Source organism: Colletotrichum godetiae, assembly GCF_030913485.1.
Source record: "Colletotrichum godetiae strain CBS 193.32 chromosome Unknown BDP55scaffold_14, whole genome shotgun sequence".
Taxonomy (NCBI): Eukaryota; Fungi; Ascomycota; class Sordariomycetes; order Glomerellales; family Glomerellaceae; genus Colletotrichum; species Colletotrichum godetiae.
In genome coordinates, this window is record NW_026851262.1 from 575827 (window position 1) to 704504 (window position 128678).

General features: G+C 52.8%; 40 protein-coding genes and 1 non-coding gene across 41 annotated transcripts; 21 read left to right on the top strand and 20 right to left on the bottom strand.

Moving 5' to 3' along the window:
- The first annotated feature begins 366 nt into the window (after nt 1-366).
- BDP55DRAFT_85796 (uncharacterized protein) lies at nt 367-1554 on the top strand. The gene has a single exon (XM_060581273.1). It carries the CDS (start codon nt 635-637, stop codon nt 1517-1519), a length of 885 nt encoding a protein of 294 aa, XP_060431451.1. The 5' UTR covers nt 367-634; the 3' UTR covers nt 1520-1554.
- Nucleotides 1555-2112: 558 nt separating this feature from the next.
- BDP55DRAFT_85817 (chitin synthase 4) lies at nt 2113-6222 on the bottom strand. The gene is made up of 4 exons (XM_060581275.1): nt 6080-6222; nt 5840-5985; nt 2729-5782; nt 2113-2676 (listed from the first exon to the last, which is right to left on the bottom strand). Exons 2-4 carry the CDS (start codon nt 5979-5981, stop codon nt 2243-2245), a joined length of 3630 nt encoding a protein of 1209 aa, XP_060431452.1. The 5' UTR covers nt 5982-5985; nt 6080-6222; the 3' UTR covers nt 2113-2242.
- Nucleotides 6223-8258: 2036 nt separating this feature from the next.
- BDP55DRAFT_630398 (uncharacterized protein) lies at nt 8259-9648 on the bottom strand (the record flags this gene model as incomplete). The annotated part of the gene is made up of 5 exons (XM_060572145.1): nt 8259-8581; nt 8814-8866; nt 9010-9095; nt 9130-9216; nt 9556-9648. The coding sequence occupies 5 exons, from the start codon at nt 9646-9648 to the stop codon at nt 8259-8261; spliced, it is 642 nt and encodes a 213-aa protein (XP_060431453.1).
- A 34-nt stretch (nt 9649-9682) lies between these two features.
- On the bottom strand, nt 9683-10693 carry BDP55DRAFT_85901 (uncharacterized protein). The gene is made up of 2 exons (XM_060581276.1): nt 10072-10693; nt 9683-9994 (listed from the first exon to the last, which is right to left on the bottom strand). The coding sequence occupies exons 1-2, from the start codon at nt 10560-10562 to the stop codon at nt 9775-9777; spliced, it is 711 nt and encodes a 236-aa protein (XP_060431454.1). The 5' UTR covers nt 10563-10693; the 3' UTR covers nt 9683-9774.
- A 5831-nt stretch (nt 10694-16524) lies between these two features.
- Nucleotides 16525-18828, top strand: BDP55DRAFT_549304 (uncharacterized protein; the record flags this gene model as incomplete). The annotated part of the gene is made up of 2 exons (XM_060568919.1): nt 16525-18508; nt 18575-18828. 2 exons carry the CDS (start codon nt 16525-16527, stop codon nt 18826-18828), a joined length of 2238 nt encoding a protein of 745 aa, XP_060431455.1.
- Nucleotides 18829-20762: 1934 nt separating this feature from the next.
- Nucleotides 20763-22287, bottom strand: BDP55DRAFT_727164 (uncharacterized protein; the record flags this gene model as incomplete). Its single annotated transcript, XM_060579257.1, has 6 exons — nt 20763-20935; nt 21108-21308; nt 21417-21622; nt 21687-21774; nt 21835-21949; nt 22018-22287. 6 exons carry the CDS (start codon nt 22285-22287, stop codon nt 20763-20765), a joined length of 1053 nt encoding a protein of 350 aa, XP_060431456.1.
- Nucleotides 22288-22963: 676 nt separating this feature from the next.
- On the top strand, nt 22964-24272 carry BDP55DRAFT_659400 (uncharacterized protein). Its single transcript, XM_060574542.1, has 4 exons — nt 22964-23309; nt 23375-23494; nt 23555-23673; nt 23761-24272. Exons 1-4 carry the CDS (start codon nt 23063-23065, stop codon nt 24073-24075), a joined length of 801 nt encoding a protein of 266 aa, XP_060431457.1. The 5' UTR covers nt 22964-23062; the 3' UTR covers nt 24076-24272.
- BDP55DRAFT_692762 (major facilitator superfamily domain-containing protein) lies at nt 24265-25940 on the bottom strand (the record flags this gene model as incomplete). Its single annotated transcript, XM_060577155.1, has 4 exons — nt 24265-24796; nt 24948-25687; nt 25749-25819; nt 25892-25940. The coding sequence occupies 4 exons, from the start codon at nt 25938-25940 to the stop codon at nt 24265-24267; spliced, it is 1392 nt and encodes a 463-aa protein (XP_060431458.1).
- A 696-nt stretch (nt 25941-26636) lies between these two features.
- BDP55DRAFT_714071 (major facilitator superfamily transporter) lies at nt 26637-28870 on the top strand (the record flags this gene model as incomplete). Its single annotated transcript, XM_060578260.1, has 5 exons — nt 26637-26937; nt 27018-27150; nt 27246-27453; nt 27530-27986; nt 28069-28870. 5 exons carry the CDS (start codon nt 26637-26639, stop codon nt 28566-28568), a joined length of 1599 nt encoding a protein of 532 aa, XP_060431459.1. The 3' UTR covers nt 28569-28870.
- A 14-nt stretch (nt 28871-28884) lies between these two features.
- BDP55DRAFT_548934 (uncharacterized protein) lies at nt 28885-30695 on the bottom strand (the record flags this gene model as incomplete). Its single annotated transcript, XM_060568883.1, has 3 exons — nt 28885-30056; nt 30115-30376; nt 30429-30695. The coding sequence occupies 3 exons, from the start codon at nt 30693-30695 to the stop codon at nt 28885-28887; spliced, it is 1701 nt and encodes a 566-aa protein (XP_060431460.1).
- A 1121-nt stretch (nt 30696-31816) lies between these two features.
- Nucleotides 31817-33178, top strand: BDP55DRAFT_767143 (kinase-like domain-containing protein; the record flags this gene model as incomplete). The annotated part of the gene is made up of 2 exons (XM_060580978.1): nt 31817-31827; nt 31897-33178. Exon 2 carries the CDS (start codon nt 32099-32101, stop codon nt 33176-33178), a length of 1080 nt encoding a protein of 359 aa, XP_060431461.1. The 5' UTR covers nt 31817-31827; nt 31897-32098.
- A 296-nt stretch (nt 33179-33474) lies between these two features.
- Nucleotides 33475-35062, bottom strand: BDP55DRAFT_549217 (phytanoyl-CoA dioxygenase; the record flags this gene model as incomplete). Its single annotated transcript, XM_060568912.1, has 5 exons — nt 33475-33658; nt 33716-33825; nt 33895-34201; nt 34300-34823; nt 34913-35062. 5 exons carry the CDS (start codon nt 35060-35062, stop codon nt 33475-33477), a joined length of 1275 nt encoding a protein of 424 aa, XP_060431462.1.
- A 1487-nt stretch (nt 35063-36549) lies between these two features.
- On the bottom strand, nt 36550-37975 carry BDP55DRAFT_727170 (uncharacterized protein; the record flags this gene model as incomplete). The annotated part of the gene is made up of 7 exons (XM_060579258.1): nt 36550-36785; nt 36901-37142; nt 37230-37329; nt 37394-37451; nt 37530-37575; nt 37634-37785; nt 37853-37975. 7 exons carry the CDS (start codon nt 37973-37975, stop codon nt 36550-36552), a joined length of 957 nt encoding a protein of 318 aa, XP_060431463.1.
- Nucleotides 37976-38414: 439 nt separating this feature from the next.
- On the top strand, nt 38415-40284 carry BDP55DRAFT_740294 (cytochrome P450; the record flags this gene model as incomplete). The annotated part of the gene is made up of 5 exons (XM_060580412.1): nt 38415-39325; nt 39405-39592; nt 39649-39731; nt 39786-39967; nt 40054-40284. 5 exons carry the CDS (start codon nt 38415-38417, stop codon nt 40214-40216), a joined length of 1527 nt encoding a protein of 508 aa, XP_060431464.1. The 3' UTR covers nt 40217-40284.
- Nucleotides 39990-41321, bottom strand: BDP55DRAFT_659412 (oxidoreductase). The gene has a single exon (XM_060574543.1). The coding sequence runs from the start codon at nt 41051-41053 to the stop codon at nt 40352-40354; it is 702 nt and encodes a 233-aa protein (XP_060431465.1). The 5' UTR covers nt 41054-41321; the 3' UTR covers nt 39990-40351.
- Nucleotides 41322-41374: 53 nt separating this feature from the next.
- BDP55DRAFT_659413 (alcohol dehydrogenase GroES-like domain-containing protein) lies at nt 41375-43045 on the bottom strand. Its single transcript, XM_060574544.1, has 3 exons — nt 42209-43045; nt 42038-42149; nt 41375-41954 (listed from the first exon to the last, which is right to left on the bottom strand). Exons 1-3 carry the CDS (start codon nt 42760-42762, stop codon nt 41538-41540), a joined length of 1083 nt encoding a protein of 360 aa, XP_060431466.1. The 5' UTR covers nt 42763-43045; the 3' UTR covers nt 41375-41537.
- A 197-nt stretch (nt 43046-43242) lies between these two features.
- Nucleotides 43243-45044, bottom strand: BDP55DRAFT_659415 (uncharacterized protein). The gene is made up of 4 exons (XM_060574545.1): nt 44472-45044; nt 44256-44345; nt 44033-44151; nt 43243-43929 (listed from the first exon to the last, which is right to left on the bottom strand). The coding sequence occupies exons 1-4, from the start codon at nt 44785-44787 to the stop codon at nt 43609-43611; spliced, it is 846 nt and encodes a 281-aa protein (XP_060431467.1). The 5' UTR covers nt 44788-45044; the 3' UTR covers nt 43243-43608.
- Nucleotides 45045-45273: 229 nt separating this feature from the next.
- On the top strand, nt 45274-54887 carry BDP55DRAFT_714080 (uncharacterized protein; the record flags this gene model as incomplete). Its single annotated transcript, XM_060578261.1, has 10 exons — nt 45274-45783; nt 45911-45971; nt 46036-46127; nt 46247-46472; nt 46528-46854; nt 46912-49696; nt 49757-49977; nt 50049-53027; nt 53090-53210; nt 53270-54887. The coding sequence occupies 10 exons, from the start codon at nt 45274-45276 to the stop codon at nt 54822-54824; spliced, it is 8877 nt and encodes a 2958-aa protein (XP_060431468.1). The 3' UTR covers nt 54825-54887.
- Nucleotides 54888-55444: 557 nt separating this feature from the next.
- BDP55DRAFT_t125 lies at nt 55445-55537 on the top strand. Its single transcript has one exon. It is a non-coding gene; the product is annotated as a tRNA-Trp (tRNA).
- Nucleotides 55538-56394: 857 nt separating this feature from the next.
- On the bottom strand, nt 56395-59588 carry BDP55DRAFT_549108 (uncharacterized protein; the record flags this gene model as incomplete). The annotated part of the gene is made up of 4 exons (XM_060568902.1): nt 56395-56934; nt 56985-58689; nt 58743-59191; nt 59250-59588. The coding sequence occupies 4 exons, from the start codon at nt 59586-59588 to the stop codon at nt 56395-56397; spliced, it is 3033 nt and encodes a 1010-aa protein (XP_060431469.1).
- Nucleotides 59589-60848: 1260 nt separating this feature from the next.
- On the top strand, nt 60849-61757 carry BDP55DRAFT_727176 (optic atrophy 3-like protein; the record flags this gene model as incomplete). Its single annotated transcript, XM_060579259.1, has 2 exons — nt 60849-60914; nt 61005-61757. 2 exons carry the CDS (start codon nt 60849-60851, stop codon nt 61755-61757), a joined length of 819 nt encoding a protein of 272 aa, XP_060431470.1.
- Nucleotides 61758-62178: 421 nt separating this feature from the next.
- On the top strand, nt 62179-63096 carry BDP55DRAFT_727177 (uncharacterized protein; the record flags this gene model as incomplete). The annotated part of the gene is made up of 3 exons (XM_060579260.1): nt 62179-62281; nt 62382-62604; nt 62730-63096. 3 exons carry the CDS (start codon nt 62179-62181, stop codon nt 63094-63096), a joined length of 693 nt encoding a protein of 230 aa, XP_060431471.1.
- A 7218-nt stretch (nt 63097-70314) lies between these two features.
- BDP55DRAFT_727178 (uncharacterized protein) lies at nt 70315-70864 on the top strand (the record flags this gene model as incomplete). The annotated part of the gene is made up of 3 exons (XM_060579261.1): nt 70315-70372; nt 70432-70748; nt 70805-70864. The coding sequence occupies 3 exons, from the start codon at nt 70315-70317 to the stop codon at nt 70862-70864; spliced, it is 435 nt and encodes a 144-aa protein (XP_060431472.1).
- A 1902-nt stretch (nt 70865-72766) lies between these two features.
- BDP55DRAFT_659442 (shwachman-Bodian-diamond syndrome protein) lies at nt 72767-74098 on the bottom strand. The gene is made up of 3 exons (XM_060574546.1): nt 73702-74098; nt 73344-73467; nt 72767-73283 (listed from the first exon to the last, which is right to left on the bottom strand). Exons 1-3 carry the CDS (start codon nt 73863-73865, stop codon nt 73227-73229), a joined length of 345 nt encoding a protein of 114 aa, XP_060431473.1. The 5' UTR covers nt 73866-74098; the 3' UTR covers nt 72767-73226.
- A 781-nt stretch (nt 74099-74879) lies between these two features.
- Nucleotides 74880-78465, bottom strand: BDP55DRAFT_86332 (RhoGEF domain-containing protein). The gene is made up of 7 exons (XM_060581277.1): nt 77412-78465; nt 77030-77350; nt 76769-76969; nt 76499-76717; nt 76211-76445; nt 75937-76158; nt 74880-75866 (listed from the first exon to the last, which is right to left on the bottom strand). The coding sequence occupies exons 1-7, from the start codon at nt 78225-78227 to the stop codon at nt 74965-74967; spliced, it is 2916 nt and encodes a 971-aa protein (XP_060431474.1). The 5' UTR covers nt 78228-78465; the 3' UTR covers nt 74880-74964.
- A 1894-nt stretch (nt 78466-80359) lies between these two features.
- Nucleotides 80360-83548, top strand: BDP55DRAFT_727181 (calcium-translocating P-type ATPase; the record flags this gene model as incomplete). The annotated part of the gene is made up of 4 exons (XM_060579262.1): nt 80360-80477; nt 80543-80700; nt 80769-83392; nt 83458-83548. 4 exons carry the CDS (start codon nt 80360-80362, stop codon nt 83546-83548), a joined length of 2991 nt encoding a protein of 996 aa, XP_060431475.1.
- Nucleotides 83549-83690: 142 nt separating this feature from the next.
- BDP55DRAFT_659451 (proteasome component PUP3) lies at nt 83691-84944 on the bottom strand. Its single transcript, XM_060574547.1, has 4 exons — nt 84669-84944; nt 84573-84591; nt 84045-84496; nt 83691-83977 (listed from the first exon to the last, which is right to left on the bottom strand). Exons 1-4 carry the CDS (start codon nt 84669-84671, stop codon nt 83834-83836), a joined length of 618 nt encoding a protein of 205 aa, XP_060431476.1. The 5' UTR covers nt 84672-84944; the 3' UTR covers nt 83691-83833.
- Nucleotides 84945-85564: 620 nt separating this feature from the next.
- On the top strand, nt 85565-87123 carry BDP55DRAFT_692774 (UBX domain-containing protein; the record flags this gene model as incomplete). The annotated part of the gene is made up of 2 exons (XM_060577156.1): nt 85565-85698; nt 85752-87123. The coding sequence occupies 2 exons, from the start codon at nt 85565-85567 to the stop codon at nt 87121-87123; spliced, it is 1506 nt and encodes a 501-aa protein (XP_060431477.1).
- Nucleotides 87124-87548: 425 nt separating this feature from the next.
- On the bottom strand, nt 87549-88278 carry BDP55DRAFT_549017 (ribosomal protein L36e; the record flags this gene model as incomplete). Its single annotated transcript, XM_060568897.1, has 3 exons — nt 87549-87711; nt 87792-87892; nt 88222-88278. 3 exons carry the CDS (start codon nt 88276-88278, stop codon nt 87549-87551), a joined length of 321 nt encoding a protein of 106 aa, XP_060431478.1.
- A 1377-nt stretch (nt 88279-89655) lies between these two features.
- Nucleotides 89656-91021, top strand: BDP55DRAFT_659465 (uncharacterized protein). Its single transcript, XM_060574548.1, has 2 exons — nt 89656-90483; nt 90560-91021. Exons 1-2 carry the CDS (start codon nt 90119-90121, stop codon nt 90738-90740), a joined length of 546 nt encoding a protein of 181 aa, XP_060431479.1. The 5' UTR covers nt 89656-90118; the 3' UTR covers nt 90741-91021.
- Nucleotides 91022-91786: 765 nt separating this feature from the next.
- Nucleotides 91787-93067, top strand: BDP55DRAFT_549331 (lipase; the record flags this gene model as incomplete). The annotated part of the gene is made up of 1 exon (XM_060568921.1): nt 91787-93067. One exon carries the CDS (start codon nt 91787-91789, stop codon nt 93065-93067), a length of 1281 nt encoding a protein of 426 aa, XP_060431480.1.
- A 713-nt stretch (nt 93068-93780) lies between these two features.
- BDP55DRAFT_86440 (uncharacterized protein) lies at nt 93781-94281 on the bottom strand. Its single transcript, XM_060581278.1, has one exon. The coding sequence runs from the start codon at nt 94198-94200 to the stop codon at nt 93901-93903; it is 300 nt and encodes a 99-aa protein (XP_060431481.1). The 5' UTR covers nt 94201-94281; the 3' UTR covers nt 93781-93900.
- Nucleotides 94282-97634: 3353 nt separating this feature from the next.
- Nucleotides 97635-99334, top strand: BDP55DRAFT_86493 (14-3-3 domain-containing protein). The gene is made up of 5 exons (XM_060581279.1): nt 97635-97879; nt 98149-98156; nt 98267-98620; nt 98707-98794; nt 98857-99334. Exons 1-5 carry the CDS (start codon nt 97868-97870, stop codon nt 99229-99231), a joined length of 837 nt encoding a protein of 278 aa, XP_060431482.1. The 5' UTR covers nt 97635-97867; the 3' UTR covers nt 99232-99334.
- A 916-nt stretch (nt 99335-100250) lies between these two features.
- Nucleotides 100251-100958, bottom strand: BDP55DRAFT_727188 (uncharacterized protein; the record flags this gene model as incomplete). The annotated part of the gene is made up of 1 exon (XM_060579263.1): nt 100251-100958. The coding sequence occupies one exon, from the start codon at nt 100956-100958 to the stop codon at nt 100251-100253; it is 708 nt and encodes a 235-aa protein (XP_060431483.1).
- A 3434-nt stretch (nt 100959-104392) lies between these two features.
- On the bottom strand, nt 104393-108571 carry BDP55DRAFT_727189 (phosphoinositide 5-phosphatase; the record flags this gene model as incomplete). Its single annotated transcript, XM_060579264.1, has 6 exons — nt 104393-105635; nt 105688-105797; nt 105853-105962; nt 106024-106559; nt 106606-107898; nt 107946-108571. 6 exons carry the CDS (start codon nt 108569-108571, stop codon nt 104393-104395), a joined length of 3918 nt encoding a protein of 1305 aa, XP_060431484.1.
- A 1000-nt stretch (nt 108572-109571) lies between these two features.
- On the top strand, nt 109572-111311 carry BDP55DRAFT_86739 (uncharacterized protein). The gene is made up of 2 exons (XM_060581280.1): nt 109572-109876; nt 109937-111311. Exons 1-2 carry the CDS (start codon nt 109685-109687, stop codon nt 111098-111100), a joined length of 1356 nt encoding a protein of 451 aa, XP_060431485.1. The 5' UTR covers nt 109572-109684; the 3' UTR covers nt 111101-111311.
- Nucleotides 111312-112216: 905 nt separating this feature from the next.
- BDP55DRAFT_659479 (pre-mRNA-processing factor 39) lies at nt 112217-115306 on the top strand. The gene is made up of 5 exons (XM_060574549.1): nt 112217-112652; nt 112736-112951; nt 113036-113139; nt 113543-114748; nt 114808-115306. The coding sequence occupies exons 1-5, from the start codon at nt 112581-112583 to the stop codon at nt 114980-114982; spliced, it is 1773 nt and encodes a 590-aa protein (XP_060431486.1). The 5' UTR covers nt 112217-112580; the 3' UTR covers nt 114983-115306.
- A 2299-nt stretch (nt 115307-117605) lies between these two features.
- BDP55DRAFT_86868 (uncharacterized protein) lies at nt 117606-118874 on the top strand. The gene has a single exon (XM_060581282.1). It carries the CDS (start codon nt 117740-117742, stop codon nt 118616-118618), a length of 879 nt encoding a protein of 292 aa, XP_060431487.1. The 5' UTR covers nt 117606-117739; the 3' UTR covers nt 118619-118874.
- BDP55DRAFT_659488 (heme peroxidase) lies at nt 118695-119803 on the top strand (the record flags this gene model as incomplete). Its single annotated transcript, XM_060574550.1, is given in 4 exon segments — nt 118695-119069; nt 119170-119420; nt 119432-119460; nt 119508-119803. Coding segments are annotated over 2 exon segments (521 nt in total), but the record flags the coding sequence as incomplete, so codon positions are not given.
- A 1874-nt stretch (nt 119804-121677) lies between these two features.
- BDP55DRAFT_659491 (ATP11 protein) lies at nt 121678-123067 on the top strand. Its single transcript, XM_060574551.1, has one exon. It carries the CDS (start codon nt 121905-121907, stop codon nt 122883-122885), a length of 981 nt encoding a protein of 326 aa, XP_060431489.1. The 5' UTR covers nt 121678-121904; the 3' UTR covers nt 122886-123067.
- A 1-nt stretch (nt 123068) lies between these two features.
- BDP55DRAFT_767169 (peroxisomal biogenesis factor 6) lies at nt 123069-127808 on the bottom strand. Its single transcript, XM_060580979.1, has 3 exons — nt 127366-127808; nt 123922-127303; nt 123069-123847 (listed from the first exon to the last, which is right to left on the bottom strand). The coding sequence occupies exons 1-3, from the start codon at nt 127544-127546 to the stop codon at nt 123202-123204; spliced, it is 4209 nt and encodes a 1402-aa protein (XP_060431490.1). The 5' UTR covers nt 127547-127808; the 3' UTR covers nt 123069-123201.
- Between the last annotated feature and the right edge of the window lie 870 nt (nt 127809-128678).

Consider the following 128678-nt stretch of genomic DNA (forward strand, 5'->3'; position numbering starts at 1 on the left):
GCGGTGCGATGGCCAGAATTGGGAGGCTTGAACAAATCAAGAGCGTCAGAAACCAGCATCCTGTCGTTGCCATCGGCCGACCCCGTTGAAGACACATTCTGTATCCGTATCCTCAGATGATGTACGGCGCGTTGGCAAACTGGAGGTCTGGAAACCTTGCCAATAACAGGATTAGACATGGCAATTCTTCGTGTTTACTAGTCGTTCCTTTACCGACCTCATCTACCTATGTCGAAAGAGAAGTGATAATTGTCATCGACGCTCCAGCTCATGAACTCAGATCTGTCTCGTTTCTTGGCCTCTAAACTTCCGAAGTCTGAATAAGTCGAGTGGCGGGTATTCAGGGCTGGAAGCAAATCCAGGGCCAGACGACCGACACAACAAGCTACCACCCAAACTCGTGGCCCTGCGCCTCGGGTAGAAGCATACGACCATCCCACAACCACGCCGGATATGAGGTGGAAAAAGAAATATTTAAGAGTGGTGAAGCCTGAAGGGGGGAGATACAGTCCTTCCAGTCCCTCCCAATCCCACCGGCGAGACTTGGCAGACCAAAGGCCGTGCGCAAAATCGTCAATCGACAGGCAAAACCCGCACCGTTGCCGCGAATAACGCACCCAGGGACATTGCAGAGATGCGAGTGAAAATGCGAGCGGCCAAGCAAAGAAAAGAGACACTTGCAGATGATAAAATGCAAAGTGCCACGGGAGAAACTGGGAAGGACCAATTTCACGGCTACTTGCAGCTATTGTATCCTTCTTGCGCCCCATCCCCCCCCGGTCCGAAGTCTGTGTGGTGTTTAGAACATCCTTTTCTTTCTCAGGTTGATCATCACACCTTTTCTCACTCCAGTCCGTCCGTCCGTTCCCGTCGACGGGAGGCCCCCCTTTTTTCCCTTCTCCACAATCTCACCGGTTTACCGGGATTTCACCCACACCTAGTTGTACTGGTCCTACTACCAGCAACAAGATCCGTCCAGCGTTTTGTTTTCATTTCCAACCTCCCCTCCCCTTACCCCTTGCCCATCCCGCCGCATCCATGTGCGATGGGAGGCAAGATTGTGTTTAGTGAGCATCATTTGTCGGTGGTGTTGGAGAGTGGACACACACCCAGATTCGAGCAACAGTCAACTGGAACGGGAGTCATACTTCGGCTTGAAACCACTCATTTGAACCACAGTACCATCATACTCAAGCCTCACACTATATCAAGATGGGGCGACGGAAGAGGGCGTCAGGTAGTAAAAAGGCAGAAGAGGAACGAGAAAGGAGAAAAGAACCGCTGGCCCTCCTTCTCATCCTCCCTTCCTCTGTCCTGTCTCTATGCTTCCCTTCAAAACCTCGCACACCAGAAACTCATCATCCCGTCAAATCACAGCCCGCTGCGAGGTCACACGACATTAACGCCCGTTATTGCTTCTTTTCCAACATTGTGTGTGTGGAAGGAGTGTATGGATATGGATGCGTATGGTGTAGTGTGTATGAATGGGTCTATCCGGCCCCCTCTCCCCCTTCCATAATGTGTCAAACGCCCGACTTGGCAACTTTGATGAATGAATAACTGGTATTGTTTTGGTTCTCTCGGCCGAGTCATTTCAGGCCAAGGCTCAAGGGCACTTCACGACAATTGTGACAATGGAGGGGGGGTAGATGATGGCTCGCAAACCTTGCCTTCTTTCCTCCCTTCTGATAATGCTTGCATGGATGGATGGATGGGCCGTGTTCATGTTGACAAAATTGACCGGCCAGACTAAATCGATGTTCATGAATGACTTCCTCTCGGTTCGCGATTCCGATACCATTCACAAACCAATGCGATCGGCCCATGACGATGTATCTACGCCTACGAGACGAGATGTCTTCCATCTCGAGTACGGAGCGGTGGCCTCTATACAACTCTTGGCATAGACACATTCGCCTCGTCATCAAGGGAACGGACACTGTGAGGCAATACGGATAGGCAAACAACACGGAACACGACATGACAGCAAAAAACAAAGCTTCAAGTTGCGGCAATAAATAACAGTGTCAATACAATTCCGCTCCACCCGGCTTCTCTCTCCTTTATTACAAGTTGGCCGAGCCATTCAATTATACGCAATGCTCATCCCTCCTCCCCATTTTGGTTCATCATCAGAAAGTGAAGAGGCCTCATGTGATATGCGCCTTTTCGTAAAAGTCCCCAGTTAAGTATATTCCTCATTGAAACAGAAAAAACGCCCGGCCGTATGTGGTTTTGCTTTTTATGCGTCAGAGTAGTACTCGTCTTGGTACTGGTGGCCCAGCGGCGCCGACCAGGTGTTGCCACCTCCAACGACATTCTCCTTGGATCCCCAGTAGTTGTTACGCGTCCGGCGTTCGCGCTCAAACTCGGCCCATCTCTTCATTGTGATCTTGCTACTGTCAAATTCGCCCTCGTACTCGAGACCGGCCTTCTTCGTCTTCTCGCCTGCTGTCTTTCTGGTGTCTCCCCAAGAGAAGTCATCAAACTTCCAGAACGCGTACGTAGGAAGGACAAAGTTCCAAAGGGGCAGCGAGAAGAGGTAGATAATCATCCACACGACGTAGGACCAGGAGTGTGCGGTCAAGACAATGAGCACAGCGGGAAGTCCAAGAATCAAAGCCAGCAGAACCAAGGGGATGATCTGCGGAGGCGAGTTGACAATAGAGATGATGACTGGAGCAATCATTAGCTGGGATCAAACAGAATGGACACTGTAAATACTCACCGACGTAGAAGGTGAAGGCAATGGCGGCGGGCAAGACGAGAGTTCCCATGAGCTCGATGAAGATGACAAACTGCATACTGAAACAGAAGGTACCGCAAAGGTCACGGACCAAGACCAGTTCCATCAAGTTGTGGATCGTCGAGTTGATCCATCGTCGACGTTGTGAAAGCAACACGGCAAAAGAATCAGGCACCGTCGTCTTGCAGACGGCCTGGGGAACAAACACCTGCTTACGCTTGGGGAAGGTCCGCAGCATGAGAGTTGTCAGGTATCGATCCTCACCGAGCAGAAGCAAGTTCTTCTTGTGGAGGGTGTCAACCACATTCTCAGAGTAATGCTCAACAATGTCCGGGTTGGCCAAGATGGGCACCCAGTAGTCCTGGGCTCCCTTGGGCGCCTTGATGCGGTACATGCAGAAGCAACCGGGCAAACAGGTGACACCGCCAAAGACGGACTCGAAAGACTTGGACAGGTGATGGGAGATGAAGTACTCAAAGACCTGGATGGCGGTAACCCAGCTGTCGCGCTTGTTGGCAATCTTCGTCTCACCGCAGAGACCCATGATTTCGGGATCCTTTACCATGGCAGAGACCATGTGCGTCAGACTGTCGGGGAAGACCTTGGTATCGGCGTCGACCATGAGAACGATTTCGTAGAAATCGGGCGATATACCGGTGACCTTCCATAAACCGTTGAACATTTCGTACTCGAGCTCTGTCATGCGCTCATCGAACATGACCTTCTGGAGGAAAGACATGAGAATGATCTGACTGTCACGCTTGCCACGGTTGCCTGGCTTTGACTTCGTCGCCTCATCGGGTGTACCGCACTTGACAACAAGAAGAACGGGAACTCGTTGCTGCTTCTCGAGAGGGATCGCAGATTCATTGCCGTAGTCGTAGAAGCCGGAGTAGATCTTGGCCATGTTGTGTCGCTTGGAACCGCTGGCAACCGCAACGTAGGAGAAGGGTTCGACTTCCTCGGGAAGGATGGTGTGATCCTTCATCATTGCCAAGCAGTAGTCAGGAGTAGACATGGTCTCGCCCTTGCCCTTGATAATACCGTCACAGATAATGACAATAACCTTGTGGCTGTTGGGGTAGTCGGTCATGGCGATGGAATCAAGAGTGGTCCGGATACCAAGGTGACCTTCAGAGTAGGCGGTGACAAGGCACATGGTGTGGGCAAGAGGGTAACCAAAGGGCATCCAGTCGGCGGGCGGCTGGGGCACAACAGCTTCGTGGATGAAGCCAGCAGGCCCAGGACCTTCGGTTGAGGGTACGTTGTTCGTGTAGGGGTCTGAGCGAAGGAAGCTGGTGCGGCTGTCGTTGCCCTGTCGGTACATGGCGTTGGAGGACATCATGTTGCTGCCAGCACCTGAACTGGCCATGGTAGTAGGCATCCTGCGTCCACCAGCCTGCGGGGCTGCGCCAGCTCCATAGGCTGCGGAGAACCGAGACGTTGTGGGCAGGAAGGTACTCTGACGTTTGCTCGTCCGGTCAGAAGAGCCGTTAACACTGCTTCCGATATCGCCAGGCAGTCTGGGAGGTGCGCGGTAAATGTCTTCAGACCAGTCTTCAATCTGTTGGTTACGCTTGCGCTTGTCCTTGGTCTGAGATGTCTTGGCCGCGGCGTACGTTCGGCTGATAAACCATTGGAAGAAGAGAGCGAGGACGAATCTCGTCAACACGACCGCCAGAATCAGTACCAAGGAGACGTAGAGAACGACCTTGGATGCGATGCAGCCAACGGTGTCAGTATCGACTGATCCGACCTTGATAATCTCCTCGAAGCATTCGGCAATTTGCTTGTCGCTGGAAGCCTGGAAAGCTCTGGTGACATCTCGTCCACGAATGGCCTTATTCACAGCCGTAGTCTTGTCCTTAAGCTCGTTGAAACGATCTGGGACCTTGACCTGGGTAGTGTTGAACCAGTTGAGCAAGTCGAGGTCGAGGACAGTGCCAGAGTACACAATCAAGTTTCGGGAGCTGTTCTTGATATCATTCCACGTGAAGTAGACATCGGCGGTGCCGTCCAATTCCAAGTAAAAGGTATCGCGGCTCTTCTGCGTCGTGTGGCAGGAATAACCCAGGTAGTAAGGGATCGTAAGGTTGGGCTTTGAAGAGCCGTCCTGGTTGAAGACGGTGCAAGGGAAGTACCACGCCAGATCACCGTTGCTGTTCGTCGGGACATCCGAGTTGTCGGCCAGGGTGATGAGGTTCTTGCATCTACCATTGACGTTTTGGAACAAGAAACTGCCGTCCTTTCCGCCATTCTTCTCAGGCAGGTCGTACAAGACGTTGGCGCCGGTGGTCCTATTGATCATGGGCACGCCATCGGCGGGAGGGTGACGGGAGCGCGTCAAATCGTAGGCCGTTCCGTGGAAGATCATGTATCCTCCGTCCACATCGTTGACCTGAAGGCGCGGCGGCGGGGTTCCGCAGACCACCTGGGTGAAACCGAAAGTGATGAAACCGACAAAGCCCATAATGAGCAAGATGATGCTGATCAAGCCAATCTTCTCTCTCCAAGCTCTTTGCTGCTCTTTTGAGGCCATACCACAGCATTTCAGCATAAAGTTTGGACACCAGAAGGTGATGATGGCGCAGTAGACGTTCCAGAAGCTCGGGGGACGGATCTGCTCGACCTGCTTGTTCTTGATTCGCTTTCCCTTGCCATCCTTAGTGAGCTTGCCAGACTTGTGGCGACTCAAGCGCTTAGCCTTGGTCTTAGAGTGTCCCTTCTTTTCCTCGCCACTGTTCTGTCTGCTGTTAACTCCTCGCGGTGGTGAAGCGTCCGAGAAGTTATCGTTCGTTTGCGAGCGTCCAGAAACGTCGGTCGTTCCCTCCATATCCTCGACTATCGGATCGTTTCCGGTCGCCGAGGGCAGAACGTTCATGTTGGCGGCATGTTTGCGGTAATAGTAGTTAGGATGGTCCTTGTCTATTCTGTGTCGCTCCGGTCTAATCAAACTTCTCTTTCTCGTGAAAGGCTGATCGGCGGTCGAGGGTCCTGCAGCCGGCGAGTCGTAGGTCGGGGATAGAGGCTGGTTCTCTGTATTGACATTAGGAGTTGAGATCGTCTCAGGGAAAGATGTCGCAGATTGCCCACGTTGGTGCTGAGGTCGCCCTCCTACGGGATAGTAGCCGCCAGTCTCAACATCGTCCGGACGGTTTCGTCGCGACGGCGAGTTTCTGTAAGCATTCCTATTCTCGAAGGGAGAGGTCGCTGCAGGCCTTTCGGGGAGAGACATGGTCCTGTGTGGAGATGCAGGTTAGCTATCGATTCCGAGGTGAGGCTGAACCCAGTTCCAGCGGCAGCAAAGATGTTGTTCGAGGAGGGAGACTTCACCCTTCCCAAAGAGGCGCCTAATGTCTGTCGCGAGTAGAGAACAGGCGACAAAACGAGTCGAGCTCGGTTTTTGTTTCGTAAGGGGAGGGAGGAGAGTGGATCAAACGCAAATACTGAGGAAATACAGATATGCGGCGTTGAGTGGGATGGGAAGCAAATGTGAAAGATCAGGAAAGCACAACAGCAACAGCGAAAAGACAGCAGCCAGTTGCAGGTCGTTGGCGTTGGCGGGAGGTCATACTCACAGGAGTTGTTATTGGGGAGGAAAGCACCTCCAGGCAAGAATTGTGGATGTCTGGGCCTGGCACCCCTGCCAATAGCGGGGGGGTTGTTCCTTGGGAGACGGCGAATCAATGGGGAAGCCGTCCCTATTTTCGACCCGGCTTTTCTCTGTTTCTGCGCCAGCAGGTCGGGGGTGACAGCTGGACAACGAGGCCAAGCAAGGAAGTTGCCAGCAAAGAGTCTCAAGAGTCCTTGTTCTCCAAGCACGGAGTTACTGCGACTTGCTTGCTTCCCTGTTGCTTTGCGCAGTGCCGGCGGGTAACTCAAAGCAAGAAAAGCTGAGATGGCTGTGGTTGTGCGGGCAATCCCAGTTTTGCCCTTTACAATGATGGTCGAGACTCAACAAGCGATAAACGGTTCGAAGGGTGGTTGCTGCGTTTCCCTCTGTCCTCCTTTTTCTTGGGTCTGATCCTTATTCTTCTGTTCTTTTGCCTTTTTGGTTTTGTCTTTCTTCCCGTCTGGTTGCTGCGTGCTTGTCTGGTCTTTCTGTTGCTTTTGCGGCCCTCAGCAACGAAACGCACGGCTTACGTGCTCCAACTCGGTACCTTGCACAACTACTTAGTGGCCAGGGGTGGTGGTGAGTCGTGTCAAGGAATAGTGATGGAACGATTCGAGACGATTATCCGCTATGCAGGTAATGAATTGGATGGACTGGAGGGACGAAAAGAGCGGATGGAAGTTTCGTCGCAAGTGCAGCGGTATAGAGAGAGGGTTTCAAATGGCAACCGCCACGACGATTGAGCAGCAACAATTGCAACAATGTCGATCTTCTTTCCGGTGGTCCAAGAGCCGACCGACTGTTTCGATGATTGAAAAGCCCAAGGGGATTGACTGACTGGCTGCGCGACAGTACGGACAGGCGGGATTCGGGGTGCAGGCAAGTGCGCACCACCTGTTCAGAGGGTGAGCGATGGATGATGGGAGCGAGCGAGGAAGCCGGGGCAACAAATGCGATCGTGCGCACAGTCCTTGATTTGCCTCCTTCGTCAGCCGCTTCGGGGGAGGCAATGATCGAAATGGTCAGAGTTCGTCGTCAGTCTTGCGGTTGCGACGGTCGCCCAGAGTGTAACTAGAGTGCTCAGAGCAAGGCAGGGTAGCCAAATTTGAATCGCCAGGAAATGAGGCTGGGATCTCGGTTCTGCAGGCGCAAGACGGGCGGAAACGAAGGTAGGTACGGAGTACGAATATCCGTAGACGTACTCCAAATGTCGACTGATCTCGAGAGCCAAGAACAACGAGGGTTGGCGCGAAAGGTAAAGTAAGCGACAGGTGGTAAGAAGAAACAAGACTGAGCGTCGGGCGAGGAAACGAAATGCTCGGGAGGGACGACAGCCGACGACAAGACAAGTCAGTAGTCACAACAAAATTTGCTTTCCCAAGGCTCCAAGAACTCAAGAGGGCGTCTTGAAGGAAGGGATGGGCAATAATGGGCGATCAGCGTGGGCAGTGGGCACTCAGAATTACTTTGGGACAGCCCAGACCAGACCAGCAAGGAAAGGGGAAATCAGAAGAGAGTCCGGTGAAGCAGGCCGTCTTAGTCCAAGAATCCGTCGGTACTTTGGCTAGCCATAGAAATCACACGTGGAATGAGGTATCGTCCTTCATCACGCCGACTGTCCCATTGCATTCCAAACCGCCACATGGCCCAGCACCCTCGCCTCACCCAAATTTCGTATTATTGGGGGGGGGGGGGGGTTTGGACGGCTGGCTCGCGTTGCTACGTTGTTGTCTGGCGTGGCTGGCACCTGGGTCTCCTTTGCCAACGATACTACTAAAGTACTCCTTACTTCAGATATATCGACATCGTCTCTCTTGACTCTTCTTAGCTGCCCTGAATATGAATGGACCTGCCACCATTGGGCAGATTTATTGATCGCAGGAGACGTCTAGCATCCTTCTAGTCGGCATCACGAACTCCACGACATTGCGCACGGCTCGACCACGGGTTGTTTTCCAGTCGACGGGAAAAGGGCACAGATTGAGTTTGGCATGACATGGTCAATACCTCGGCGGAGGGGCAGGGGGATTTGGGCTGTGAGCCAGGTGCACCAAATTCTGGCCCATGGGGTACATCGGAAGTACCATCAAAGTATCCGGACCTCGGCCTCTCAATGGAAGTTGGCCCACGTACACCCTCAAGTACCTCCGGAGTAAGGGCCATGACAAGCCAAACATTGACGACAGAGGCGCCAGTCAGCCATTCTTCTGGCACGCGAATGACTGCTTTCAAACATCCTTTGGCGGCTCCGACTCATTGCTCTCGTTCCATGCTCATTGATTTTGTCGCAACGGCCCGACGGCGTCGACCTTTTTCTGCAACAAAAGAATGAGTGCGCTTATGATCCCATAGCCCACCTACTTTGCAATTCGTCATAGGAGATAGCCCGGGGGGGGCGGATGAAATGCGGACTCCATACGAACTGATGGACGCTCCCACCCACTCACAACTCACGTATTGCCTGGATACGTGCTTGAATCCGCACCTCGCTATCCACACCAGGTAGTCTAAAAACCAGATCAGCATGCAGGACCAGGGTTGCTATTTTCAAGCTCAAGCCCCTGTTGCCCAGCCGACCAGCCGGCCAGCCGCCCCCAAAAGCAGCTCGAAAATGTTCACCAGACCCGAAAGAGAGTTTGTCTTTGCTTACCTGCATCTCAGAGCTTGGCTCTGCGCTGTGTGCCTGCGCCTGCGCCTCGCCCGACCTCCGCCCAAGCCGGTTCTGGTGACAACCGACTGTGTATCCGGGAGAAGTTTTACCAATACACACACAAGGCAGGTTGGCCACCTCGTGTTCCCACTCTTCATTGCCGTTGGTCGCTCCTAGCGCCGGAGTTCGAGATGTCACCCTCCTTGTCTGGCACCAAGATTTTCAGACATCAAGACAGGACGCAGAGAACGTTCAAGCCGTATTGGTACCGAGATGATTAATGACCGCCCTATTCACGGCTTGGAAACACCATAGGCGTCCAGTCAATACCCTCTCCCCAACGGCAATTGCACGCGGATACTCTTCTGCCATCGGCGATTTCAACTGCCGTCAAGGGACTCAAGAGTTCGCAAATGATATTGAACTCAGAGGCGGGCCAATCGCATACGGATAACACGGCCAAGAATTGTCATGTTTTTCGTGTTTCAAAGAGGCTCTACGGCCATCCGAGGAATGCTGCCCTCCACCCAGATATGGGAATTCCACCTTCGCATATGCCGCTGTCCTGTCGTACCGGTTAGTATCGTCGTCGTAGGCCGCTAGATAAGGATACGAGCGCGCCATGTCGAGGAACTCCATCGTTTACATGCCACACTCCTATCGGCTCGTTTCCAGCATCTGCTGCCCTTGCAGCTGCCACCGTACTATGTACGGAGTAGTTGTCAAGATAGAGACCCTTGGCCAAGAACAGCGGCAATGCGATAATCACGATCCTGATCCGCGGCCCCGGCGCTGTTTGGCTTTTCGCTTCCTTGCCGCCTCCACTAGGAACGGAAAACTTAGTTTTGAGCCTCCCTCGAAATGGAGCCCTGCATCGTTATCGTGAAATCCACACCTATCAAGCCCACGCATATAGCCATTCTGCGTACCAATGCCCTCTACTATTGCCGAGTGGCTGCCAAATGCCTCATACCCAGATGGGGCTCTAGGTGTAGTGTATGCACAGGCTGATGTCAGTTTGATACTTCTGCGAATCGTGGGCTCTAGGTTTTGGTGTGTTACCTTGCAATTATACGGGCATTCGTCCGTATCTTGGATCGGGTGCTTAGCTTGAACAATAGCAGCTTGCAGACCGTCCCTGGTTGGCGTCGTGAAGCCCCGCCAGTCGAATAAGAAACACTAGATACCTTAGACCTGATAATTGTAGGGTAATAGATCATAGAGGTGTCGAAATTAAGCTGTTCGTGGTGAAGTTCGGACGGATTTCCGTCTGGTCTCATCTCAACATCGAAACGCTGGGAACCTGGCAAGGCTCTTAATTTTGTATGTCTCATCTCAAAACACCAACCTCGGCATGGATTCCAGGTTTTGTTGATATCATGGGGTATGCCATACCCATTCCCTCTTCTCGTTCTGCCAATGTGGCTCCTGGGAGGTCTTGTTGCAATCAAGTGCATCTTCAGGCTATGGCTTTTCCAGACTTTGGACAGGATAGACTGGTTTGCTCCAACGGCGTTTCGCACGGTTGCCAGCTTATTGCTGCACCTGGTCATTTCCACAAGGCTGCTGTCAGGCCAGTGTCACCCTTGACCAAAGAACTTCAGCCCAGGTGAAGGTTGTTGAGCTAGTGATCCCGACCTGGAGTTGAGGGACTTGAATTGGCACCAAGCGGCCAGATACATCCGTACTCCGTACAGAAATGGAACTTGGATCTTTTATTGGCGGGCTTGGCAAGCAGGTGGCACCGGGATGACTAGATATCCGTAGCTGTCGATGCTTAGACGGCTTAGACGTGAGAGGGAAGAAAAGAGGCGAGATGTTTGTAAACCAAAGTGCTTCTTGGGTACAGGCGCGAGACATCAGTTGGGAAAGGCCAATTGATCCAGCCTGGCGCCAAAACCGTCCAACTAATTTGGCACCGACAACGTTAATGAGATTCGCACCAGGCTCCGGATGGAAGATGAAGCTGACCATAGAGGTAGCTGATCCTGCTCTACTCAGAGCCGTAGTACTTGCCTTCCGTTTGATACAAAGATCTTCAATCGTTTAATCAGCCAGCCCAGAAGACTTCACATCGTCATCTCGACAGCGAAGCACGAATCCAAACTTTTGGGGCGCTTTCGTTCGGCAAAGGAGGCTCGCCAATCGATGGCCACTTAGCAGAACCAGCTCCAAGGTTCCGGGGTCCTTAATTTCCAAATTGAATCTGCCTACAGGCGCCATGCGGGGAACAAGGAAACCGACCATGATTGGTGCCACAAGCTGCAGAGGTTGCGTCGCACGTCGTGGCTGTAGATCCGCGATGCCCGCCGTGGTGCCGCTGCCTTTTCACGTTGGACCCACGGACGACGGGGCTCCATGGACTGACATGATCGACCCCGGACAGAAGCAGAATATGCAGTGTTCTCGAGTAGCAACGCGGTCCCGAATGTGCAGGCTTTTGAGGTTGAGAGACCATGGAGTTACCAATATCCGCAGTTGTCGAGGCAGTTGCGTATTGAGCACCGCGCATACTTCAGAGCAGAGTGGTGGAGCGCCTTTGGATGGAAAGTCTTGTTCAAAAGTTGAAAAGGGGCTTTTCAGCTCGGGGGAAGCACTGGGCTTGGTCGACTTGGCAATGCACAACAGTGGATTTGCGGTGCTGATCGAAGGTAACCTATTCTGCTTGTACGAGGGGCGCGGTCAGCCGGTCATCCATGCCCTGCATGCGATTTCGCGATAGCGACAGTATCGTGCGGGATGATGCCTCACATGACGAGCAAAAACCGCACCACCCGCTTTTCCTTGTTTCCCAGACGCTCGGTCAACTTGCACTCGATAAGGTGTGACTGGTGTCTAGAGAAGAATGGGAAGAGGCGTCAAGTGTCTGGCGGCGGATTCAACGGCGCTTCTGAGTTCACACTCGCAGCCATTTTGTCGTTTTCTTGCGCCAGCCTGGTTTGCGAGCTTGTTGGAGGTTTCTGTTCCATTCTCGTTGGACTAGCGATTTTACCTGATCCCGAAGCTTCCCCTTTCCAGACTCAGACCTCCATTCAATAGCGGCTGCAGGGTCGTCGTCTGGCGCGGCCATTACCCATGACCCAGAACTCTCGCCGATTCGGCCATCGGACCCACGCTGGGACGCTCGACCGCTGGGGCTGACCAGTTTATAGAATCCACATGAATATTCATGGAACGGCGGAGACGCTCAAGTTGGAGACGCCCAAAATTGGACGACTATGCGCTGTGCACCATCAGATGCCGAACAAGTTCATCTGGGCATGTCCCTCCAAGCTGTTGAAGAGATTATATGACATTTTGTTGAAAATGCCAGGCTGTCTGTTCTTTGGTACCCGCGTGCGCACAAAAAGGTTTCGAAACGAACACGGGAAATGCGGGATGCGCAAAGAGTCCGTCGTATCGAGCCTTGTCGCGAGGCAGATCTCTCGCGGGAGTTGCTTCGGTCCCAAGTGCTCTAACCGTTCTTAGTTGTAGGCAGAGGTGATGACAGTGGGTTCTCGAACGAACTTCACTGCTTTTCTTCTGCGGGTACTATGTTGGATCCGTTCTGCTGGCAGGCCTTTGGATGGTGGAGGCTACCCTGAAGTCCCTTCTTTTGGTTCTTCCTTTTACACAGGGTCGTGCGGCGGGGAAGGTGACGGGATCCTGGTCTCGAATGCCCGTCACACGGTCACAGTAGAGGTGAGGACAGGGATCTCGGAGACAAGAATCTTTGCAAGCCTCAGGGTGGTGTTTGCGTGCCTCGCACGTTTGGATATCCCAGCGGGTGCTTGGTCGAGGCAGATGTGCCGATGCGGATAGGGGGTTGGGCGAGGTCGTTAATAAGAATGAGGCGAAGAGAAGGCCGAGGCTGGGTACCCCTTCGGATCAAGGTGAAACGAACGATTTCATTGCTTCATTAACTACGCGCGTCGAGCCCAGAGGCAGGCAGGAAGGCCAAATAAAAGAAAAAAAAGGGATGCGATGCGATGCGATGGAGTACAAATTACGTGCTACGAGTTCGAGCAGCCGACACCAGCAATGTCTGTATGCCTTGGTGTCATTGAGAGGAGATGCTCCAGGAGCCGATAGGATCAATGGTTTGCTTCACGCTTCCGGCGAACAGAATTGTCCTGCATATTTTGGGTTGCTGTGTCTTCCGAGGCCCAAGAACAGGCGGTATGCTCACTGGGATAGGAGTGACTTGCGTACCCGTACCGGCTCCGCGGAGAGGCGGTGACCGGAGGTGACATGACAGCGTAGCGGCGTTGCAAGACAGGTTTGACAGAGGCGAGATGAGTGGCCATTTTGGCGTGGGGTCCGGGGGGGAGTTGGCATTAATGTTGATGGAGTTCCGGTCGGATCTACTGTCTGTGTGCCGAAACTTGAAAGATGGACGTGGATCCGAACTGGTGAGGTCTCTGCCACTTTGATGGAAGTTGGCGATGCAGATGGAAGTCGCGGGGTTTCCAGGTGGTGACACCGTGCCCTGCCTGCCGGTCCTTCCCAGAGGCAAAAAAAGACAGCCCAGACCTGGAACTGGAAGGAAGCGACAAAGCTTTGCAATTGCTTGCAGGGCGGCATGGCGGCTGCCTTACGCTTGCTTTTCCCAGTGCACGGTACGTATCCGTACCTTCTAGTTTGGTGAGGTACCTTACTTGCTTACCTGACCGTTCTTTGCGTTTTCTTCGTCTTGCCGCTGCAGACCGTACTATGCATCTGCAGTAGCTGCACGTTGGACACGGGCACAACACGGGGCAGGTTGCATCGGTCCATCTGGTCGGTCGAGGAAGGTGCGACTTTCCATCCAGAGAGGCCGCAACTTCCTTCCAGGTTGTGAATCATAGGTACACCGGAGGAAGTACCTCGGCGCCGACCTGTTCATACAATATGTACCATTCTCTGCCTTAGGCAATGAGTTCTTTCTTGACGTGACCACAATCATCATTATCATCATCATCATCATCATCCTAAACCTCCACTAGAAGTTACCAACCACCTCGCCCTCCCATCGACTGCATCAGAGCCGCGTCTTCCTGGCAGCTGGGCTATTGACCACCCACAAGCCGTCGAGCGGTATGAGAAGACGGTGGGTCGAGATCCCGTGTATGGCAGGCAAGCCGCAAATATCTGTATTGGAACCTAGAGGTGAAATAAGGGCAATTGTATCCGTACCGTACTTCCAGGGCCTTTCCTAACACAACGTGCTGGAGGCTTATGTCCACACCAGAAACCGTCAGAGTTACTCCCTCACAGCCACTCTACGCCATGCAAATCTTGTCTCCGGCAATTCGAGCATTATAGACTCTCGAGTATTGAGAATGTGAGCGCCACTCCAATTACACCGTCAGTGTCATTGGAACTGGCCGCGGGGCACATCGCTTGACGTTCCCGCAAGCTGCGGGCATGAGGCATGAGCGTGGCCGTTGGAATTGCACCCGAAGCCACAGGGTCGTCTTTTGTTCCTTTTCGCCCACACAACCAAAGTACCTTTGATGGAAGTTTTCACTCTCGGCAAGGCTACAGATACTCCGTACTGAAATTCATCTTGGTTTCCAACTCTAATTTGGGTCAGCTTCGACGCCAGCTCCAGCTGTGGCTTCCCAAGCTTGGCATTATCGTGGCTCACTGTCTGCCTGGCCCATCTTCTCCTCGTCATGCCTTGCGTGACGTTGCTTTTCGCTTCTCTCTGTCCACACATATCCGTACGAAGTAGTCATCAATCCCTTCAATCTTGGATGCTCGTCATATTCTTATTCCTTCTTCCTCCGCTCATTCGCACCCTTCCCTAATATTTTCAGCACCCGGTCCTGTTGGTGTTTACTCCTCCATCACTGTTGCCCTTCCTCATTCCTGCGCAGCATCCCTTTGGCCGCCCTTTCCGACCGCCCTGGACCCTGCTCTGCTCCAACCTATCCACTGGGAGGCGATTCGGCGGCGAAGTACCTAGAAGTGCGGCGTGCCCTGTGCTGACTCTCTCACGTTGTGTCCGTCCGAGGTTGCTGCACGAAGTGTTGGTCCTGGGCTAAGAAGACCCCAGAGCTGAACTACATTATTCATGCCTCTGCGCCATCCCATTGTCCGTTCTATTGTCATTGTCTGAATTTCGGGCATCGCTCATCTGCTGCCATCTCTTTTTCAACTCGTCTAACTTTCCATCCGTACTTGTTCAGACTCAAGATCATCGGCAAACAACCCGACAATTCTTACAGAAACTCAAACGACGTGACGTAGGCGACGTCAAATTCTCAAGCGCTTGTACTTGAACTATCTGGGTTCTGGGGTACCTTGCCTCAATCTGTACGTATTCTGCGTCTCTCTTTCTCTCGCCTCTTCCCTTCTCAGTCACAACCTTACCCTACCCTGGATTGTGTCTATGAGGTGCTATTCCTGTCCTCCCACCCCTTCGTGTTCCCGTACACCTCTGGGCTGGTCAATGGACGGCCTGGTTTGTCAGTCAGCCCTCCCTCTTTCACGACCAGCCCAGGCTAGGCCTCCTTTGGCGCAAGTGTCCCTCTGGTTCTTGCTCGCTCCCAGGCGCTACAGAAGCAGGTGCACCCCCTAGCAAGGCACCATCCACCATTACCCACCCATCCCACGCCGGTCCAACCTGAACAGGGCCCTGGTCTGCTGCAATACTGTACGAAATGGGTAGATTGCCTTGTGTGTATCCCTCCTTGGTGTGTGTGGGCGAGTGGGTTGAGTGGGTGAGAGAGAGAGCGGGTATGGTGGGCTGGTGCTTGTGGGATCCGCGCTGGGCTGTCTCTCGCAGTCTGAGGTGCCCTGGACTCTCTCTGTGTGCCCGGCGCTGGTGCGGCCATGCTCGTACTGCCCTTTTGGCCCTTCTGGGCGACTGCTTTCCGGGAACTCAGGTGGGAGGGATCCTCTGAGTTGCTCCTCTACTCCTTTGCTTCGGCCTGCTGCCTCCGCCTCTTCCTCTCGTCTCCCAGGTTCCCCCCGTCTTTGACTTACATAACAAGTCAAGCATGCCACACACCACGCATTGCGCTGCCAAGGGCCCATTTCCAAAACCTCAACTCCATGCCTACCAGTATTCAACTTGATCATTAACTCATACACGCCGGTGGTTTGGCATTTTTCTCCCCTGGAGTTGCTCCCACTAATCTGGTTTTTCGTCTCCTTGTCTTCAGTTTCTAGTTTGTTCATCTACGCAACGTCTCAGTCGGCTCCCCGCGCATCTTTGTCATTCGTTCCCATCCGGCACACCGAGGAGGAAAACATAACCAGCCCACATTCAACGACCGCTTCCTGTCCCCTTGCCTCCCTCACAACGGAGAAACACCTCGCACGAACACCCAGGCCAGAATCTTGTCTTCTCTCTTGTCCATGTCCTAGAAAAAACTTCTGTGTCAACAAAAAAAGAAGGGGTCCATAGGGCTTACGCAACAACAATAATATAGTCGGACCAAATCTGCCTGCCATTCGACACTCCTGCGACAAGAAAACATTCGGATACCCGGCTGTCTAGCTTTCGACGATTCAATGGCAGCCACGACGGCTCCGACACCGCCCGCCATGACTCCGACTGCAAGCCCGAACCATCTTCGAAAGCACATTTCCCCCGAGCGCCTTACTTTGGGCGACGACGTCGGCCGCAAATCGGTGTCGGCAAGAATTCGGGACGCTCCCGCTTCTCCTGTCAGGGTGAACTTTCAAGCCGAGAACTGGGCCCAGCCATCCAATGCGAACATTGAACTGGCACAACCCTACCAAGCAGAGTTTTCTACAGTTGATCGTTCCCGAGAATACAACGCCCCTACCCCTCCTTCGCATACCTCGGCCTACGACCAGGCTGGACGACAAATGCAAAGCCATGACAGGACGAAGCTGCCTCCCCTCAAAACCTCGAACTCCTACACTGCCGAACCCGATTACCTGAGTCCAGCGAGCTCCCTGACTCCCAACCACAATGGCCACGATCAGGGTCACAGGCCAAAGGGGGGGACCCAGGGGTCGGACAGCTTCAGCGCTCACAGCGCAACAAGAGCTCAAGATGCCAACCGCCACAGTCGGGAATCGAACACCACTACCTCAAGCAACGCCCAACAGCAAGCATCGGCACAGTCCTCCGCGACAACGAGCGCGAGCTCCGTCTCTGGCATCAACGAGTCATCTGAATACAAAGATGAGTCTCCCGAGAGCTCGATCATGGAGGGTAACTTGCCAGAGAACAACTCTGTCCCCATGTTCCAGTACTACCACCACCAGGAGTACCCTCCCCAGCGAGTTTCGAGTGTTCCCCAGGAGCTTGATGCTCGTCGTTCTTCTTCGAACCCCAGTCTCAACGCTGACGGAACCCCCATCAACCGTCATCTGACACCTACCGGGTTTACCAGAAGGACCTCCATGCCGCGTCCTTCGTCAGCCTACTCTGCCATCTCGGATTATGCCCCGAGAGGACGATCCCCAAATCTGATGCCCGGAGGATCACATATGCGGACACCGTCAGGCACTCGCAGGTCTCCAGAAACAAGACCAGCATCATACGCAGAGTTATTGAACGTGCCGTACCCTCAGCCAGCACCTGCGCCGATCAGCTTCGACAATAACCAGTTGCGCAATGCCGTTGGCAACAATGCTTCCCTCCTCGGAGCCCAAAAGACACTGGAAATGTACCGCCAAAACGTCAAGAAAACGAATGATTTTTCCATCCAGTACTCTTTCGCAGTTTTCCTCATCTCTACTGCCCAAGAGCAAGGCCTAGACCCCAGTGAGCCAGCTCCTCGCAAGGCGAACTCAAGCCCAAAGAACTCCGCGGCGTCAACGCCCTACGACCTCCTGCGAGAAGCAAAGGGTATTCTACAGAAGCTAGCCAGCGGCGGATACCCCTTCGCTCAATACTACCTCGCAGACGGGTACGCCTCTGGCCTGTTTAGCAAAGGGAAAGAGGACTATAACCAAGCATTCCCTCTCTTTGTCCTCGCTGCGAAGCATGGCCATGCCGAGTCTGCTTACCGCACGGCGCTATGCTACGAGTTTGGTTGGGGTTGCCGCAAAGATCCTGCCAAGGCTGTCCAGTTCCTCCGCATGTCTGCGTCAAAGCGTCACCCTGGCGCCATGTCTCGACTCGGCAAGGCTTGCCTATCAGGTGATTTGGGAGAGAAGCGATACCGCGAGGGTATCAAGTGGATGAAGCTCGCAGCAGAGGCTGCTGATGCCGTCTACAGCGCAGCTCCGTACCAGCTGGCTTGCTTGTACGAGACGGGATACGGCGACGACATCTTCAAGGATGAGGTATACGCAGCAGAGCTTTTTACTGCCGCGGCAGAACTTGGCCACCCAGAAGCAAACTTCCGCATGGGTGAGGCATACGAACATGGGAAGCTCAGCTGTCCTCGCGATCCCGCACTAAGCGTGCACTTTTACACTGGTGCTGCCGAGCGAGGACATGCAGGTGCTATGATGGGCCTCTGTGCATGGTACATGGTCGGCGCTGAACCGATCTTGGAAAAAGACGAGGAAGAAGCTTACGAATGGGCTCGCCGTTCGGCCGAGATGGGTAAGTTGGGAGACTTCTGCAAAACACTGACTGAGCAAGTTGACGAGGCTAATCATTACTGGGTAGGTTACGTCAAGGCGCAGTACGCTGTGGGCTATTTCACAGAAATGGGCATCGGTTGTCGGCGTGACATCTTGGAGGCCAATGTTTGGTATGTCAAGGCTGCGGATGCAGGTGACGAGCGCGCGAAGCAGCGATTGGCGATCATCCAGGCAGCTGTCAGTGGCGGTACCCCGATGGAAGTTGCCCCTCCTCGCAGTGGGAAGATCAAGAAGGGCGCCGAAGAGAAGGACAAGGACAAGGATTGCATTGTGATGTGAGGAGTTCCCCAAGGAGCAGTATCCACGGAATCATTCCAAACCACATCGGCGTTGGGCAGGAGGTCAAGAAAATTCAACTTCACTAATAATGATGAGGGGCGCCTCTATTTTCGGAGAATGTTCAAGGGCCGACTTTTGCCAACATTACTCGACTGTTGGATAACGGACAAGGCCCGCGTCAATTGGCATATCACCGGTTTTCTTCGTTTTCTCGCACCCACGGGCATCTACAAAAGGGGATTGGAATTGCGGGCTGGTGTTGACAGGATGCAGTGCGGCAAGTCGCTGCGCATTGAGGCAAGGGGCTGATTGTTTTGCCTCTTTGCATGTCTGTCTCTTTGACTCAAGACTCTTCATCTTCCTCTCTCCCATTACATTTCCGGTCTTTTCGTTTTGTTTCTGGTCCTTTTTTCATCCAAGGCGGGGGCTGTCATGAAACTGCATTTGCATAGCATGGGAACCCGGGCATAAACGGGTGCTTCATGATCTAAACATGATCGGAACTTCTAGCCTGGGAACTCCATTGAACAAGGCGTCTGGAGAGGGGGGAATACGTTGCGATTGAAGACAGATAAGAGTTGCGCAGGTGTGTGCACGCCTGGCTGAGCTTTCAGAGGAGCCTGTACATACGAGATACCATAATCCCCTGTCTCGGACAGGCGTTATTGAGCTTTGAAATTTGGTGCTTGATGAGTGACTGTGACGAGACGATAGCGTTCGTGGTGGTTGTGGCTTGGTTTCTGGTTGATCCCGGCTTTAGGCGTCTCGTTCATTGAGGTTCGAGACAGGTTTTCCCTGAAAAGACGTCGCACACCTGCGTTGCGTGTTCGTCTGTACTCGGCCGATTTCTGTCTGCCTCGTTTTTTATTTATTTTTTTTATTTTTTATTTTTTTGCCACGGTGATCCAGAATCCGGACCAGTGTCGGAGGTTCCTCTTCACACTCTATTGTGGATCGTCGCCGTTGCGTACACACACACGTATTTCGTGTTCGCCTTTCAAGGTCTCAAGTTTGACGTGTGACGTGCCAAGACAAGATTGACTCAATGTAGGCCCGATGAGAGGCTTTGAGGAGGACTTTTTGTTTGGCCTACTTATCCCAGCCTCATCTTCTCTTTCTACACTGATATCATGTGACATGAGGATGGAAGATTTCAGGGATGAGGTGCCGAATTGGGTTTGAGGCGTTGAACCTGTGGTCTTTGCTTTCCAACTTGGGCTGATGAGACTGTATGAGACTGTGGTCTTTGCTCGATGGTCTCACGTCAGAGATGTGTCGAAAAAGCTTGGGGCAGCACCGATTTTGTTGCCTCGTCAGCTGTTATCCTTCTTCTTGGCGTTTTCTTCGGATTGTGGGAGGAAACGCGTAGGCTGAGGGTGGCTTGGCGACGTGTTCGGGAGAGTGAGAGAGAGAGGATTTGTTTGCGACTTGCGACGTGGTTGAGACTTGGTCGTTTGCACAGGGTGAATGTTTTGTGTTAAAAACTCTTTCGCATGTCGTTTGTTCCTGAGTTGCTTGGGTTTCGTTTGTTATGTATGGTAGTTTGTGTAGTCAGGTTTTGTCACTCGTGTGGTTTGGGTGTTTCGAGGGTGTCGTGGTGTGTTTGGAGTTGGCGCTTGCGAGGTGATCTCCAGAGCTCGAGTAGTTTTCTTCCACACCTGCATCAGCACAATTCATCAATACTATCAGGAATGGCTCCAGGAGCGAAATATGCCTTCGATTATTCCCCATATCTGCTCTTGAGGTAGGTCGATTTTTTATCTTTGTAGTTTCGAGGTATATTACCGATGCTAGGAGCCAGGCAATGACGAACCCCTCCAGAAGTCACGCAAAAGCCAGGCCTGTTACGACGCTCAGGAGGTTTCCAACTTGCAACCTCAAGATGAACCAGTGAAACACGGAACTTGTAAGAAGAAGCTCTTTGACTATTCTACCTACTGCTTGACGTAAAAGGACTTCAGATACTCTTCCGCCGCGGCCTCCCCCAAGGCGAGCCCCTGATCTTTCGCCCACTTCTGGTACTCTGGCGTTTTGAAAAACTCCTTGTAATCAACACCTCCCTCCTGATCTACCCAGCTGAACTTCCCGTGTTCATCCAAGAAGTTTCCTATCGATGTTCATCAGCAATGGTCGACTTCATGCTGAAATTTTCTGAGGATGAGGAGAGAGACGGGCGTTTGCATGCCGAGAACTCTGTGGACGTACCGTAAATCGGATGTTTTGTGTTTATTTAGATTGTTCTTAGCCATGATTTATACACTGATTTCAGTTGTACTCACCTGTGAACTGAGATATGGAGGTAGCCTTTCTCACGGAATGCTCCGAACCCCAGTCCATCAACTGCGACCAGTCAGCACAGGTACGCTCGACGCCATCCCAGTTGATGACTGAGTGGAAATCATGGAGAGTCCAGTGAAGAAGCACGGGCGTCAGGTCTGCCTGGCATTTCACAGACTCCATGATGTGGTGGAGGCAGTGTCCTGTGGCAAGTTCGGAGTTAGCTTTGAGTTCCCTCTTATATTTAACCACCAATGCCAGCAGGCTCCAGTCCGGGTTCAGGCACGCATTGTCCCGAGACTTCAACCAACCTATATGACTCTTCTGAGTTGCATCCTCCTTCTCTGTGGTATTGGAAGTGTAGTAGTAGTCTCTGTGCGCGACCTGGTATAGGTAGTTCTGACGTAAACAGGAAGCTTTAGTCTTTGACACGCCGCCGTAAAGGGATAAATTGCGAGGATCAACCTCGATACTCACGATGCAGTGCAGGTTATGCACCATGGCAAGACCTCCGAGGCTTCAAACAAAGTCAGTCAGATCATAATGTCAACAACCAGGCTACTTCTAGATGCTTGACTTACTAGCCGCCTTCCCCATCGTTGAAAGGTATCGCATCTGCTTCCATACCAAGGCGGCGTACCTCGAGCTCCGGAATTCGGTTGGCAAACGCTACGATGATTTAGTAAATGATCCTCGAATTCCTACAACCTTTGGCGCAAAATGGCTCACCTGAGAGCAGTGCAGACCAGTTTGCATCTACCTCTGGGGTCGGATTGCCCAACAGTGGGTGGTCATGACCTGGCGTCACTGGATTTACGAGCTGCGGGTTGAACTCGACCTTGTCCTGGAAGGGGGACCGTTAGTAAAAGAATAAAGAAAGGACAAGAAGTGCTTCAAGATCCTTCCACATACCCACACATGTACCGTGTCTGGTGTCGTTAGTCGAGGGCAAAATGGTTTGTAGATGACTTCTTGGGCGTAGTAAAGGACTGCCCAAGTATACGTTGCTAGAGCGAGGAGTACGGCAAGTATCTGGAGTGCTCTCCTAAGCCTCGATGTGCCTCTACTTGAAGACCATTTTCCCTTATCCAGTAGGTATTCTTCGTGGTCGTCGTCGGTCTTCACGTCCTCGAAAGCACCATCAGAGACTGGCTTGTACTTGGCTGAAGGTGCTGCAGGCATATCTTCTGTGGTCGGTGTTTCTAAGTGCGCTGCAGGCAACAGGAACACTAGTCTATGAAGAATGTGTAACCTGATCAATGGAAAGTATAGAAGTTCGTGCTTCTACGGAAGGGGGAGCGATTTCAAGCTGAACGAGGCCGGCCTGCCGTGTCTCAGTGTCTATTCTGAAAGCATATACAGGCTGTCTACTAACCTCTGGGCAGAGATACCTGCTAAATCTCTCGCTTCTTGGGAATAATCTAAGAGAAACCCCTGGTGTTGAACTAACAGGATGCGAGAAATTCTTCCACCGGATGCGAGCCATATGGTGAAAGACCCAAAAGATAGAGTTCGTCAGATTTCAGGTGGCCATGCTTGGGTGACTAAAGGGCAGTCACTTCATGATACCGGAGTGGGGTGTATCCTCACGTCAAGGTTTATCGACACCGGATGGAACGTTGATTATGAATCCTTGTATCATTAACACAACCCAAGACTAAGTTCTGTCTCCTCCGTGCCGTTAGTCTGATCTCCAAGTCTAAGTGTGGGTTCAGTGGATGCTGGTCTTGCTGGAAGGGAACGGTGAACCCGCCTTCGATAGCCGGTCGAGTTGGAGCCGACTGCCTGGGCAGTCTTCCCCCGTCATCTTTGCCTGATTTGACTAATGCCGACCTCTCCGCCACTACGGCTTTCTCCAGAGGGTTCCTCTTATCTCAATTAAAATCAGACTCCAGATTTACCACATGTGCTACTCGCTGCCACACCCAGGCTTGCACACTTCCACATTCTTTACAGCATGTCTTCTCTTGCCGAAGACGCGAAGCCCTTCTTGACGAGTGAAAGCGGTGAATCCAGCTTCGACTTGGCCCCGGCCGAGAGATCGAGATTGCAACAAGACCGATCGAGTGGGCCCGGCTGGCGGAGGAGACTCTGGCTCAGCCATGTGATCTTCTTGGGATTCAACGTCGCGTTTCTCATCTACAACATAGGCGATGTTGGGAAACACGTAGGGCCGGAGGCTGCGGTGCTCGAAAGAGCTTACTGTGAGGAGCTTTTCCCTCCGCCTGATACCATGATTACGCGAGGGTACTAACATCTAATCTCATAGCACCGGCGCAGATGGCTATTAGTTATACAGTCAAAGAGGAAGCCCCCATGTTACCCGACAACTTGCTCACTGGCCCACCCGGCCCTGAAGCTGACAAGGCATGGGAGGAGCTTGAAAAACGTGAGTTCCATCGCCACCAATCGATATCGACTACATCAGATTCTAAATAGAGTTGTGAAGCATTCATGCTCAGGTTCTCCGAGGATGAGATGGACCGGATGCAGAAGACATCGCTCGCTCTCAAAGACGGAAGTGGATATATCGGTTATCTGGAGTCCTTCCATATGCTCCATTGTGTCGTAAGTGGCTTTATCTTTGAAGATCTCATGTTTGTTCCTGAAAACAGCCACATCTTCTTCGCTGTCGCATTACTGACTTGCCGACAGAAGAGTGCTTGGAAGTCCCAGTACATGGATCACTACGGCAGCGGACATTCGACCAAGCCTGGCCACCTAGCTCATTGTCTCAATGTCCTGATCCAGGGTATCATGTGCAACGCAGACATATCGATCGGAACATATCATTGGAAAGAGGGCGGTACCATTAAGGGGAAAGAGATGATGGACATTGAAGCTAACAGGACCGGGCATCGCCAATGCACCGATTTTAGCAAGCTCCAGGCTTGGGCTGAAAAGCGGACTCTCGATTTTGATGTTCACGACACTGACAAGTTTCTGCGTACCTTGAAGCCGGAAACCTAAGCTTTGGTATCATCGTTGCTGGGATGTGGGATATGGAGATTCGGGCGGAGTGAAGTCAAGATACCTTCGGTGATGGCCCAAACGCTATGAAAGTAGTCGCTGTAGCTACGTTCCACATTCACATTAAAAAGAGCGGACCGCTCTAGATTATGAGATTATCTTTACGCTCTCTTCTTTCATAGACCGCAGTCACTGGGGCTTGTAAATTAGATACGCTGACCAAAATACAGCTATGCTGGCTAACCGAAAGATCCATGCAACACTGTCCTGAACGGCGAGACCTTTCAGAACTGCCAAGAGGACTGCGCAAAGTAGAGTTGAGCCAATTTGAGGCAAAGATATTGCCATATTGTGTAGCCCCAGAATCCATGCGACCTCGCTGTCTTGCTTCCCCACGGATAGCTCAGAGATTTCTGCACTGATTAAGGCAAACGGCGCCCACATCGTTACAGCGGCCGTAGCCCCCATCATGGCGACCACGATGATGGCTGTAGCGCCGTTGCGAGTGACAAAGGTGAGATGCATGCAGTATCCTAGGAAGCACTGTGATGCAAGCCAGACTCTGGGGAGGTTGCGGGAGAAGGCCGGCATGACGTGGTCGAGTAATTGAAGCAAAACACTCGCAGCAAAGGACCCTAGTGCGAAAGCGAAGGAAGCAAAGAATCCAAAGTCCTTTGCACTTTCGACGAGTTCTCGATCGGGATGTCGTAGCTGTCTTTGACTTTGCTCGAGTTTGTCAGAGAGGGCTGAGATGTCAGTATTAGAAGCACCGCCAAGATTCGGAATATCTACCTGTCTCATAAGCGAATCTGATTCAAGTCCACGAGTTAGCAACTTGGTGCATCAAATGTAGGTAGAAGCTGGGAACTTACGTTGACATGTAGTACAACACGGGGAACCATCCTGCCCACGCCCAGAATTGGATCTCGCAGACCCGGCGACTGCGCGGAGGGATCTTGTTCCACCGTTTGGCGAGCCCTGTCGGTGAGATGATGGACCATGACCGTCGTGCAAAAGAGACCTGGCGGCCGCGCGGGGTTGTGGCGTCCTGATCAGTGATGAAATAGCACGTGAGACTGACAGTCGTGAAAGTACAAGCTGCAACTGCAAGAGCGAGTATCTTGAACCGCGCGTTGCTGTTGGCACCAGTCAAGGACCACTGGGCATCCACGAAGCCGATGGAAGAGAGCACCACGTTTCCCAGCACGTTCCATCGCATGGCCCAGGAAGCCGCGACAGTTTGTTGACTTGGAGGGGAGTTATCTACTATCAGAGCCCTCACGCCGACTGCGTATGTCTGCAGTGCGAACGTGGTAACAATTACACAGAAGACTGCGAGAACTTGCGTCGGTAAGTGCGCCGAGTTATCAGAAACGTCGGAACTGAAACTCCATGTCCAAGCTGTGAGCTCTTCGGAGTGCGCCAAAGCTAGCAGGAAGATAGTTGCGCAAAGCGAACCACCTACGATGAACGGCTTCCTCCTACCCCAGGTATATTGTGACTCGTCACTGAGCACACCGAGAATAGGCTGCGCAAAAGCGCCGGATATAGGACCGGTGACCCATACCAAGGAGATGATGGATTTGGGGATGCCGAGCGAGATTAGATAGGGCTATGGGCTGTTTGTCAGTCGCACAGCTGGGGTTGGGTTGGGAGGAAAAAAGAAGACTAACAGTGCCGCTTGATGTTAAGAGAAACCAACACACTTGAAGGCCTAGACTAGGAAACGTGAGGAGGAGTAAGCCTGAAAGCTTGAGTGAGTTGTGCTTCTGGGGGATTTCCTCTCCAAGCTCTGCCAACTCAAGGTCCTCCGTACGAGACGCGGATCCGGAGGAATAGCGAGCCCCAGAAGTAGACTCGCCCATAGTGATACGGGGCATTTGCTGTGCGAACAGGAGGAAGTGAGTGACGCTGCCTACTAGTACTGTTCCATAGTGTTGATCGGACATACGTGAAAGAGCTCAGCAATGATTTGTTATACAAAAAGATATCAGCATGCCCTGCTGTCGCCGAGTCCTCGACGGGAACCGCTGCCTTTCCGGTCTGAAAGAGCCATGTACTTTCTGGCTTTGGTCATTTAGATACATTGCTGCGGAACGCCCCGGCGGCACCGGCGTGCTGAGTCGGATGCACGGGATGGATGTCCTTGCAGGGTGTGAAGTGTAACTTCTCACTTTCGTTACCTCTTCTTTTTCGTACACGTATTATGCACACCCATGCGGGCGGGTACCATGTAAACTCTGTTTATCAACCGAGTTCCTTGGCCGTTCTCGCCGACGAGCCACCCTTGTCAGGATCAGCACAGTGCCTGATGAATGGGGCTGGACACAAGGTTGAAATTTTGTTATGAATGATATGTACAATATGGCTTGGCGGGGAGGAGGAAGTTGCTAATCGAAGAAGCGGTGGTGCCAATGGTCTTCTTAGGTCCCAAGGTAAGTGGCCCGCCAAATTTGCCATCCATCAAGCATCACTCTTACATGGCACGTTATTCCGAACCAACATACGACAGCTATCGCTAAGGTACTCATATCACAGAAGTTAGAGTCTGACATCTCAGTATGTCGGATGGTCACGCACCGGTAACCTGGTCTTCTCTACCACGAAAGGACCAGCTTTTCCTCTTGTTCATGATCCGCTTCAGTGAACCTGTCGTCAGGGTTTCCATCGGAGCATACATCTACTACCAACTGAAATCTCTTGATCCGACATTGTCTAGTGCTGAAATAATCACACAATCCGCGTATCTTCAGACAGCATACACTATTGCGCAAGCAATCTCATCTTTACTATGGGGTGTGGTGTCGGATTCTCCCCGAGGAGGAAGAAAGCTCGTTGTGCTAATGAGTTTATCGGGATCATGTAAGTTGCCACTTCAGTGACATCCTCTGGGACGTTCGAATAACTTTTTCAATTCAGATGAGAACTGACACCATTCATAGTTATAAGCTGTTCGCTATTTGGCTTCATCACTAGCTTCAAGCAGGCCGTATTGCTTCGTGTATTTGAGGGAATAACAAATGGGACTGTTGCCATGGTGAGGACAATGGTCTCTGAAGTTGTTCAGGAGAAGCGGTAAGTCGACGTCTACTAGAGATGACCGCCAAGATAAGGAGGCTTGGGAGTTTGAAGTTTTGAACAGCTTAGACTGACTTGACATGTTCAAATAGTTTCCAAGCCAGGGCTTTTGCACTCCTACCAATTGCCACTCGTATGGCTATAATCATCAGCCCGCTCGTGGCAGGTTGGACTGTTCAGCTAGAAACAACAGGTCAAGATGATAGTTTTGTAAGAAAACACCCATATGCGCTGCCGGCTTTGCTGAACGCTGGCTTCTTGCTTCTACTCCTGCTTGCCACATTTATATTTCTTGAAGATGTACGTAGTCGTTCACGTATGCTCCCTTTTATCTTACTGACATGCTATTGAATTGGCTGAGACTGACGCAACACAGACATCGAAATCTCTAAGAGGTCGATTCGATCCTGGAATTGCCCTCTCAAAGAAAATTATTTCTTTGTTCCGCTTGATTCCATTCAGAAAGTCGGAAGACGCTCAATACTCACGCATCAACTCAGAGGAAGATGATGGAGAAGAGATGGGTTTCTTAAAGGGGGCTGATGGAAACGATCAATCTGGCGCTTCCACACCCCCTGGCGTACCTGACGGACCGAGTGAAAAGAACTTGAGACTTCCCACGCGTCGAATTTTCACAACTAACATGCTGCTGGTCCTAATGGCAACTCTCCTCTATGAACTACATCTGAACAGCGTCAGTGTTGCCATGGCCAACATGTTAGTTGATCCTGTTTCTACCAAGGAAGCCGAACTATCAAGGACTCTGCCATTCCGTTTTGGGGGCGGCGCCGGCTTTAGGCCAAAGTCTCTTGCCTGGTACTCAACAGTATTTGGTAAGAACTTCTCTACTAATTTCATTGATATCATTCAAAAACCAGTTAATGAGACAACATTGGCTGACTCAATGTGATATAGGGATTGTCGGTATTCCCATGCAAATCTTTGTTTACCCGTGGCTTAATCAGCGCTTCGGCTGTTTGAGACTTTGGCAACTGTTCTACCTCGGGTTTCCCATGCTTTACTATGCATATCCTTATGTTGCCATCATTCCATCGTCTACGCCGCCACCGTCGGAAAAGACTGGCGTGGCGGTGTGGGCTTTCTTGGTGTTTATTCAGACCTCAACATCACTCATTACGAGTGTGGTGACGCCCTCACAGCTACTACTGGCAAATTTCTCCTCGCCCCATCCATCGGCGTTGGGAAGAACCCATAGCATCACGTTCTTCACGTCGATGGCGGTTCGAGCTGCTAGTTCAGCCTTGGCGGGAAATTTGTACGCTTTTGGGTCGACGCACAACTTGACTGGAGTTATATTTTGGTTCAGTAGCGCTGTATCACTTGTATCTATTGTTCTCACGCGATTTGTAAGAGAAGGAAATGGCCATGAGATCAAGCTCCCGGGAGAGGAGTAGATTGGACTCAGACTAGTACTGGACTCGAAGGAACCAATTACACTACTCATCTTTTCCCGGTAACTCTGCTTTTCTTCGCCCATTTAGAACCGTTATACGTATTTTTGTGTTCGTTTTCCTTTTTGGAGACAAAGAAAAAAGAAAAAGAAAAGAAAGAAAACCAGAGAGATGAAAAATTGAGAAGTGGGATAAAGGAGCAAAAGCTAGTGTAGTGAACTGATCGAGTCGTCGAGTACGTTCTGACCTTGGAAGCTTAGAAACTTCGTTCTGTGGACTAGATCAATTTAACACGTTTAAAAAACTGACGAAGTACTATCTAATTCATATTCTGCACAAACTTCTCACCTGCCGTCTGATTGCTCCCAACCTCAAGCCTCTTGTACACACCCTCAATCTCCTCCTTGTAGTCCTTCTCGACCTCCCTCCGAAGCACCAATTGCTTGACAGTCAGCTTGATAGGCTTTGAATTGCTGGTCAAGAACAAAGTCTGTCTCGGAATAGCCACTGCTTTCGCAGAAATCGCATTGTGCCCCACAATGGTCTTCTCGTAAATATCGTCAAGAAGCTCTTCGTGGTTCTTGTCAAGCAATTCATCCTTCACTTCTATCAGGACGTATGGTGCAATGCGTCCTGCCCCGCCAACCATGACGTGCTTGATACCAGGGTACCTGGCGACTTTGGTTTCGATGTCTTGTGCGTGGAACTTGGCCATCCAAATCAGCTTCGTCCAATCATCAGTTCTGGCTACCGATTCCCAACGGGTACTGCCATCGCTGTCTTGAACCGGGCGCCACAACTCTTTGGTATCGATCGTCTCAAAGTCCTTGAACATCTTGTAGTTCCAGAAGGCACACTGATGGATGGATGGTCCACCATCGGGTGGCCTATCGATGAACATCTGGTACACATCAGAGTCATCTCCATCACCCAAAGCTTCCCCAGATCCCTCTAGCTTGACCAAACGAACATGGTGCTCTGGAATGAACTGGAAGCTGTACCATAGCTTCCTGTCTATGGGGTGCAGAGAAAAGCGACCGCCGGACTCTGTAGCTCCCATGACGGAATTGAGCCGGGTGTACTCGCACAGTGCGTTTCCAACAACTCGGTCGAGAGCAGATCCCAAATAAGTGATGAACTCGAGCGACTTCAGTAACTCCCGGGTCTCTTCATTGTTATACAGGTCAACGATGGTAAAGGGGAACCCCATCAGGCCATCGACCTTGTTGAGACGGAGAAGCTTCTGGAAAATGTCTGGTGGAAGTCCCACCACGTCTGGAGGGGGTTGGATAACACAAGTGCCGGAGAAAACGGCGAACATGTTGATCAAGACAAGGCCAGGCTGTAGCCTCATGGGGATTGCCAAAATCAGGGATCGGCCGTAGAAAGAATCCGTAGATATCCCCCTGGGCCAATGACGGCGAGCTAATCCGGCAGATGAACACCCAGCTGCCCAGAAGCCGTTGTTCATGAAGATGGGCTTAGGTGCCCCTATTGTGCCGGCCAGTCAGTACACGCTACTATGTGAACATGACGCACTCGGTCTTACCTGTGGTGCCTCCAGTGTGGATGATGAGAATTTCATCGTCCTTCGCCTCCTCGTAGGTCTTCTGGTAGACATAGGGCTCGGTTCCCTGGGCAGATAGACACCAATCGAGGGTTTGAAATTGCTCGACGTGGATACCTGATGCTGCGAGCTCAGGCTCAGGACTGAATGCACCCCCCTCAGAATATAGCCAAATTTTGCAGTTAGATGACTTTAGCAGCGCATCAAGACCATCCTTCATGAAGCGACCATCTGGAACAAGAAACTGAGTTATGTCAGCATGAAGTACGCTCCTGTTAAGGAACACCGGTGCATACCTTGCGACCTGTCTTGACCGATGCTGCAAATAGAAACGCATATCGGACGTCGCTGGGACCAGAATACGCCACAGTGTCGTTGTCCACAGACTTGCCAAAGGTCTCGTCAAGCCAGTGTGCAGTCTTGTTGATGCCGTCGGCGTATTGTTGCCAAGTCAACGAACGATAGCCCTCTGTCTCCCAGTCAGGCCCGCCGGCGAATCGCACAAGCGTATGATGAGGTTGCCATTTGGCATTCTCGTCAATTCTGCGGACGAAGAGCTCCATTCCCGGAGTGCTGGTATTGGAACTCATCCTGGTCAATGTGACGACTGGCAGGTATATCGACTGTTTCTGGCAAACAGGAAGCGTGAAGGAGAATTGGAATGATACGAGAACAAGAATGACGCCTTTCAAACAAGGTACCCATTCAATTCAAACATACCGTACTTTTGAAGCATACGTCAGGTCTGAGCCTCTGAGGTCTAGTCCCGGCCATTCCGAGACACAAATCATTTGGCAAAGATGTTCGTCTTGTTCTCACTGCTCAGACAGCGGGCCTTTGTGAATGAATACGACACCAGACATGTCAGATGGTGAGAACTGATTCAAAGACTGGGACACAGAACGGAGTTCTTTGTCGGAGGCTCCCAGCTGTATCGACTCCATTCAATTGGGTTTGTTCCGTAACCCGTTCAATTCACCGCACATGCCGCTTACCTATGCCCACAGCACTCCGCAATGATGATGGGACCCTCTCTAACGGCGCGCTCTACCGGAGATATTAGCTCTGAGCTCTGGAGTTTGAATACGTCTTAGGACTTCATGTAGTCGGATGGGTTGTGGCAGTGGGGGAGAACAAGGCGGGCTAACCCTTGTGAAAGGTCCGAACGTGATTACGGACACGTAGAACTTGACCAGATCCACTGTGGTCAGATATTTGACAGTTGTGAAGTGTAGCAAGGAGATACTCTCGCATATTCAGGCTGCTCCCAGAGTGAATGTTACCTCTTGGCGGAGAAAGCGGGCCCCTGCGTGCTCTCAATGACGCGGCGGAGGAGCTCAGTAAGATTTATGACATCTTTGAGTTAAGGTAGGTCAAGGACAGAAGTCCGAGATATTTGGGATATGGCTGTAGACTTACAACGCCGATGTGACATTTGTTATTGGCACCCCCCGTGCTAGATACAAGATATCATGGGTGGGTAAACTGAATCCTAGTCAGTGGATCAACCCCAGGTCAGTCCTGCGGCCGAATTGTGGGCTGTTCTACTAGTTTATTTACTTTCATACTGCACAAACTTACGGATATAGCACACATCTACATGTATCCGTAAGCCAAGACGCCACTGACAAGTAAGCGTATTTATCTCTGGCGGAATTGACAGACTTTGCGCCTTGCTACAGATATCAAACTTAGGCAGGTCTATTTCAACCCCTCAGGTCGAATCCTACCTTGGGCGGGGGCTGATGTCTGACCTAGGGATAGTGTCAATACAGGGGAGACTGAAATGTGCTGAACTCTAAACCCTAGCCACAAGATTTCGGCTAAGACAACTTTACACACTGTGTTCCACGAAAAAAGACTAGAGAAAGGTGTAATACCGATTGCGACGACCGATATTCATTATGCCGACTGTCACAGTTTGTATGGAGTTCATCGACAACACATCAATTCCAAAGACGCTTCCATGATGTCTTCCACGCCGCAAGCACCCCCTCATCCCCGAGACTGGGAGGTTGGAGTCGATGAATATCTCGCGCAGAACGAAATCTCCTATGAGACAGCGGTACCTCTCAACACTGGCACATCATGCTACATTTGGCGACTCGAAGGTTTGGTCGACGCGGAGGCCTCGGCCAATGGTCACCAGACAGGCCAGCCAGTCATAATGAAGTGTGCCGACAGCACGCCCAAGTACCGGAACTTCCCAGTCTCACCGAAGCGTCTTCAGTTTGAAGTCAAAGCTCTGAGGTCTAGAGCAGTGGAAGAAGCATGCCGCCAAGAGCCATCGGTTCAAGTTCCGCGCGTGCTTCGAGAAACGAAGAACGGCTTCATCATGAGCAATGTCGGTGAGACCGATCTGAGGACAGCCTACAAGACGTACGAATTTCTGGACGCGCCGGGAATCGGTGCACGCTTGGGTCGATGGCTGGGTAGCCTGCATGTTGCCGGTATTGATCTGGGCCACGACGGATGGAGCTTTCATCACAATGAGCTGGACAAGTTTTACGTACCCGGCGGCCTGGCGGAAAAGGCAATCAAAGATGCAATGAACGATGGAGAGTCGGAAAGGGTGCTGGCAGCAATGCGTGCCCCCGCTCCTATTCACACGCTGACGCCTTGGGACTTTCGGCCTATGAATATTGTGGTTCATCTTGCCGAAGATGAGAGAGTGGCCCCGGACCTTGCGGTCGTGGACTGGGAACTATGCCACTATGGTGATCCTTCCAACGATGTCCGCATGTGGTTTGCTGAAGTCATGATATTGGAGGCGAAGTTTGGCAATAGGGGCCTACTCTCGTCGTTTTTGTCGGCATATAAACAACAGGTCGGCAATGCTGTTGTAGATGAGGCATTTGTGTTCAGGGTTGCTCTGAGCGCCGGCATCTACATGTTGTGGCTTATTCCCATCAACCCTCGGGTTTGGGATTGCACAGAGGAAGACGTGGAATCTTGGAAGAGAACAAGCCTAGACTATATCAGGGCAGGTGTAAATGAGGATGTTGTCTGGCTGAGAGAAAGATGCTTGGGGCCTTTGCTGGTATGATATATTGCAAGGTAAAGTAGATGATAAATATGAGAAATAATAGATTTCTCCCATCGACTTTTTTTACTCTGCCGTATGTGTTTCAGGTCTTTTCAGAACAACCAAAATGAGATTGATATCAGAGTGAAGAAAACAGAAATATTTCCAAGATGTTTGAAAGGCTGAAATCCCAACCAATATACCTTACTTAGCAAATAAGGCTTCTTGGGACAAAGTGAAGACAAGTTTTCTCACTGAGTCTTTGCGTTGCATTGTTCTACTAGATAGGCAATGTCGAACATCCTGGCGTAATGAATCTAAGATTCTCCGTTTGTCTTGTTGGGAAGCCATGCAGCATCTGCTGACGCCCTCGACTTTCCAAAATTCGCGCCTGGGTAATTATACGCGGTGTACGCCTGCGCCCGCTTTCCATCTCGCACTGGAACGCGGAATCCCAAAAGCCCCAGTTGCCTGTCAGACAGTTTTGCCTTAGTCTCAGCGCTCATGAGCTCCGGGTAATTCTCCATGGCCTGCAAAAAGAAGCGGCAGAATGCTGACAGAATGACAGGCCGTGTCACGTCTGATGTGTTTACACCAGTCGAGTGCCAAGTTCGGCTGTCCAAGAGCACACATGTTCCAGCAGGGGCAGCAGCCGGAACAGATCCACCCTGATAATGATAAGTAAGACGTCAATTCGCTGAGAATTTTATGAGGCAAACCAAAGGACAATTACTTACGACTTGGTTGATAATGCGAGGTGCGACATTTTTGTTGTGAGACCCGGGATACAAACGGGTGGCGCCCCTGGCCTCCGTGACATCCACTAAATACCACATAGCGTTTAGAAGATAAGGATGATCAATTGTCTCAGGAGTGAGCCCCATCTGATCGCGGTGCATATAGATACCGGACTTTGCAGGTCGAGCAATGTTAGCGCCCATAGAATGGAGCTTGAACGCATTTCCCAGAAACCAGGGCATGATTGCGTCGATCAAAGGATGATTCAAAAGATCGAGAAACTCATCGCCTTTGTTGGGAAGACTCCTATGTTTTTTTAATCAGTTGGCTGAGTCTGACAGAATTTGCAAGACGCCGAAGAATGTTGAACTAGAAAGGCGCAAAAGACTTGATTGATGGCTTACCATACTCGTTGATTCGGCTGATCGTCAGCCTGCACATGAGCGCCGTCCATGTGAGCTACACCAGCCAGTCGTTCGCCAGCTGCTTGTTCATCAACAGCAGTCTTGAGGATCCCAACCTGCTCTATCGAAAGAGCATTCTTCACCATTGCGTATCCCCATTTCTGAAGATCATGTCTAATCTGCTCAACGTTCTCCGTGGGTTTTGGTAAGTCCTGAGGATCCAGCTCATCCGCGTCAAGGACGGGCTGAGGACGTCCGCCTGGAGCAAAGCACATTGGGAAGCTTCCACGACACGGGGGCTTCGCGCGCTTGCCAAAAGCGTGAACGGCGTGCATACGACCTTCAATGACATCGAGGATGTACTCGGGCATGATCGTCACCGTGACACCAGGCTTCACATCATCTGGGATGTTGTCAAGCAGTTTGGCACCTATTGATACAGAATCAATGAAGATAGGGGGGCACAGAAATTGTGATCCGTCCCCGAGCTTGAGCTCAACAAGAGTGTCAAGTCCATCAAAGTCCTATATTTCTAATAAGCTAAGGAATAGCTATAGAGGAATGATGATGATGACAGAACGAGTTGCAATTATTGTGAAATGGTCCAACATACTGCCAGTCTTTTCTTGATGTATTCATGAACGCGAGAGACATTCTGCTGAAACACGCTTAGAGGATCGTCCCTAGTTAAATCGTAAGGCTTGCCTTCAAAGACAAGCCCAGAGGTGAGAGAGCTAGTGGGAGGCGGAAGAGTCGATGCCATTTTGGGTCGTTGGAAGCAACAATCGAGGTAAGGGTTTTTCCCTCAGAACTGGGGAACGTTGTAGCCTTGGAGAGTTCTGATGGCACACATTGTCTCGTGATGATCAATGAATAATGCTGGGGAAGTTTGGCTCAAACCCACTAGTATGCGCCGCATCGACACGCTTCATATTGTCCGCACTGTGCATGCACACTTAGACCCCGCCTTCGGCATCGTGAATAGTATGGTTCCGTAGTCGTATTGGGTTCATGACTTTTGTCCACAATGTTGCATCGAAAGATCTCCATTTTCGCCAAGGCTGTGTTGCGCGGCTTTGTGACTTGAACTTACGTTCCCGACTCAACTTCTGAATTTTTGCACAGGAAAGATGTTGTAGGACCGTATGTGCTTGTTGATGTTGACCGCTTCACTCACCGGTCTAGGTTTCGAGGCTCTCCCCACTTTCGATATAAACTTCTACCGAAAATATCAGCGATAGAAAGTTCTCATAGTGTGGCCCTATCTGCGAATGCGGGTCTAAGGTATTAAAAAACAAGGCAGAGACTAGGAGTGTCGATAGAGTCAGGCGAACTTGTATCTGTAGGGATACTGCATACGAATACAGCGAGCATGGGAAATGGGTTGAAATAAACTTTACAGCCGTACCTTGTAACATAGTCTTCGTAGTTTAGTCCCTTGGTGCTAGTCGGTTATATCGGGTTAGCGCCAAGCAGTCTATGTTGCCGATCATCCATGTCCCAGCCGGGTATCGAAGGGCTTGGTGAGCCCTTCTCCCCACAATCAATCCTGCCTCCCGGAGCCAAGCTCTGCGCTCCGTTCTCACGCTCCGTACCCCTGAGTCATGAACTTCCGTAGCGACCCCGGTTCGGACCTTTGTACTCCTGGCTATGGCGCACATGTGTAATGACAACCAAGGTCTATTGATTCGCCACTCTCGGCTGGTTATTTAGGCGAGGTCACGATTCAGAAACTTGCACCGGGGTTCTCTCTTTAGTTCTGACAGCTCATGATTCACATCCGAGATGTGAAATGCTTCCGGTCACCGTGGATCGCGCGGATACGGGAGGTTCGTCCGGCCGACACTCCGAAAGCTCGCAAGCAGAGGGAGCACGAGCCTTGAAAAGAAAATTACAGAGTTTCCTGCCGGAAGAGCGGTTAATAAACAGTTACAGGCAACTTTTGCGGAGCTGAAAGGCGTTTGCCGCACGTCATTTGTGCAGTATAGAGAAGGTCCGTACCCAATACCCGATTAGATGCCGACATTCCCATCAGGTCGGGACGAGAATAGAGTTCAGGGCCCCAGCTGACGTGTTTGTATTTGTACCTTAACTGCAAAACTATGTTGAGACTGTGGTTGCATTCAGCGGAGCCCTCCATGCTCTATGCCAAGTATTCTTATTTTTGAGCTATGACAGTCGTTTGGACCCTGGATGCGTATTCGGTCTTTACCCAAAGCGATACACATGCTTACAGTTCGCGCCATCAAGTTAGAAGTACATTGGCCTCGCATCAGCGGTGGGGGCCGGGACAGGCTTCGGCTCCGGCGGTGTAACCCACTCCTTCCACGGCTGAAGTCGACCATCTTCTGGGAATGGACCGTTAGGACCAGGACCATCGTTCTGATACGGCGCGGGCTCCAGGACGATGAATCGCGCTTCGACACTGTACCGCGTCGGGCAGCCGGGCCGAGCCGCTCCATTTCGAAATGCAGCGTGGGGAACAACTGGGTGCGGGGCTCATTAGTTAAGGTTTCTTGTCCCCTGATCGACTAGACCAGTCTCGGTCACCACTCGCCGCGCGGTGATATACTCGCGCCGATAAAGAAACAGGTAACATACTGTTGAAAAAGCCACTTGGCGGGTGGGTGTCGTACTGTGTCATGATAACAATCTCGCCAGGGGTCTGATTGCTCATCCAGTACCATCTGTGGGCAGGATTCCACGAAAAGTAGGCGACTTCCTTGGCTGCTTCGTGGGTGATGCGGTCAACCGAGACAACATCGGCGAGATCGGTGTTAGTCTTCGGGTCGCATACGGCAAATGGAATGTCCTCGGCATGATTGAACATCGGGCGCCAAATGCTAAAAAAGAAGAAAAAAAAAGTCGCCATTAGCGGGTCGCTCGCCGCGAAGCCGAAGGAGAGGTCTCATAGCTGGTTGGCTGCATACTTGATAATTCTCGCCCGGCTTTGGCCTGAAAGAACGCGGTGACGCTCTTCCTCAGTCAAGAACAGGGATATTCTGCTCCAAGAACTGGCTACAGTATTGTCTGTGGGAATGGTTGATATTAGCAGCAAGAACATGCCTGTTGGAATAGTGAGGAGTTTTCTTACCCAAGTGTGCAAAAGGAAGATGTCCTGTGCGGCCTCCCTTTGAACGCGCATCTCGGAACTGAATGTGCGTGAAGTATGATTAGCATATATGATCTTGAAATCCGATGAAGGTCGCTAAGCTATATAAATTACAAACATTGGCATTGATGGGGAAAATCTCATCTGTACCAAATCGAGATTTTCTATGAATTATCAGCGTCTCGTTCGCGTTTTTGTTGCACAGGTATGGTGCATACATACAAAAATTGAGCCATCTCTTCCAAGTACGGCTTGCAGTCATCCGCTCCAGTCATCTTTGAGAGCTCTTTGGACTTGTTCTCGAGGAAACAGAAGCCATTCTCTTCAATGGTGGGCTTGAAATCGGGTAGCGTTCGTATGTCGGTCAGATTAAGCTTACATCGCACACTCGTCAACATCGCTTGTCACTTTCTTCAACATTTCATTTTTGCTTAAGCTTACTTCCATGTCCTTCATAGCGAAGTTCGCCTTGGGGAATGACTGTCCGTCGGGGCCATCCCAGGAGTACGGCTTAGCTGTTTTGTGGAGATCAGTTCTCTCAAAGAAAGCAGTAACTGCTGCCATGACTGTTGATGGTAATTTGAAGGATACAAAATCCAGAAAAAGTTGCGTGTTACTAGAGTTTGCCCAAAGAAAGGGATTGCCAGTGTCATCTTCGATGGACAGCGTCACGGAGCATACTTATGCCCACGTACGAGCTAGGTAGTGGCGTGAAAGCACAAAATGATATGACTTGAGAACTGGTCCTGGGTACAGGGGATGGGGACCGAGCGGGGAACCAAGGTTGGGCAGATTTGTGCGCTTTTTCGTCGCCGTCTCATTGTCAGGTCGCAGTCCTTGCACGCCCTCAGTCGCTTCAAAACACCTGCCCGCCGCAAGCGACTGGTCTTCAATATACATTAACTCGACTCGGGCGAGACCTCTTTAGCCGAAGCGCCGAAGTACTGTGCCGGAACTATCATATTCTCACTACACTCTCTTTAATGCAAAGTAGCATTTTAAGATGTTGTCTTTGCTATCATCAACAGGGCTGTTTTGCCTAATCATCACGTTGTGGCTTGTGACAGTTGCGATACTGTGCGCCTTTTACAACCTCTTTTTTCATCCACTGGCAAGACACCCAGGGCCGCGACTGGCAGCAATCACCCCACTGGTTCATGTCTACCACTTCGTAATTGGCGATGCTGTCGGCTGGCTCGACAGGCTACATGCGAAATATGGCGAGGTTGTGCGCGTCGAGCCTGGTCGTCTGAGTTACATCACTCCTCAGGCTTGGAAGGACATATATGGGCATGCGACGGCCACTCGTAAGGTCAACTCAAAAGAGAGGAAGAACAGCAAGAACCTCTTCTCCAACGGGAGTTACTCAATTTCCTCCGCACACGGTCCCGAGCACCAGCGCCTGCGCAAGATCTTCAGCAATGCGTTTAGCGACCGAGCCATCACGAAACAAGAACCCATGCTGGCGCTTTATGCACAGCAAATGGTCGACTTGGTCCGTCGAAGAATTTCTAGCGAGGGAAACTCCTCTGACGTTGCTGTCATGGATGCAGTCCAGCTTTTCAACTTCGCCACGTTCGATATCATGGCGGATCTTGCATTTGGCGAATCACTAGGCTGCCTCGAAGACGGTGGATCAAATGCTTGGGTCGACGCCGTCCAAGTGAATTTCAAACGAATGATAGTCAAGGCAAGATTGAGGCCTTACCCGGTAATCTCATACTTGTGGCATCTATTTCAGCCGGTACAAGATAAGAAGGCTGCTGCAGTGCACATTCAAAGCTCGCACGAGCGTGTCACGAAGAGACTGGCCAAGGGCGCTGATGCCAGGAACGATATTTGGGGACTCGTGCTCAAGGCCGAGGGACCTAACGCGCTGAATCGTACCGAAATGAACAACAATGCTAACAACTTGTGAGTTTCCCCTGGTACCTAAGTTGAGTCTACTCGTTTCAGTTACTGACGGCCTCGGCCTGCGTTCTCATTATTCTAGCATGATAGTTGGAACCGAGACATCAGCGACAGCGCTGAGTGCTCTCACATATCTCTTACTTAAAACTCCGGAGAAACTTGAACGATTAGTCAAGGAAGTGAGATCGGTCGGCGACTCAAGCCAACTCAAAGGCGATGTTCTCAAAGACTTACCGTATCTTCAGGCTTGCCTCACTGAATGCCTCAGATGTATGAATAATATCCAGTCTTTTATTGTCATGGACATCACTAATGAGTGGTTGCAGTACATCCTCCTGTCCCGACAGGAGGTATGCGTGTCATAGGTGAAGGAGGCAACACCATCCTTGGTCATCTTCTCCCTGAAGATGTGAGTATTGTCTTCTTCAGCACCAGATCATGGCTAATTACGCCTATTTTCTAGACCAAAATGTCAATAGCGACCTGGACTGCCTTCCGTATCTCTCGGTACTGGAAAGATGGCAATGAGTTTATCCCCGAAAGGTGGATCTCGGGTGAGCGCGGCTACGAGGAGTACCACGCGTACGACCAGCATAATGTGTTCCAAGTATTTGGCACCGGTCCTCGCGCTTGTATTGGCAAAAAGTAAGTAATTCAAGCTTTTCAGACCGTTTCTTGAATTCCACTTTCATCATCTTGAATCATAGCACCTTAGCTAACTCATTTAACAGTCTTGCTTTGCAGGAGATGCGCCTCTTATACGCCAACTTTCTTTTCCATTTCAATATGGAATTATGTACCGAAAGTAATCGATGGATGGAAGATCAGAAATGCTGGACTTTATGGTTCAAAGACAACCTTCACATCCGGGTTTCCCTCAGACAAGACATATAAGGTTACTCAAAAAGACCAGTAGTTCACCAAGATTCAGATGAGGATGACGTCAATAGAAAAGTTTGGCTCAACTGAGGTGTATGAAGTAGACGCTGCCGCTAGATATATGGGAATGAGTTAATCTGAGTAAAGGAGCTAGTGCATGTTGTCCCTTTTAGAAAGATGTCGAATGTGGTTCGTCATCTTTACAATATCCTCCCTTTTCTGGGGAATATGATGTCCCCCTTCGAAATTGATGACGTGAGAGGCCTTCGAAGAATAATGCGTTGCAAGAGTGTCTCTTGCCTGCCCGAGATTGCAATCCTGACTCCCATGAAGATGCAACGTTGGCACCGAAATTTTGGCAATCTCACCGCCGTCTGACTTGCCGCGGATGTAATCTGTCGCGACATCACTATAAGCGCAGCAGACCAATACTCCAAACTCCAATCGCGGGAGCCACGGCAGCAGTCCCATCTCCTGCTCCCACAGCAAGACCGTACTCGCCAGCCCGCCCTGCGAGAAGCCCAAGACCCCGACGATCTTGACGTGTTCGTTCTCCAGCTGCCAGTCCTCAACTGCCATCTTGATGGCTTCGTTGAACACGGCAACTTCCCCTTCGGTATCGATTGCGCCCTTTCGAAACCAGGAGTAGAATGACTTCATGCCGGCAAAGAAGGGGAGGACGTCTGGACCGGGAACTGCGACATGGGGTCCGGTGGCAAACACGAACTCGAAATCCTCCTTGAGAGCCGCGCGGAAGCCAGCGAGCTGAAAACGGAATATGTCGGGGGAAGCACCACCACCATGAATGCAAAGAATTGCCCGTGATGGCGACCTTTTGAGTGATGTGACCATCGTGACTATGTCTTTGATGGGTATTCCTGTAGTTGAAAGTATGGGATGATGGAAGGTGAAAGCACGACCTCAAGATGTACAAGATTTATCGGAATGATGCAGTGAGTGAGTCTTTGGGGTAAGGTTATTGGGGCCGGAAGTTTGAATGGAAAGGTGAGGAGAGCAAACACTCGGGAGATATTTATGTACCTTGGTGAGATTATTGCATCGGATGAAAGAGAGTACAAGCCCACGGAGGCTTTGAACAAGGTACCTGGGCCGAGTTCAGTGGGGCAAAGTACTTCGATTTGAGGAAGAGAGCACTGTATCACTCTCTCCTTGGACCTAATCGCTTGCTCTGCTCGCATCTTATTGACCTTGGTCAGCAGGTATATATGAATTTGCTCCAATATTCCATGATCATGATACTTTTCTGCTTTAGAAAGCCCGCCATAATGTCAGGAATCCTCAATATGCATATCTTCTTTGTCCTCTCTACACCAAATCAGGCATTCATACGTACAACCACCTTCTCCCCAGAGAGTGCCTTGTTTCGAACCATTTCCATCCCGGCTAAGATTGCTTCAAATCCACCATCCAAAACACGTAGCGGATGATGTTGCAAATTTCCCTCGTAAACCAACTTCTCTACAGTTTCCCAAACAGAGACCCCAAAGACACGCAATTCTTCCGACGGATCGCTCTTATAAGGCTCGGGCCAAGTGCATCCTTCGCCGAAAATCCGAGGACCGACTGTGAAATCTGCGGTGACAACTTTTCGAGTTGCGGCGTGCTGTTGCCAGGGATCAAGAGATACATATTTCCCGCCGCCTCGCCCGATAGCAGCATAGCAGAGGGCTGTAGACTCGACGGTTGTGATGCAGTCCAAGGCATATTTCAAGTTCCCTTTCGTGTATGTTTTCTAAACAAGGAATACCATCAGTAAGCTGCTAGTTTCTCCATGATTCAAAAAAAAAAAAAGGAAGTTTGTGTGTAGGAACTCACAATCTTCTTCGCCAGCTCCTTGTCATTGCGATCGAAAACTTCTACCGCGTTATTTCTTTTCGCCAGGTCGAAGTTCTTCGGGGAACAAATAGCGATCGGATCGAGACCGGACCTATGTACGATTACTGCGTTAGATATGTTCTCTATGACATGGTGGAAAATTTTACTTACAGTTTCAGCATTTGCATAGCAATCGTCGCAGTTGCGGCACTAGCACCATAAACCAAGACAGGGGCAGGCTTCGCAACTTCTTGACCAGGCAAAGGCAAGCCAAGCAGCTTCATCGCGATTCCGGCGGTGCTCACGCCTACAGGCAGAGATGCGGCAGCTTCAGTGCTCCAAGACTCAGGGATCTTTGCCCACATCTTACCCCGAGTCACGGCGTACTCGCAAAACGCGCCGCGTTCAGGCGTGGTTCCGTACATCTCGTTCTGAGCACCAAAGACTCTATCGCCAACCGCGATGTCATCAACACCGTCCCCCACAGCGACCACAGTTCCTGCGAAGTCTGCGCCTAGGATACCGAACTTCGTCGCGAAGGCTCCCCGCATCTTTGTGTCACTCGGGTTGAGGCCAACAGCCTCAACGCGAACCATGACTTGGTCTGCTGGGATTTTGGGACATGGTGCCTCGTCCCAAATGATGACCTCGTCTTTGTCGTTCACAACAATGGCCTTCTGGGTCGTCGGAGAGACTAATTTCTGATGCGAAAGACTGCCCATCATGAAATGTGGTGATGTTGAGCTGGAGCTGAGCCTGAACTACCTCGTTTGCCTTATTCTATGTCGTTGATTCATAGCCACACAACTACCTCCCCTCACTTACGCACAAGAAGTCCTCTCCTTAGGTGTTCTTCACACGGTCTCGAGTCGTTCGCCCACTCATCCACTGTACCCGAAAGCATACCCCCCGGTCAGCTCAACTTCGACGACATCCCTGAATCGGGAACCCCGCTCTATCTCGCAAATATCCTCGGGCCTTTACAAGAGAGTACGTAACCGATGGGATGCGAACCCGGATAGATCTGTACAGCCATACGGATAGACACCCTCGCAAGTCTAGGAAAAGTGTAGCCGGTTGAACTACAGAATTATGGACCCGGGGACTAGTGGAGATGGCGATAAGTATTACCGTTTCCTGTAACCTATATCTGCAGGCTGACGACTCATGGAATCGTGGATCCCAATGGAGCCCCTATGGTTCGGGTTCAAACTCTGTTTTGACTTTGTTAAACTGAAATATCAATACGTGTTTCCTTTTTCGTTGGGCACATTTACGTTCAATTACTACGGATACTTCGTAGATGCATCGATATGATCCCTCCCCTGTTCGTCCAATCCCCCACCGAGGTCATCCTTGATGATGAAGACAAATCATCGCGGAGTTACACAAGTCCTGTTGCCGCTTACTACTGGGTAGCTTGTTGTGATGCTTTTTGACGCAGCTCACCTGCCATGATGCATACGACCCTTTGACTTTGCAAGGCACCTGGCTACAGGCCAATCGAGGACATCTTAAACCTATCAAGTAGAGTTTGGAGATCCGAATAGAGTTTCGGGTGGCTCCGCTGATTATCCTGGTAGCGGGATTCTTTCACCTCCACCTCTGAGAATACCCCAGTTGTTCGAGTACCTGTACTTCTCTGCCCAGGCAATGATCGCATCCCAGTCCTTGCACTGGTGTTGATAACCCCACCCCGTCCCGACCTGTTCGTTGTACTTGCGCCACTCGAGCGTCACATCCGCATTACACATGATAGTCTGTCGTAGGTAGTCCCAGCAATGATTGAGATGCTCAGAATTCCAACCAGGATCTGTGGGCAACTCTCTTTTCCCCGCCTCGTTCTTATTCAGGCGGTCGATCAGCTCATAGTACGCGTCCATGGTGCTGTACTGTTGCGGGGATAACGTCAACCAAGGTTCAGCAGCGGTTCAGTCATCTCGAGTGGCGGGGCTGTGTACGGAAGAGGGAATGAGGCTATTCGGTGTGACGTACAAGACAATGCAATTGATGAAAGACTGATGGATACGCCCGATGTTCCGGAAGCGATTGATTCAGCCCCGGCAAGTCAGGCAGAGCAGTTTCGTTCTTGACCGTGACCCAGCCCCGCCCAACTGTTGTCAGATATCAGCATTCCGACCATTTTCAAACGTTGAGACTACTACGGATAGATGGTGTCCTGAGTTCTTGCGCGGTCAATCCAGGGAAGATTACTTACTAGGCAGCAAACTGTTCCACGCCTCAACACTTTCAGGGTTCGGAGGCTGACCGTATAGTTTATTCCCATGCAAGACCTTTTTCACGGGGACTATGACACCAAAGTCAGTGTCATATCAGCTATCAATGCAACACGCCGTCCACTTTGCTTGGAGATCCACGCTTCTTCCTGGTCATCTTTGTGACTGCCCAGGCAGAGGAGATGGGGTCAACGTACTTTGGGGCGGGAGCCACTTCGGTTGCGGCGGGTAAACAACCGTTGTAGGAGCCTCGGGGAGATTAGACGCCTGGCCGTGGAATATGACGAGAATTAAAACAACTGCGATAGAGATGACATTCGAAAGTAATAGGGTAAGAATGATCAACTGAGAGCGCGGGAAACGACCAGTGGCCCCGGTGGGCCGTTCGTCGTCACAAGGTTTACGAGAATGGAGTAGGCCGGCATTCTCGTCCTCCGTATTCGAGAATCTCGGTGTATCAATCATGTTCGTGTCGTTCTCTTCGTTTGAGAAGTCCTTGGCGGATTTCGCCATTATGCTTCCCTGTCGTCGGAAGTGGGTAGCGTGAATGGGGGATATGTTAGATGACAGCCTTGATGTGATGCAGTAGGGGGTTTTTATAACCGTCTCAGTGTAGAAAGCTGTAGGAATTAGGTCAAATCAGGCAAATTCGCCGTAGGGGGAATGTTCCTTGCACGCAGGCCATGCCCACCGCAGGGTCCCCTATCATCACATTTGACTGAGCCACATTCATGTACAGTGTTTGAGTACACTGTGGCACTTCCATCTTGATAGAGATTTCCAGGGCGAAGACGAGATGCTCCGTCAGGTTCACCAGTCGACGAAGTCAAATGTCATCTCGAGTCGCGGGGCTTGAATACTCGTGGCAGAAGTCTTTTGCTATATGAATTGAGGAATGCTTTCTACTTAACTCGTGTTATTCCCACTCGCTGACTCATTGTTTCCGAAATATTCATCCAAGTCCCTCATTCCGGCTTCTTCCCTACCATCATCAGCGTCATGTCGCCGAACGAGCCTATTGTTGTCGTTGGAAGTGCATGCCGGTTTCCGGGCGGTGTTGATAGCCCAGCAAAGCTATGGGAACTCCTGAAAGAACCCAAGGACTTGCAATCTGAGGTCCCAAAGGAGAGATTCAACATCGACGCATTCTACCATCACAATGGCTCTCATCATGGGAGGACCAACGCCCGCCACGGATACTTTCTCGATGAGACACCTCGGGCCTTTGATGCGTCATTCTTCAACATCCAAGCCGGCGAGGCAGAGAGCATAGATCCGCAGCAGCGGTTGCTCCTGGAAACCACCTATGATGCTGTAGCCGCGGCTGGATACGGACTACACGATCTTCGCGGGTCTGATACCGCAGTTTACGTCGGCTTGATGACCCACGACTTTGAGCTCGTCAAAGTAAACGACATAAGCTACAGCCCAACGTATTTCGCAACGGGTGCCGCCACGAGTATCGCGTCGAACCGTTTATCGTACTTCTTCGACTGGCATGGTCCAAGTGTAAGCTAGACACCCAGTGAAATCCACAGCTGCTACGTCAATGTCTTCCAGCTGATCATAGTCATAGATGACCATTGATACTGCGTGCAGTTCCTCTTTAGTTGCTGTGCATCTTGCGGTGCAACAGCTGAGGAACGGATCGAGCAAGACAGCTATCGCAGCTGGCTCCAACTTGATATTATCTCCAAGTATGTACACTCCCTTTCCTGAAAGTGAAGTGACTCGGCAAGGCTAATACTACATCTTTCATAGTGAATTACATCACGGAGAGCAAGTTGAACATGCTTTCACCCACGGGTAGATCCCGAATGTGGGATGCTGCAGCCGATGGGTACGCTAGAGGTGTAAGTCTCGTCCTCCACTGCCTGTCGTATAATATGGCCTATGAGACCATCATTGCGGACTATGAGATTGGCTCGATAATCGGACTTAGACTAACCAAATCCTCGATGTCTTTAAATAGGAAGGTGTCGCCACTGTGGTTCTCAAGAGGCTGAGCCAAGCGCTTCTTGATGGCGACTCTATTGAATGTGTCATCCGTGAAACCGGCATCAATCAAGACGGACGCACAACAGGCATTACGATGCCGAGCCATGTTGCTCAGGAGACTCTCATTCGCGAGACGTATGCTCGGGCTGGTTTAGATGTTGCGCAAGCCGAAAATCGCTGCCAATTCTTCGAAGCTCATGGTAAGTTCTAAGCATGAGTGTGGATTTGGGACCTTTGCTTATTCTCGACTCACAGGAACTGGAACGCCAGCGGGTGATCCTCAGGAAGCTGAAGCAATCTCGAAAGCTTTCTTTAGCGGCCAGGACAGTCCAGACAGCGAGCGTTTGCTTGTCGGAAGTCTCAAGACTGTCATTGGCCACACTGAGGGCACTGCTGGTATTGCCGGGTTGTTAAAGGCCTCACTTGCCGTACAGAACGGCGTTATTCCTCCCAACTTGCTGTTTGAAAACCTGAGTCCCAAGGTTGCGCCCTTCTACAAGAACCTTTATATTACGAGAGAGGCTCAGCCATGGCCAGAACTCAAGCCTGGCCAACCGCGGAGAGCAAGTGTTAACTCGTTCGGTAAGTTCTTCAGTGACGCCAGTTCTAGGCATCCCGAACAACGCTAATAAAGGAAAGGCTTCGGTGGCACCAATGCCCACGCCATTGTTGAGGAGTACAAGCCCTCTGCTTCGATCTCGAAAACGACGTCGACGCCAGAGTCTCGAATTATTTCAGCAGCATATGCACTGCCCCTCGTACTTTCTGCCAAGTCAGAGCGTTCGTTAAAGAGCCTGGTGAAGCAAACTGCTCAGTTCATCAAGTCGAACCCGGATACCGATATGCTCGATCTCTTCTGGACGCTCCTTTGCAAGCGAGCCATTCTGCCTTACCGCCAAACTGTCGTCGGATCTTCTAGGGAAACTATCACTCTGGCCTTGGAAAACGCCATCTCGGAGAACGCCAGCTTAGAGCCCAACTTGCGCTCCTTCACCACCAGCCAGGAGAAGCCTCGTCTCCTGGGTGTGTTTACTGGCCAGGGTGCTCAATGGCCTGGCATGTTGAGATCGCTCATCTCAGCAATTCCTCGTGTTCGCGACATCGTAGCTGAGCTTGATCACTCACTTCAGACGTTGCCCGCCGAATATCGCCCTTCTTGGACTTTGTATGAGCAGTTCTTGCTCGAGGACGAGGCCTCCAATGTTAGTACAGCCAGCTTTTCGCAACCACTCTGCTGTGCTGTACAGATCGTTTTGGTGCGGCTACTTGCAGCTGCTGGTGTTGAGTTCACCACGATAATTGGTCACAGCTCAGGCGAAATAGCTTGTGCCTTCGCTGGAGGCTTCATCAGCGCCTCGCAGGCCATCCGAATCGCTTACCTCCGTGGGCTCACATCTAAGCACGCTAGCTCTCCTAACGGAGGTGAGGGAGGCATGCTTGCGGCCGGTACTTCACTAGAAGATGCGCAGGAGCTCTGCGAATTAGAGATGTTCCAAGGCCGTATCAGCGTTGCTGCCAGTAACTCGCCAGACAGTACTACCATTTCCGGTGATGCCGATGCTATTGCCGAACTGCAGACTATCTTGGAGGATGAGTCCAAGTTTGTCCGCATGCTCAAGGTCGATAAGGCTTATCACTCACACCACATGATCCCTTGTTCGTCGCACTACATCAAGGCTTTGATCGACTGTGACTGCGATGTCGCTGATGGGGCCGGTTCCTCGGTGGCGTGGTACTCCTCTGTGCACCAAAACAGACGCATGAAGGCAAGCGATGTCACCGCCGAGTACTGGAATGACAACTTGGTCTCTCCTGTCCGTTTCATGCAGGCTGTTGAAGCCGCCGCCATCGAGCACAAATCACTCGGTGCTGCCATTGAGGTGGGCTGCCACCCAGCCCTAAAGGCACCCTGCCTGGCGACCCTCAAGACCGTTCTCTCGGAAGACATGCCTTACACTGGCTGCATGCAGCGTGGTTCCGATAATGTCCAAGCTTTTGCCAGTGCAGTTGGGTATCTTTGGGAACGTCTGGATCTCGGTGCAGTCGATCCTGACAGATTCATATCCAAAGTACTCGCACCAGGTAAGAGTCTTCGGAGCCTGTCAAAGGCCCTGCCACAGTACCCCTGGGACCACAGCCGAACTCATTGGAACGAGACACGTGCAATCAAGGCCCATCTACACGGATCCAGGCCTCACCTCTTGTTGGGCTCCTTATCGCCCTCAAGCACCGGTTCTTCATCGCAGTGGCACAATACTGTACGGCCTAGGGACCATGAGTGGCTGCAAGGTCACGCGCTCCAAGGCCAGGCCGTTTTCCCCGCGGCCGGATATATCGTTATGGCCATGGAAGCTGCTCTCCAGATGGCCGGTGGACGTTCAGTTAAGCTCCTCGAGGTGCTCGATATGAGCATCGATAAAGCTGTTACTTTCGAGGATGAGAACAGCCCGTCAGAACTCATCGTCGCGGTAGACACCCTTGTCTCTCAGCCAGACCAGATCAAGCTCGGCTTCACGATTGACTCGTGTCTTGCCAAAGAGTCCAAGCCGTCAACGTCTGCTACGGGTCAGCTCGTAGTCACATTCGGGGACTCTTCGTCAAACGTCCTACCACCCGCGAATGAGGACCCCCCACACCTTACCACTGTCAACATCAAGAACTTTTACCGTGAATTGGATGAGCTTGGTTTCGATTACAGCAAGGACTATCGCTGCATTTACAACCTTGGGCGCGCTGATGCGAAGGCCACTGGCGTCATGGCCTTCCCGCGTCTGGATGATGGGTCTCGTCCCATTGTGCTGCATCCAGCTTCTATGGACCTGGCATTCCAAACTATCATGGGTGCCTATTCCGCCCCTGGAGACAAGCGCCTAAGGTCTATTTATGTGCCTGTTCACATTGATCGTATCAGTCTTGTCCCCGCGCTCTGTGCTTCTGTTGCAGAATCTGATTCGGCTCCCGTCGTTCACTTCAACACGGCGAACACTTACGACAAGGGTGACGTTTTGGCCGGAGATGCCACGGTCTTCTCCTCGGGCGACGACAAGCAGGTTCTCTACCGCATTGAGAACTTGCTTTTGCAGCCACTATCCAAGCCTTCCGAGGCCGAAGACCACAAAGCCTTCACCAAGACGGTATGGGGTCCCTTGAAGCCCCAGGCCCTCCTCGACAATCCGGACCTCTGGGCTACTAAGCAGGATAAGCAGGTGATTCCCATCATTGAGCGTATCTGCTACTTCTACATGAAGGAATTTGTCAGCCAGCTCACAGAAGAAGACCGCGCAAACGCTACGCTGCCTCACCAGAGATACATCTACTGGAATGAGCACGTTTCGGCCAAGGTGAAGGAGGGAATCTGGCACGAGTGGTATGATCCATCTTGGGAGTCAGACACGCGCGAACAGATCGAACAATTGGTCATAGAGTAAGTTCCGAACAATCCTCTAGTTTCGGCGCTGATCGTTGCTAACCACACATGCTGCAGGAACTCCTACCACCCTCACGTCAAAATGGCCAAGAGAGTGAGCGAGAACACTCTCTCAACGATTCGCGAGAAGAGCAATCCGTTCTTGTGGATGGACCACGACGGATTGCTGACAGAGTTTTACACGAGCTACTTGACTAGCGGCCCAGGTTGGCTGTATGGCCAGGAACTTGTCAGCCAGCTCTGCCATCGTTACCAGACGATGGACATCCTTGAAATTGGTAAGTTCAATCTTGAAGACCTACTACTGTCATGATTCTGTCATTTCCTTGCTAACGGTCCTTACCTACAGGTGGCGGCACCGCTTCGGCAACGAAGTACATCTTGGACATCCCGCAGCTGGGCTTCAACAGCTACACCTTCACCGACATTTCTCCAGCGTTTTTCGAGAAGGCCCAAGAGCATTTCTCAGCACACGAGGACCGTATGATCTTCCAGAAGCTAGACATCACGAAGAAGCCTGAAGAGCAAGGTTTCAAGCCGCACTCGTACGACATGATCATCGCCTCCTCTGTTCTTCATGCCACCCCGAAGCTGGCAGAGACAATGACAAATGTGCGGTCTCTTCTGAAGCCCGGCGGCCATGTCGTTCTGCTTGAGGCTACTCACCGAGATCACACTCGTGTCGGCTACCTGTTCGGTCTGTTCCCGGATTGGTGGGCTGGAATCGATGAGGGCCGTGATCTGGACCCCTTTGCGGACATCAACCAGTGGGATGCCATCTTCAAGCAAACCGGGTTCTCTGGTGTCGACACCCGCACACTGGATCGACATGGCAATCTTTTCCCCAACACTCTTTTCTGCACACATGCGGTCAACACAAAGGTCGCGCGACTTGACACGCCGCTTCCTGTCCCTCCCACCGACAAAGCACTCTCCCAGGTAGTTGTGATTGGCGGAGGCTCGGCGAAATCGGCTCGAATCCTGGAGGAGGTCCGGCAGACGTTGCCCGGTCGGGAGATTATTTCTCTCAAGCGGATTGAAGATGTTCTCCAGTCTGCCATCCCCCCCAAGTCGACGTTCCTTGTCCTTTCGGAGCTCGATCATGAGACCTTCTCTGGCATTGATGAGGTCAGATTTAGTGCCATCAAGTCCCTCCTGGAGCTCGCCGGCACGATTCTCTGGCTCACTGAGAATGCATGGATCGAGAACCCCTACCAGGCCATGACAGCTGGCATGCTTCGATCGGCTCGTCTCGAGTACCCCGCCACCCACAACCAATCGCTGGACGTCGACGATGCTGAGAAGCTGGATGCCCAATTTGTAGTCGAGCAACTTCTTCGCCTCGAGGAGCCTTCCGGATCAAAGGAAGACATTCTGTGGACACTGGAGCCAGAGGTGTACGTTTCCAAGTCCCGTGCCTACATTCCCCGCATCAAGCACGATATCGAGAGGAATAACCGTCTCAACTCGAAGCGTCGTGCCATCACAGCCCCAGTTGACTCTCGTCAGACGCCCGTAACTCTGCTGGCGTCCAGCGATACTCTGCATTTGGAATCATCAGAGACTTTTGGAGCAGATTCCTCTGCGGAGGCAGACCTGGAAGTCAAGGTAGACTTCTCACTCGGAAACGCTGTTCGTGTAGGCGATCTCGGATTCTGGTACCTCCTGCAGGGTACCATTGTTGGCACGGACAAGGCAGTCATTGCCCTTTCGACTACCAACGCGTCTATCGTTCATGTTTATTCCAGGCATGCCTTTGTTCTCCCAACATCCGAGGGCGTCGCTGAGAGTGCGTCTACCCTGCTTTCGACTGCGGCGAGGCTCGTCGCTCAGAGAGTCTTCGATGGCATCGCTTCCGGCGCGTTGGTTCTCGTTATGGAGCCGCCAAGCTTCTGCGTTGAAGCCATCATCGAGGCAGGGAAGAGCAGGAAAGTGCAGGTTCACCTCGCGACAACGAGCGCCTCCTTGTCTTCCTCGCTACCATGGATCAGGCTGCACTCACTCGAGACCGATGCAGGAATCAGAAAGGCTCTGCCAGTAAACCTCTCCGCCTATTATAATTTCTCGGACGAGAAGAGCGCCATCAACAGCTTGGGCTCTCGAGTGGCCAGCCTTCTGCCGTCCGTTTGCCTCAGGTTCAGCCGGGGTCATATTTTCCAGAGCTCTGCCGAATCCATCTCTTCTCTTGAGCAAGATGCACTCCAACGACCATTGGTGGAGGAGGCGGTTCTCGCGGCTGCAGCAGAGGTGCCACAAACCACTGCATTTTCTGAAGCCGATGATGAGTCTATCGTGAGATCAGCCCGCAGCATTACTGGCCTGAAGGATGCGCTTGCTACCTCTACTATAATCGACTGGAGAACCGAGACACGTGTAGCCGCGCGAGTCCGTGCTGTTGACTCCGGTAAGCTATTCTCCCTCGACAAAACCTACCTCCTCTTAGGTCTTGCCGGATCTCTGGGTCGATCTTTGGCTCGCTGGCTCATCACGCACGGTGCCCACCATGTCGTGATCTCCAGCCGTAACCCCGAGACCCCTGACCCGAAATGGCTGGCAGAGATCGAGAACTTGGGCGGCATCATCACCGTTCTGTCCATCGACGTCTCTAAGGAAGCCTCCATCGATGCTGGGCTCGCACAGATTCGACAGACGCTGCCACCTATCGGCGGTATCGCGTATGGTCCGTTGGTACTCCACGATGCTCTCCTAGCGAGCATGGACCTTTCAATGATGAATGTGCCCGTCAACTCCAAGGTCGTCGGAGCGCAGATCTTGCATGAACGCTTCTCGAGCCAGGCCAAGAACCCCCTTGACTTCTTCGTCATGTTCTCGTCTGTTGCGACGGTCGGAGGCAACCCGGGCCAGGCCAACTACACAGCTGCGAACTCGTACCTCCAAGCCCTCGCCCAGAAGCGTCATGCTCAGGGGCTCCCCGCATCGACGATTGCAATTGGCGCCGTCATCGGTGTCGGATTCCTGTCGCGTACCGGGAGAGAGGAGGAGTTTAAGCTCGCGTCTGACACTGACACGATCTCTGAAGACGAGTTCCTTACCCTGTTTGCGGAGGCGGTTGTCTCAGGACGGCGAACACCAGCCTCTCAGCCGGTGGCCATTACGGACATATCCGACCTTGAGGTGATCACCGGTATTCCCGAGTTCAGCGCGCGCCATAAGGATACCGTCAAGTTTTATGACGACCCCCGATTTGGAAACCTCAAGGTTCCCGAGAGTCGCGCCAATACGGAAGGCGCTTCAGGGGCCAAGAGCTCTGTCAAGGAGCAGCTGCTGAAGGCAAGGACGTTGGATGAGGTTCGCGATATCATTGTTGGTAAGAGTCTCTCTGATAAAGCAAGGAACTGGAGTACAATCAGGTGCTAACTTGACCAATAGATGGCTTGTCGCAGAAGATGCGCGGCATCCTGCATATCCCCGCCGATGAGAAGGTCAATGCTACGACACCGTTGATTGACCAGGGCGTGGACTCGCTCGGTGCAATCACTGTCGGATCATGGTGAGTATCTTTTCGCTTCCATTAGGCTGAGGATGCGATGGCTGACGTGCGATGTCCAGGTTTTCCAAGACACTTATGATTGATATTCCGCTGCTGAGAGTTGTCAGCGGTGCCTCAATCGCTGAACTTGCAGAGGAGGCCGCAGGTCGACTCTCGAGAGCCGCCACCCCCTTGATCGAATCCGCCGATGGCATCGTCAGCAGCGAAGATGATAGCCGCAGCGGTAGCGATTCGCCCATTGACACGTCGGATGCCACATCGATCTCAGACTTGCGAGGTGACGGAGTCGTCTTGGATGATAAGGCCGCCGCCTCGCGCCAGATCCCCTTATCTCTCACCCAGGAACACTCGTGGAAACTCCTTCGGCAACTGTCCAGCGAGCCAACCATCTTCCACAACACTATCGGGGTGTTCATGAAGGGATCCGTAGACCTGGAGCGACTTGAGAAGGCGCTGAACAAGTCCCTCCGCCGGCATGAGATCTTCCGCACATCATTCTTGCCTGAAGGAGAGCAGGTCATCCTGCCTACCCCAGTCACCCGCGTGCGCTATGTCGAGGTCAGCGATAGGCCCGCAGCAGAGGAGGCATATAAGCAGTTGGAGAATGAAGAGTACGATCTTGCCGCAGGCGAAGGCCTCAAGATCGTCGACTTCCACTGGGCCCAGGACAAGCATCTGTTCGTCATCGGCTACCACCGCCTGGTAGGCGACGGCTCGACAACGCAGAACTTCCTCGACGAGGTTGGCCAGCTATACGACGGCGCCCAACTTTCTGCGCCGCCACAATACTCCAGCTTCGCCGCGCGGCAGCGATCCGACGTCCAAAGCGGCCAGATGGACGCCGACATCGCGTACTGGACCTCCATGTACAAGACCCTCCCCGAGGTCCTCCCAGTCCTGTCGCTCCCCAGTGCCCAGAAGCAACGAGACGCAAGCAACCGCGTCGCCTGGAAGCAGCACGTCGGCACCCTACGCCTAAGCGCAATCCTGGCCTTCCGCATCCGCGAGCGCTGCAAGAAGCTCAAGGGCGTGACGCCCATGCACTTTTATCTCGCGGCCTACCACCTGCTCCTCGCGCGCCTCTCGGCAGCAGAGGACGTGGCCATCGGCATCGCCGACACCAACCGCGCCAGCATCCAGGACGTCTCGACCATGGGTTTCTTCGCCAACCTGCTCCCCGTCCGTCTGGCGCCCTTCGAGCCTGCGCAGACTTTCGCCGACGAACTCGAAGCCGTCAAGGAGCGCCTGCGGCAAGCGATGCAGCACGCCCGTGTCCCATACGGCATCACGCTCGATCGCCTCGGCCTCGCGTCCTCGTCCGCGGAGCTGCCACACGCGCCGCTGTTCCAGGCCGTCTTCGACTACAGGCAAGGTGCGGCGGAGACCGGGCGCCTCGGTGGTGCTTCTTTTACCGAGATTTGGGCTTCGCGCGAGCGCACGCCGCACGATGTTGTCCTGGAGATGTCGGACGACCCGGCCAAGGAGCCGCTTGTCACAGTCAAGCTGCAGAGCTATCTGTACGGGGAAGAGGATCCGAAGGCGTTCTTGAGTGCTTATGAGGCGATTTTGACTAGCTTCTCTGACAATACGAAGCTAGCGGTCGCCAAGGATTGAGGAGTGTGTTGGTGGTCTATTAAATGAAGTTCTCGGCTTTGGAGGCCTGATAGAGATCAATGCTATGTCTTCTTTCTTGTTTTAACAATCCCTGCATGAATCGAGTCGTGAGATTCTATGAAGACCTTTGATCTAACTCTGATTTGAAGAAGCTGGGCCGTGTCCGATTCGCGAATCCAGCATGCGTCTGACAAGCTGTCTGACTTGCTTGTTGAACTCATCGACATTGAGACTTCAGTCCATGTCGGGCTAAGCTGAGACCGCGTCGACATACACAACTCCCGCCATGGTGTGGCTTCAGTCAGCACACAGCCCAAAGTGCAGTAATCGTTCACCTAGAAATAGCCAAAATCGGGCAACGGCAATTGCAATATTGCAAATGACTCTCTTGTTGTCAAGACTGAAGCCAACTTCCAAGATCCATGTCTCCCCATACCTATAAGCCCGCATATCCCCCCCAACTCCACAAGCGCAATCTCACCTTACCCGAAAGAGGGCTTCCGTCTCCGCAACTTTGCAGAATTGCGCACGGGAAAAAAGGCCACATTTGCAAGACTTCATAATCAGATTCTCAATCTCGGCCACCAATCATCCTTGCATCCTAGGATACAGGTGATGCAGGCCCTCTGGCGCAACGGTAGCGCGTTCGACTCCAGATTGAAATATCTCGAGATGTCATCGAAAGGTTATCTGTTCAAATCAGGTGGGGGTCACTCTCTTTTGCTCGCTGTGAAGCTATTCGCAGAGGTTGTCTTTTTACTGTAGTTGATGAAGGTTTTGGCGATGGTGGTGTGAGTGAGAGAAAAGAGCTGGGCTTTTTCGTTTTTTTTTGTTTTTTTTTACCTGGGAGACATGCGGGGAAAATTGGGCTTGCAAAGGAGTTATATTTTTGTTCGGCTTGTCCAAACGCCCAGAAAGGAAACCAATCTGTGTCAGGTTCGTAGTAGGACGTATCAACTAGACCTTCAGCAGAGGGGGTTTGGCTCGAAGTGTTTCTGACGAATTGTGGTTTTCTCTGCTGCAGGCAAGCCCCTTTCATTTACCCAAGTTCTTTCATTCTCATTTCGGGCTGATTTCGGGGAAAACGGCTGTGTCCCGTGTGACGTTCGACATACAGGGAGAAGAAATCGCGATGTGGGCTCTTCCTGTCCTTGCTCCCCTCAAGAGTAGACGACCGATGTTCATCGCCTAGTCTAAGATGTGAAGAAGGCCACAATGGCAGTAGGCTACCTATGGAGAGAACTGCCTAGACGGATGAATAATGGAAACAACGCCTCACGTACGTCCATCTCTGTGAGAGAAAAATATCATAGAACAAGTTCGGATATATACTCCTAACACTTTATTATACTCCCAAGACGCCGTTGCTATGTCTGCAAAGACCTTTAAACTCCAAGTATGCCCAACAATGCCATCTCCCCTCGTGGCGACCATGGCGTGATCTCGTGAGCGCCACCCGGGCTGGCCGGGCTAGCTGAAATATAATAAACCATAACATGCGTAACAATGCAGAGTCCGCTCTCGCTCCTGAATTGCACAAAACTCCATCACCACCGAGAAATTCGGTCCTTCAGTGGCGTCGTCTCTTGGATTCGTCAATCTCCTCACCCATTTCCATAGGATTGGCAGGATCAATGTAGGCCGACAGCCTAGTATCACCCCACCGAGCACCAACAGTTACCCAGACACCCTTGATAAAGCTGTTGCCCATGACGGTCTCGCGGTGGCCTCCCCAGCGCAGTCTGTGGTCACGGTCCATAGAACTGTTACCCAAACCGCCATTTGTGACCCATTCCTTGATTGCGTTCTTGATGAATTCGATCTTGTGACGGAAGTCGTTAGCGACGGGTATTCTCTGCAATTCGGTTGGAATCTCCGGACGCCGTCGTGATGTCGTGGCCGTGCGAGTAGAACGGGCCGCCGAGGGCTTGGTCTGGAAGTTCAACAACGTCTGCAGGGGATAGGACAGCATGGCCCTCTCGTCGAGAGCGGCAGCGCCCAGGCTACCAGTAGTTGCAAGGTTCTGCGCCGCGTCCATGGGAAGGTGCCAGAAGTGACACCAGGTTCCTGCGGCGTTCAGAACGATCTTGGTGTGATCAGGGAAGTTGAACTAATACTTTGTTAGCTACGTCACGTTACTGATGTGCGACCTAAGCTTACCTGAAGATGACCGTCGCCAAAGACCCAGCAGCCAACATCGCCAAAGCGTTGGTAGAATGTGACCAGATCAGAAGGCTGAGAGTTGTTGACAGACAGTTCCATCGGCCGAATTACAGTCTCCTCGGCAGGGACCGGCTCGTCTCTGCCATAGGCAATCATGTAGTTGGCAAACTTTTTCCAGAGAATGACGCGTTCTCGCTTTCTGTGTTCATAGACGTCCTTTCCAGGGTTCAGCTTTCCGGGAGTTCCGTCTTCGTAGACCGGCACGCGGAACTGCTTCGAGGAGACAGAGACTCGAGTGAGACCTGTCTCGCCGTTGTTCTCGTAGAAGTGGATGTCTTGCTTGGGCGGCAATGGTTGATGTCTCTCGGGATACGAGTCGTCGTGACGTCGCTCAATGTGTCGCTCCGCATCACGCACAAGCATGCAAGCCGAAGGCAGTGTCAGAGTCTTGCTGGCCTCGGTCGTAGGAATATCCCTCAAAATGCATCCTACACCGCCATCATTCAAGATATAGCCGAGACCAAATTTGTTGGTGTAGTCGACCCACTTCACGACTACATTGGGATGAGGCGGGGTGGTGTCCTTGGATGAGATGATGGCCATAGTTCGAGCGTTGAGAGCGCGCTCCAACTCTGTCTGCAGCCTGCGAAGTCTCTCAAGAATGACATCCGGCTTCGAGCCTGCTACCGGCTCCGCAGGTTCTGTTGGGCTAAAAAGCGATGCTCTCTCGTTTTGGTCGGAAGAGATCTTGAGGTTCTCTAACAGCCCCGTCATGGTGACTGTGGCTTGGCTTGAAGACTGGGACGACATGGCCTGGGACGACATGGCTTGAGTGGGCAGAGCGCCTACCGACTGTGATGTCGGAAGTGGTGTCCTTCGCGCACTAGACTTCCTCAATGGAGCTTCCGCAAGCTGGTTCGTCCGAGACTCGGGCGCACTATGCTGTCTAACAGATCTCGGGCGAGGTGCCTCTGCAGGTTGAAGAGGTTGGACGGGGACTTCCGGAGGTGGTCGGGGTCTAGAAGAAATGGTAGAGCTGGCCATCGGCGGCGGTCGGTTCTGTGCTCTTTGTTGGGCCGCAAAACTTTGAGGAGGTTGGCGCAACAGGCCTGTCGGCGCCGTTTGCGAAGTTGTCATTTGAGACTCTGAGGCCGCGTCAGGGCGCGAAGACGTGGAGGCAGCAAGCGCGCGAGCGTGTCGCTTCTCGCGAAGCCAATCGTCGAATGGTCTGTAGACAACGTCCTCTCCCAGGGGGATCAGGGGAGTCAACCCAGACTTCTCCTCAGCGGCCATTTCCTTCCACGTTTGGGTGTGAACGACCTGCACCGGTGTCCAGGGACCAACACCGCAATCTCTGCACATGTCCTCCATGTTTCTCTTTGTGACCGCCTGCAACTGAGCACTCATGCGGTTGGTGTAGAATTCGGATCCATCGGGAGGCAAAGTGAGGAGTCTGGTCGTAATATCGGCCTCAACGGGGAAGTAGCCGCAAGTGAAAAAGGGATGCTGAACAATGATGTCTGGATCGGGTCTCATATCCGCGTCCTCGAGCATAGTGGCTACACAGTCCTTGGCCTCCTCGCTGATGTACTTTTGCGACGTCTCCGGGTTCGGCCATTCGTAGTCTCGTTCTCTCGCTCGGCGATAGATTTCTTCGGTGCTGGTTGATTGGAAGGGCGGCTTGGATGTCAACATGGCAAACCTGTTTCAGTTAATAACGACCACGGAGACATATTGAGTTTGAAGAATACTGACATGATGATGCCCAAACTCCAGATGTCCACCTGGTGGTCATGGCCCTTCTTTCCCTTTTGGAGAATTTCGGGGGCGATGTAATTGGGTGTGCCGCACAGAGTTGTCCTTCTTATGGTCTGCATATCGCGGCCGGTAACAAGCAAGGCAGCCAGTCCAAAGTCGCCAACCTTGGCGTTCATTCGGTGGTCGAGGAAGATGTTACCCATCTTCAGATCTCGGTGGATGATACCTTTTCCATGCATGTACTTGATGGCTCCGGCGACTTGCACTGAGTAGAAACGAACCTCAGGCTCAGTCAACCCCTTGCGCTTCTTGACCATGTCCATGAGAGAGCCGTTGGTGCAGAGCTCGAGAACAAGGTACATGCAGTCATGGAAAGAGAATGCCCTGAAGAACTGGACAATGTTCTTCTGGTTCATCTTCGAGTGGATCTGGAGTTCGGTTTGGAACTACATGGCGCGTTAGACTTGAGCCTTGAAAATGGGAGTGGAGCTGTGATGGACTGACCTTTTGCATCATCTTGGACGGCATCTGACTCCGCACAATCTTCAGCGCGTACTTCTTGCGTTCCGGCAGAAGGTACCCCTGGTAACACACAGCGAAACCACCCTTGCCGAGCATTCTGCCGACCTGGTAGACGGCTCCATTGGGACGGTCGTTCGCCGGAGGCTCGTCGATACTCGCTGGTGGTACCGGTGGCGGCTCCTTGTCCTTTGCAGCCTTGAGCTGGGCGACAGGCTTCGACGTCTTCATTTCGATGGCCTTGGGCATACGCTGAGCGTTGGCGTCCCTAGGCGACAATGCCTCCAAATCGAGGCCCCCTTTCGCCACTAGTCTATGGGCCATGACTGTGGCCTCGGGCTTTCTGGTAATCGATGCAGTTTTGAGAGGAGTATGACTCTCAAAAGCGACGGGCGCTGAATTGCGAATTCAAGGTCGGCCCAGGGTGGTGGACGGGAAGGGCCTGTTACGGACTTTGGTTAGCACACATGGGGGAATGCGAAAAATGGCAGGAGGTATAGTAAAATTTGCACTGTCGAAGAGTTGGAAAGAGAGACCGGAGTGCAGTCCATGTGCCGTCATACGCATCTTCAAGCGCAAAAGACCACAACCGAGCGGGCAAGGCAAGTAGGAACAACACGGACGAGGGTTGTTTACGTACCAGTCTCACAAAGAGATCATGTGCAGCAAATGCAAATGCTTAAAAAAGACCGAAGCTCGCAAGCAATACAAGAGCGACGGCGAACACACGGCTGCTGACGAGACGAGGACGTCGCAGAGAACTTACCACCTCAGGAAGTCAAGAGTTGTCGGGATGAAGTGCCGTTGAGACGAACGGTAAACTTTTGGTAATGGGGGTGGAGTGAAGGACCGGGTTGGTGTGTACCGCTGCTGTTGACCTTCGCTTCGCGCCGTTGCCTGGGGAACTACGAACTGAAAGCGCTGTGGGGAACAACTAAGACTGGCCGATGTTACTCCACAACGAACCTCTTTCCTTTCCTTTTTGGCAGCCACAGTGACTGCCTTAGGTAAGCACCATCGGATATAGAACAGGACATCTTCCTTTGCGACCTCAACATGTTTGTCATTTGCATGTCTCCGAGGTCTTCGTTTTTTCAGATAGATTTTTCTGGCTACCTTACTCGTTACTCAAGAATAAGGTTCGGCTCCAAAAGTAACTTGGCCAGATGGGCATGCCTCAAGACAGACCAACTTATCATCGGGAGCTTGGGGACCAGCACTCCGGGTGGCCGGGGTCCGCTGGACATGTCGGCTCCGAAGGTGGAAATGAGCGGAATATCAAATCAGCGTCCTCCGACTTGTTCCTCCCCGGGGCCCCTCCAGCAGCCCCAAACGTCGAACATCGACGTCAGCTGCCTAGAATGACTCCGATAAACCCGGAACACCAAGCGTGTTGACATTTCAAAGCACCCAGCTTCTCCAATAGCTTTTTATCTTTTTCGCCTTCAATTGGCCTTTGAATGCTTCAACTGACTGGAAAAACAAACCGCCAAGACGAGGCCAAGCGTAGTAGTACGGAGCTCCCGGAGCTCTCTCCCGACCAACCCTCCCGTCACTCATTCGGTCCTCGACCATAACCCCACCATGGTGCCATTGCCTCTCTTCAAGCTCGCTGCACTCTTTGTGCGACACATTTCCAAATATGGTGCCGTAAGCTGGAAATCTCCTATTCTCTACTTGATGACCTCAGCAATCTTCCATTCCTCCCGGCCCCGAAACTAATCTTGACATCGTGAACAGAACCAAATAAAAGCACAAGCCCACGACCATCCCAAGTTCCGCGCCTTCGCCGCACGTTATGGCCAACACATACATCAACTCAATATGCGCCTATCGGTAGCCCTTCTCCGCAATCCAGACGCCGAGCAACGCGCAAAAGAAAAGGCTGAGGCGGCGACCGTCAAGACGAAAGAACAGGTCGAAAAGGAGGAAGCTAAAGCGCTGAAGGCTAAGCTCGCAGCTGAGAATGCTGATCTTGCGAAATCGAAGGCCGCAGGCTCTATATCGGCCTCCGCAACTCCTACCTTGTCATCCTCCTCTGCCTCCGGCACCAGCAGCGCCAGCAGTAGCACCACTAGTGGTAGCAGTAGCAGCAGCTCGACCAAGGAACGCCCCAGATTCAAGAGCGTCTGGCGACGAAAATTTCGCTCTCTCCCCGAAGCCAAGGCAGTCGACCTCTTTGCCGACGTCATTGGAGACACCTTTATTCTCGGCGTTGCGAGCGCCATCATCCTCTACGAGTACTGGAAGGCGTCCCAGAAACCCGACCAGAACGCGGAGCGCATAAAGGTCCTCGACGCCAAGCTCGAAGAGCTCACCCGCCGCGAGGAGGCACTCTCGCAAAAGGAGGCGGAGCGGACTGAGAGGTATCAGGCGCTCGAGACCGCGCTCAGAGAGCTGAGGGATCCCAAGACCAAGAAGCCTCTGTTGCCAACCCTGCAACTGTTGCCGGCGTCAACGGAGACGCAGACGTCAAGTGCGTCCGCGCCGTAGAGATCTTATATCTCTTTGTTTAGCGGGTAAGAAGTAGGAGAAGGGAGGAGTGAGGAGCGAGGAGCGAGGTTTCTGTACGATTTTCATCATGATACCAATCTAGCGGGCGACAAATGTCTCCGCTCTGTACCAATCTTATACGGGCAGGTGTAAGTCAAAATAGCGAGGAGTTTGGAAGGACTACCTCACTCACGGAAAAGATAGAAGAAAGAAGTTGGCAGGAGTGGTCAGGTAGCTCTTGCCATCTCTAGACCACATACTTGACTCACCTCACATAGAAAGATCCCAAATAACATTCCAAAAACAATTCAAAGACAGTACAAACCATTCCCATTCTTGAATCTCATCCAACGTTATTCTATCGCAAGATCGCATCCAACGTGAGCAAATCAACAAACACTAGCAGTCTTCACCATACAGAATGTCTACAGCCTCTACCGTGGTCTTCTGCTCCTCCCTCCGCCAACGTCCCGAATGGGCACCAGTGATCTCCCTTCTAACAAGCAACACACCGCCCTTCCAAGGTACGGAGAAACACTGAGAAAGCCAGATATACCACACGTTCCTTTTCCTTTCTCTTCTCTTCCACGTTTTCGTTCACTGACAGGAGGAAAAACAACAAAGAAAGCAGATTAAACACACACGACATTGCCCTGCCCATCTCCCAAAACCGGTCCTACCGCGTTATCCTCCTCTCGCCAAAAGACGTTGGCCAACAAGCCACTGAGAAGCGCCTCGAGCGTCTCTACAGCCTTGACGGAGGCCGCAACATCGCCGTCATCTTCCTCATCGGTGAAGTTGTCCATCAGGCTGATGCGATACGGGCTTTCATGGAGTTCAAGATTGAGTAAGTCTTGGGCAGAAGCAAACTGCCATTAGACACCTGCACACAAACACACGTACCAACACCCCTTCATTCCGGGCATGTTTTGCAGTATTGTAAAGAAAACTAACAAGAGTTCTACAATTAAGCCTGATGGAGAAGAAGCTGGACCTACTTGCAGTCCCTCTGACGTCATACATGGAGCTTCCGTCAACGCTTGCGTGTGTCCGGAAGATGCTCGCCGCAGTACTGCCCGCTCTTGAGCCCGTCTTTGGCTCTTCTTCGTTCCTCTCTCTAACCCAAAATCCCTCCATCGCCCTAATCCCGTATATGGCCGGCAGCAACAGGCCCCTCTCAGAACACAGCGCCAACCTTCTCAGCGAAGTAGGCCAGTCCCCACGCGAGATTGCCGCCCTCGCCGGTACAGAGGAGGGCAGGGTGCGAATCCTGGACGTGTTGGGTCCCCAAGACGGCCAAGCCATTCTGGGGTTCCTGGCGCTAGAGAGGTTTGCTTAAATTTGAATATTGGACGTGAGCTCGGGAGGACTGGAGTGGAATTGGAGGTTAAAGAAGCATGGTTAGCCGTTTGAGACCTTGCCGATGCCGTTGACAAGTGGAGAGGAGATGATCATGGTGCGACGATGGGCTATCTTGTTCTTCGGATGGCAGGTCGGTATGCGGTATCTGGCGTCACTTGACGTGTGTATACGACTCTAGGTAGATAGGAGGAATACCGATTTCCTGTGGCAGTTGCTCAGCCCCCTCAACTCGGTATCGCGACCATCTTGGTAAGGATCGTGATAAGGGGGAAATGGGGACTGGAGAAAGGGGATTCGGGGAGGCTGTGTTCCGGGTGCATCACCAAGGGTAGACATGAGACGAGTCAACGAAGAGAAGGGGCTCGGTAGTTGAGCGTCGAGAGGGGATGGATGCTATCACCATTCGAACCTGTGGGGAGGCAGCTTGGACCAGAGACAAGACTCTGACAGCTCCGACGAGCCACCCGAACTAACAATGCACACGGGAAATGGCACAAGAGTGTTGAGACGAGAGAGAGAGAGAGAGAGAGAGGGAAGCTCGGAAGGATGGTGAAGGGAAACGGCTGCCTCTCCCAGAAGGGTACTACTTGACAGGCCGTTCGTGCCGCAGAAAAGACCAGTTGACACTGACAAGCTGACAGCCATGGAACAGAGACGTTTGGAACTCCTGCTAGAAATTTTACCCATCGACGCCTTTTCGTCTCACTAAAAAAGACGGGATGAAAAGGTATGGGAACCCTTCCCGGCATCCGTGCGTGAGCAAGCAGAACGAGGGCTCTGCTCTGAGCCATTCTTGGTTTTCTCTGACGGCTAAGACGGATCATGGCTTGCCCTAGGTGCGTGGCATGTTGCGTGTGATGGGATCTGGGAATGTGTGCCAGGGGAGCAAGAATTGTGAAGCATTTGATGTCGTGGTGTGTGCTTGGGTCTCCCCTTCCCCCTCCTTTCCCGGCTGTGCTGAATAGCCGTGCTGATCAAGGGAAAACCATTATGGGAGCCCTTGTCAGTCTTTTTTCTTATCATTTTCATCCGACGAATATCAGAGGAAAAGAAGAGGGATGAGAGGTGAGAGTGCCTGTCAAATGAGGGGATGATCTGGCATTCTAGCGGAGTGCGATGTTTGATCAGACAGGATCGATCGGGCTTTCAAACGTCGATAGAGGGGAGGGGAGTTGCATCGTGAAGCCTATCCGGTCTTGGCTCTTGATTGATGTGCAACTCTCATATTGAAGCACGCACGTATTGAATCTCTAAAGTCTTGGTTTGCAGTCATTGTCAGTCTGGTTTGTTTCATTTTCCCATTTTTGGTCGTTTATCAATCGTTTTGCCTTGTTGGGAAGCGTCGTCGATCTTGCACAGTCTTGACTCTGTTGGAAAGAGAAGCTCTAGAAGTGTTCTTAGGCCCTGCCCACCTATTCTCATCCTCTTCGCTTTCTGTGCCTCTTGTCCCTCTCTCTCCCTCTCTCTCGCTGACTACAGAGACATTCGAGGTGGGGATTGCCATGTTTCTCCTAGGGTCTGGTTTCTGAGGGAAACCGGGGTGCACACTGGAAGGAGAAGTGGTGGAGGACTGACATGGGGGCACACGTTGTTGTGACTTCAGAACGGCACTCATCACCCGATCCTCGACTCGTGCCCTGCAGAGACCATCACCACACATCCGCACCACATGCCAAAAAAAAAAAAAAAAAAAAAAAAAAAAAAGTGTCGTCGGTGTGTGACCGAATGCTCCGGCAGGGGAGCCCTGAGGTGGACCGGACCAAGGGCGAGGGGGCGGACAATCCCTTATTGCTTCCGTATTGCAGCCATATTGTAGCCGTTATTGCACCCGTATTGCGGTATACTTGGCTGTGATATCGCACCAAAGCTTGTCGACAAGACGCTTAGCTCGGATCGGATCCTGAAAAGATATGCTTATCTGACTGTTGAACTCTGCACGTGTGATGGGCACAAGCTTTGGCTTATCAGTACTGCTAATAATACTAAGAGACAGACAAAGTGCTAAGCGGCGGAGGGGCATCCGTTTGCTTCGTTCTCGCATCCAAGAATTAAAACTAGATGTTTGCCTGCCAACGTCGGTGTAAGCAGCTCTCGGTCGAGTTGATCCGGCGCGGGGAACTGGCGTTAGGTTGCATGGCACGAGCAGATCTCGCCAGCCATTGCCGTGGTGCCATGCTGCCAGAACAATCCGCTCATGGAGTATCTATTTCTGGCTCGGATATCGGTGAGCTAACAGTACATCCAGGGTGGAATTGAACCAATTGACCGCCTTTCAAGGGTTCAATTGTTCAAATCGACAGTCCAGCCTCCGGCATCCAGTCGTGCCCAGTGTGAAGCGAAATCAATAATGCTGTGATTGATGCCAGGCGGTTGCAGTAGCACAAGTGACGACTCCTCCTTCAATCGGAAGCAACAGCTCTGCTGGTTGGTCAGGCCGCAAAAGAGGGTGGGCCGCGGCCATGTGGGTTCCTGCGAGGGGAACCAATGAGCCGCGCCGCTGAACCGCCCTTCTAAATAGAGTTGAACACACCTCATTGTCAGCGGCGGGTTTTCCCCCTTCCTCTGTTCTCGGTAATGCTTTTATTTTTAGTCTTGATCGAACAGAACTGCGTTCGATGCAGCGGAGCGAGTGGGCGGGATGTGCAGCAAGTCTCATCGGTGAGAGAGATTACAGACTTGCACATTTGACATTGACCAAGAGTCAAATAAGACCATGCAGGCCAGCCACTTGTCTGCCGAGGCGACCTCGATATGAGCAGTTTTCTCGCCATGCTGCTGGGGTCCTCTTGGCCATACCTAGACTATCGATTCGAATCGTCACAACCCAGCAGTCGTGACGACGCTGAATCAGGCAAGTAACGAGTATAGCAAGTTGCTATTATCGGAGAGCACGCAGCATGCAGTCTACCGTGCTCGACCCAGAAGCACGTCCACACATGCGTCTCTAGAGACGTAGGTGACACACAAGGATTCGTTGCCCACGCCAAAGCCGTTGATACCGAGGATTCCTCTGGTGCAGGACTGGCGGCGAGAGGCTGATACCGTGGCGCACCACACTGCAACTCCGAGCAGCCAAGGTGAGGGGAAAGAGAACGACTTGCACAATGGCACTAAAGGCCCTTCACGCGGACGCCAAAGCTTTAGTGTCTTGTCTCGAACGGTCGATCGGAGCTGTCAGCATCGACTCTCGGGCACTTGCCGCAGAAAGCTGACGATGCCAGCCAATGTGCCAGCTTATCTCGGCGCTTTGAGAACAACGGCTTTACATCCCAAAAGGATCATCTGAAGAGTCAGGAACGCTCGGTCTTATTGCGCCGATGACGGGGTAAGCCAGCAAGACGCCCAGACTTGAGCGTCACTGGTAGCGGGAGCAAAGCCGCCTTCCAAAATGCAAGCTTGTGCCCTTCTCCTTCGCGGCTTTAAGGTTCTGTCGACAGGGGTTGCTTGACAGGTTCTGATGGCAACGTCACAAACCCTAGTGTGGTCTGTCCTCAGTCTGAAGTGCAGCGTTCATCCTCAATGCTTCGAGTCGTCTGTTGATCGGGTCAAGAAGACGTCGACTAGACTCAGCAGGGGCCTGCTCCATGAGACGGGAGACGTTGAGGAGGCATGCGTTCATGCGGGTTTAGAGGTTTGCTGAATAGGACGACACCACCGTCTTTCCTCGGTTGTCTTCCGCGCCGTTAGCTGGCAGCCATAGTAAGGCTTCGTTCGGTTCAGCAAACAGTCTTTCCGAGAATGGCAGTGGGGCTCTGTGGTTGGGTATATCATATGGCATGTCGGTCGGCCGGTCAAAGAAGTCATGGAACCTGCAGTCGTCGGGTTTCGATTGATGATTCTCCATCAGCTGCTGTGCCGTACACTAGTCCCCGTCATCGCGGGTTTGGGACTTTGGACAACGGTGAAGAGCGTGGCCGCTGTGGAGTATGCGACGGACCCCAAGAGCAGACGAGCAGGGGGGGACAAGAGGGAAAAAGAAAGAAAAGTCCGATCCTTGTCAATATCTCCCATGTGGCATGCCCAGCTTTTGCCAACCTCCAGCCAGAAAGGGACTCTCTCGAGGGCAATGGGACCGGGGTCTGTGGTCCATGTTGCGTTGCGGTCCAAAGGTGGACAGGGGGGGGTTTCGTGGTGGTGGTGGTGGAGGACAGGGTTGGGTGTCGGACGAGACGGTGACTGCGACCGGGCAACGAGAGGCCGTCCCATCTTCTCAAACCAGCTGTGCCTCAGCACAGCCATTCTGGAACTTGCGTGTGTCTGAGGCGGTTTTGATCAGCCGTCTCAGAGTTTTGCAGAGGATCAGATGGCATGAACTCAGCGTGGGCGTTGGTAAGTCGGGGATGGGAGGCACGAAGGGCACAATGGGACAATTTTCTTCTGGTCTGAAGTTCGGGGTGGCCTAGGCTGTGTCGTATCGTCTTGTCGAGTCGAGTGGGTGCGCGATCTCTGTTACGCTTTCGACGCCATCTGGAAGATCAAGAGAGTTCGTGCGACAGGCGAGTGCGGACGAAGCGAAGAGGGTGTAGAGAGACGTACCTCTTACCTAAGCAGTCCTCCTTCCTCAAGTGCCATTGTGATGACCTACTTGGAAGGAGAAGACCACGATCATTCGGACCGCGATGCTTTTCTTAGACACTGCTACCGTCGTACCTTGCGAATAAACGTAAGGCAAGAGCTCGGAAACAGGCAATGGCGGGTATTGTTTCTTTTGGCCTGTTTATCCTCTCCCGCTCGACTATCGTAGATTTCTCTGCATTTTCATTTGCTGAAATGACGGAAGCTAGATTAATTAAATCGACCTCTGGCCTGTAAATCATCGACCTCTCCTCCAAAAGTGGCACATTGCTTCGCTGGAGGCTGGGGTCTTACAGGGCACTTACTGACTACTGCGACGGCAGATGGCCTGCTGTAGTGTAAGTGCAACCCCCTCTGCGGAGTTGCAATGGTGAGGTAGAGTGCGCGCTGTGCTGTCCATCTTCTGTGCGTGAGGTGGCTGACCAGGAGTAGGGTTTGTGAGGCGATACCTAGACGAGAGGGCAGAGCTGGGATGACAGGAAAGGTACCTAAATCTGCCCTGTCTTCCTGGTGGGAAAAAAGGTACCCATCTCGTCCCTTCCTCCCACTGGGATGCGATGATCTGACGGCACACCAGACGGCCCCAGTCTCACCCCTGGTCCCTTGGCAGGTGCGGTCTGCCAGAGGAGAAGTGGCAAGGGGTCTCATTGGTCCGAGCCCATTCTCTAACCGCCCACGACTTGTGCGTACGGGTCCAATCACGTCGATGCGTTAACCACCTCTGTCACTCGACCCTTTCCTAGGCCCCTCCGACCTCGTCAACTCACTCAACATTGCACACCAAAACTCCCATTCGGATGCTCTCTCATTACTTGTTCGAGCCATTCACGCACACCGATCCTCAACTCGCCTAGCCCCGCGCCTCGCCTCGTCCTCCACTACCTATATTGCTTGCAGGAAACAATGTCCCTCAACTCTCTCACCGCGGCCTGGCCTCGCCTACCCATCCTGGGCAACATTGCATCCGTACCCGCCCGCCTACATCCTTCACCCACGCATATCCCCCATCATGCAGTCAAGTGACGGCTTCAGCCTCCCTGGGGGCCCTGGCTGAGCTATCTCTAGTGCCTAATCGCCCTTCTCCAAAACCTGTGTGACCACTTTCAACTGGCTCTCGACTGTAATTCCATGGCCGGCCATGGCCGTGGCTGGGTCGGGCGGGTATGGTAGCGCCGTAACGCTGCCATGCCAGACGGACGTATGATGCCGCTTTCTGCGCCGCTTTCTGCACTGCACTTCTTTCTTGCATCCAATCCCGCCTAGATGGACCGACCAGATCACCTACCCCGGTTTTTCTGGTCCGACCAGACTCCCAAAAGCTGGCGTTTCTTAAAACTCGTCTACCTCCATCTTTCGCGTGTGCGACCAGCCGTCGTTTCTGTCCCTCTTCCACCTCCTTGCTTCACCAGTGTCCCTGACAACCGTCCTGTCTGATCATCAAACAACCTTCATGCGACGGGGGCGATAGAGCACAGATCCCTGACGAACATCACGTACCAAAGACTCCACCACAACGCTTCACCATCCCGACTACTGCCTCATACCCCGTACCTCACCACGGTCTCCCGGCACTAGGAGAATATCTCCCACAGAGCCTCAACGCAAAGAGCTTCAGCCTTCAGATCCTACGATATCCTGGTCCACGAACATCACACACGCCGTCACCGCTGCCCACATTTCTTGGAACACTGGCCACCACCTCCACCAACACCACTACCACTACCACCAACATCATCGCCAACGCCAGCCTGACCCCTGGCTTCGCCTCTTAGTTCTGCTGGCTGGTCTATAGCAGAACCAAGACCCCTCGCGCAACAAGAAACGTCTCAATGCCGCTCGGATGCCCGCTGTCATCATAGATCAGATTGCCCGTACCTGGCTCTCTAGAGAACTCGCTCCAGCATCGAGCCAGAAACACCCGACACTGATACCCTGCCCAGCAAGCTAGCCCGGGGCCCATTCTGATACAAGCCTCAACCAGCTTTTCTGTGCGGCTCGGCGTCTTGCCCACTGGGCTGGACCAAGCCCACATCATCCTCCACCTCTTACACAGCCAGGCACACACCAGCAACCGCACCCTGGTCTGGGTCTGCACCTTCAGTCCAAGTCGTCTCATCGATCCCGACTTTCTCGTCTCAATATAGATCTGTCGTCCTCCCCCGCCTCATTGATCGGTTGACACTTCTCGTCCTTCCTCTTGACCTTCTCTTCTTTCCTCGCCAGCGCTGCGCACTTGCCTGTCGATATCCTTCTTTTAATATCGACACTCTTCGGTTCGAACGCCTTCACTTCTTTCTTCAACCCGCAGGTCCGGTACCTATTCCTTTCCTTTCGCCGTTGCACGGTTTGCCTTTCGACCTAGTCGCCTTTTACACCACTACCCGATTTATTCCAAAGAGAGGGCTTCGATCTCGACGACCGCTTCCTTCATTCCTTTCATTCACTGGTTCAACGGGTTTATTTGGGAAAAGAGGACGGACACAGCAGGGTCGCAACAAAAGTCACCAACGCAACAGGCAAAAGAGGGATCAAAGATTTCACAATACAACTGAGCAATCAGAAAGAGAGAGGAAAAGAAGGCTCCACGCAAAAAGTCAATAACATTATTTAATTGAGAAACATGGGTCGTCTTATTAAGAACCATTGGGCTCGGCTCATTGTCATGAGCGCGGCAGCTTGTAAGTTGGACATCTCCATGAAGGCCAAAGCACCTTGGATACTAACAATCCGCGAACAGACCAATTTGCCGCTGCTCTCGAGGGCTTCTTCTGGCCCAAGATCTTCTGGGACTTCTTGACTAAAACGCTGGACCCAGCTGTCAAGCCCGTGCCGGTGTTACAAATTATCAATCTCATCATGGCACTATTCATGGTGGCCCTGGAGTGGCCTTTGGGATTCATCGCCGGCTCAGCAATCCACCGCAGTCTCGAGTTCCGCCTCATCATCCTCCCTCTCACCACCCTCGCCGCCGCCCTCATCTACCAGGGTACCAACTCTGCTCTTTACTACATTGTCGGGTTGGTTGTTTACTTTTGGGCCTACAGCGAAGGAGAGGTACGTTCACCTGCAGCCCACAACACACTAGACACCATACTAACTTTGTCAACCAGATTATCTGCGCTAAGCCCTGGACCCTTCCTCAAAGAGGCCGCAATGGCTCTCGCGTATAGACTGCACTCGCCTCTTCCCGCCACGGATACAATTGTCTCGACCTCGCACGGTACAATGAACTACCTGTCAGAGAGACTTCCGTATACCCCCACGGCGAGCAAGTCCAAACAAACTCGGGAGAATCGACGAATCCTCAACATTCTTTCCCTGAGCTATCATGACAACTTGTTTACTACTTTTCCTTTCATGTTTATAACGATCCCAATCGATATCACGGCATCCAGCATCGGCGTTATTCCTGACGACAAAGGGTTATATGATTCTTCCTCAACTCTCGGCTACGACGGCTCGATAACGGTATAACCTTATTTGGCCTTTTTCCTCTTCAAGTCATCTCAGCGTGGGCATACTTTCTCGTGGCGGTTGCGGTGGTGGTGTGTGTGGGTGGATGTGGTCGTCGTTCGTCCTGTTTCGCATCGGCTTACCATGGACTTACACATAGTGGGTGGCGTGTGGACCGGGGCATGGGTCAGTTGGGGGCAGCCGCAGGACTAGAGACAGGAGGCTCCTTGGCACATCGCTTTTGGAGCATGCCACCTCCCATGTTCTGGAGGGTGCATTGTATCATCCCGAAGCTCGGCTCAACAACACATTCGGGGTGGGGGATCCTGGTTTGGGGGGATGGGATGAGAAGAGAAAGGGAGACGGGACACTGGAGAGAGATTCTGCCTGGAATAGCCGCCGCTCAAAGAAAAAAAAAACGCTGTCAAGAGACGTAGCCTTGGTCTATAGAGACCGAAGCAACCAATGCTACACCTAATATCAAGACAAAAACAATTCCAATGAAAAAAAATCAACAGAACCAATGCCCAGTTGTCACCGCATCTCCATGAACTTGTGAAGTGACACGATGTGACGGCAATCTCGGCAAACAAGCTTAACATGCGGTGACATGTGGCATACAGCGACATGGGGTTCATCCCTCTCAGATTGCCTCTCGGGACATACTAATTCAGAAAAAGTCAAAGATTATTAACTTGCCGCTGTACCGTAATGGTCTCATAGCTCACGGCTCATGGCTCTTGGCCTTTCCTGCCTCTCTTTCGCACTTATACTTTCCCCTCGCAGCCAAGAAAACCGATGGTTTGCAAAGAAGCATCAAGGTTTTTCTTCTTCATCATGTTGCTTTGCATCGACCCTTCTCTCTCCCAGCTGAAAAGGGTGGGTGTGTGGATGACTTCAAGGTATTAATCAGTGACAACACACACACACACACACACACACACACACACACAACCTACTCGTCCCCCCGACGAAGAAGAAAAAAAAAAGGATCAAAATGCCCCCTTTCAGAGTTTGAGGCGCGTGGAGGCAACGAGCGAAGGGGCGCGGGGCGGCTATAGGCAGGGGTCGGCGGGGGGCCAAGGCACCGCAGCGGCTCCCCGAAACACTTTGGAAACGGGCGCGCGCACCACATCACAAGTCCACACGAGAGAGATAGAGAGAGAAAACCAGCCAACGGACCAACGACGCAAGGTCCAGCACAAGGAACACACAGCGGACAGCTAACGGGGACCGCCGCCCCCAACGACTCGTATCCCCACTTTTGACAGCCTTGCACATATTCGAATACATTAAAACCGTCTTTATATAGACTGGGTTTCTCGCCCATTCCTGGTGGTCAATTTACATGAAGTAAGCCTGACCAAGCCGTCGGAAAGAGCTTCTTTTGAAGAATCACCCGGTCGGTCAACCATATCGCGAAAGCCTGCTCAATAGGCAGTCAATCTCGTCAGTTTCCGGGTCTGTCGGCCGGATCCAGTGACTGGCCAAGCTTTTGAAGCTTTGTGACCGCGGTGAGTTTCTCAGCAATTGTGCAGCAGGCTATTATGTAACCATCAGTTCCACTTCCGTTCGTCACAATTAGTCACAACCATGAGATGTACAAAATAATACAGTGGTTTGAGAGAAGTCATGTGCTCATTATTCAGCTATTCGCTAAGTAAACCCACGCAATCGACTCCATGCTTGACCATGGCGTCGATGTTGAACCCTTGTCGGGCTCGAAGGAGATTTTTAAGGTTATCACACCTTGTACATCATCCTCCATTGCTAGTATTGGTTGATGAGAGACGCGATTAATGTTCCCTTTCAAGACATCTTCTTTCGGATTGTCGTTGTTAGGCACGCTCCGCCGAGCGCAAAGCCTCGCTGCCAGCGCTGCACACACCACCCCAGACCTCAACGCCTCAAGACACAAACGCCCGCCTTTGGCCGCTGCAATGTCGAGCGCCAGGAAATCGTCTGGGTCGGCTCACATGAGGTCTAAACCTTCTAAAGATTGTGTCGGCCGACCGTATGTGACAATGCCTCCCCTTGCGTCTAGCCTCACGCGACTGCGGCGGGGGTTGAAAGACCTCTCTAGTGGGCGACCATGCCTCCTTGGGAATCGTTCTTGGGACCCTGGCGGTCGGCAAACTGTTGATAATGTGTCAGCAAATTGCACTTTGTACGATGGATGAATTTCAAGTGCCTTACCTCAACGTTTTGAGAATCGCCCTTCTCAAGGATTATCTTGATCACGTCGTCGTCGACGCTGGTGCCAAACTCATTCTCGAGTGTGGACTTGGAAGCGGTGTCGTACTGGCCCTGAGTACCTTGCCTAGTTCATCAGGTTAGCCGCTGTGCGTAATGCGTAGACATGCGGGGTAGGCCGTTCAGGTGTCGATTGTTTGGAAGCAAGCGACTGGAGGTCCGACCGCTCTGTCACCATGCCATAGGCCGGGGCCAACAGAGTGGCAGACTTCAAATCCAATTGGCTTGATGACAGAAAGACAGCCAGGCGGAGCAATGGTGATGATTGAGAGGAGAATAAAAATGTAGAACCACTACTTACTTGTGCGTGACGAAGATCTTGTACGAGGAAACGAAGTGTGCCAGAGGAACAGTCTTGTCGGTCTTCCACTTCGTGTAGAGCTCGGGGTCCTCAACAAAGATGATGAAATCGTCCTCCTGGCCCTTGAAGTGGACCTTGGTCTGGGAAGCCTCGCCGCGAACCATTTTGACTGTGATAGTGGTGGGGTGTGGTATGTGTTGGTAAGTGATTGAATGATGAACTCTCAATGGAGGTCTTGAAGATTGATAGTAATGTGCGTGTTAGACGAAGGTCGCTAGATATCTCAGGAAGTTGTTTGTTTGGTTGATTGATCTGAAGAGAAGAATACAGAAGGGACCTCAAGGTATGCCGTACCCTTTTAATATGAGAACAAAGCTGAAGAGGGGGAGCTTCCCCCAGCTACGCTAGGAGGAGAGGGCGAGAGCTGGGAAGCTCGTGATTTGGAAGGTACGTCATAGGTGCGGGAACACGCGACTGCCTTTCATCACTGCCCCGCCATTGGGGAGCTTGCCCGGGCAGGGAGCGGGGCAGCAATGTGCTCCGTGCATCGCCCAGCTGGTCCAGGCACGTCGCCAAATTCGCCCATTAGGTACCGGGGACTCTGAGCGTTCCTGCATCGCACCACTGTAGTACGTCACCGCTAATCTCAGACCAAGGAAAATAGGCCAAAGGGGTGTTTACACGTTGCGTGAACTTGCGGCTGGAATGATCTAGATGGGGAAGGAAGCGTTTGGCCCAAGGTACCTACTTACCTTGCCATGTCCTCTCCTGCCTCACTGCCCGCGCAATTGAACCGCCCTTGTTGTCCCGAGGTACCTTACATCAATGCAAGTCACCTCACTGGCCACGGCAGCTTGCTATGGTGGGGCTGACAACGGGAGCTCAACATCCACTGTCCCAAGAAGGTCCAAGACATGGAGACGGACGTCCGCAGAATGAGGCATTGCCAGGAGTCAAGCCTCACGATGGCATCACTGACATCATCTGGTGTAACTTCAAGGTGTGTAGCTTATTGCGATGGATAATGATCAATTTAACGCAAAGGGTATCATTATACTCTCGTCAACTCGACGACAAAAACAATCTGAGCTAAGAATAGCCTCCTATGAACTTGGTGCTTTCTCCCCTCAGAGTTCCTCAATGAATATAGCCAATGGGCATAAGATAGTGACGTGCAACCTCCTTCTTTCGCATCCGATTCTCGTCTCTCTGGCATAATTCATTCACTGATGCGTACGAAGGGCCAAAAGCTACGGCTCGTCTTCATCGAAAGAAGCTTCGGATGCCCTGCACCAAATCGTCTCTGTTCAATGTGCCAACCTTTCCCCAGCGCATCGACGCCTTGTGAGACAGCTTGGGCGCTTTTGGTCCCCGAACTTGATGCTCCCTGCTACCTTTCTCTGAAGGGCAGGGTGATCTTCTGTCGGTGATTTGGTCTCGACGCACTCGCGGCAAGTTGTTTCCCGACGCAGTGCGCAGAATGGATGGCCTCGACGTGTACGCGTCCCCAGTGTACATATGCTCCAGCCGTAGTTGTTCGACTGGATCTGCATGAACAAGAATTTTGGCCGGATTCAACATCGGGGTCGCCGGAGCGCTAACCGTGCTTATAACCTCGACATCGTCGTCGATTTTGGGCAAACGATTCTTTGTTGTTTCACCAGCCTCGTCGTCGAGACCGTGCTCGATGTTTGAACTCTCGCCTCTGTAGAGCTTTGAGGCATGTCCGTGATGCGCATTTTCTTGCTTCTCTCCCACATCGTCGTCAGGAATGAGCTTGCCCATGCTAGCAACGCTGTTGGACCTCTTTGCAAAGGAGCTGGCGATGCTTGCAACGCTGAGCTTCCGCATCATTGTACTGGCTGAACTTCGGACCAAGTGTTCAGAGCGAGATCGACCAGTCATACCGGGGAACGGAAGAAAATCTCGGCTCCAGACATCAGACATGAGAGCTTCAAGTCGAGCTCTCTCACCTCGTGGAGGCGCAATAATTGGAACGCGAGGATTTGTTGTGAGCAGTGATTGCGAGCGATTGATAGATGTTGTGGATGCAGCATCTGAACTGTCTCGCATAACACTGGTATTCTTCAGAATCACTTGACACAGGGGTGATTTTGGGCCAACTGTGGTAGCGCGATGAATCGATATCCGACGGGCAACAGTGCCTGGGTAGTTGTCAACAACATGAACCGAAGATTTTTTTTTTTGGGGGGGGGGGGGGGGGGGGAGACAAACCTGGTTTTCTAAACACCGTACCAAGACTCTTCATGTTCAAAGACATTGAGCTGTACAGATTAGGATCGATCTGCTCTTGCTCTCCCGTTCTGGCAACCGACAACCGGCTTCGCCATTCTTCTTGTTCTCGAGGCGAACAGGCAGTCATGAGTATCTCATATAGTTGGGAATCGCACTCAAATACCAGTTTCCATGAGAATGGAGCTGTGTGGCATTGAAGACCTTTGAAATGTAAGCAGAGATACTCGGGTATTCATGAAGGAACGCTACAAACCTCTCCCATTATCCGTCTCCTCGATCCTAATACTGGCCAGGTTGATACATGCTTGGATGGTGTAAATCTGGTCCACTTTGCTGGCTGAAGCTAGACAGAAGACATTGTGATAGAGAAGACAAGCCATGTACTGTCCTTTTGCGCCGTCTTTTGTTTGCCAGCAAACATGCAGTGCACCGCAAAGCTCAACATGGCCAAAGGACCTGATTCGGTTTTTGGAGGCTGCGTCAAGTTTCTTCCCAAATCTATTAGTCACGATTTCGTGAGTGCCTTGTGCCGCTGACTTACTTGTTCCGGGAAAACCAGCCTATCTTGAAGAACCCAAGTTCTTTCCAGTGTGGATTTCATTCGCCTGTCGTTCGTTGCTCGATTGATCTCGGCTGTAGCCTCTCGCAATCGCAAAAGAGCGCTTTCAACCTCCATGTGGGAATTCGGACAGTCTGCCACAGGCGTATACTTCAAAAGTTCGGCAAAAAGCAGAGGATACTTGCAGATCCGCTGAATGGGCTAAAACTTCATCAGTACCATGTCTGATACCAATAGGGGCGCGTCGCTGACCTTGACAAGGAGATCTCCAATAGTCAGTGACTTCTTCGCCTGGTCGGCATGACTGTTTGCAGATCCCAACGATGAAGCCAGTGTCTCGATACCTCTCTGATAGGTGTCCCATTGCGGCATAGTCCGATGAGCTGAAGCAACATCCTTGATCATCATCTCATACTTTGCACCGTATTCTTCGTAAATGAAGAAACGGTTCATCTGCAGAACAGGGTCAGCAATGACTTTTGGTCATGTCGAGATTTCGTCTCGAGTAGTTACCTTTCTACTGAACACCTTTGCCACATCTCCGGCAACCTGTGCTTCGGATATCATCCCGGGCACTTCTTGAAGCCAACTTATGGCCTTGTCATCGTCTTCTGGTACAGAATCAAGGCTCCTCATTCGCTGGTGTCCACGACCAAGAGACTTTGTGGGCAACGGCGGAATCTCCATTTGAGTGTACTCTGAGTCCGGCACAGCGCGGTGCAGGTCGCCCAACAGCTCTTCATGGAGTTCAACAATGTCTGTGAGATTGCGGTTGATCGAGGACCTAAGCCCCGGTGGCAGAGTGGGCAGAGAAGCGAGTATCGTAATGTAAACCTATCAAAGTCAGCTTCTTGTACGTCGTGTGACCTCTTGTTAGACAGCATTGGCGACGCACATTCATCAGGAAGCGGACGTCTGCAATATAACCTTCCTCGGTGCTGATGAGTTCCTCCAAAATGCGTCTACGCTGCAAAGCGCGTTCGGTAGCCAACGGATCAGCCTGAGTTGGCCACTCGACATTACAACTGTCTTCTGAAAATCTGGTCGCAGTGAAAGAACCTCTGCTGCTTCGCTCGGTTTTGGAATAGGCCAGTGAGCGGCGGCTGTTGCCTCGAGGGCGAGTTATAGCACTGCCGCTAGCAAGACTGACACTAGCACTTTTCACCGCAGCGACGAATCCAAAAGATGAACCTGATGATGATCTCCTATGGCGAGTCCTCCGAGAAAGTGCTGACCTATCAGCCGAATCCAGAAGCTTCCAAGGTAAGGCACCATCTCCGTTGATAGGCCGCGGTCGCTGTTTGGCGCGTCGATGAAGAGTTCTCATCCATTTATGGAAAGGACCTCGTTTGGAGGAAGTGTCTGAATCCGAAAGCTCATGGTCGTCGTCTTCGCTGCCATCAACTGATATCCGAGGGAACGGAATGAGGAGATCGTCGTTGGAGTCGCCGTTGTTGGGCTCTAATCCTAAAGCAGCCATGCTGCTCAAAGTATTCCAAGCCTCAACACCGTTAATGCGCAGACCGTCGAGACCGGATGAAAGGTCGACATTTTCGAAAACCTCATCAAACGTAATGGAATCTTGTTGTGACCCGGGCGATGGGGGATTTGATGCGGCGCAATCTGTCTTACGGTTGATTCGGACGGAGCTGGAGCGGGAGCAGTATCCAAGAGATGCAGAGCCTGGTGGTGGTGGTGGTGGCAAAGCCATGGCGAAGTCCAAGAAAGAAGAGGTAAGACTGGGTTCCAAGACACCAAAAAAGGAAGCAATAGCGGTTCCAAGAGGATTCAAAACATGATGTATGGTATCAACACCAAGAGATGAGTGATGCAAATTTGCTGGGACTGCCAGCTGTGCGAGGCTCGAGAGGATTGAGGCAGAAGAGGATGATGTTCCGTCGTCGGCGTGGGATTTCTTAGTCCAGGCACGGGAGGAAAGCCAGCGTGGGTCACTAGAACGAAGGAGGGAAGGAGGATCTCGAGGCCGGAAAGCTCTTTCAAGACGGATGACGGGGAGGGCCAGAGGAAGGAGGAAAGGAGGAGCAGGCACAGCACTTTAGACACTAACAAAAAAATGAGGAAAGCGGACTGTTGGCCGAAGGAACGACTCCGGCCGAATCACGGAGCTGGAACTCAACATTCATCGTTCTTCCTATGCCGGCTTCTACATATTGACGACGATCAAGCTCTACATACGGTAGTATTGGTTCTCGTGAGAAGTCACAGTGTGGTACGGACCTGCGGTGGACAGTCGCACCCGGCGAATCTACCAACGAGCCGGTCGGGAGGAATGCACCTGCGACATGCAGCCTGCCCACCGGGCCAGAGAACGCGTCTCTAGTGTGCATCGTTGTCGGGTCAAGATCTGTGGATCTTGCGTCTTGGACGCGAATTGGATGTCATCGTAGCACATGTTCTGCCGGAAGATGAAGCTGCCGCCGGTTCGGAGTTCCTGCTGAAGCTCGATGCAGACTTTGGTTCAGCATGGCGCGTCCGAAGATGAAAAACTCAACATGGCGGTGACGGACCGCGGCCCATCAGCGCCATGTCTTGATGCGCGGCGTAGCGAGCGGGAGACAAAGAAACCTCCCCGTCAGTCTAGCCATCTAGTCGTCCATCACTCTGGACCGAACATTCGTTCTCGCCGCTCACCATACGAGTCTCGGTGGCTTGACCGTATGGGTTCTTCATGTCGCTTGACTATAAGTGTATGGCAGGACTGCATGGGAGACCTGATCTCGAGACCACCAAGACTTCAAAGTGGGTGTCAGTCGCTTCCATGGCCCACGTCTTCGTCCTGCCTTACGCAAGACATGCGGACGATGTGGATGCAATGGTTGCAGGCCGTTTTCCGTACGTTAGCGGCGTTCCTAAACCCTGACTCGGGCTCGGCGCGAGCGCCCAAGTGGCTCCGGAGCGGCCTAGTGCTGGTCCACTGGAAGACGGGGACGGCGGGCCTCAATCGGAAAGGGAACCTCTAGCCAGTCACGTGAGGAGGTGATTATGTCATTGCTGGTCCTTGACTTCCACTCACTCCCAGGCACCGGGCGGCACGCAGTTATCAAGCCAGGCACGACCAGGCATATTCGACGGTTAGTCAGCACTGGAGTCGCACCAGTGTGTAAGCTTATCAGGTCAGCTGGGCGGGTACATACTTCGTACCGTATCCAGGTTCACGTCAAAGAGCTCCCCTTTCCCCCTCCACTCTGCCCTACGCTCCGGATTATCGGCTTCGGTTTGGTGGTTCTAATTGGCCCCTGCCCCACGTTTTCTTTCTTCGGGGCCGCAGTGGTTGGTCCCCCGATATGGACAGATATGGGCCAGTTTGCCAGGGACGCACAGGTGAATTGCTGGGACCTTGGGAGTCTTGTTTCTTGTTACAGGGGCTCCCCCACCAGCGCTAGCCCGAGAAGGACAAGCTCGGGATCTTTCCTCGACGGCCAAAAAAAAAAAGGTTCCAGAAGGGGCAGCTATCCGTATCGCACTGTTAGGCAAACCTGCCTCCCCGTCCACGGCCACTGAACGAACACGTAGAGCGTATTGGAAACCCGGTGGGAGTTCGGCGACGATTTCAGCTTTCTGCCCCACCGCAACGGCAATAAGATACGCTGTCTGTTTGATCGCAACTTTTCCAGCACCTTCCTTTTTTCCTCCTTTACATCCTTAACCTTTTCTTTCACAAGGTTCGGATCTCGATTTTTCCTTTCACTCTTCAATACTCCCTGAAGAGTTCCTTCGTGCCCATCGTCTTCATTCGACAACATATTCCGACAGCCGCTGCAACTCGGCTAGATAGTGACGGTTCTCGACATAACACGTCTTGCGCGCAGCGCAGCTTTCGCGATGGAGAGCGCATTCGCCTCGCCCACCGAAAAGGTCCTCTCGACTCTGGGAGTGAACCCCAAGACCGGTCTTACTGATCATCAAGTCATTGCCTCGCGCACCAAGCATGGCAAGAATGGTAAGTTGGCTCTTGCGACTCGAAACGAAACCCACGATAGTTTCGTGCTAATCGTCTGTCCGCAGTCATCCCCGAAGAACCTCCGACGCCCATCTGGGAACTCATTCTCGAGCAATTCAAGGACCAACTCGTCATAATCCTCCTCGGCTCTGCCGCTGTCTCTTTCGTTCTGGCCCTCTTCGACAACGAGGAAGGTTGGAGCGCCTTCGTCGACCCAGCAGTGGTACGTAATCTTGGATGCGAATACCCACAATGCCCAGACTTTGCCCGGCTAACAATGCCGACTTCCAGATTCTGACCATTCTCATCCTCAACGCCGTCGTCGGTGTCTCACAAGAGAGCAGCGCCGAGAAAGCCATCGCCGCCCTGCAGGAGTACTCTGCCAACTCCGCCAACGTCATCCGTAATGGCCAAGTCTCCCGTGTCAAGGCTGAGGAACTCGTCCCCGGTGATATCGTCTCCGTTCACATTGGTGATCGCATTCCTGCCGACTGCCGCATTGTCGCCATCGAGAGCAACAGCTTCAATGTCGATCAGGCTATCTTGACTGGAGAGAGCGAGAGTGTTGGCAAAGACTGCGACCATGTTGTCAAGGATGAGAGGGCCGTGTTGCAAGATCAGACCAACATGCTGTTCTCCGGAACCACTGTTGTTACTGGTCGCGCAAAGGCTGTTGTTGTCTTGACTGGATCTCAAACTGCTATTGGCGACATCCACGAGAGCATCACCGCTCAGATCTCGGAACCCACTCCTCTCAAGCAGAAGCTCAACGACTTCGGCGACAGTCTCGCAAAGGTCATCACGGTCATTTGCATCCTTGTCTGGCTCATCAACATCCCTCACTTCAGCGACCCCAGCCACGGATCCTTCACCAAGGGTGCCATCTACTACTTGAAGATCGCCGTCTCTCTCGGCGTTGCCGCTATCCCCGAAGGTCTCGCCGTTGTCATCACTACCTGCTTGGCTCTCGGAACCCGCAAAATGGCCGCAAAGAACGCCGTGGTCAGAAGCTTGCCGTCCGTCGAGACCCTAGGAAGCTGCAGCGTCATCTGTTCCGACAAGACTGGTACCCTCACCACCAACCAGATGAGTGTGAGCAAGCTTGTCTACATCAGCGAGAACGGATCAGACCTTGTTGAGCACGATGTTGAAGGCACCACATTTGCTCCCAAGGGCTCTATCTCTCTCCGAGGCCAGACGGTCACCGATTTGACGCGCTCTTCTGCCACTGTCCGCCAGATGACTGAGGTCGCTGCCGTCTGCAACGATTCCAAGCTCGCCTATGATGCGGCTAAGGGTAACTTCTCCAACGTCGGCGAGCCAACTGAGGGCGCTCTGAGAGTTCTTGTTGAGAAGCTTGGACCGTGTGCGCCTTCCAACAGCAACCCCGAGGACTGTCTCCACTATGCTAGCTCTCAGTATGAGAGCCAACTCCCCCGTCTGTCTACCTACGAATTCTCTAGAGATCGCAAGAGCATGTCCGTCCTTGTTCAGAACGGCCAAGAGAAGAAGCTTTTGGTCAAGGGTGCCCCTGAGTCTGTCCTTGAACGCTGCACTCACACCCTTGTTGGAGCCAACGGAAAGCGCCAGCCTTTGAACAGCAAGCTCGCCGATTTGATCGCCAAGGAAGTTGTTGACTACGGTAACCGTGGTCTTCGCGTTATTGCCCTTGCCAGCGTCGACAACATTGGTGAGAACCCCGCCTTGAAGTCTGCCAAGTCTACCGCACAGTACGCCCAAATCGAGCAGAACATGACTTTCCTTGGATTGGTTGGTATGCTTGATCCTCCTCGCCCGGAAGTTGCGGCTTCTATCCGCCACTGTAAGAACGCTGGAATTCGTGTCATCGTCATCACTGGAGACAACCGCAACACCGCAGAGAGCATTTGCCGACAGATTGGTGTCTTTGGCGAGTATGAGGACCTCAAGGGCAAGAGTTTCACTGGCAGGGAGTTTGAGAACCTGAGCGAAAGCGAGGCAAACGAAGCCGCCAGGAACGCATCTCTCTTCTCCCGTGTCGAGCCCAGCCACAAGTCCAAGCTTGTCGACCTTCTCCAGCAACAGGGTGAGGTCGTCGCCATGACTGGTGACGGTGTCAACGATGCTCCTGCTCTCAAGAAGGCTGATATCGGTGTCGCCATGGGCTCTGGTACTGATGTCTCCAAGCTCGCCGCCGATATGGTTCTCGCTGATGACAACTTTGCTACCATTGAGGTTGCTATTGAGGAGGGTCGTTCCATTTACAACAACACCCAGCAGTTCATCCGCTACCTGATCTCCTCTAACATTGGTGAGGTTGTCTCTATCTTCCTCACTGCTGCTCTCGGTATGCCGGAGGCCTTGATTCCTGTTCAGCTTCTCTGGGTCAACCTGGTCACCGACGGTCTTCCCGCCACCGCGCTCTCTTTCAACCCCCCTGACCACGACATTATGAAGCGCCAGCCCAGAAAGCGTGACGAGCCCCTCATCGGCGGTTGGTTGTTCTTCCGCTACCTGGTTATCGGCACTTACGTCGGTGTTGCGACTGTTGCTGGCTATGCCTGGTGGTTCATGTACAACCCCGAGGGTCCTCAGATCAGCTTCTACCACCTCTCCCGTTTCCACCGCTGCTCTGCAGACTTCCCCGAGATTGGATGCCAGATGTTCGCCAACAGCTCCGCCAAGTCCGCCTCGACTGTGTCGCTCTCCATTCTGGTCGTCATCGAGATGTTCAACGCCATGAACGCGCTGTCCTCGAGCGAGTCTCTGCTGTCGCTGCCTCTCTGGGCCAATATGAAGCTTGTCTACGCCATCACCCTCTCGATGGCTCTTCACTTCGCGCTTCTCTACACTCCTTTCCTCCAGAACCTGTTCTCCATCCTTCCCTTGAACTGGTTGGAGTGGAAGGCGGTCTTGTACATCAGCGCCCCTGTTATGTAAGTATACCCCCCCTCCCCCCATTCTTGCTCGCTCGTGTACCGCTGCTGACTCCGATTTTTAGTCTCATTGATGAGGTTCTCAAGGCTGTTGAGAGATCATACTTCAGTCAGACGAAGGCGATCAAGTCTACCAAGGCAAAGAAGGAGAATTAGATGGTTAGAGGCCAGCGCAAGCTAGACCATAGATCACTTGTACCATAGTAGTAGCCCTGGCAACATTGCACAGAGCTGTACATAGACCATAGCAGCCAACGTCCAGACATAAAAGTCACGCGAATAAGGACGTAAATCAAGGTCATTTGTCTAGTTCATGCAGGCTTCGGTAGCCATCTCATAGTGGATCACGTCCATCTATTGGTACAAGCTAGGTAGAAACCGTCCACTTGTAGCGGTTCTATCAAGTTTTCTCTTCCCCAACACCGAATTCCTCCGCGAGAATTAGTCTTGTCTGCCCTTGAGCAGTCTCTTCGTGACCTTGTCCTTCTCAATAATGTACACGTGCGCTCCCCATCCGGATAGTGCATCTCGGTCAACAGCGTTCAGGAGCGACTGGGAGATGGTTTCGAAGAGCTCATCAGGACCCTGCGTGACATTCTACGTTAGTTTCTGCTAGCCTCCTTGGGTGATATATTTTCCATGTGCCACGTACCAGATCCGGCTCCCATAAGCTCTCGCACATGCCGAAGAGCTGTTCAGACGCCGTACCAGAGACGATGAAGTCCTTGGCGAAGTCGATGCAGCCGATGCTGTCGAAGCCGCAGATAAAGGGCTTTCCCGTCTTGGGGTCGAGGCCGGCGACGACGGGGGAGACAAAGTAGGGGCCGAAGCGGCGCTCGTAGAGGGAGGAGCTGACGAGGTTGGCGAAGGTGGTCGGGGCGATGTTGCGCTCCTCGCGGAGGCGGTACATGTTGACCTTGTAGCGGAAGAGGTCGCCGACGGTCGTGACGTCGGTGGCGAGGCCGGTGAGGCCGAGGAAGACGTCGCCGTACTGGAAGATTTTGGGGAAGTTGTTGGAGACGGTGAGGGCTTGGAGGCCGAGGCGGAGATCGCAGGCTATTGCGACGCAGTCCTTGCCGACCATTGCGACGCAGGCACCGCCATCTGTAGGGGGAGAGAGTTAGGAATTGGGCCCCGATATAGAGGCAAATGGACCTAGGGGATTAAAAGGAAGACGAACTGATGGAGAAGGGAGAGCTCTGGACTTTTGGTTAGCTGGAGGGGGTTTCCTTTTGCACCTCGAGGCTGAGGAGGTGAGGGGGAATGACGAGCGTACCATTTCGGGCTCCTAAAGCGAGTGACCGCTGGGTTCTCGGATGATTTGGAGGATCCTCAAGGTCGTTTCGTCGGCCGTGATTACTTCGTGATGGATCGTAAGGTTGGCCGCGTGGTGGTGCGTCGTGGGGTCGTCGTCGTTGATGGGGAGTGCTTCGTTTGGAGGTGGTTGTGGCTGCAATTGAAGTTGAGCCGATGCGGAATGCTGAGGTGTAGCGCTACCTGCCTGCTCTTGCTGAGTGCTTGGGTGCTACTGCAGGGCAAGGCAAACACGCATGGCGCGGCCGAAGCGGTCGGAAAATCCACGTTACAGCAGGCTGGAGCTCGCTGATTGGCCTGAGCTTGGCTAGAGCAGCTTCCAGCGTGGTGGTCCTTGATGATGCACGTCCCACCTCCCCTCCCCGGCCAGGGCCCGGCTCCCGTCGCCTCTGCTGACGGAGCACCCTGACTGCCTGCCTCCTAGCCTTACGTACCTCCCTTACCTATACTTTCGTAGGACCTGTTGAACGACTCAACTAAGAGAACGACTGTTTGCCGTCTACAGTTTCTTGTTTCTGATACTACCTATGCAACAAGTGTCACGTACGGCCGACCAGTAAAGCTCAGAATACGTATACACATTCGCTTATACTGGACACCTGGCCGAGCTGGGCTTTATGTCATTTGTGTTTCGTCGTCCTTCCGCCAACTTCTACTTAACTAATACACTACCTACCTGAGCTTGACGCAACGCCGCCGCCCCGCCGAGACTCGAACCCCGCCAACAACATATTGAACACGATATCTCAGACCAGATACCAATCCTGACCAAACAACGACTTCATTGCGACTGATTTCCTTGTTCATTGGAAGACCGGGAAACTGCATTTTCGCCCACGGCATTTCTCACTCGCTACGATGTCGCACGTGGTGGTCATCGGCACGGATTTGCGGAGAGCTACCGTCAAGGTCAGCCCAGGCACCTACATGACAGATGTTCTCCAAGAGGCATGCAAGAAGCTCAACGTCTCGAGCGACAAATACCTCTTGAAGTACCTTAATCGTCCAGGCTTTTCTCCATCGCATTAGGCTAATCATTTGGTAGGCACAAACAGAAGACAGTCGACCTCTCCGTGGTCTGGCGAGTGAGCGGCCTCACCCCCGGCGCCAAACTCGAGCTCGTCCAGAAATCCAAAACACCGTCGGCCGTCTCCGTCGCACTCCAGCTGCCGATGCCCGAAGCCAACTCGGCACCTAACGGTCGTTTAATCGAGAAGCTACCCAGCGACTTTACGATATGGAAGGTACTGCGTCAGTTTGAGAGCGGCGTCGCTGGGAATGGAAAGAATTTCAACATTACAGCGCGGGGAATCGCGCAAACAACAAGCGGAGGCGTGAGCGGAAGCGGGCAGATGTACTATGAGACGCCAGTCCTGAACATCATGGGCCGGGAGCTTTGCACATTTGAGGACTTTCAGAAGACACTGTCACAGCTGGGATACAATTCCGGCAGCGTTTTGATTCGCTTGTCGTTCAAGAAAACGGATCGCACGCTGTTCCAAGCTATGGAGGAAATAAGTCGGTTCTTTTCCGAGGTTGAGGCAGAGGAGAAGAAAGCGGCCCCAACTCCAGCTCCGGCGCGCGCTACCGAGGGAACAGAGTCAACGGCAGTGGAAAGTGCAGCCGAGACGCCAAAGGGCACAACTACTAAGCAGACAGGTGACATCCCAGCACCAGACGAAGCAAGCCAGGAGGCGCCGGTAGCGGGTGCTATGGATGTTGATCAAGCAGAGCCGACAGACCCTTTGCAACCTGTCAGCATCTTCCGGGCTCCAAGCGGAACGACTCCAGCGGCAGCCCTTGCAGATGTGCCAGAGGATGACTATGCCCCGACAATTGCCCACGCTCAGCTTCATCAGGCTCGACTCCAGCAGAGCGCAGTAAACAAGAGACTCCCTTCAGACAAGGAGCTGGAGGCGCAAAGACAGGCGGAGGAAGCCCGTCTTGCAGCTGTTACTACAGTTCCGATGAAGGTGCGGTTTCCGGACAACACATCAGCGCAGTGGACATTCGGCCATGAAGCTACTGGTGCAACCCTCTACCAGGGCGTGAGATCTGTCATGGCCTACAATACCCAGCCCTTCAAGCTGGCCATATCTGGCAGCAAGGTGATCATCAAGGATGACGAAAGCGCAAAGAACCGTTTGATCCATGACTACAAGCTCACACGTAGTGTGTTACTGAATTTGGTCTGGGACGACAGCGTGCCAGTAGATATCCGCAAGAAGCCCTTCCTGAAGGGCAGCGTCGCTCAAAAGGCCCAGGATGTCACAATCCCTGACATTCCCAAAGGCGATGACACAAATGAGGGGCAGGCTGATGCTTCGTCGTCGAAACCTGAGAAGAGGGAGGGCAGTGGGGATGGTAGCGTTGCGAAGAAACTTCCCAAGTGGCTGAAGTTGCCTGGAAAGAAATAGACTGAGCATTTCTTGAACAATGTTGCAGTACTCGGCCACTTTCACAGGGCGAGCATACTCATGAATTAGAGTTTCATGGGGCACAGGGTAAACCAGATAGAATATGGCCAAGTCGGCAATCAAAAGAGTTCACGAAAGTATACCATCACGTCTAGACAAGTGAAATACGAGCAAGGCCAAAGTGAATAGTCTGAGGCAGCAATGGAGTGTGCTTGAAATTTTGGTATTTGTCGTGAAGGCATCATCGTTCCATGATGACACGGGGGAGTTCCGTTGATTTGTTTTAGAAATAGACCACAAACTTTTTCATGCTGTGACCACGCCCTTGACCCATATAAACCCAGTAGTTTGCCAGTCCAACACAACAACCCCGTTGCGCCCCATTTTTGGTTTTTTGTCGACGAATTCTCTCGATTGGAAGTCGCTTAGTGACCGACACGGCGGGACTCGGCGATGACGCGGGTCATCTCCTCGACCTTTCTCTTGGCGCGGCCGAAGGTACCGAGCCTCTTCTTGGCGAGCTTACGGGCACGCTTGTCCTTGGAGTTGCGGAGCAACTCAATGACGCGGCGCTCGTAGGGGGCAAGGCTATCGAGGAACAACATGATTAGCATCCAAAGTTGATACGCAGTGTACGACACTTCGCGATGGTATGAATTGGAACTTACCCGGAGACTTCCTTGACGACGTCACGGACGAAAGCGGTGCGCTTGCTCAGGTGGCCCTTGGTGCGGGAGACACGGGGCTTGACGACACGAGCGGTGGTCTTCTATATTTCCGAAACAATCACGACCGGTCAGCGTCCATCTTCTGCAAATAAGGTCCCCTCGTGGAAAGAGAGGCGTTGTGCAGAGATCCTCCACGAGGTGAGACGAAGCGGGTGTGGGGGGAAAAGGGGGCATGCCGCCAATTTCCCTTCCTGATAAGAAAAGCCCATTCTTCTTCTGTGTGTTCATCTTCCATGTGTGTATCCATCTTCGAATCGTATTTCCATATCGATGTTCGAGGATTTCGTTTCGCAGAATTGTCGAGGGGCTTTTTCTTTCAGGTCGGGACGGCGGCGGTGATGATTGCGGTAGTGGTAATGGTTCGACATACGTGTCCTTTGTTGAGACCGGTGATGAGACCGGTCTTGACGGGCGCTTCCTTGGCCATCTTGAATGCTGGATGACGATGGGTTGTCGGGTTAGTATTGTCGTGATGGTCGGGAGGGGGAAGAGCCAAAAAGTCGGCGACCGCAAAAAAAAGTTGCAATGGTGGATTGGGAATTTCGGCGGGTGGGTTTGTGCGGTCACGTGCTTTGGGGTTTATCAGAGGCTGCAGGATGTTGGATTAGTGGGGCTTTCTGGAGTCCCAGGCAGTGGGGTCTTTGGGAGGAGCTGGCTGCGTTATACCCGATAGGCTCTGATTGGCTCGTACTTCCGGAGAACGAAATGCCCGAATAAGGTACCTTACCTACGCTGTCACGGCTGTCTACATATTCCGGAAATGTCTGATGACCTACTCCGTATTCCCACTGCAATGCCTCAATTCCGCATGCTTCTATTAGTATGAATCAGGACCATTCCCTTAAGCAAAGACATGAATGGCAATCTCGAGGGAAACGACGTCTATGCAATGGACGAGACAACTTCTCAGGCAGATGATACCGGTGCTCACCTTAGGAACACAGGCATCAGCAATGGTTTGGCGGTAGTTTATTTTTGCTTCACATCCACTTCGCCGACTTTCCCACACGACCAGCTCGCCGTGTATTCGTACGGGTTTAAAACCAGAGATTATTATGCGTATATGCCTAGGCCGTGTCTAGGTAACTTGACTCACCCATGAAATACATCTCGTATCTGTACTTGAACGCAGCCAACATGAGCCAGGAAAACAGACGCAATACAGGCCCAGTACCTAGTGTTGTTTCTTCTTTCCTTCTTTAAACGGCCCGGCCAAACCAGCCAGCCAAAGTGTTCACTCTGACAGCAGAGCCGCGCATCAGGATCGTCCGTCCAAGCTTTCCCGTTTGCTTCGTCACTTGTTGTTCCCTTGCAGCATGGGGCCATGAGCTTAGTCCCTCCAATTCCAGGTCCCTCATGCGCTGAAGCCATATCCGTACCTTACTCGAGACCCTGGAGCCCCAGCCCCCTGAACACAGCCTCTCGTACGTCCCTTGACAGAATAGTGCCGTCCACCCGCCTCAACAGCATTCGGAAAACCAAGGGTAGTGGGGCAGAGATCTACATTTACCCAAGTGCCAACTTAGCCGTCGTATGGCGTCCGCTTCCAAGAAAGGGGACATCTCAGATGTGATCAACAGCCCAGGCGTGGACCAGCGCAGGATGCGCTGCTGGGAAACATGAAACATGCAGTGGCCAATCAAATCCAACGTTTCCCCTGAATAAGGACCAAAATTCCTAGCCAACGAGCATTAACCTTCCGCACAGCACCGCTATCACTGCTACCATTCGTATATGCTACAAATGGCCAATCGTAAGTCCTGCACTAAAGCAACCTAGAAGTCCATCTTTAATGGCGGGCTGGGAATGTTTTTTCTCCCCTAATATGGAGCTAGGAGACCACCTGCTTGGACCTCAGCCATCCCGTTAAACGCGGGCCGGCCGGACGATTACATCAGGATCTGCGTTTTGCTCTCGCCCTTTATGATAGTTTAGCTATGCATCATGTCATCGTAGTCACCCCTGAAGAGCGTTTTCCTGCAAGGAACGGCATAGGAGATCTGCTATGTAGGTCTGTGATCCTGTGCTTAAACCGGGCCTTGTATCCGTACACAAAGGTCCATCTGAGAAGCAGCTGCCTGCAGGACTAATAGATCAGCATAGTCCTTGACTTCTGATCATCCCATCTTTTGGATCTTTCCACCTTCTCCTCGGTTCTTCGCACGCTTCATCCTCCTACCTTGGCGCACTTGATCTAAAAGTGTATACCTACAATCCTTGATCATACCTTTACCTATCACCATCGTAAATCAGAAAACAGTCAAGTCATGAAGCTGTCACTCCTCCTCATCGCCGCCCCCGCGGCACAAGCTGCGGTCTCATACATGTCAGCTGTCCCCGACACGCTTATGGCCATGGTCGAGTCATCAGAAGACTGCAACCTACCCGACGACTTTCAGATTCAAAACTTCGCCGCCGAGGCAGCGGATGGCAAGACGGCGGACTCGCTCGACTTTACCTTTAACGACGACAGCACCATCCTGAACACGCAATGCCACCTCAACGCCTCATCAGTGCCGGTGCCTGGTGACGGCCGGACACCGAGGTACGCTTGCGACAACGCTAGCGTGCAGTTCATCTGGCAGAATGGCACGATGACCGTCATCGAGAAGGTTTGCCCTGGTGACGACGGGTAGGTCAACTGATTTAATTCACACGTAGAGCTGTGACGAGAATCCACGTAAAAATGGCTGACACATTTCGCGCAGTGCCGCCGACTACGAGGCGTCCGGGACGGCTACGGTCCCGTTGGTATGCGACGGAGGTGCCGCGAACGGGACGGGCAACGCCGCCAGGTCGCACAGGCGTACAAGGAGGGCCGCCGTTGCATGCAAGTCCAACTCGGACGACATCCGATCGAGATTCTTCAGCATCCAGCCGGTTGGTTGAGAGGGCGGGGGAGGATTATCATGGGATGAACGTAAAAAAGCAAACAAGAAAATACACACAACGGCACTGTTCGTGGATGATGAAACAGACATGAGTGAATGCACGCTGAGAGGTTCTTGGGTTACAGTTACAGATGTAGGCCTGAAACAGAACCTTTCCTGATGAGTGGAAAAGCAAAATGGAAATCATTCGTAATGAAGGCACGAGAACTATCAAATAGAACAATCAATAGACCTAAGCTTCCGCCCAGTTTTCGCATGAGATGATTGAAATTGAAGTCATCCACACTTCTCCCCAACATTCAGGCCCCAAATGGTCAGCAGGACTTCAAAGAGGGTGAGAAGACCCGCCCCCTTGACAGCTTTTCGCGGGGCATGACAACCCACCCAGTCCCAGGTCTTTCCCCGGCAGCCATAGGGGAAGGGGGACCTAGAGGGCCACCCAGGACCAACCGTTTGTCGGCAAGCGTCGCTTGGTCGCGCCTCTCCGCATTTTGCATGGAAGGCTCCGTGCTTAGGACCTTCTTCACTGCCGCTGCCTTCAATTCGTTCTCTGCATGGCGGAATGACCTCACCACGCTCACCCTCACGAGATCAGCCGCGAGACGTCGGTACCCCGTCCAATGCTTTCTCCTCTTTCCATCACCCTTCACAATTAACCCCATACGAATACATCGTTGACCACACGCACCACTCACCTCCATCTCAACAAAATACCTAATTTAGCAGGAGCCTGCACGGGTGCAATCGTCATCATGCGCTCTTGAAGGGACGGGCTTTGAGGCTTTCCCTGCCGTTAAACGTGGTACATCGTTGCAATCGTCACGATCACAATCCAATCTCTCAACAATCCTCATCCCAACGTCGCAGTATCTTCTAATAATCCTGCTCGCGTCTCCTGCTACATCTGGACGATTACCCTGCATTGAGTAAACAAAACGGTTCTTCTTCGCAATGTCTTTCAGCCTGCGCGATCAATCATAGCCTACAATTCCAAAGGGACTTAGACGTTATTGCGAAACCGACCAGAACAGAATGCTCCCTCCGATGCGACTTCTCCTCTGCCTCCTTCAGCTTGCGCCACTGGTTGGCCAAGCTTCAGCGACACCGTTCGACACCGCGCAGCCGCAGCCGCAGCAGCAACCCTTGCTATCGAGCAACGACACCAAGCACGCCGCACCCTCGCTGCCCGTCTCCGCCGAGCTTTTCCGATCCCTCGAGCGCACGTCGCGCATTGTCGACATCACCTACTGTGTCGGCACCTCGGGTATATCACAGCCCTTCTCGTGTGTCTCGCGCTGCAAGGAGTTCCCATCCTTCACACTCGTCTCGACCTGGAACACGGGCGTCCTGCTTAGTGACAGCTGCGGCTACATTGCCGTCGACCACGGCGTTCGCAGGCCCGGTGATGAGGACAGATTCAATGGCAAGGTCGGGGAGAAGGCCATCATTATCGCCTTTCGTGGCACCTACAGTATTTCCAACACGATTATCGACTTGAGCACCATTCCACAGGAATATGTGCCGTACCCATCTCCCGATGACGGCGGCGAGGCACCCAAGGAGCCCAAACGCAAGTGTAAAGACTGCACTGTCCATATGGGGTTCCTGACGTCTTGGCGCCAGGCGCGGAGGCTGGTCATCCCAGAAGTGAAGAAGCTGAGGAAGCAATACCCGGACTATCCTATTCACCTGGTCGGTCATAGTCTCGGTGGCGCTGTCGCCATGCTCGCGTCTCTTGAGCTCAAGGTCTCCTTGGGCTGGGACAATATCAAAGTCACGACCTTTGGTGAGCCCAAGGTTGGCAATCAGGGCCTTGCAGACTATGTCGACGAGGTCTTTGGGTTAAGGGACGAAAAGGACGAGAATGTTTCGAAGCGGACCTACCGTCGCGTGACTCACGCCGACGACCCTGTGCCGCTGCTTCCGCTTACAGAGTGGGGATACAAGCCTCACGCCGGCGAGTTCTACATTGCCAAGGCTGAGCTATCTCCGTCTCTCGAGGACGTCGTGGCTTGTCGCGGCGACAGCGACGCGAGCTGTATCACCAAGGAAGACGATAGCTTCTTCGGAGCCAGGGTGAAGGACTTTGTCAAAGTTGCTACAAAGTCGACGTTGGCGCCGCCAGAGGGACTCGTCGAAGAGGCCAACAGGTGGATCAAGAGGCTGCCGGGCTTCCCGGCTCGGTTGAAGCTTTGGCAGCTGCTTTTTGCGCACCGCGACTATTTTTGGAGACTCGGGCTGTGTATGCCTGGAGGCGACCCGGCGAATTGGGGGAGAGACAAGTACGGAGGCGGCCATGACAATTTACTGTCAGAAGAACTGTGAGCCCCGGCTCGATTTGCTAGCTGTCGTGTAATAGGTGTATACATATGTGATAGTATGGGTACGAGTATGGGTTTGGCTTAATGAGTTTCGAAAAGCTGCGGTTTGTATAGCGCTTAAATGGAATGGCGAATGTTTTCTTTCTGGTTACGGTTTCTCGCTACCTTGGACATACCTTACCTAGCTTCAGACAGAATGAACGGGAAATTCAAAAAATATGACAATGCCAACCATTGCCTTACACTGAGCAACTCTCGACTGATGTGATTGACCCGTGTCAAACCAGCAAAGTCTAAGTCGCTCGCCGACCACCTTCACCCCCCTCACGAATCAGCATCAGCCACGGAGCCATCTATGACAACTTATACAAAGTCATTACTCGGTTTGCGTTCCATTGGGGGGATGATACCAGTTTGCCGTTTGTCACGCCATCAAGATCAAGGGACAAACACAACGAGCTTGCTGGTTTTATATATGCTATTGTCGAATACCTGCCGTACACGGCGGGGGAGACTTGTTCCTTATTCAGGAAATGTCGTTCTGATGATTACATTCAAGGAGGGCGACAGTCGTTCATGTGAGAGCCGTTTGCCGTAACAGAAGATCTTGCGGACGCCGGGAACAGCCCGGGTTGAGTGGATATCCCCGAGTTTGGCTTGCGGCTTGTTGGCTCGAAGTGCTTACTTAAACCTCGCGGGTAAAGGGCCCCCCCTTCGAGTTCCCACACTTCTCACTGTTTAGTGTTCGTTGCTGGCAGTTGTGGGTTCCCGGATTTTCCACGACCAGGTTGGCTTGCCCTTCGCATGAATTTCGTCCGCACCTCCGGGTTCGGGCATTCATGTCACTGTCACTTGGAAGGGGTCGAGAAAGGGTAGGGAAGGGATACCAGGGCGAGAGATGAGGGGTAGAAAGGGAAGCAGCTGCGCCAGCGGGGAGCATGGCTCGCAAAAGGGGCCGTGGCATAATTTAACGCCGACGGGTAAAGAAGCTGGGCCATGGTCGAAATCGCGTACGGATACTGGGGATCGCGGAATATTTCTTGAGAGAAAGCTGCAGCCTGCAAGTGCTGCCACGCCCACCGCGGCACCGCCCAGAGGGTGCCACGCGATAAGGCGGCGACCAAGGGCCTGTGGCATGCGAGTCGCCTGTTCGACCCGACTGCATAGAGGATCCCCCCATGGGCTGTGCTGGATGTGAGTCACCCGAAAGCTACCTATGATGGCCTCGAGTTGGTGGGGTGGCGGTGGTTGGCTTCGAAGTTGGGACGAGAAGGGCGGCCAAGAGATTGGAGATCAGAAATCAGGGTGTGACAGTTATCTGGATTCGGCCATAGAGAGTCTGCTTCGTCTCGCAGCCCGAGTTGAGTCGACGTGAGTTTGCTGTATTCGTACATAATGATGATGGCGCAGGAGCCTTTGACGTTTCACTCTCATGACCTCTGAGCCTGCGAGGAGACAAGCTGGGGATGACGGATGGCACGCTGATCCAACGGGGGATCATCCCTTGGGTTGAAAGTTGAAACCGGTTTCTTTGGGGTTTAAGTTAGAAAGATACGACAGCAGATTGATGAACGATCGGACATTTTGCAGATTGGGCGTAAGCGGGTGGGCAAGGTAGTTTCGTGCATGACACAGCACAAGGCTCTCGACAAGCATGTGCATGAGCGCAACAACGACGCAGGGAGAGCCACCGATGGAGCATCTAGTAGTAACGGGCGCCAATACCTAGATGGAAAACGAACTGGGAAGAGACCGTCGTGGTCAGGCGGCAATGTAAGCCGGATGGATGGGATCGTGGCTTAGTCGACCGGGTGGCTGCTGCTCTCGGCATTGAGGCGCCGGGTTCTACGAGGAAAGCAGACTGTATGAGACCGTGATTGACAGCGATTGGCCCGAGAGCAAATCGCGTAAGACATGGAAAGCAGAAGCCGATGTCGACGGCTACAATGTCGTCGTAGGATTTCGGCTCGCCGTCCCAATTCCCAATTTCCAGGGCACAATCCGAGTCCAGTGGGTTGGTGTCCAGGGTGTTTTGACGCTCGCAATAACGCTTACGGCCTCTTCATTTGGTGTGATAGACAATTTCCCTCATTCGGCCACCAGATATCCAGTTCAGCTTAGCAATCGGATGATAGATTTTGAAGAGAATAAATGGGTAAGATAGATGATGTAGTTGAGGACGACTCACGAGCCTGGTATGGACAATGTGAGTTTGAGACAACATGGGATGGCATTTGATGCCCGTCTTCAAGCACTTCGGCGAGATGAGGTAAGCCATCAGAAGCAAGAGCTACATTTGCTTCGAGAGACGGCCCAATCCGGATGGGGTTCTGGAACAGTATCCGTACACGAGTGCCTCTCAGTAGCTAGCCACGAGGTATTGCTGGCTTATATCCGTCAGGCCCAATGGCATTGGGTGCCTGTGATATGTCGAATTGTGTTGCTGTACTAGAAGTTACGCCATTCTCGTGCTGGGTATCCGTATGGATAGAGCAAGCGACAACAAGTTGAAGTGAGGTGGATGCGACGAAAGATGAGAGGTGAGGTGAGGTGACGGGAGTGGGTTGGTCGTTAATGGAGAGACTGCAGGGTGTGAAGTGAGGCAAGGGCCAGCGGACTCTATCACGCGTGGATGTGCTTGGAACGGGAGAGAACCACGGTATCACCATAGGGAAAGAATCACGAGACTGCAAAAAAAAAAAAAAAAAAAAAAAAAAAGCAGTTGTGGTCAGGGAAGGAGATACGTACAAGGTGGGCGTGTCGCAAAAGCAGGAGCGGGGAAATGCATGGAGAGGGTGGGACTAGCCCCGAAAACCAAATCAGCCAGTCAGCAGCCAGTATTTAGGATGTTGCTGCGCTTGTGTTATGCTGTGCTGTGCTGAGCTGGCCGTCCGTCCACCACACGCGCAGCATCTGGAGGCTGGAGCTCGCATTCAACAAGCCAAAAAGCAAATGACCTTCACCGGAGTTATCTGAGTGACCTGAACCCTCCCCCGAGTTCACCCCCTTCTCACGGACTCATTTGCCAGGTCGTTTCTTCTTCTTCTGATTCATCCTCTTCTCTGTAATTTCCTGGCCTGGAGAGGCGTGAGAGGTCATTATGATGCTAATTTCCATCAAGATTCCCATTCCTACCCGGGCGGCCTCAAGATAGCTCTGAAGCTCAAATGGGTAACTGGCCCATCCCACCGGTAATTTGGTAAATAGACAACAGCCCGGCAAATACGAGTTCGGACTCTTGAAATGCTGTTCCAACTTGGAAGCAAGTAGACTGAACCAACGATGGAAAGAAAGTTGAGGGTATCAGAAAGCGGTTGTTCGCTCGAGTTGCTGTTAACTGTCAGGTACGGACTCTCGGAGTACTTCTGCGGTACATATCCGGCCCAGGCCAACCGGATGGGCGTCAGTTGTGGACCAGGGAGATACATCATGGGCCTGGTTATTTGGAGGCGGAATCATGCCCTTGATGTGCTCGGCGGGCAAGCTAATCTCAGGGCCGCTCTCCAACAGAAATGAGGACTTCACCACGTGCAAATGTAATCTGGGTTGACTTTCCCGCCCGTCTCTTGTCTATCTGATGCTCTGCTGTTCACCCACGACTCGTAGACAAGCCTGTATTCATGCCTTGCAGCCAGTTCGGGGCCCAGGTACCTTGAGTAAACGATACAACGGATGTAAAGATGGGTGATGATAGGCAGATAATTAGGGAAACGATAACGCAAGAAGGTACTCACTGCCCTGCCACTGGTCACAGCCCACTCACCAGGTCTTGGTACCTTTGGTTAGGTCGTGTTTCCTCAGCTTTCCGAGGCACGTAAGGCGAAGTATCTTGGGGCCCAAAGTAATGTTGATGGAGAGCCCAGCCCAGCCCATTTCTCTTCCCTTCCCGCCAAATGGGAATCCGCCCGTGGCCTGGGGGCCCATTTGCCAGAGTCCCCGAGCCCCGAGAGCCTGACCACGTCCATAGGTAATATCCAATTCACTCGATCCGTCCATTCCAATCCAATTCCAGGGTTCCTCTCTCCCAGCACAGGCCAGCGCAGAAGGGGGCAAGCCGCAAGCAAGCGAGGGGAGGGGAGAAAAGGGAACATAGTGGGGTCGAAGCGGCAGGTGCAGCCAGCAGGCACAGGGCAGGCAAGCTCAGTCAACGAGTTATAGTACAGAGAACGGCGCGGCAATGAGGTACCTACACCGTACCGAGAGCAAAGTGGATGAAGATTGAAACTGCCTACCTCATTCATAGGTAGGAGTTAGATTTTCTGGTGCCATGGATCCCAGAAAACTCATATACCTTGTCTTGCCGAAAGGAAGTAACGTGAGCTGACCAGCCTCTACCTAGGTGCAAGTAGGTAGCAGAAATCTAAGCAGCAAAAGAGCGACCCCAACGTGCGCAGATGGGAAAATCAACAGGTGGAGGGGGTGAATGTGCGGCACCTACCTAAGGCTACCATAGCTGAGGTAAGTAAGGTAGGTAGGTACCTTGGGGTGAAAGACTAGGAGGGAAAGAGCGACCTTGGGACTTGGGACTTGGACCAACCCAATTAAATCTTCACTGGACTGGCCTCGCAACTTCCCTTTGAGATTCCCCCCCTCTCCCAAAATAATTCGTCACACGTAAACACTCCCTCCGCCTTCCCTCCTTCTTCCACCGCACACCTTTTTCTACTCTTCAACAACAAAACAAAGCCGCGTCAACTTTCTCACCACTTCGTTGCGCGCCTTTCGCAGTATCCATTTCCGCCTTCTTTAATCTTCTTCCAAATCACATCAACCTACCCTCATCACCTCAATCCACGAGTTCAACATGTCTGGCGATGTAAGTACCTTTTCCCCCACGCTGCCCAACACAACCTCACCCCAAAACCCCTCCGGAACCCCTCGATCGCTCTGCCTGCCTGTGTCACGGCAACGAAGATGCCCATGATGCGATCCTCGATCCACCGCTCTGATTTCCACTGTCGATGCTATTTTTGCTTCGCTTGGCTTCTCCAAACCCGATGGCCTTCTTCCTCCCCTCTCAAATCACTCATGCCTCCTATCATCCGCCACGGGAACAAAGTATGCTGACTTGTGCCCCTCTTCTAGCGTGAAAGGTTTGTGCCGAGCCCTCCTCGTCGATGGACTACGTCTCATCAACCACACCTTCTGGCCTCGAGGTCTTTCGCGAACTTTTTTTCCCCCCTAACTGACCCTTTCCTTCCAGCAAGACCTTCCTCGCTCGCCTTTGCGAGCAGGCCGAGCGCTACGATGAAATGGTTGGCTACATGAAGGAGGTCGCCAAGCTGGGCGGTGAGCTGAGCGTCGATGAGCGCAACCTCCTCAGCGTTGCCTACAAGAACGTCGTCGGTACCCGCCGTGCCTCCTGGCGCATCATCTCCTCCATTGAGCAGAAGGAGGAGAGCAAGGGCACCGACAAGCACGTCGGCACCATCCGCGAGTACCGCACCAAGATCGAGCTCGAGCTTGAGCAGGTCTGCCAGGATGTCCTCGATGTCCTCGACGACAGCCTTATCCCCAACGCCCAGACCGGCGAGTCCAAGGTCTTCTACCACAAGATGTACGTTATCCGACGACGCCGCCGCTGCCGGCAGTCTTATTCAATGGCCCAGTTTCCGAGACTAACCGTGCCGTTCCGTGATACAGGAAGGGTGACTACCACCGCTACCTCGCTGAGTTCGCCTCTGGCGACAAGCGCAAGGGTGCCGCTACCGCTGCCCACGATGCTTACAAGGTGAGCCTGACCCTGGCTGATTGAGAGAATATTGAATCTAACAATACGATCCTCTTGTTTAGAGCGCCACCGATGTCGCTCAGACCGAGCTGACCCCCACTCACCCCATCCGCCTTGGCCTGGCCCTCAACTTCTCCGTCTTCTACTACGAGATCCTGAACTCGCCCGACCGTGCTTGCCACCTCGCCAAGCAGGCCTTCGACGATGCTATCGCTGAGCTCGACTCTCTCTCCGAGGAGTCTTACCGCGACAGCACTCTCATCATGCAGCTCCTGCGTGACAACCTCACTCTCTGGACCTCTTCCGACAGCGGCGATGCTGAGGGTGCTGCCGCCGGCACCACCGAGGCTGCTGAGGAGAAGAAGGAGGAGCCCAAGGCCGAGGAGCCCAAGGCCGAGGAGCCCAAGGCCGCCGAGGAGACCCCCGCTGCCTCCTAAATTCTTGTCTTACCCTGATACCACTCCATCTCGGCTCGCGACGAGGCTGAGATGGCTTGTCTGCTCGGCCGTCGGTATGCGCTATATGCGGACCTTCTGGCGGCCTCAGTCTAGCCGCCTAATCGGTGGCTAATATCTGTGACTCCCTCGGAGTCTCGCAGCAAAAGGGGAGGGTTTTTGAGGATTGGACGCGGAGAGAGGAACAATGCGTGGCATGATTTCTATTGGTGTCTTGGATGTCCAACCAGGGTCTGGAACAGCTTCGTTTCTGTTCAGGGATTCTACTTGGCAACTAACTACTGATTCCCCCTCTGTATCCGCCTACGCTCAGAATCTCTCCTTTTGTTCTCCTCGATTCCCGCCTTTACCTCTGTGCTGGATGGTTTTACGGCTGTCTCGTGTTCTCTTTTCGGTTTTCCTCATAGTGGTCCTTCAGTTGTCGCGCGTCTTCTCACGGAGAGAAAGTCCTTTTGCCCCCCTCAAATGCCCCCTGTCTATTCAGTCTACAAGACCAAAAAGAAAATAACAAATGTTCATCAATAATTGCGCCCGTCAACATGCTGTGAAATGACAATGGGGTCTTGAAGTCTCGGGTAAAGAACGGATCAAAGATGGCCTGTTCAACAAGTGACGCAACTAAGGATGTCATGACTGGCAGCAGGACGGCTGTGCAATGTGCGATGTGACGATGCTGCCATACATATGTATATACATCCCCGACAGGCGTTCGGTATCAATAAGGCGAGGGAAGCCGTCAGATCGGTTATAGAAGAATGAACAAATTGGTATTTCCTAGTATTTCCTGAACATGCCAGAATACAACCATGTATGTGGAGAGCACATTTCAAAAACGCCAACCAGCCCAGCCAGACATCCCCAGAACTCCTCCGTGTTTCCAAGAAACCAAAACAAAAATTCTGATATGCGCCTCATGGTATTCGCAACATCCAGACATTCCACCCACTCATCTTTGCCGGTTCAACAGCTCCTCTCGTACTCCATCGTGCACAAGTATGCTTCTAACGGGCCACGTTCGTCCTCGCGAGCAGCCTCTCAGCCCTCCTGAGCCTCGCTTGCTTCTCGGCGATCAGCTTCGGCACGTGGCCCCGGCCCTCAGAGTCCGCCTCGTCGACGGCGCAGTCAATCTCTTCGGCCTCTGGTCCATCTCCTGCCGCCATCGCTGCCTCTGCCTCGGCGACTAGCGCTGCATTCGTGGCCGTGGGCCAGCCTGCTAGGGTTGCGCGTCGATACATCTTGGTTGCGTCCTCAACGCCGCGGGGTGGCATAGGCCCGCTTGCCCTGCTCCCGCTGAGCTTGCGAACAAAGTTACGCATGCCGCGGAATATTGCGTTGTTGGCTGTCTTTACGCGGAAGATGCCCGGGGCGATGTGGCTACCGGGGAGGACCCCGCCGGGTTGCGTCTGGTCGAGGTAGGCGGACGAGGGCTCCAGACCCATAGCGGACGGGGCGCCGAGGCGGGAGCATGTCGGGCAGTAAGTTCCTTGCCCGGGCAAGATGTCGCTACGAGGAAAGGTAAAGGCGTCACCTGCTCCCGGGGAGGATGCGGATGATGATGCTGAAGAAGAGGCCGCGGACAGGGAGATATTTGTTGAGGAGGCGGATGCGGCTGGGGAGGAGGGCGGGCATGTGCATAGGGATGCTGAGGCCGCTACCTCTTCGCGCCAAACCTGGATGCGCTGTTGCTTTGAGAGGGTTGGGTTGGACATGTTGGATACCTTTTCCCTTCTTCTTTTTCTCTTGGGTCTTAGTCCGGGTCTTTGATATGTTGATATTTGCCGTAGTTGAAGAGTGTGCTTCGATTTATGAGTATGCAGCGGATGTTGGTGGCCGTTTCCTCCTATGAAGTATTGGGTGTCCGAGCATCCAGTGGCCGTTCGCAGTCTGTTCGTAACGGGGGTTGAGGGTCTCGGTTGCTAAACCTGGAATGAGGATGATGCTCCAAGCCAAGACCGAAAGCAGAAGTATGTCGGAGGCGTGAGGGTCTTCGAGAAGGTCTGCGCTTTACGTGACAGAAACCCAAAACATGCGGAGGAGAGAAAAATTAGGTGTTGAGCGTTGAGAACGGGTATTGCCAAGGTCCGTCCGTTTCGATGATATCGGCCAGAGGTAAAGCAGAGAGGAGAAAATGTAAGATGGGAGGAGAAGAGAGGAGGCTGAAGGAAACAGAGGATATTAGAGCAAAAAAAATGGTGGCCGTCTAATAATGCGTAGGTAACACGAGACCTGTTCGGGTGTTATGCAAGGCTGTCTCTACTTGGTAAATGGTCTCGAACGTCCCGTTCATGTGCTCTTCCGTCGTGTGTGCAAGGTATACTCCGAATGTGATTAAGTCGGCGCCAACCCCGGATTCGAAGATAAGATGAGTAGTATATGCGTGTGTCGCATGTGCGTGTGCGCGGGTGCTGGTGTCTGTTTTGTGAGGCAAGTAGGTGTGGCCGTTGACCAGATGACTTGAATCAGGTCAGGGATTGTCGAGATGGGTACAAAGATAGGGAGGTAGACTCGAATTTTTTTCCCTGTCTCGCTTCTCTAGCTTTTTCAGAACAGCGGCAAACGAGGACAAGAGTGCAGGACGATGGATGAACGAGTCAAGCCTCTTCTTGTCACCCGGCCTTCTCTTTTGGGTGGTCCGCAGATCTTAGCGGTAGAGTGAACGCCTCCGGGCGTATGAAACAAAAACAAAAAAGAGTATTTAAATTGAGAGGTGGTATGTTGAGCGGAGCTTCAAGACAGGTTAGGGATGAGAATAAGAAATGAAATCCCAGTAGCAGCGGCGGTGATGAAAGGACGTTCGGAAGAAGAAAAGATATCAACCGGGACAGCTAGGAGATGTTGTCGACGGCGGTGGGCTTGTGATTATGTTTAGGTAAGTGTGTTTTGGTAATAGAGCCTTGGTATCAAGCTGAGGAGCGTAGGTTGCGTGATAGGAGATCTCGGGAAGCGATATCCGTATGGTCCAGGCCATGCGTCTTAGTAGGTAAGGGGCTTTGCTGCAAAGCGTCTCTTGGACAGGAAATAAAACAAACCACCCCTTGAGGAGGAGTAGCGGCAGCGGGCAACTAGGAGGACGAACGACAAACGAGTAGGAAACGAAGCTGGTGGGGTTCGTTCGTTCGAGGTCGTTCGTCGCGACAAGCGTCCGTCCGTTCGTCTGGCGTTCGGCCCTTGCAAACTAAAAAAGGTCTGGTGGAAGAAGAGAGGGGGGCAGGCAGGGTAAGTTCCGGCAGGTGACTTTGGTATTAGACGCACATACGAACAGGCGAAGCTACGGTAAGGTAGGGGTTAAGGTAGCACCGATACACTCTGCAGGACAGTTGGGAAAAGCTTGGATGTGTCTGGGAAGAAGGGGTGTGTAGACTGCAGCATGCTATGCCGGCGGATGGACGATGAGGGTGGGAAGCGATTTAGGTTGTGAAGAAAGAAAGGAAGAAAGAAACGAACGAACGAAGAAAAAGGAGTGTTAGAAAGATGGGACGGGATGGAGACGAGCCGGACGATGAAGCAGACCGGCTCGTACGCCGCTAGGGAAACCAAAGAGAAAAACAAGACTTGCGCAGTAACTGGTTAGAGGTCCCCTAGTGGAACAAAAGGGGACGGGGGAAAAGTGCAAGGCAAAGGCAAGAGTCGAGCGAGTCGAGCGTTTCGAAGGGAACCGGTTCTCTCTTGCTTTGCTACCTCTATCAAACTAGACATGCACGACAATGCCACCAACTGCCTCTACCTGCGTATGGAGGCGATTTGGGTGGGCTTCCCTTGGCGACGTTTGCCTGGTTCGGGCCTCGTCTGCCCCACGATCGGCAGGCCCAGTCCAGTATGACCACTGCCGAGTGCCGCACTAAGAGAGGAAGATGGTGTTCTCAGATGGCCCAGGGAAGACTGGCAGTGACAGGGTCGATCGCAGTAGGTCCCTTGTTCTTGTTCTTGTTTATGTTTTTATGCTTGTCAAATCTCTCTGATCGTCTATTACGCTATTGGAGCCTTGGAGAGGAGGGTTTCCCGCGTGGGCTATTTGAGTGAGTAACCTACGTAACCCCCGGAAGCGGTTCATGGCGGACAACCGAAATAATGAAGGCGGCGCGGCGCGTGCGGTGACACTTCGTCTTCGTGGTACAATACCGTGGGTGATCTCTCTCGGTTTCTCCCTCCTCCGTCCCCCTCCTCTTCCTCCAGATCACACAAGTCAAGGGGAAGAGATGGAGAGACAGAGAGCTCGAACATCCCCCCTCTCCAGTCTCTTGTCTTGACCAGCAACCCCCCTGTTCGCTGCTCGCTGTGGCGCTGGGGAGGCGTGACTTGGACTTGGACTAGGGGGGTGCGTTCGTGCTTGGACGGTTCCGCTGTCAGATGTCAATGAACTCCTGAAGCGCACGCACAGAAAGGCGGAGGAGGCTTCGACTTCATCCTTCTGGACCTTGAGAAAGCGGTGTAGTGTCTCAGTTATTACGGACATTGGTACTATGAGGACTGGATCTCCGTAGGGATGTACAGTAGGTAGGCAAACAGTAGACAACTTGCAGCGGGGTGGGAAAGACCATGCATCGGACAGAAATGGGCGTTACAAAATTGAGGGTATCAGCTCTAACCCTTTGCCCCCTGCCAGAGCTGAGCTCCAGGGTCCATCCATCCAGATTCGGTGAGGCCGCTTTACGATCAAGGTGAAAGAACGACCTGGCATTTGCTTGGAATGACGTTGTGATGTGGGTGGCTGTGGTACAGAAGCCGATTGGCGTTCGGGCGTCGTCACCCACTCCCCGGCTCACCCACATCGGCTGGCTTGCTTCTAGATTTACCTACAGCCAGCCTCCCAGGCGGGGGCATGGACGGTCAACTCAGTCTCAAAGGTATTGTAGCCTCTTCGCTTCATGATGAACAATGCTGAGCGAAACGGTGGAGAGCACCAGTGGGTTCGTGGAACACGGCAATTGCATTTTAAAGCCTTCTTGTACGACAGTTGCTTTTTGTATGCTTCACTCCGTCTAATCATCCGCTCAGCGCCATAGCAACATGAGCCCGCCCGAATCAGCCAAATGCTATTACCTATACACATCAATCATCAAAGGCAGTCTCGCCGTTTTTGCTTCTAGCAATGCACACTAGCTTGTCCATCCTTTTGTCATGAAAGACTTGTCAGCCGATCGCATTAACTCTGAGAGCTGGGGACCAACGTCTCCCAGCTTCCCATGTCGCTGGGTCCATCATCGCCCAGTGAGTCTAGCAAGTCTACCGGCGCCTTCTTCTTTGCCGGGATCTTTGGTTTTGGTCGTTCCTCCCCAGCCCTCATCCCCGGTAGAGCGACGGCTCCAGCCATCGGGGTGTGCCTCCCGGACTCAATAGTCATAGTCTCCGCTCGCTTGGGGGGCTTAGCCGGCGTGCCTACTGGCTTGCGCAGAGTACCTTCCCTACTCGCACCAAGATTCGTGAAGCCTGTCGAGGCTCGGACCGGTAGCGGTGGTTTTTCTTCCGGCTCGTCTCTATACTGACCTGTCCCGTTGCTACTCAGAGCTGGAGATGCCGTAGCGGGCACCGTAGCCAGGTGTGCCGGCTTCTTCGCCACGGGTGGTGCCGGTTTGGATTTGGATTGTGACGACATCTGTGAAAGCTGGGAAATGGCAGATGACGGTCGTGGAGGGGGAGGCGTCGTCGTCGTATTTCGCGATTTATTGGAAGGTATCAAAGGTGGATGCTGGATTGCCGCGCTTGCTCCCGTCTGTCTTCTAGGCGGCGGTGGCGGCGGCGGCGTCTCTCCGCGTTGCGACTTTTCATCTTTGATATTGAGGCCGTTGAACTTCCCTGGTAGAGCTGATGGATCAAAAGGTGGCGGCAACTTCCTCGTTATCCGGTTCGTTGCCGACGACGAGAGATCATTGGGAGCAGAAACATGCTCGTACGGCGAGGTTGAGACGCTAGAAAAGGACGATAGTCTTGATCTGGGTACGTTTACCCAGTCCGGCTCTCCGGTTGGCGTGAAGGGATTCGGCGCCCTATTGGGATTTAGTATTGCGGCGTGGCCCTCGGGAGCCGTCGGTTGCTTGATGTCAGCTCGAGCCTGCTGCTTGTTCTCCAGCCACCATTTCTGGCGGTCAGAGCTGGCAGGAGGTAGCCCAGGCTCGATGGCTTCATATCCAATCAGATCCTCATCGTCGGTTTCCTCTGAATCCAGGTTCGCTGTCGTGTCTCCAACTTCGGCCTTTCGCCGTTGATATAGCTCTTTACTGATTTGATCTCGGAAAGCTTCATCGACAATGCTGGCGTTGCACTGGAATAGAGCATACACTGGTCGATGGTCCGAAAATTTGAGAGGAGCTGAGTTGTACGCCAATTGACGTAAGTTCCCACCCTTGCGCAGGATACGGTCGGTCCAGGCTGGGATACGGGCTTTCTCACTGTGGGACATTAGCCTCTGCGTTACCAAACATATCGACCTCTTGAACATACGAAGTATCATAATTGTCCGTGCCAAGATCGAATTTATATGTAGGCAAGAAATTGATACGGGCCTCTGAGTAAAAGGGAAACGCAAGTCCTGCGATCATTTGGAGGTTTAACTACGAAGCAGTCAGCATGTTGGTAGGAAACACCGGAGTAATGTTCTCTGCTCACCTGATCGTTCTCGTAAAGTGTCGCCAGATCACCCTTCTTGATTAGGCTACGGGCAGCCTCAGAGCTGAGACCAATTCTGTAGTTAAAGTCTCCCAGCCAAACAACAGCATCTGCTTCGAGATCAATTTCAAGCTCACGGGTGCTACAAGGCTCCGGGATAAGTATGCTTACCGTGATCATCAATACCACGGTTCCGTTGGAAGCGCAACCCGTGATGAATTGTCGCGTAGTCTCTGTTTCTCTCGTCATAATTCGAAAACCCGGCAGCCAAATGGGCTGTCACGAAGCAGATATGGGTATTTGCGTAGTCGAATCGTATAGCAACCGCGCCTTTGTTGCCGGCCATCCCCGAAAGCCCTGTCTTCTTGACGCTTCCCTCAACGTTCTTAATGTTGGCCAATGCTGATGCCTTGACAAAGATGCACAACGCCGCTCCGACGAGTTGTCCACTCCGGAGCAACACATATCTTTCTCCATCAAGCGACTTGGCTCGTTTGTTGAGGCACCTTCTCACCGCAGCTTCCCAGAGTTGTTTTCTCGAAGGGTCGCTGTTCATGATTTGTTGTGGGCTCAACTCGACTATCTCTTGGAACCCAACAGCAACGATTTCGGGCTGCACGTTACCCAGTTCTTCCGGAGACAACCATGCATCAAGATCGCTATCAACGCCTTCAGTGCGACCGTTGAGATTGAAGGTGCCGACCAACCTACTGGGTTAGCGTGAGAGACCAAGGATACGGATACATAACTCACATGTTTATGTCCTGTGTGGATGAGAACTCAGCGCTTCTCTTCGTCAATTCACCAGAAACGTAGTCACTGATGGGGTCGAAAAGAAGGACAGGTAGTTGATTGACCAGCCGCCCAAGCAACCGGTCAATCGTCGTCTGCCTAGCCGAATCTGTGAAATTGTTGTGATAAAGACGCTGCACCGATTTGCGCATGTCCGCAACAGCTCCAGCCAGGGACATCTTCCCAGAGCGGGTGAAGGATGATTTGAGCGCACCAGTGCCCGCATAGATCTTCGATAGAGCGTCTCCGTTGTCTGCCCACAAAGTTGAGTGTCGCATCCAAAAATCCGATGTGGCATATTCGCCTCGATGACCCAGGAAAGCCTCTGTAGCCATTTGAGAAACGAGGGTCTGAATCAAATTTGTCCGATCCAAACAGTCGAGACAATTTGTTCGAAACACACCCTCTTGCTGGAGAACCACAACCATACGACTTAAGCTCTGGCCGTCATTGGTGTCGGCGCCTAAATCTTCATTCTGCTCCGCCAGGTAGTAGGCAAAGCCGTCTATCGAGTTCTCAATGTATCTGCGGATCTGACGTGCGGCCTCGTACCCTCCAGGACCTTTCGTCTCGGCATGAAAGTCGTAGTGAGTCTCTCGTAAAAGCGCGTGGTCTTGCGACTCGTGCTCCCCGACCTGGCTCAATGGACAATGTTCTACGCCGAGATGATACAGCTGACTGAGCTGCGCCTCGCCAGGTTTACCTTCACTCAAAAGATTGACCACGTGAACGGCGCCGTAAGCTTGCTCCAAATCCGCGAAGTGTTTGTTGAAGGCCGGCTGAGCTCCCTCGGGAGATCTGATAACGGTGATGTTTTGCTTGCCGGGAATGAGCTCCGCAGTCTGTTCCCAGAACAGAGGCACTGAACCTCTGACTTGAGCATACGAAAAGAGAGTCCCGCCGGGGCTCCAGTATATAGTTTCTGTCTCGACAAAGTTTGCCACGTTTCCGTCATCGTCAATGCCTCTGGAGTTGAATCGCGTTCCCGCTCTTCGACAAGAGAGTCTTGAAACAACGGTCAAGTACGATGGCAGCCCAGTCGATCGTGTCTTTAGAGGTGCGCTCGTTTGGGGGATGGCCATTGTCCGACAGAAACCACGGATAGCCGATGTAAGGAACCGTGACGAATCCAAAGCTTCGCGTTCCTGGGGCTGCAAACGAGATCTGAACTGGACCAATGGGCTGATCATGTACGAATTCCATAGGAAGGAATCATCAAAGTTATCAATGTCAAAAGTGTATGAGTTCACAGTCCTAGACGGTCAGCGACGGATTGGTGCCGGAAATGGATGCGACCTTACCTATCTTGCAATCTGTTTGTAAGATCGAAGTCGGTACTGAAGTAAAATGTGCCATTTCCCAAAAGCTTCCGAAGGTCCGTACAAGGATGTTCTACCTGAAGCTCCCGCCCTCTCAGGTTCTGGCCATACACCGAGTTGGCATCCGAAACCTCGGAATCCAGAGGATCAAGAGAGACAACATCGTCCCATTCGCTTCTGTTGAGGCAGAAAAATGCAACGCTCGCAATCCGTTCTACAGTCTCCCCCGGCCTAAGGGTAGCGACTCTTGTAGCATGTGTCACAACGGATAGGAACACGTCGCCCTCGACAGAGATCAGACCCAATGTTCCAAAGATGGGTCGTGGTGTCAACGGTCGATATTCGGCGAGCGTCTTTTTTGTGATCTGAGTAAATTCGACCATGCATTTCGACGCAGCAGGGTCGCCGTTGGGTCGTGAGCGGGTGGATGCGAGGGAAGTAAGGGAGCCGTTTGCGCCGGTGCTGGAGGAGCTGTAGCGAAATATGAGGGCGTGAGAGGCCGAGACAATTGCGATAGATCGATGAGGATAGTCGCGAATGTACAACTGGCTAGACTTTTCGGGTGCTGGCACTTGAGAAGGCCAAGTCCCAGAGCTGGAGTAATCCATGGTCGTTCGGAGGTGTTGCTGACAGATTCGGGAGAGCACAGGCGTCGCAGGGCATGCTTTGACGAGTTCGGTTGTTCATCGAAGGGTGCCGTCGTCGGCGGGCCAGTGAACTCAAGGTCGATGATTAAAACGTGTGGGAAGGAAAACGTCGGTGCGGTATGTCGTGGTTTTGTTGAAGCAAAGTAGAGGCTTAGAATGGCTCGAAGGCCTCCAAAGGTTTATGGCGTTTAGCAAAATGTCGCGGCTGACAGTAGCGGGATTTGGGTCGTCAACACGGAGCCCGACAATGACGTCCGTCCCGCCGGAGGTAACCAGGGGCATAGGACCGCTGTATGTTTAGCGCCTACCTTAAGCTCCGACTGGCCAGGCAAGTGGGCAGCTCGCTTCCTTCCAGGTGGTTTCAGCCTCACGGACCACCTTGCCTTTTAGCCATCAGGAAGCCTGGGTGACTGGGAGGAAGCAGCCGGCTTGCGCCTGTTGAACAGCAGGGATCTTGTCTTGTGCATACCTCAACTTTGAGTAGCCATCCATGGATCTCAGCGTACGCAGGTCAGACATAAATGGAACATTAGTATCAACTTCAAGAGATATCGCGAGAAGTTGGTTTTCGGCTGCGTAGAGATTCGATAGCCACCATGTAGTTACGGAGTACACTAGATTCAAAGACAGCCAAAGAATGCTATATTCAGATGCAGCTTGCAACGGCACAAGGTTCCATCAGAAGACAAAGCAGCAAACTAAACTAATCATGCGACGAACCCCTTCCACTCCGTCTGCAAGTGTCGGAGAATGCTTTCGAAATATCTTTCCCTGGATTTGTGGTCATGAGATGGGAATTCACGCTGGCAATGGCTTAAGCAATGCAGCTCAAGTCGGAAAAATGTGAGACTGAACGAGAGCTCTATGATTAATATGGGTCCGCTCCGTGACCGTTGCTGCTAACATTCTAAAGTGAAGACGGGTATCCGTACCTGCCTGGGAGTACCTTACTTTGGGTACCTACTATGATTTCCGCCTTCCCGTCGATTAAGACCCTGTTTCCCAAACATCTATCGTTGCCTGCGACTTCAATTTTTCCCCTCTTTCTCTTCCGATACCCACCGGAACGTGACAATGGCGATGTTCACCTCACACCCCCCAGAAATCATTGCTCGGGTGTTGGGTAGCTGTGTTAGCTTCGACGACGCATTTGCTCTTGCCAGATCCTGTCAGTATACTTACGCGATATGGTTGGACCACGGCGCAAGCTTCATTGATATCATCGGCACGCGAACAATGCCCGCGTACAAGTATGCTGTCATTGCCGTAAGTCTCTGCTTTCCCAAACATTGACAGGCCTCGTCGTCACTCACTTCAGCCGCGTAGGTGCGCGCCACAAATCTGGTCAAAGAAGCCTTCCACGCCGGCCAGCTGCCACCTGACATGACACATGATGATATTGAAGAGCTGCAACCTTCTTATCAAAAGTGCCGTTCGTCCGAGTTGGGAGACTTACTTGCGTTCCGACATTTGGCTGCGTGTCTGGAGTACGCCTACTTTCACATCGAGGAAGACGGGTATTCTTGTCTACTATGCCCTGAGATCAGGGACATCACCTGGTGTACCAAAGACGAGTCCGTATTTCATCAACGTTTTCTCGATTTCCGAGAAAAATTCCATCGAGTGCTGTACAAGAGCCTTCTCGCTGGCGCTTTCTTATGGAAGTCTCACAATGAGCCATTCATAAAAGCTGCTGGAAACGGGGATGCTAGGGAACGTTTTAGCAAGGAGCTCCAGTCATTGCAAGCTCGTCAAATTTGGCAACGTCGTTTAGGTCTTTCAGACGATAGCCAGGCATACATTGCGGATTTCCCGGTCTACGACGTTCACAAGATGACAACAGCGAGCCAAGAAAAGGTGTTCGGGCATCTGGCTCGTTACTTGGTAGAAGACATCGCCACTGTCTCAGACCCGGCTTGTGCCACTGAAGTACCATGGGAGGTGATGGCTTCCATCTATGCCCACGAGTATCAATCGCCCCAGCTCTACAACGCCAGTGGGAAGCCTCGCCATGGCTACGCGCCACTCAAGAACTCAAACGCTTCTGACCTGCCTCCCATGCGTAGAGTGACAGTTGTTCTCTTTGGGGAGTTCCAGCTGGAAGAGGTGTCTATGCCTATCAAAATCGAGGACATGCATTGTACGCGACTGGTAGCGACTCAATTACAGGCCTTACCGTCAGAGAGCGCTCAGGGTGGCACCGCTTTCGCTTGTCATGGTTTCGACATCGCGGCAACATTGCGAGATCGGTACAGGTTGCTCGGCGGCGAGGAGGAGTATGACAACTGGGCTCCACATCCTCCGCTCCAGCTGTACACCTTCATGCTCGAGAAGTATTATGGACTCGAGTTCAGACCATGCGCGTTTGACCAGACATATGAAGAGGCGGCTTATGCCACCTTCCTTTGGGAACCAGTCTTTGCTCACGACTACACCACAGGTATGGACCCGACATTTTTAGGGTTGCTGCATGCCCGCAGTAGGAATTGAGTGCTGCTGGAAGCCCTCACAGCGTTCGCGACTGGTTACGATGGTAAAGCCGGTATACTGTGGGATCTCTTCCATCCTAAACACAGCTCGACAGTCCACCACATGCTCTGGCGAGATGTGTACACTCAACCTGTCGGGCTTGTTATTGTAGTAAACACAAATTAAGCGGGTGATAGGCCGCAATAGGGGAACAAAGGCCGGGGACAACCCTTTTCGACGCTTCAGACTTGATCACGAGTAGGAACAAGGTGTCTGGATAAACACGGCATTCAGAACATGATGGTGGGGAGGTCGAGCGGAAAGGGGGAAAAGTTGTAAAGATGAGACGCGGAAAGGATGCCAGCCCTGGGGTTTGGGGAATGCCTTGCGGGCGCCAGAAAGAAGAATAATGTCAATGCTTTGAGGCAAAGCAGGCTTCAGATATGTATATTGAGATCACGCTGCCACCTTGGGTGGTCAGTCATTCTCTTCCTATCATGTATTGTATGGTAATCATCACGAGCCTTATTGTGAAGAAGAGAAGGAAAAAAGAGAGAGGAAAGGTTTTTCATGAATATCGGACGTCAAATAGGATCCACAAGCGACAGGTTGCTTACCTAAGTCAGCCCGCCAAAGATGGCCACCTAGGAAAAAAATAACGATTTGCGCCCTTTGGGGGGGGGGGGGGGCGACGGGACGACGGACGCGACCTGCTCCACATTGGAATGTCGGCTCCGTTCAGTCGGGCGGGTTCTAGATCAGATTTTGGAAGTGCCATGCCATGCACAGAGTGACAATTCCCATACGGATACAAGCAGAGGGGCAAGAAGCTGACATGGTTGGATGATGCAGCCTGAAATTGACGCGCGCAAAGCACACGCAGTCTGCAGATACACCAAGGTATCCGTATCATCCAGTGTATTTAGAACAGCCCATACAGAACAAGGCTTTGCTGCAAATAGAGATCGGGACGTGCCTGACTAAACTGCTGGAGTCTGGAGAGCTGATGGAAGCGGCTCCTTGAGGACTGCCGACCGCCTGATGTCTTCAAGCTGTTGGCCGATCTGATTCGCTTCCGCGCGTCACTGATAAAGCACAAAGAGCAAGGGTTCGCCTGTCAAGGTACATTACTTCTGGGTGCCATGGCGCCGAAAAGACAAGTCCCTTCCGTGTCCAAGGCAAGGTACCCTGCCTCAGCCCCATTTCCCCCAATTGCATGCAGAGATACCTGCCTACCTGCGGTCTGTCCGTATTTCGTACCTACCTTTAATGCCCGTTCATAAAATTTCCAGCCCCCCTTCCATCCGCGACCTCGAAGCTCGACCCGGTCACCCACGATTCTAACGGCCACCAAACAGCCTCGAGACCCGCGGTGCCCTCACTCCACCATCTACAATCCCTTCCTGCTTCCTGCTGCAGCCCTTCGCAGTTCTGCGCCTCGTCGACTTTTTCCTGGAAACTCAGTCGTTCCGCCGTTCGTTATCCGAAATCTTCGCCTGCTATGTCTGATTACGACCACTTTGGGAGCTCCGAGGAGGAGAGCGCCGAGATCAAGAAGCTCCAGGCCGATGTGGTACGTGAATTGCGACACCATCTTTGTCGCACCTGACATCAATGCCGAATTGACAGAATGCTAATCTGATTTCGCGCACACAGGATGTCGATCCCGATAACTTCGAGACCTGGGAGAAGCTGGTTCGCGCGTGCGAGGGTCTGGAGGGCGGCCTGAACCGCAACTCTAGCCCCCAGGCCCTTGCTACTCTTCGCGATGCCTACGATCGCTTCCTCCTCAAATTTCCTCTGCTCTTTGGCTACTGGAAGAAGTACGCCGACCTCGAGTTCAACATTGCTGGACCCGAGTCAGCAGAGATGGTGAGTCGTAGTTGTGTCGCATTGCGTCGCATCGCATTGCATCCCTTGGATCCCGGCCGCGGCTGACATTGCGCTTCTCTCTAGGTTTACGAGCGAGGATGCGCCAGCATCACCAATTCTGTCGACTTGTGGACCGACTACTGCTCCTTCAAAATGGAGACCACCCACGTCCCACACCTCGTCAGAGAGTAAGTAGTTGATGGTCGGCTTTCCTTCCCCCTTAACATCACCATCACCACAGCATGCCTCACCGGCCGCTCGGCGCATCGATCGAGCCATGCATGGAGTTCATCCACTTGCCTTTCAAGTATCCGTCGGTGAGAAATGCCAACAGCAGCCCCATTGTTGGGATGCCCTCTCACGCTAGTAGTTACCAGGCTCTGCTGATTTCCACTTGACGATGACTGATCCGTTGTCCGCTCCACGTCGCATTCACACCACCACCACATCGCTCTCATTGGAATCCCTTACTTTGGGCTTGGATTCGCTGGTTGATTTCACTTGATACCCCTTCCTGTATAGCACGCCTCCCATTCCCCAATTCACCCCCTGTCCCCTCGCCCTTGGCTGTGTACTGACCATCCGCCCCAGGCTCTTTGAACGCGGCGCAACCTGTGTCGGCCTCGACTTCCTCGCACACCCGTTCTGGGATAAGTACATTGAGTATGAAGAGCGACAGGAGGCCCAAGACAAAATCTTTGCCATCCTGTCTCGTGTCATCCACATTCCAATGCACCAATACGCTCGTTACTTTGAGCGATTCCGCCAGCTCTCCCACAGCCGCCCCGTTACCGAGCTTGTTCCAGCTGAGACGCTGCAGAGATTCCAGACCGAGGTAGAGGCAGAGAGTGCCCAGTATGCCGGTGTGCAGCGAACGGAGCTCGAGGTGGAACGCGACGTCCGCACCAAGATTGACGCCATGTACTATGAGTACTTCACACAGACGCAATCTGAGACCAACAAGCGATGGACCTACGAATCCGAGATGAAGCGCCCTTACTTCCATGTAACGGAGCTTGAGAGCTCGCAGCTCACCAACTGGCGCAAGTACCTTGACTTTGAAGAGTCAGAGGGGAACACCACCCGCATCGTCTTCCTCTATGAGCGGTGCTTGGTGACATGCGCTTTCTACGACGAATTTTGGTTCCGCTACGCTCGCTGGATGTCCGCGCAAGAGGGCAAGGAAGAAGAGGTTAGGATCATTTACCAAAGGGCTGCCACCATGTTCGTACCCATCAGCCGCCCTGGCATCAGGCTGCAATTTGCCTACTTTGAGGAAAGCTGCGGTCGTATCGACATAGCTCGCGATATTCATGCATCCATCCTCATGAAGTTGCCCGACTGCATTGAGGCCATCACCTCATGGGCTCACCTGCAGCGTCGCCAGAGCGGTCTGGACGCTGCTGTCGAGGTTTTCAAGGCGCAGATCGACTCGCCTCATGTGGATATCTTTACCAAGGCAGCTCTGGTCACCGAGTGGGCCTTGTTCTTGTGGAAGGTCAAGGGCTCAGTGGAAGAAGCACGCAACGTCTTCCTCAAGAACGTACAGTGGTACGCCGACAGCCGTGTCTTCTGGGACAAGTGGCTCGAGTTCGAGCTTCAGCAGGCGACAAGCACGGAGCTGGAGGATCAGCACGGCGACCGCATCAAGCAGATCTTCGACGAACTCCGGAGCAAGAGCCGTTTGTCAGCTTCGACAAAGAAGGAGTTGTATCAGATTTACCTGTCATACCTGCAGCAGCGGGGCGGCAAGGATGCGATGAAGCAGTTTCTTGCCATTGACCGGGAGATCTTTGGGTATGTGAAGCCTTCCAGTATACTTTTGTTTGGAGTCGCAAGCTAACGATGACTGATAGGCCAAGTTCGATCTCACTGCTGGCCAAGGACAAGGTTGGCGGAAAAGAGAACGGGGCTGCCGTGGCTGAGTTGGACGAGGTAACAAGATACCGAGCCGAAGCCAGGTATCTCAGATACTACGAGCTCCAAGGCGAGCCAGACCTCGAGGGCCAGGCCACAGCGCCATTTAACTAAGCGGACGTGGCACCACTCGTCGTGTTGTGTGTTTTAATGCTCCAGGAGTTCCCGGTCCCTTGGGTATTTTTACTCCTCGATTTTCTTGTACTATATGAGTCGATTTGACGACAGATGATGTGCGGATGGCCGGCCTCGGGGAAATTGTATTGTATCCAGTGTTATGAAGGCGGTCTACATAGAGACCGGCGACGGCCCTTTCGGATAGACCATGACTGTTGGGGTGGTGGGGTTTGCTGAAGGCGCCAACGGGGTCGATGTTGTAGCTCTTGAGCACCACGAAACGCATTATCACAGCAGAAATAATAGCTCTTCAAATGAACATTGTTAAGAAATTCAGGGTCTTTGGTCTTGTGACTTGATTTTGGCGCCGTTGACCGGCGACGGAGGGACCTCGGTATCCACGTAGGCTAACGATTCCGGGGGGCAGCACCGGTAGCACGGTAAGGTACCGGCATGGTCAATTTGCCGGCGTCCAGCTACGGTCAGCACCGATGGAAACCGATGGTCGCCGAAGGTCCAAAGGAAAGGTGGGGACAACGTCGCCGGCCTCAAGAGTTTCAATGGAAAGCACACCTCAGGCTCTACGGGAGTTGTCAAAAGTGTTAATTGAAACTGTTCACAGTGAATTCAAAAGACATTGTCAATGTATGATTTGGTAGTCTTGGAGCCCGTCCCATGCCGCCGGCATTGGGCAAACAAAACAAGTTGGAGGGCCAGAGAAGTCTCTATCTCTCTTTCCAAAGATAGTGGCATAGATGATGCCTAGTGCAAGTGAAGGAGGGTGATTACCAAGCACAGACAGGGATATACGAATTGAGTTGGCTTAGGAAGTTTTTGCCCGTTTTAGATAGTGTCATGATGAAGGGGCTAGCACAGTAAGAAGGGTTCAGATTTTCCGCCCTATCAGGGGCGGAGCTAGGCTAAGGTAAGTTTCCCGAGGAAACGGTTCTGGCATGCGAGAGCACCGTTTGTGTTTTGGTAATGGGCCGGCCGTTGAGGGAAGAAAAAAAGGGGGGCCAAAGGGGTTATGGTTTGCGCTGGAGGAGCGATTGGCTAACCGGTCCTGAGGTATGTGTACCCTGAGGATTCTACCTTTTCTTCATTTATATCATTTTTTGTGAAAGAGAGTGATAATGCCTTTCTGAAGGATATTGTTAGTTCGGATGCGAACCCGCATCATGGCGTGAGATTGAAGAGGGAGCATCCGAAGCCGTGGGAAGTGGAGGGTGGTGGTGGGGTTGTTGTTGTTGTTACCGGAGGAGGTAGCTGGTGGGAAAATGGCGACAACGGCATGCTTCTGGTCGTTATTGAGGGGTCCCTTTTGCTCTCAATGCTTGAAGGTAAGCAAGACGCCGAACAACCGAGAGCGAGCGAGTATTGTGCGCCATGATGATGCGCTGCAACCTAGTCCAGTCCACGTGTTGAAAGCCCGGGATGAAGGTTTTCTGGGCAGTATAGTCAGGTAGTCGTTGGTTGTACCAAAGCAAATCCCGAGAAGCAATGTTGAGTGAGGCGAGCAGTTGGCTGACGAGTCAGCGTTGCTGTAGAGCCCTAAGCACGTTGCTCATGTCTCGAGTCGTAGAGAATTGGCTGCAAAAATACATCTTTGGCGTTCATAGGATTCTGTTCAACAGTGTAGCTGCTTTTCGGGCAACTCTCAGATCCGCTGGGGAACGTGCCTGTGTTTTCTTTCCCTTCCCGGCTCCCCGAGCGGCGAGCCCCATCCTACCATGCGTCGTCGTCCTGGGGCTCCTGAGTCAACGATGGGGAAACTGGGTACGGCGGGCGATTAATTACAAATACTGCAAGATGAAAGGACAGACGCGCGTGGTACAGTCAGCGGAGAACGTTCGGCCTGCTAGCCGAGGAACAATTGGGAACAATAGCTATATTATCATTATTTTGGGAAGCGAAATATATCAATGAGGTTGTGACAAGTACTGAAGACATTGATACACGGTGTTTGGAGTTGGTTTTTTTTTTTTCTCGCCCTGCTTATGAAAGTACCCCTCGGAGATGTTCGGTTAGGAAGTTCAGCCCATTACGTATCAGAAGTCTGAACGCCACAGTCAGACTGAAGCAGAATAAGGACGGAAAAGGGTTGGAAACCATGTGGCATGTGTCAGCGTAGACTGATATCATCCCGTGCGGCGTGCCTTAGCTCAGCAGGCCATGTCATTTCTCAAGATACGGCGGGCGGTATCGGGGACCGGTACGTTTCGAACGTCGATATCGGGCTCTGGTTTGCTAGCGCAGCAACCATCACGGCACACCTTTCTCACCGTTTTACGGTTTACCCGTAGCGTACATGTGCCCGTAAGAAAAAGCGAGGAAGAAAAAAGAGAAATGCAACAGATACGGACACCAAACAGCCGCACAAGCGGGCTCCACAACGAAAGAAGGCCTAGCAAACGTAAATGGGAACACAACGCACGCAACAGCACGCCTAACAAACTTGGGATATCCACATGGCGAGGCAGTCCCATCGTCCGTCCACGTCCATCGATCCTTGCAAGCAGACCCCCGACGCAAGCCCTTGGATAGAAAGATGGATACCCGCAAACACCCCGGTCCAATGCTGGAGCTCCTGCCTCTGACCACTCAGAAGTTCCCAATTTCTCATTTCACAAGTTCACGGGTGCCAGAGGTCCCCTCCCTCGGTTCTTGAACCCCCCTTCCCGATGGGCAATGGACCGTGGAAACTGACTCTACCTCTGCTAGTGTCAAAGGCAGGCTGGTGCCGGTGCAGGGTACATGTGTATTTCTCAAACGCCCCCAGGGCAACGAACATTCGAGATTTATATTCAAAGGGCCGCGCCGCCAGTCTCTCCTTCCACTTCGCTTCCCCCCCCTTTTCCGAAAGCTTCCTTCCCTTCTTCTAGTTCCTGCAATTGTGTTGTTGATACCTCCCGGAACTTCATAACCACATCACCAAAGCTTCCACCAAGGTGGGTCACATCCAAACTCCCGCCAGAGCTCTCTACACAATCCCCTTTGCCATTGAGCTCCTGTCCTGCCGCCTTATCTCATACCGATATTACCCGATACACTTGTGTCTCTCAACAAACACACCACACACACACTCCCAAAAGAAACCCCCCAAGTCTAACATTCCAACTCGCACAGATGGCCGCTTCCGCAAGACATTTCGCCCGCGCGGCCCTGAGAACCTCCACGAGAACCTCCTTCGCCGCCGCTGCCCCCCGCCAGGCCTTCCGCCAGCAGGGCCGCCGCTTCTACTCCTCCGAGCCCGCCAGCAAATCCGGCAGCTCGACCTGGATCTGGCTCTCCGGCCTGGCTGTCGCCGGCGCCGGCGGCGCCTACCTCTTCACCAAGGAGGGCGGCGTCTCCGCCGGCTCTGTCCCCAAGGTCGTCAACCCCACCAAGGCCGACTACGAAAAGGTGTACAAGGTCATTGCCGACCGCCTCGAGGAGAAGGACGACTACGACGATGGCAGCTACGGCCCCGTCCTCGTTCGTCTTGCGTGGCACGCCAGCGGTACCTTTGACAAGTTGACTGGCACTGGCGGCAGCAACGGTGCTACCATGCGCTTCGCCCCCGAGTCTGACCACGGTGCCAACGCCGGCTTGAAGGCTGCTCGTGACTTCCTTCAGCCCGTCAAGGGTGAGTGAAACCCCCTTCGCCCGCGAACAACTGCTGCTGCTTCTGCTTGCCATTTGGACCAACCCTCGCTAACCTTTTCGCGTAGAGCAGTTCCCCTGGATCACCTACTCCGACCTCTGGATCCTCGGTGGCGTCGCCGCCATCCAGGAGATGCAGGGTCCCATCATCCCCTACCGTCCCGGCCGCAATGACGGTGAGGCCGCCGCCTGCACCCCTGACGGCCGTCTCCCCGACGCCTCCCAGCGCGAGAAGCACCTCCGTGACATCTTCTACCGCATGGGCTTCAACGACCAGGAGATTGTTGCTCTCTCTGGCGCCCACGCTCTCGGACGCTGCCACGTCGACCGCTCCGGCTTCGACGGTCCCTGGACTTTCTCCCCTACCGTCTTGACCAACGACTACTACAAGCTTCTGCTTAACGAGAAGTGGCAGTGGAAGAAGTGGGATGGTCCCGCTCAGGTAAGCCAACTTGCTTTCTTTCTTTTTTCCGTTCGTGGTGGCCGACTTGGCGCAAATTGAAATGCAAGAGGAAAGATGTGCTAACGATTTGACCGCGCAGTACGAGGACAAGGGCACCAAGTCCCTGATGATGCTTCCCGCCGACTACGCCCTGATCCAGGACAAGACCTTTAAGAAACAGGTCGAGGTGTACGCCAAGGACAACGAGGCCTTCTTCAAGGACTTCTCCAACGTCATCGTCAAGCTGTTCGAGCTCGGTGTTCCCTTTGCCCAGGGTGCTGAGGAGCGCTGGACCTTCAAGCCCACTTGGCAGGATTAAAGCAATCGCTCATCCTGAAGGGTGACTGACTGCGATCCCTCAGGGGAAAGAAAAACGATAGAGCAAAGAGGAAAAAGAAAAGGGAAAAAGACAAGGGATCTAGACCTTTTGCGACGAGAAGAGAGATATCCACGCGGAATGGCGTACCGAGAGATAGAGAGGAGGAAAGAGTCTGTTCGAGAGAGTGGCGTCCACTTGATGCCCCCTTCTCCTCGAACTTGGTTTTCGAGCGTCTGACCAAGCTACCTGTAGTCCACTCCTGGACTTGTTTTCATATTTATGTTGTTTATGTCCATAGTTCTTGTAAAACATCAACACGAACCTTGAAAGACCTAACGTACCTTCCGCACCAATTGAAATGCCCGCCTGCAGCGTGGGAAGATGGAGGTGACATGAGGTCGGAATAGAGATGAGATGGAGGAGGGGGGGAGGGAATGAATTGTCCGATCGTCTTGACACTATTAAGTATTAGACGGAAACCACACCCTGGCCCGGTTTCCCCTCTCCCGCGTACTTTGACAAGCGTCACCATGGACGCACCCCCGGATGGACGGGATTGACGGGAGCCATGCTCGTTGCGCGTCATGCATGGCAGCGTTGGTGGTCTGGAACGAGCAGGTGTCAGGCTGGACCAATCCCTGTTGGTGCCTTAGTACCTATTTCGTTCATCATCATCACCACCACACAAGTCGACGCCATGTGCCATCCTAGCGGCCTGCTACCCCGGATTGGGGGGGAGTAACATGGGGTAAGTAACGGCGCTTTCCCCCGCATTCTGTGTCCCATGCATCCTCGTTCTATGCAGCTTTATTGTTTGGGTGATGGAATGGTACCTTCAGATGATGGTTGTTGGTTTTTGATGGAGTTTAGCCTGTCTGTTCTGTGAACGGGGCTTTGACGAGCACACTCTTCTCAACCCTTGTCCAGGAGCGATGCAGATGGATGTCGAATCTACTGAAGACAGCCCGTGACGCAGCACGCGCTTCTACTAGGCGAGGTGCTGTGTTTCCACCCTGGTCCATCATTGCAGATGCCAGACCAAGTCCGATCGGTCTCGAGACGCGCACGTTCCGAAGTAATCGGGTAGCGGTGCTCCTAGTCCGGGAAGGCTCCTCCGAGTCGTCGATTTGCAAGTCTAGCACCCTCGGCAACCTCAGCTCTGTGAAGGAACACTCACCCGTGAGACTGGGTTGTAGGTACGATCCCGTTGCCCACAGTCGCTTTTTGAGGTTTTGCATTGATTATTAGACCTAGTAATGATGTATTAGCCTATTTGTTCCATTTAGAAGGCAGCGACGTCTTTGTATGGTGTGGAATAGAGAGATAGCTCGTGAGCGGAGTACTATTCATGGCATCCTTGTTTCCCTTATATCTTTTCTGTTTTGATTCTCGACAATGCAGGAACACATTGGTCCCCCGGCGTCCTTTGTGAGGCCAGGCCATTCTGCACGGAGGTGGAGTGAAATCTGGGGAAGCATGGAACCTGATGACCATGCGTGATGGTGTGACGTCTCCCGGATCAAAGGCATTGGCAAGCATCGCGTGTTGTTCGTCGCTCTAGCTTCTGTTGAGCTTTCTCAAGTCCAGTATCGTAAACAGTGTTTCTATCATGCTAGGTCCCGTAATGGTCCGAGGCATCGCATGAAGCGGCAAAGGATGATAGAAAGCAGAGATGCCTGGCCTACCATTTGCCACGTCGTGGACTGGATGCTAGAGTGCGCGATTGCCTCGGTAAAGTCTCCCGAGGCATCTTGTCTTCCGTCTTCCGATCCATGGCGAGTCAACATTACCCTTTTTCTCCATGTTCATTCTTCGGGCGTGAGGAGAGCTGCTGCAGGAGGCTCGTTGACGATTTGATGAGGTGAAAGGAGGTTTGTTTACTTCAGGGCATGGCTGAGCCAGAATGACTTGACAGAATCTGGGAGATTGAATGCCGTCCTTGTAAAGCGGATTTGGAGTGTGAAACTAGCCGAGACCCATCTCTCGTAACACCGAAGACATTCGGAATGGGAAATAGAGATGGAGATGGAAATACAATGGAGAACGTAATATAACCAAGCAGCGGTTTATTGAGGGCAACTTACTCGAAATGAGTGTGCAAGAGACCACATCAAATCAGAGTGAGGCAGACCTTAGACTTCACTTCTTTCTGCAATTTTCAAGGCCATTTGATAAAAGACGGGAGTATCACCCGGAGCTCCGTACCTTTTTTACGAGTTCCCGCCCGGCGCAGCTAATCCACGTCGGCATCTCAGCTGCACCGAAAACCGGCCCCACCATCCGGGACCCACCAGAGCTCTGCAATTGAAGACGCTGCATCTTCAAGTGACATCCACCCCAGTAAAAATTATTGCCATCTCCCACCGTCATCACCATCATTAACCTAACATCACTCCGCACTCAAACCATTTACGGCCATTGGTCACTTTCCGCATACGGACCGCATACGAACTGCCACGAGGGCTACACATCGAGTTGCGACGCCCGCACGCCTGCACACGATACACACACCAACAATGGCCTCCTGCCGCATCCCAGCCCTACGGCACCTAGTTACCACCTCCCAACGCGCCTTCCGCGCCTCAAACCAACGCCGCTGGGCCCAGGTCCACGACGCCCGCTTCCTCGCCACGACCCAACAACCCCGCGCCGTCGTCGAAAAGTACCGCGCCAAGCTCGAGAAAAAGGCCCAGCAGGAGGGCGTCTCCAACATTGACGAGCTCAAGGCCGCCTACGCAGACAAGATCCAGGAGCAGAAGAAGAAGGACGCCCTCTCCGTGCCGGGCCTCGAGAACCTCCTCAACGACGAGCCCGCCCCCGCGTCGATACCGACGACGGCTACGACGAACGAGACGGAAGGCCAGACGCAGCAGCAGACGAAACAAACGGCCACCACCACCCCGATCCCCGGATCCTCCTCGGGCAACGGCGTCAAACCCCTCGACGAAATCCTCGACCTCCCCAAGGCGCGCGAGCTGCCAGACAAGGAACTCACAGCCATCTGGCGCCTCCGCCACGCCTCGGACCCGTCCTCCCTCTGCGCCGTCATCCCGGCATCAACCTACGCCCAGATGGAATCCCTCGCCCGCCAAAACCCGCAATTCATCCTCCCCGTCCCGCACGAGTCCCAGGGCGCCGAGATACACTTCTTGCAATGGGTCTTTGACGCCGCCTCGCGCACCGCGACCGTCATGTTCACGCAGCTGGCCGAGTTCAAGGCGCGCGGCGAGTTTGCGCAGCCGCACACGACGATTACGCACCACACCGACCTCGCGGCCGAGAGGGGGCTCGTGCTGATGCAGGGCAAATGCCTCGAGGACCGCGGGGTCAAGACGGCGCATGCGCAGTGGCTTGTGTTGTGTCTGCAGCGCTTTTATGGCGAGGCGGAGGGCAAGGAGAGGGCCGAGGAGAGGAGGAAGTTGTTGGAGTGGTTCCGGTTGGGGGATGAGCGGTTTAGTGTCGAGAAGCTTATGGAGGAGGCGGAGCGGATTAGCTGAGTTTGAGGCTTCTTTGCTGTGTACGGTGCAGAAAGGGAGGGTATGCCGCCTCGAGATGGCCCTCGGGTAGGTGAAGAAGATAGATCGTGAGCCTACTGAGAGAAGAAGGGGGCTCTTGTACAAATGTTCCGGCAGGACAATGTAAACCACAGCAAAATACACCATATTCTACATATATCACATCATTACCTCAATTCCAGTAATAACTCTCCTGTGTGGAAACAATGTGCCCCTTTCAGATATAAAAAGTATATATTCCAGAGATACTTTGCCGATATCTTGACGGCCTTTTGGTTGGGCTTTCATTCCTAAAAGACTAGTACAATCCCTCATCATCACTAGCCGTCCCATCCTGAAATGAAGCAATGGCTTTACCCTTCCCCTTTCCCTTGCCATTCGTAATAGTGCCATCACCTTCAGATCCATAATCATCTTCATCGCTGCCCAACGCCAAGGCTTTCCCTTTCCCCTTGGACGACGCGGCCGCAATCGCCTTGCCCTTCCCCTTGGAACTAGCCCTCGAAATAATAGAGGACCCAGAAACAGCCCTATTCCCACCAGCCGACGCGGCGGCGGCGGGAGCAGGCCGTTGCTGCTGCGGCTGTGGCTGCTGCTTCTCCGGCGTCCCCTCGAAGCTAGCCCTCACACTCTCATAGTGCGCCAGCTCGCCCGCGCTGACACTCGGCACAAGCTCGTTATGCGCATTCATGAAATCCTCCTCGGTGACCATGACTGCAATGTCTTCGGGCGTGGCGTGGTGATCGAAAAAGTAGGCCGTCGAGATGGGTCCCTGCGGCCTCTCGGCGTTGATGTCGCGGATCTTTGCGTCGACGGCGGCGGCTTGCCGCGTGACGGCCTTGAGCATCGCGTCGCTGCATAGAGCGTAAAAGTCGGCTCCCGTGTAGGTGAAGGGCAGGCGGTCTGCGACGGCTTGTAGAGATACTGCGGGGTGGAGGGTGAATCTAGGGGGAAAGCGTCAGTACATACACAAGCACACGATTGGTGTCTCCGTGGAGGAAGGGGTGGGGGGCCTTACTTTCTTGTGAGAGCCTCGAGGATCGTCCGCTGCTTGTCATGAGTATCTGATACGCCGAGATACAGCATCTTGTCGAAGCGTCCGGGGCGGAGAAGGGCGGCGTCGAGCAGATCGGGTCTGTTTGTGGCACCAATGACGAAGACGCCGCCACTGGTATCATCGCCTCCTGACATGCCATCCAATTCGGCGAGGAGTTGTGAAACGATGCGATCCATAACACCACCGCTGTCTCCTTGGTTTCCACGCTTTGGCGCCACTGAATCCAACTCATCAAAGAAGACTACGCAAGGGCGGGCATCTCTGGCACGTTGGAATACACGTCTGACGTTGGCTTCGGACTCACCAATGTACATGTTAAGGAGCTCGGGACCCTTGACACTGAAGAAGTTCAAGCTGTACTCCGTCGCAATAGCCTTGGCCAACAGGGTCTTTCCGGTACCGGGAGGTCCGTAGAATAGGATACCCGACCTCTTCTTCATGCCCTTGGCGAAGAGTTCGGGCCTCTCGAGGGGCAGCTGGATCGTTTCCGTCACCGCATCCTTGACATTGGTCAGACCACCAACGTCGTCCCACGTGACGTTTGGAATCTTGGGCGCGCCGATGGCGCCTGCGAAGTTCTTTCGCGCAGCTTCGACCGCGACTTCAAAGTCGCTCTTGGTGACGCAACGTGCCATTGGTCCGCCGGCGACCTGAAGATCTCGGACTGTCGCCGCCTGGCCACCGGTCTCTGTTTTCGAAGATATCTGCTCAAGCCTCAATCGCTGAGCGATGAGTGCTCGGTCAACCACGTCTACAAGGTCACCGGCCACCAGCGCCGCGGTCTTCAGAGCTATACCATTAAGGTCAACTTCGGGGTCCAGATTGATGCCCCGGTCTTCGATGATGGCTCTCAGTATGCCTTCACGCTCAGCTTCGTCAGGGGCACCCATTTCAAGCTCGTGGCTAAACAGACCGCGAACTCCATCCGGCACCTTGTCAACGTCACTGGTTGTTGCAATCAAGACCCTTGTATCCTGAAGAATCTCCTTCATCGTTGAAACCAAACGCTCAGCCGTCAGGGCTTCAACATGCCGGATTAGCAAGGCTGTAGTTTCTGGTCCGCAGCTCATCGCTCTCTCTGCCCTGGTTCGCAGAAGACCCTCTGTTTTTACGTCACTGCCGCTAGTCCCCGCTTCGCTGAGGACATCATAGGCGTCAATCGAGTACGTGTGCAGGCCAATGTCCGAACATGCATCTGATGCAATAGTCGCTTTGCCAATGTTGCGGTGGGTGGCAGTCACTAGAATCGCGACAGGCGGCATCTTCAGATGAACAGCTCTGGGGCTGGTGGCTGCTGCAAGCAACTCCCGCAGACGCCGTCGGAGAGGCGAGATATAACGCTGATCTTGGTCGGGAAACGTCAGTGATGAAGCACTCGGCGCCTTTGAAGGTAGTCTCTTCACGCCCAAGTAGTATGGCCAGGTGTTGGACTTGGTTGCGGGAATGCGATTCGTGGCGAACCCAGAACCGTGCATCGCGACAGACGAGCTATCGATGCACGCGACCCCTCCCCATAACTCCTCAGACTGGTCATTGTCGGCATCAGACTTTGCGAACTGAATGTGCCCAACCTTGAACCATGCCACTTGATCGTATCTTGATGATCCCTCTTTCGACAAGGCCATCACGTCGTCGACTTCCGATCCATTGCTTCCACTGGACTGCTCTTGGAGAGCTTTACCCAGCTGTGTGTCAATGGGTACGGCGATAAGATCGCCAGTCCGTACAAGTCGAATCTTCTGGGCAAAGTAACGCTTGAGACCACCGAGAACTGCCGACTGATACGCTCGCTCCGCAGTCACGGGCGAACGAACATGCTGTATCGTAATATCGCGGGCATAGGGAGGGCGCGATGCGCTTGTAAACTTTGGAAGAGTCCCCTTTCCTTGGTACGTCCCTCGTTTGATGGGTGCCAGCCTGAGATACGAGGGCTCATCGAGATTGGCCAACAAGACTGGAGAGATATACGCTGCCGGGCTACTGGGTTTCTGGAGCTGAGACTCAAAGAAGGACAGCCTACGTTCGCCGTGCTTCGCGCTTGGTATGCGCGTCACAGGACGCTGAGTATAGCCCTCTGGAAGACCGTATACTCTCACAGGCCGCCAGTTAGACTCGACAGGTTCGAGTGATGTGAAGCTGCCGAGGCCAAACGCACCGAAGCCATTCGTAGGGGGTTCTTCTGCGGCCTCGACACGGACCCAGTCTCCCGAAAAGCAGCCGATCTTGGACAACGAAGATATATCTACAAAGATCCTAGCTTCGTCATCGTCTTCGGGTGCCGGTTTGGGATGAAGCAGGTCCACGGGGATAGTACGAATCAGCCCCTGGGCCTTGAAAAGTCGACCTCGGGGCCGGTCTGGGCGTGCTGTAGTCGCAGTGAAGTTGGAAAATACGGAGGCGGGGGTGGCGATTCCATTGGTCTTTCGGCCCCTTCCAAGGGTCATCGGAGTCCCTGGCTGCATTGTGGACACGCCACTTGCCGCAGTGGTAGGCAGCGTTGGCGCCTGCAGAGAGATCATGTCGTCCATGGAATCGTCGGAGAGGTCGTCATCCTGATCGATACCGGAGAGTTCCGACTCCTCTGTCTCGGTCACGGAGTCTATCTCCGTGTTCGCGGCATCGGTCCTGTACCGATCTTCGGCAGCCGAGTAAAACTGATCATTGGCCGTGTCATCTTCCTCATCCTCGGGAACGCCGTTCAGGCTACGGTTCGGGGGAATCGAAGGAGCGACCTGGCTACGCTTCGTATGCGATCGCCCTCGCATCAGAATAATCTTGGTGTTCTCGGACAGAATCCCCTGACTGACAGGCTCGCAAAGCATAATTTTGCCCGGGTTCGGGGGAATATGGGTGACCGGGTGCGGCGGCAGTGGCAGAGGGAAGAGGTCGCCGGAGTGTAAGACCTTCAGGCTCCCCAGTGCGCCACGCAAGGCCGAAATCAGGCGGCTTTCAGGAGCATCTGAGGGTGCTGAACCTTGGCCGTTGCCATTGCTCGGGTGGTCGCGATAAAAGGTGCCTTCGCCCTGCTCTAAGCGCCTCGTCAACTCGCTCTCCAGGCTCACGTATACTGTATCCAGCGAGAGCGTGACTACATCGAGTATCTGGATCTCGATACCGCTGCGGCTGTTGCTCGAGAGCTTCGACGGCGCGACCTGTTGGAGTATTGTGGCAAAGTTCTGCAGTGACAAGGACGAGGGCGAGAACTGGACGGTCGAGGGCTTCAGGGCGGAGGACTTGACGACGGGTACTACAGTCCATGCGGTTTCGGTCGCGGTAGGGCTCGGTTCCCAGGGGGCGATGGCAACGTGATGTATGTCTTCGGAACCGTCTTCGTGAGAGGGCGCTGCGCGTCGGTAGAGTCAGCAGTTGCACATGCGAGGCCGCTTGCGATGGGCGCATTCTTACTGTCACGGAGGTGGGGGAAGAGGTCTGCGAATAGGTCCTCGGATAGAATGCCCACGTCTCCCCTGACGTCGTGGTCATCGAGAATCAGCCTGGCCGATATGGCTGGCTTATCCTGACGACGCCGTCGTGCTCTTCTGTTTCTCCTCCGCTGAGAGGGCGGCGCGAGTTCCGAGGTCGTCATCGTGCTATTCGAGAGGCGTTTTGTGCACGGCGATGGGTTGTAGCGCAATTCAGTTGCACATCGCACAGAGGGAGAGACAAGAGATTCTGAAAGCCCGCGGAGTACAGAAAAGAGAAAAAACCACAGGTAAATACACAGTCAATTGATGTCTGGGGTATCAACAGTAGTAGGTTTGTGAGGCCGTGTCGTGGTCTCCGCGTTGACAAGCTACGGTTAAGCTATCCAATGGTCCCTGGACCGGGCTGTGGTCGGGGCCTGTCCATCCCCAGCTTCGGCTTGGGGAAGTCTAGGCCTCGGCATTGGCGTGTCGCCAGCTGCAGCCGGCTCACCTCCAACCTCCTGGGGTCTCCGCTGAGGGCAGCACAGCTGCACGGCACCACGGGCAGTTACTCTCGGCCTCTCAAAGTCGAGTCAAAAAACGGGTGTGGGGAAGACTATCTGACTAAGCATCTGAGGTTGGGTGTCAGCTCCGAATAACCTCCGGTCTCATGTCCGATAGCGCTCCTACAATATTTACAATAGGTAGTCTCTAATAGCTGTTTTCTGCCAGGACCTGACGGCGAGAAGCTAGCTCGCATTCAAATCCTGGGCTCAGAATTGCATGGACGAGGAGCTCTCAATTACCACATCAGCAAAAGATAAAGTCTTGAGAGCCCAGTTAAAATAACAACATCTTCAAAAAGTAGGATTGTGTGCTGGCGCTGAAAGATGAGTAGCTTATCCTTCACAAGTGACCAGTAGCATGAGTAATTCCAGCCAACAATACGGAGTAGAATGCCGGCGACTGAACAAGCAGGCGCCAATAGCATGGGGGATCCCACACTGCCATTCAGTAAGCAGCGGCATGTGCATTGCTTGATTTGCGGCCTCTACCCGTATACGATGACGACGAAAGCCCATCTTTGGGGAAGCATGGCACCCAGGCGGCCCGCCCTGACCCAGTCGATGGAGACAAAAGAGGCTCCGAAGTTCAAACTACTCCGTACAACACACACAGCGTCACAGCGTCACCTTGATAAAAACACAACCAGGGTTTGCAAGGTAAGGTAAGGTGGCAACCGCAGAGCCTGCTGCAATGTTTTTATCATCCTTGATGACGAGATGATTCCACTTGTACGCTGCCAGTTCACTG

Coding starts and splice junctions, on each gene's coding strand:
- BDP55DRAFT_767169 (XM_060580979.1), bottom strand. CDS start 127,546: ATGACGACCTCGGAACTCGCGCCGCCCTCTCAGCGGAGGAGAAACAGA. Junction 127,304..127,365: donor CTTCCCCCACCTCCGTGACA/GTAAGAATGCGC, acceptor ACCGACGCGCAG/CGCCCTCTCACGAAGACGGT. Junction 123,848..123,921: donor CTCGAGGCTCTCACAAGAAA/GTAAGGCCCCCC, acceptor CTTTCCCCCTAG/ATTCACCCTCCACCCCGCAG.
- BDP55DRAFT_659415 (XM_060574545.1), bottom strand. CDS start 44,787: ATGGCGAAATCCGCCAAGGACTTCTCAAACGAAGAGAACGACACGAAC. Junction 44,346..44,471: donor GAAGTGGCTCCCGCCCCAAA/GTACGTTGACCC, acceptor TTGGTGTCATAG/TCCCCGTGAAAAAGGTCTTG. Junction 44,152..44,255: donor GTGGAACAGTTTGCTGCCTA/GTAAGTAATCTT, acceptor ATCTGACAACAG/TTGGGCGGGGCTGGGTCACG.
- BDP55DRAFT_85817 (XM_060581275.1), bottom strand. CDS start 5,981: ATGTCTCTCCCCGAAAGGCCTGCAGCGACCTCTCCCTTCGAGAATAGG. Junction 5,783..5,839: donor AGGGCGACCTCAGCACCAAC/GTGGGCAATCTG, acceptor ATGTCAATACAG/AGAACCAGCCTCTATCCCCG. Junction 2,677..2,728: donor TGCCTTCACCTTCTACGTCG/GTGAGTATTTAC, acceptor TGATTGCTCCAG/TCATCATCTCTATTGTCAAC.
- BDP55DRAFT_659479 (XM_060574549.1), top strand. CDS start 112,581: ATGTCTGATTACGACCACTTTGGGAGCTCCGAGGAGGAGAGCGCCGAG. Junction 112,952..113,035: donor GACCCGAGTCAGCAGAGATG/GTGAGTCGTAGT, acceptor GCTTCTCTCTAG/GTTTACGAGCGAGGATGCGC. Junction 114,749..114,807: donor ATTGACCGGGAGATCTTTGG/GTATGTGAAGCC, acceptor GATGACTGATAG/GCCAAGTTCGATCTCACTGC.
- BDP55DRAFT_659465 (XM_060574548.1), top strand. CDS start 90,119: ATGAAGCTGTCACTCCTCCTCATCGCCGCCCCCGCGGCACAAGCTGCG. Junction 90,484..90,559: donor GTTTGCCCTGGTGACGACGG/GTAGGTCAACTG, acceptor CATTTCGCGCAG/TGCCGCCGACTACGAGGCGT.
- BDP55DRAFT_85901 (XM_060581276.1), bottom strand. CDS start 10,562: ATGACCAGGTGCAGCAATAAGCTGGCAACCGTGCGAAACGCCGTTGGA. Junction 9,995..10,071: donor AATGCCCGTATAATTGCAAG/GTAACACACCAA, acceptor CACTACACCTAG/AGCCCCATCTGGGTATGAGG.
- BDP55DRAFT_86493 (XM_060581279.1), top strand. Junction 98,621..98,706: donor AAGGTCTTCTACCACAAGAT/GTACGTTATCCG, acceptor TCCGTGATACAG/GAAGGGTGACTACCACCGCT. Junction 98,795..98,856: donor CTGCCCACGATGCTTACAAG/GTGAGCCTGACC, acceptor CCTCTTGTTTAG/AGCGCCACCGATGTCGCTCA.
- BDP55DRAFT_659412 (XM_060574543.1), bottom strand. CDS start 41,053: ATGGTCACATCACTCAAAAGGTCGCCATCACGGGCAATTCTTTGCATT.
- BDP55DRAFT_659442 (XM_060574546.1), bottom strand. CDS start 73,865: ATGGTTCGCGGCGAGGCTTCCCAGACCAAGGTCCACTTCAAGGGCCAG. Junction 73,468..73,701: donor AAGATCTTCGTCACGCACAA/GTAAGTAGTGGT, acceptor CTGATGAACTAG/GCAAGGTACTCAGGGCCAGT. Junction 73,284..73,343: donor GCGATTCTCAAAACGTTGAG/GTAAGGCACTTG, acceptor CATTATCAACAG/TTTGCCGACCGCCAGGGTCC.
- BDP55DRAFT_659491 (XM_060574551.1), top strand. CDS start 121,905: ATGGCCTCCTGCCGCATCCCAGCCCTACGGCACCTAGTTACCACCTCC.
- BDP55DRAFT_85796 (XM_060581273.1), top strand. CDS start 635: ATGCGAGTGAAAATGCGAGCGGCCAAGCAAAGAAAAGAGACACTTGCA.
- BDP55DRAFT_659451 (XM_060574547.1), bottom strand. Junction 83,978..84,044: donor GCTTATGGGAGCCGGATCTG/GTACGTGGCACA, acceptor AATGTCACGCAG/GGTCCTGATGAGCTCTTCGA.
- BDP55DRAFT_659400 (XM_060574542.1), top strand. CDS start 23,063: ATGTCTTCTCTTGCCGAAGACGCGAAGCCCTTCTTGACGAGTGAAAGC. Junction 23,495..23,554: donor ATGGGAGGAGCTTGAAAAAC/GTGAGTTCCATC, acceptor AGAGTTGTGAAG/CATTCATGCTCAGGTTCTCC. Junction 23,674..23,760: donor TCCATATGCTCCATTGTGTC/GTAAGTGGCTTT, acceptor ACTTGCCGACAG/AAGAGTGCTTGGAAGTCCCA.
- BDP55DRAFT_86868 (XM_060581282.1), top strand. CDS start 117,740: ATGTGTATTTCTCAAACGCCCCCAGGGCAACGAACATTCGAGATTTAT.
- BDP55DRAFT_86440 (XM_060581278.1), bottom strand. CDS start 94,200: ATGCCACAGGCCCTTGGTCGCCGCCTTATCGCGTGGCACCCTCTGGGC.
- BDP55DRAFT_86739 (XM_060581280.1), top strand. CDS start 109,685: ATGGCGATGTTCACCTCACACCCCCCAGAAATCATTGCTCGGGTGTTG. Junction 109,877..109,936: donor ACAAGTATGCTGTCATTGCC/GTAAGTCTCTGC, acceptor TCAGCCGCGTAG/GTGCGCGCCACAAATCTGGT.
- BDP55DRAFT_86332 (XM_060581277.1), bottom strand. CDS start 78,227: ATGGCTTTGCCACCACCACCACCACCAGGCTCTGCATCTCTTGGATAC. Junction 76,446..76,498: donor GGCTGGTTTTCCCGGAACAA/GTAAGTCAGCGG, acceptor AGATTTGGGAAG/AAACTTGACGCAGCCTCCAA. Junction 75,867..75,936: donor TACGGTGTTTAGAAAACCAG/GTTTGTCTCCCC, acceptor ACAACTACCCAG/GCACTGTTGCCCGTCGGATA.
- BDP55DRAFT_659413 (XM_060574544.1), bottom strand. CDS start 42,762: ATGATGGGCAGTCTTTCGCATCAGAAATTAGTCTCTCCGACGACCCAG. Junction 42,150..42,208: donor GCTATGCAAATGCTGAAACT/GTAAGTAAAATT, acceptor AATCGTACATAG/GTCCGGTCTCGATCCGATCG. Junction 41,955..42,037: donor AGGAGCTGGCGAAGAAGATT/GTGAGTTCCTAC, acceptor TTCCTTGTTTAG/AAAACATACACGAAAGGGAA.